Source organism: Eubalaena glacialis, chromosome 18 (assembly GCF_028564815.1).
Source record: "Eubalaena glacialis isolate mEubGla1 chromosome 18, mEubGla1.1.hap2.+ XY, whole genome shotgun sequence".
In the NCBI taxonomy this organism is placed as follows: Eukaryota; Metazoa; Chordata; class Mammalia; order Artiodactyla; family Balaenidae; genus Eubalaena; species Eubalaena glacialis.
The window spans coordinates 53,083,265-53,223,311 of NC_083733.1; the positions used below are offsets into that span (position 1 = coordinate 53,083,265).

Consider the following 140,047-nt stretch of genomic DNA (forward strand, 5'->3'; position numbering starts at 1 on the left):
TCACATTATCCTGAGTTACTGACTTTACTGCATTTATCACTGTCTGATATCATCTACTTTTTGGTCTTACTTGTTATTTTTATATAAGGAATACATGCACACTGTTTAATGAGTCAAATAGTTTGCATGAAAAACAGCATCCCTCACCCTCTTGCCCCACCACAAACATTTACCCCTTCCTAGAGGCAACTGCTTTCACCTTTTTTCAACTGAATATTTATCCCTCATGTCTGTAAGGAACTTACTTATTTTACTATACTTTCTCATTTTTCAATATAAGGTTTTATCTGTGAACTTACCCCAATGTCAGATGTGGATTTGGCTCTCCCAATACATAAATACACATGCACCCTTCCCACTCTGTATATTCATAATATACTTACATCATAATTGTGTTAGAATAATACTCAATGTTTACATTATTGTGACTATGTAAATAATGGAGCTCTAGAGTAAACTATGATTACTTTTATACCCTGCACAACTTTCCCCCCACCCCAGAATTAATAGTTGCCTTATTTTTCATTTCCTTAGTTTTTTACATACTTATCATTGATTTCACCAAACTCTTTGCCAATTGTCTTATCTCTTCTCAAGACCTTCAGAGTTACTAGTAGGCGACAGATTCATCTTCTTGAAGAGATCTCTCCGAGAACTTTCTGACCTGTTCCAGTCTTGACTGGTGGTGGTTTATGCCAGGTGTACAGCTGACCCCTGGACGTTTTTAAATTGAGAGGTCTTTTGCTTCACTGCTCTTGTTTCTCTTCCTTCGTTTATGTCCTCTAACAGCTTCTCTAGAAAGTAATAAATGTTTTGAGACTCTGCATGTCAGAAAATGTCTTCATTCTACCTTCATGCTTAATTGATATGGGTTACATGTGGAATTCTAGATGGGAAATCATTTTCCTTCAGAATTTTCAAGAGTTTATCATATTGCCATCTTGCTCCCAGTCTTGTTGAAAATTCCCAAGACATTCTGATTCCTGATTCCTTGTTTATGGCCTATCTTCTTCTTAGTGGAAACTTGTAGGGTCCTTTATCTTTCTCACAAGTATTCTAAAATTTCATCCATTGCACTAGGCACTGGGACTCTTTCAATCTGCAAAATAGTATCCATCAGTTTGGGGATATTCTCTTAAAACATTTTGTGATTATTTCCTTGCCTTCATTTTCTCTCTTTTCTCTTTCTAGAACTCCTATTATTTGGGGGATATTGGACCTCCTAGCCTGACCCACTAATTTTTCCTTCTCTCCCATATTCCTTCACTTCATCTTTTTGCTCTACTTTCTGTGAGATTTCCTCAAGTTTATCTTCCAGCCCTTCTGTTTAATTTTTCCTTTTTGCTATCACTTTTCATATCCACGTACTCTCTTTTATTCTTGACTTTGTTTCATGGTTATAATATCCACTCTGATCTCTTTAAGGAATTTTCATCTCCCTGTTCCAAGTTACCTTTTTAGGTACTGGCCTCTATCCTTTTTTTTTTCCTTTGGCTGCAGTGGGTCTCCGCCATGGCGCGCAGGTTCCTCGCCGCGGCGCGTGGGCTTTTCTCTAGTTGCGGTGCGTGGGCTTAGTTGCCGCGCAGCATGTGGGATCTTACTTCCCCCACCAGGGATCAAACCTTCGTCCCCTGCATTGGAAGGTGGATTTCTAACCACTGGACCACCAGGGAAGTCCCCTGGCCTCCGTCCTTTAGGTCAGAAGTTGTCATCAGACATCTGGGAATCCTTGATTGTCTGCTCATCTTGAAGAGAAGGAAGGAGACTAATACTTTTTTGAGATATATGCAAAGTATATAAAAATAATATGACATGGTGTCTAGGGTTTGCTTTAAAGTCAGAAAAGGGAAAAAGAGGAATGAAAATATGGCAAAATCCCATAAATGTTGAATCTGGGTGATGGATAAGATTCTATTGTACTATTCCATCTACTTTTTATCATATTTGAAAACGTTCACATAAAAATGTGGTTGTTGGCAGAATTAAGTTCCTTGAGGGCTTCTGAACTGAGGGCCTCAGTTCCTTGCTGGCTATGGGCTGGAGGCCTCTCTCAGTTCCTTACCATGTGGGCCTCTCCGCAGGGCAGCTGGCTTCCACCAGAGCAAGCAAGCAAGAAAGCAAGAGACGACAAGAAGGAAGGCAGTCTTTTTAAAAACCTAATCTTCAAAGTGATCTTCCATCATTTTTTCGCAGCCCATTTTTTTTTTAATTTTTTTTTTTTTTTTTTTGGCCACACCTTGCCACTTGCAGGATCTTAGTTCCCTGACCAGGGGTCAAACTCAGATCCATGGCAGTGAAAGCGCCAAGTCTTAACCACTGGACCACCAGGGAATTCCCACTCAGCCCATTTTGAAAGGGGGAGTGAATTATACAAGAGGGTGAATACAAGGAGGTGGGATCACTGGGGCTGTCTTGGAGGCTGCCTTCCGTAGGTATTAAATAATGAATGGAAGCTGTGAGCACATGAGTTAGGCTTCACTGGAGGGTGATTCAGCTGGGTCATTTAGTTGGGGAACCTCCCATGTCAATGCTTAGGGGTTTTCCTCTTGGGCTGATCAAATTTCCCAGAAAAGATTCTTCTAATCTCCTGCCTGGAGGGTGAAAGTTGGACTGCCAGAAATTTAGGAGTCACATGGAAAAGACAGCTGGAAGGTCTCAACATGTAGCATTCCTTTAATCTCTGATGTACACTACATTGCTCCCTCTTCCTACTGTGTCTGGTGTCCCACATTCCAAAAACCCTCTGTGTTCTCCTCTCCAGAGAACAAAACTCCAGTCTTCTCTTGGGTGAGGGGCAGTTGCCTTACATCAGGAAACTGGGGAAGAGATCTGGGGGTTCTTTTCAAATAAACTTTCAGCCACTATTCCTTATGTTAGCTTGCACTTCACCCCCATTTCCAGAGGTACCTCTTGCCACCAGTTAATGAGCTTTCTGTGGGCTCTGTAGTAGAAGCTTGGTTGAGTCTTGGCTTTTCCTACTACTGGCTTGGGATTCAACTTTCATAGGTCTGCCAAGTCAGTTACCAGTTACCACTCATTCATGTGCTTCCAAAATTTTGGTGGCATTGTATCCTCTATTCTTCTCCCCGTCCTTATGGGCCTAGTGCCTTTCAGAAAGATCTCTTTACTGTCATTATTGTGTGATTTCAGAAGGGACCCAAAGGAGACACGGGTATTCAATCTACCATCATTAGCCTCAAGTATTTCTTCTTTACTATTGTTATTTGTTTGTTTACTTGTTTGTTGCCTATCTTCCCCTCTTGAATGTGGGTTCCAGGGTAACCTGTCTGTTTTGTTCACCTGTGCATTCCCAGCACCCAGAACCATTCTTGACACAGGTAGGTGTTCAACAAATGACTGAATCAATTGGCTGGAGAAGGAAGCTTGCTCCTCACTCTCAACAAGCTGATAGCAGACCCAGGTCTCTTGACTTTCCATCTTGCGCTCTTCCTGCCACAGCATGGGTGGGATATGGGTGATTTTGTGGACTAATGATACCTAACAGGTTATAAGGTGCTTTACATGTTACAAAGTGGTTTTGGACTCTTATCTCATTTGATCCTGACAACAGCCCATGGGCCAGATAGGAAACAAATTATTATCGGCCCTAATACAGTTATGACCCTTGCCAGGAACTGTCCTGCGCCAAAGAAATCACCAACCTTGTTCCTGACCTTTCATCCCATGCCACTGTCATTTGTCTGACCCCTCCCATGACTTCCTCTGCAAATAAGACTTTAAAGGTTTATCACCTCTCAAGGAAATGGTCCTCAAGAATCCAAGACAAGCTCTCTCACAAAGAGGAAAACTGGTACAGACATGGGTAAGTAATCCAAGGACCTTTGAGCAAAGAGGATGAAAGAGGATGTCTGAGTTTTGTGACATGGATGGAGCAGAAAAAGAAGAAAAGTAGGACTGTTTGAACTAATAGAGCATAGAGAAGAGGTTGGTACTAGGAGGGGGCTTAGATCCTTGAAGGAGAGGGAATAAGTCCCAGAACGAAAGAGCAGTACGTGTATGGTGGGAGAGAGGTGGGACGAAAATAACCATCTACCAAAACCAGTAGACTCTCTCCAAAAAAGGACGGCAGTGGCGGGGGGTGGGGGGAGATGAAAAGAAAGAAACATATTACAATCATAAAGCCAGTTACAAAATACTCAAGACAGCAGGTTCTATAAAACGATGACATCAGTATATTGGAATCTAAGACTAGCTTGGTCTCTGGACAGTCTGAAGTCTGCCTGAGGCGCCCCAAGGAAAAGTGAAAGTAGGGGCCGTGACCCCCTTGCAGAAGACAAGGTGCAACTTCAGAAGTCACAGCAAGTTGCAAGGGCACAGGCCACAGGGGTGAAAGGCTGTGAGGGCCCCACACTTTCCTTGTGCTACTTGCTGTCCTCTCTTGGACTCTGCCTGCCACCTCCTGGGTAGACAAGGTTATTACCTGCCTCCAAATCCTGGGAGGCCCGGACACTGCAGAGGCTGTGGCCTCTGTTACTCACTTGCAGCCAGGAATCTCTCAGAAGCAGAAACTTAGGGATGAAGAGTTGACAAGGGGTCCAACTCCTTAACTCTGCATCGAATCTTGATGAGTCGTGGTGTGGAAAGAGGCTCAAGACATCTTAGCTACAAAAACAGATGCAAGATCAATCGCATGGTGATAGATGGTAACTAGACCTTTGGTGGTGATCACTTTGTAGTGCATACAGATGTCAAATTATAATAGTATACACCTGAAATTTGTATACCAATTTTGCCTCAATTAAAAAAAGGGAAATTAAAACTTTCTAAAGTGAGGAAAGGAAGGAAGGAAGGAAGGAAGGAAGGAAGGAAGGAAGAAAGAAAGAAAGAAGAAGAAAGAAAGAAAGAAAGAAAGGAAGGAAGGAAGGAAGGAAGGAAGGACTGCAAAAGAGCATTAAAAAGATAGGAATTAAAACTTTCTAAAGTGTAAAAAAAAAGGAAAGAAAAAAGAGTTGCATAAAAGCATAAAGAAAACAGTATGATCCGTTATGTATATAATAGTAGCAGCTAAGTGTCCGAGACCTTCATACACGCAGTCACAGTGCTAATCCCTCTGCACACACTATTCCTTACCAAACCACAACGTCGGTACTGCCACGGCTTTTCTTTTTACAAAAAGGGAAACTGAATCTTAGATTGACTGTTAATCACTTGCCCAATATCTCATGGCAAATAAAGTGGCAGGGGTAAGACTAGAACCTGGGTCTGTGTGACTCTGGAGCCTGAGCTCTCAGCCATCGTTTTATTCTGCCTCCAGAAGAAGAGGGTAACGTGCATGCACACAGGTGTGTGTGTGTGTGTGTGTGAGAGAGAGAGAGAGAGAGAAATCGGGAAAGGCTATGCAGCAGCCAACAGTGGTTACTTACGGAGTTAGGGGAAGGAGAGGTAGGTCAGCTCTCACCTGCTACTTTACGTAATTCTGTACTGTTTGCATTTTCCCAGTGAGCACGTATTTTTCATAATAAAAATATAAAGGCTTAGGGCTTCCCTGGTGGCGCAGTGGTTAAGGATCCGCCTGTCAGTGAAGGGGACACGGGTTCGAGCCCTGGTCTGGGAAGACCCCACATGCCGCGGAGCAACTAAGCCCACGCGCCACAACTACTGAGCCTGTGCTCTAGAGCCCGTGAGCCACAACTACTGAGCCCGCATGCCACAACTACCGAAGCCTGCAGAGCTAGAGCCCATGCTCCGCAACAAGAGAAGCCACCGCAGTGAGAAGCCCGCGCACCACAACGAAGAGTAGCCCCCGCTCGCCGCAACTAGAGAAAGCCTGCATGCAACAACGAAGACCCAATGCAGCCAAAAATAAATAAATAAATAAATAAATAAATAAATAAAAATAAAGTTCCCTTAAAATATATATATATACTTATTTTACCAATAAAGATGTTTTTTTAAAAAGGCTTATTTTAAGTAATAATTCTGCCCCCAAACACACACAGAAGAAAAGTCAAATTACTCTAGCACTTAGGCCCTGTTTACTGAGCAATTACTATGTACTATGCCCAGTGCTAAGCATTTCATATTCAAGACTCACTGAATCCTCACAACTGGATCTGAAGGGAGGATATTGTCGTTAATCCCCTTTACAGAAGAAGAACCTGAGGCTCAGAGATATGAATTGACCTTGCCAAGGTCACATAACAATGCAGGGACTCAACTGAGGTCCGACTGGTTTCAGAGCCCTTGCTTTTACCTGCTTCTGTGTGCTAATTGTGCAGGAATGATCACGATGATAATAACAGCAGTTTAAGTGCTTACCGTGTGCCAGACCTGTGCTTTCCGTGCATGATCTCATCAAACCTCCATGGCAACCCCCATTTAACAGATGAGAAAACTGAGGCTCAGCAGAGAGTAAGTCACTTATCTGCCCAGGGTCCCCCAGCAGAACTGAGACTAGAATCCAAATCACTATTCATGGCACTGGCATCCACCCAGTTGCTTAAACCAAAAACTCAGTAGTTATCCTTGACTCCTTCCTCTCTCTCTCTCCTTTTCCTCTCCATGTCTAATCCATTGGGTCCAGTTGGTTCCAGCTTCCAAAATACATACTCATTTCTCACTAACCAGCTGCAGCATCAGTGGAAGGCACTGCCATCTCTCATCTGAGCCACTGTGGAGGACTACTCACCGATCGCCACGCTTCCATTCCTGCCTCTTGGCCCCCTCCACTCACTACGCTGTAGTCAAAGTGATCTTTTTTCAAATCTCTTGCTAAATATCCTCTCATGCAGCCTTTCTCAGGGTCTTGGGAGAGAACTAAGCCCTGCAGAGAATGGTATGAGTGAGTGTTTACTCAATTTTCCAAAGGATGATACTGGCTAATACCATTCTTTTGCTAATACAATAGGAGATGACCTAATTCATGACATGCAATGGATGCCTTAGAGTGTTAGGGCTTCATTCTCTGCAAGAACTGGGTGGAGATGGCTACAAAAGTTTCCTGTCACACTTCAAATATCAGTGACCACAGCCTACTGGCCCTTGTAAGCAGCCTGCCACCACACCTCCACCTCTGCAGGCTCATTTCCTACTAACTTTTTCCTGAGAACAAGAGCTCTTTTCCGTTCCTCAATTATAGAAGCTTCATTCTTACTTCAAGGCTTTTACAGAGTCTCCTCCCTCTGCCTGGGACTCCTGCCCCCAGGCCTTTTAGGGCCAGCTACTTTGTTAGTCATTCATGTCTCAGCTCAAATGCTACCAGCTCATAGAGACGCTCCCTGATACCTTAATTAAAGAGACCCTGCCAATTCCTGCTGTTCCCTGCCCGTTTTGTTTCGTTTCCAGAGTGTATTTATCAGGATCTGAAAGTGCCTTGTTCTGTGTTCACTTACCTATTGTGTGTCTCCCCAGTTAGAGCTAGCGCCACAGGGCAGTTCAGTTTTTTTCATGGCTGCATCCTCAATAACCAGCAAAAAAACTTTTCACATGGAAGCAATCTGTAAAAAATGCGTTTAGAGAATTTATCAGACATTTATTGTGTGTCAGTCACTGGGCTAAGAGCTTTGCACTGTATCCTTCTATCAACCCCGGCACTATCCAATGGAAATACAATGTAAGCCATTTTTAATTTTTTAATAGCTACATCATAAGAAGTAAAAAGAAACAGATATAATTAACGTTAATAATATATTTTATTTAACCCAACATGTTCAAAGTATATTATCTCAACATGTAATCAATTTTAAAAGATAGAAATTTTACTTTTTTTTGATACTCCTCTTCCATCTCTCCACTCTGCCTTCTGGGTTCTGAAGAGCTCGGCGCTGCCTCAAACTTTGGGGATTCGAAGGCTCCCACTTCAGGACTGGGCCTCAATGTCCCTCAAACTAGGTCTCCGCTTTCCCGCCTTTTCTGTGCCTCTCTCAGTGTGCCTGTGCCCTTCAAGCCCTGCACGGTGAGAAGTGGGGTGACAGTCCTCGAGCGAGACCTGAAAATGCCTTTCTGTGCGGATGCTCAACCAAAACAGGTGTGATGAGTGGCCAGCGGTGCGCTCTGGGGCCAGCGGTGGTCCTAACCGGAAGTGGGCAGAAAAGAGCCGAGGAAGGGACCCCAGAGCCGGGGAGCGTGTGCAGGTTAGCGCCCACCGGAAGTGCCTGAGGAGGGAAGGAAGCACCCGAGTGCAGCCCGTGGAAGCTGGGGTGTCCCTCCTTCAAAGCTTGGCATCCTGCACAGGCCATGGGGCTGGGGCAGCCAGAAGGGGAGTTAGCGCTGGCGTTTGGAGCCAAGTCGGAGCTGGAAACTGACTTCTCCGCTGAGAATAATCAGAACTGTAAATTTGGGCCTCAAGGGGAGGAGGATTTATTCCTGGGCGGGGTCTTTGTGGGGAGGGAGCTGGACGGGGCTTCTCTCAGGTCAGGAGAGACCTTGGGAGGTCTCTCTGCGGTATATTGAGAAATGAATCAAAGCCAAAGTAAAATGTGTTACAGAAATCGTGCCATGTCGTAAAGGTTTACACTGAATGAATTATACAAAAATATATCCAGGGCAATATCATGGTGCAGACGATTTGATTGATAAGAAATAACAAGGTGGCCTGGTAATGGGATACAATTTTTTTTAATTTTTGGCCACGCCACGTGGCTTGTGGGATTATATCAGTTCCCCGACCGGGCCCTCGCAATGAGAACGCGGAGTCCAAACCACTGGACTGCCAGGGAATTGTCAGGACACGATTTTTAAGTTGTATGGTGAATGAGACCTTGGTTTCTCAATCCAGTCAGCCTGCCTCTGTAACTCTGAATAATGTGATTTGGAGATAATTTAAGGAGTCAAAAGTTAGTTTTCCTGGCTCCTGCTTCCTTAGGGGAGGAGCCCCAGAGGATCTGTTGGCAATCAGTGAGGAGGGCTATCGTGACCATAAGCCGTAAGGGGGATCTGTGATCATCAGACGTCTTGAGGGATCTTTTCATCAGGTCACCAATGCTAGATGGACGTTGATTTCTGATGCTACACTGAGAATGAGTGATGAGGGTGCTGTATGTAGGGAGCGAGGTTTGTCGTGGTGGGGGAGGGTTTCTGGTTGAGATGATCACAGCGACCCTGTGAGGACACATTGTATCAGGAATGCAGGGAATCACATGAGAGGCGCTGGGAGATTTTAAGGTAGGGTTCCTCGCCTGTAGGAGAGGGAGTGAAAGAACGGTATTTGATTGTGCATGTAAGCTTAGGCATGGATGAGGGGATTGGTCCTTCATTCAATTCACAAGTGTTTATTGAGTGCCTACTGTGTGCCAGGCACTGTGTGCTAGAGATACAGTGGGCAGCAAAAGAGTTCCTATCTTCATAGCACTGATCTTCTTCTAGATTAGCTCTATCTAAAATATAGAACGTGAGCCGTATATGTAATTTAAAAGTTTCCAGTAGCCAGATTTTGAAAAAGTAAGAAAAGACCAGTGAAGTAAATTTTAATATATTTTGTGTAACCCAGTATATCCAAAATGTTATTCCAACATATAATATAAAAATACTAGTGAGATATTTATACTCTTTTTTCTTTTTCTGTAATGTCTTTAAAATCCGGTGTCCATGTTTTACAGTTGCCCCACATCTCAGTTAGGACTAGTCACATTTCAAGTGCTCCCCGGCCACATGCGGACAGTAGATAGCTGCACTGAAGAGTGCAGCTCTTGAGAACTCTGAAGATAACAAGTTAGTAGAGATGTTTCTGGTAGTGATAAATGCTAGAACAAGAAATCAAGCAGAATTAGAAGATCACAAGGGCAGGTGATTCCTTAGGTAGTGTGGTCAGACTGCAAAGGTCTCACAGGGGAGCTGTCATCTCAAGAGAACTGAATGAAGTGGGGCGGCAAGGGCAGCGGGGAATGAGTCATGCAGGGAGGGGGCAAGCTGGGCCTGTGGGAGGAGCCCCAGAGAGGCTGGGGGGGCTGGACCAGAGTGAGCAGGGAAGTCGGGGAGGTAGGAGAAGAGGCCCATGGTAAAGCTGGTAGGGTTTATTCTGAAAGTAACGGGAAATCATCAGAGAGACAAGAGTGGAAAGATGGCATGATCTGATTTAACATAAAAGAAGGAGCTTTCAGGGCTCCTGGGAGGTGACTGTGTATCCACGGGTGATGGAGGGTCTGGTGGGAGGGCAGATGTGAAAGAGGTCAGCTGTAGTAGGAGGCACTGAGGACCAGTACTCCAGTCCCCGGTCTGGGAGACTCAGGTTCCTATGAGGAATGGGAGAGGTCTGTTAGTGGGAGAGGACTGGGGGCTTTTTGTTTGTTTGGGTTATCATTGGCTTTGGGGAGGAGCGCCCAGGAATTCTGCTGTAGGTTTATCTGTTGGGTGTCGGGAAATGCAGTGGGAGGTCTTAATAGGATGATAGTTGTCAAGGGTGGCACGTTGTGTTCGCTTCTCAGAAGCATCTGAGGACATTTCATCTGTCGAAGTTCTTGGGCTGCCTCCACAGTGCCAGTGTCATGGGCGTTTGTAACGAAGCAAACCAGGCTCTCAGGACCCACTGTACTTAGGAGGTGGCGTGAGGAGCGCGGTGTCAGCCACAGAATCCCTTCATGGCTGAAGGGCTTTTGGCAGGTTGAAATTAAGGTGTCTTTATTTTTGTTGCTTTAAAATATTTTAACATGAAATATTTCAAACATACATAAAAATAGGAGGAACCATACTCACAAAGCCTGGCATACATATCCCTCAGCTTTATCCATCTTAACATTTTTACCTATTTGCTACAGACTTGTTTTAAGAACTAAAACGTTATAGATAGAGCTGAAGCCTGATTGTACCTTTCTTGAACCTATTTTCTTCCATTCCCAGAGGGAACACAATCCTCAAGTTAGTGAAAATCCTTCCCACTGGTATTTACACTTTTACGGCAGGTAAAGGTACCCATAAACACATAGTATTGCTTTGCATGTTTTTAGGCTTTGTATTAATGGTTTCACACTGCAGGTATTATTTTGCAACTTGCATTTTTCAATTAACATTTTTTAACCTCAGCCTGGTTGATACATGTAACTCTATCTCATTTTCACTGCTGGATACCTACCATTCCACCAGATGGACATACCACATTTTATTTATCCATTCTCTTGATGGACATATAGGTGGTTTCCACCATTGAGCTATTGCAAGCATTGCTGCTGTGAGAATCCGGATACCTGCCTCTTTGCATATATGTGCAAGTTTCTAGTGTATCCCTTGGATGGCAGTTGCTGGGGTGCACGTATGCACAACTCTGTACTTCAGTCCTGGTTTTATCATTCAGAAGTTTGACGAGAAACTTCATTGACAGAAAGTTAAACCGAGCCATGATTTGCCCCTTTGAGTTTTATTTTCCTTTGTATAAAATAGACTTGATTATAGTACTGACTTCATAAAGTTGTAAGAATTAAATAAGTTCACAAATGTAAAGTACTAACACAATATCTTACACATGGTAGGTGCTCTTTTTGTGTCTTATGGACAGGAAATTAGAATAATTACAAGCTCTAAGGCTTTGGAGTCTAACAGAACCTGGGTTCAAAACCTGGCTCTACTGCTTCCTCTCTGGGTGCCCTTGGGAAAGTCACTTCACCTGTCTGAGCTTCAGTTTCCTCGTCTGTTGGGAGAGAGCAAATGCATGCAGTTGTGAATATTAGCTCTCTCAGTGTGAATCTATCTGGGTCATGATCTGACTGGAGTTACAGAGAGTACCAATAACAGCTACCCTTTGTTAATATGAATGTTAGGTTAACATTTATTGAGTGTTTCTTAACTCCTATGAAGTATTGATATTATTCCCACTTTACAGATGATAAAACTAAGGCCCCAACAGAGTGGCCACCCAGAGGTCACATAGCTAGTAAAGTGGTAGGAACAGAATTTGAAACCGGATCTGACTGATTTTAAAACTTGTGTTCTAACCATCAGGCTATAGTGCCTTAAGTGCCTTCAACAGCTGCCCATCATTCTCAGCAATGATTTCCAAACTTTTTTATGAAATGGAAGCATTTTGTCCAGCCAAATCTTATATAGAACGCCAGTTTATAAAGCAAATGAATGTTGTACAACTCCAGTTAAAGTGGGGGTAATGTCCTAGGTCCATGCGGGCTTAGTTCTGGCTCTGTTTAGGCTGTGTGAGCCTAAACAAAGTACTTCATCTCTCTGAGATTCAGCTTCTTCACTTGTGAGATGGGGATATTGATGCCAACCTAATAGCGTTGTTATGTGGATCAACTGAGATAATACATGCAAAGCACTTGGCATGAAGCCTGGTTTGTGATAAGAACCAAATAAGAGTGGCTATTGTTGCTGTGATTGTTACCACCCGCAGGAATCTCTTCACTGACCGCGGGATGAGGGGGAAATTTCTCAGCCTTGTATCCATATCCCTCCATCATCAGACCCAACCTGCATTTCCAGCCTTCAGCCCCTACCCCGTAGCCAGGCTGAATTACAATGTCTCCAATCCAGTATGCTGCACTACCAGTTCTGCATTTATGCTCTGCCTACTGGGGGGACCGTCCACCGTCCTCCCCCTTGCTCCAAAAGAACAAAAGTACACTTTTTAAAAAAATATTTTAAAAACTTTTATTATGGAAAATTTCAAAATACACAAAAGTAAAAAACTAGTATATAATGAACCCCCATGTATTTATCGCTAAGCTTTAGTAATTACCAACCTTACTTCCTATACATACTCCAATTTATTCACCCCACTAGATTATTTTGAAGCAAATCCCAAACAGTTTAATTACTTCATCTCTAAATTTGTCATTATGTATCTCTAAGGTAAAGACTCTTTTGTAAAAAACAGAACTATAATATCATTTTCAAATCATCTTAAACAATAAAAAAATTTCTTTGTTCGTTCCCTTTATTTAGCAGTTTTCAAAATAATGAATTGGTTCCCAGCAGCCTCTAAAGGTAACCAATGGGTTTGTTGTTCTTTTTTAGTCCTATTATGAATTCTTCAATGCCCAGCTCAAAAGTTACTTCCCCTAGTTTTTGGAGGGGTTTTGTTTGTCCGTTTGTTTTTGGCCGCACAGCGCAGCATGTGGGATCTTAGTTCGCTGACCAGGGATGAACCCACGCCCCCTGCAGTGGAAGCGCGGAGTCTTAACCACTGGACCGCCAGAGAAGTCCCTCCCCTAGTTTTTTTACCCTGACTCCAAAAGAATTTCTCCCTTCTGCTGAATCTAAATGCATCTTTTCTAGTTGTATCCAGCGCTTTCTACCTATGCACTTCCTTTAACTGCAGCTGGATCAGAAGCTCCTTGAAGGCATTCTGCACAGCACTCAACATAATGCCTCAGGCAGTCAGTGTTTCTCAAACTTCAGTGTGCATTTGAATCCTATGGGGGTGGGCAGGGGGAGGGGTCTTGTTAAAATGCATATTCTGATTCATTGGCTCTGGGGTGGGCTGAGATTCTGCTTTCTCACAAGCCCAAGTGGTGCTGATGCTTCTGGTCTAAGGACCACAGTTTGAGTAGCAGAAGGGTGTGGGAAATGTATGGGAAATCCATATCATTCACTCAGTAAGAAGTGCCTACTCAGGACCAGTTCACGGGCTAGGCCCTGACACCTTAAAATGTAGAAGGTTTTTTAGTGTGTTTGTTTTATTAGGGTTTTGTTTTTTTACTTTATCCTTTTGAATATGTACACATGGTAAAAAGAATTTTTCTCGTAAAATCCAAAAGGGCACAGAGTGCGAGTACATCAGTCCCCAGAGGTGATCACTGTTACTTCTTGAGTTTTATTCTAGAGATACTTTATGCATATAAGAGCATATATTTGTACCATCTTTTTTTCTAACATACTATTCACACTGCTCTGCCCCTTTTTTTTTTTTCATTCTACTATATCTTCGAGATTGTTCCATATTTCAACATATATCTCTGCATCCTATTTAATGAGTGGCATAATGTCCACACAGAATGCATTCGTTGTTTTTATAAAGTGTAGAGTGAAGTATGGCTACTTCTTGGCTTCTTCCTCATCTTACACATTCCCCAGAGAGAACAGTTATCTTGTCTTCTGTTCTTTGAATCCTCTGAATTATCTCACCCATGTTGGTACATTTTTGTCAGTTTCATTTGATCTAGAGTACATCCATCACCCACTTACACAAGCATGTCTGCATGTTCTTTTCCTCCAGATTCCAGTCTTCCTAGACTCAAATTGTTTCTTTATTCTGCATCCCCTCAGCACTCACAAATTACTCAAAGACACTTTCTTGTTTTGATAATATATTGTTGTGGAATGCTGCATACATAAGTGTGTATAAAATGTGTATTGGCGGGGTTCAGGACACACTACCCCAAAATATGGTGCCTTAGCATATTGAATATTTCAAGCTGAAGGAATTCGAGAAAATAGGTGCAGGAAGGACTCACTGACGTTCCCTAGAAGCAAGTCATAAGACCCTCATGTGAGAAGTGCCCTCCCTCTACCCAGGGGAAAGGATCATCCTTGTCTCGAAGATAAAGGGACCCCCCGCAAGAGGAATCTTAGTGAACACACCTTGCTAAGTTTCCCCAGTTTACTACACTGAGCTCGTATTCCTTTTGTCCTATCACGTTTTCCCATGACTTCCCACTCTCCATCAAACCTAGCACAAAAACGTACAGGTTTGACTGCTTCTTCGGGTCTTCATTTACTTATGATTGCTCCCATGTCACGTAAAACTTATACTAGATAAATTTGTATGCTTTTCTTCTGTTAACCTGTCTTTCGTCACAGAGACCCAGCCAAGAACCTCGAAGGGTAGAAGGAAAAGATATTTTTTCCTCCCCTCTGATATGTTTAAGGAAAAAATTAAAACATTAATAATAGAAGCCTTCTGTCACTTCCGTCCGCCTCCCTGTGCCCCTTCCCTGTCACATGATGGTCTCTCCACCTACGAGGTAACCACTATCCTGAATTTTGCATTAATCATTCTCTTGCTTTCCTTTCCCGGTGGTTCTCAAGCCGTTAGCATCACCTAGAGAGCTTGTTAAGACATGGATTGCTGGGCCCCGCGCCCAGTTTCTGATTTAGTAGATCTGGGGTGGAGCCCAAGAATTTGTGCTTCTCGGAAATTCTCCTGTGGTTCTGTTGCTGCAGATCCCAGGACTACACTCTGAGAACTGCTTTATCTCAAAGGTACTCTTGCCTTCTCTGTGATGACTTGTATCCTCCCCTAAAACCTAGCCACTCGATAAATGTAGCTTAAGGACTTCCCCTCCTTCTTTCTCTACTCCATTTCCTATCACCCAGTTTATGAGCACTCAATCTTTGCTAAATATTTTAATTGATTGTGACATTTGACCACTTTCCATTTTTTTCTTTTCCGTTAATGAGCCCATTTATGAGTTGCTTCTCATTAGTGTGTGTGTGTCTCTTATTGTAAGTTCACTAGAAGGATGGGTATAAGCAACATTTACATGTCTTATTCATCTAGACTTTAAGCTCCTTGAAAGCTGGAACCAAGTGAAGGGATTCAGAACATGCCACCCCAAAATATTCTGCTTTAGTTATTGACTGCTGATCATTTTGAGCTGAAGACACTTGTGAAACAGCAGATACAGGAAGGGCTCTACCCCTTTCTATCTAAGAGCAGGATGTAAATTTTTCCTTGAGAAAGGTGCCCTCCCTGTACCAGGAAGAGAAGAACATTCTTATCATCAGAGACTGGGAGTTGACTCCGGTCTGTATAAACAAACTTACTAAAATAACCCTTATCTTCCATTAGTTTCCCTCACATACTGCCTAGTCACTGAGCCACGATTTATTGCCCCTAGTCCAAGGGCCTTTGCTTTGTCACATCCCCACAATTTATCATTCTTTTTGTAAAAAGGTATGTACCTTACAGGCTTTTGGACCTAACAACTTCTTTGGGTCTTCATTTTCCTTCTGTGAAGACACCTGTGTATGTGTAAAAAAAAAAAAAAAAAATTAAATTTGTATGCTTTTCTCCTGTTAATCTGTCTCATGTCAGTTTAATTATTAGGCCAGCCACAGAATTTAAGAGGGTAGAAGGAAGTTTTTCCTCCCCCTACACAAGTTTAATTTCCCTATGTAGTCTACCTCTTCAAGTAAGCTACAGGCCAGAATTTGCAAATTCAGTTGCTCGTAAGAGCCAAAAGACAATTAAATAAATGAAACTTGCCAAGTGGAACTTTGCTGATCTGGAGACCACGTCCTGTGTAAAGAGGGCAGCTGTTACTTGGATTTAAGCCAATCGTGGGTTCCTTGTTTTCTCATTTTCCCAGTTTTCAAGAGAAACCAGAAATAATCCCAACTAATTCAACATTTTAAGTACACAGAGCAGGCACACAGAGTACGCAAATTCCATACAGAGTACATCTGCAGGAACTGAAACTGAATCCATTCCACGTTTCTAGACCTTTGCAGTAAATGGATGGATGGATGGATGGATGGATGGATGGATGGATGGATGGATGGATGGATGGATGGATGGATTGGTGAGTGAGTGAGTGAATAATGAGTGGTAGCTCTGGGTGGGGGGGCGGTTAGTGGAGAAAACAAGCAATTGTTGAGTACCTACTCTATGCCTGGCCCTGTGCAAAGGGCTTTATACACCTTATCTCATTTGACTTTCATAACAAAACCTCAAGGTAGTTATTATCATTCTTGTTTATTTCCGCACTCATTTCACAGATAAAGAAAGGAAGCTTAGAAAGGCCCAGGGTCACACCACCAGTGTTCTTTACTTATAACCTACCTAATTTTAAAAAAAGGATTTCAGATGAGCTCTTATGATTTAAGCTGGGTCCTGAGCCTTGGATTCCAGATAGCTCTGTTATACCAAATTGCCACCATCAAAGGAATCAGGTTCCCAGAAGGCAGGTCAGGGAGGGTGCCAGGAGTTCAGGGGGCAGGATTGCTTCCTTGGGGATATTACCAAACCACTCACAGCTTCATGCTTCTCAAGGATGTCAACTAGTACTAAGGTGCTAAGACACAAAGGATCTCTTGCCAGCTTGATATACCTGCCCTTCCCACTTTCTCCTGTCTCACTACTTACTTACCCTCTCAGAAGTCAAGATTTCTGCCTATCAGCCTTGGAGCCCCCTCCATCTTAATTCCTTTCTAGAGTCCAGTAGGATAAGGACAGAGATGCAGATACAGGAGCCGTTTGTTTGGAAAACATTTTATTGGCGTTACTGAGGCAGCAAAGAGTGATCATAGATAGGATGGTGATCAGATCCCACACTGGCCCCCTCTTTCAGTGGTATCAGCAGTGCTGGGTCTCGAAGGGGCTGGTCATTGGGCATCGGCAGCTGCATGGCTCATTCCTCTCAGCTGTGGGGAAAGAGGGTACGGTCAGTTTGGAGACCCTTGGGTGCGGGGAGCCGGAGTCCTAAGAAAGCCCAGGATAGGGTGGGACCCTGGTAGAAAGGAATCTCTGCCCCAGTCTAAGTTCCTGTTCCCCTCTGAGTTATAGTAGTTGCGATTTCCCTTAGCTTTGTTTTTTTTAATTTTTATTGGAGTATAGTTGATTTACAATGTTATGTTAGTTTCAGGTGTACAGCAAAGTGAATCTGTTATACATATACATATACCCACTCTTTTTTAGATTCTTTTCCCATATAGGCCATTACAGAGTATTGAGTAGAGTTCCCTGTGCTATACAGTAGGTCCTTATTAGTTATCTATTTTGTATATAGTAGTGTGTATGTATATGTCAATCCCAATCTTCCAATTTATCCCTCCCCGCCTTTACCCCCGCCCCGGGTAACCATAAGTTTATTTTCTACATCTGTAACTCTATTTCTGTTTCATAGGTAAGTTCACTTGTAGCCTTTTTTTAGATCCCACATATAAGTGATATCATATGATATTTGTCTTTCTCTGTGTGACTTACTTAGCTTTGATCAGAAGAAGGTGTATCCTCCTTTCACTTTCCCCACTCTCCCACTCAGATCCTCTGCTTTTTCCCTCACCCCCAGCCTCCTTTCTCTCCTAATGCCCACTGCCTCTTACCTTAGGAAAAGCATCCCAGTTGAGGAAAGGAAGTTTCCTTTTGACAGACTAAAACAGAAAAAGAGAATGAGAGTGATGTGTTGCAGTCAGGTGAGCACGGATCAGTAAGTGCTTGCTGAAGAGCTCTCTGTAGTGGTGACGGTATCATTGTTTTATAATTACAGTAAGCATTAATATTTCCTGAGTACTTTCTCTGTGCCTGCCTTATACTGACTGCTTTACGGGCATGATTTCATTTGGTCTTCACAGCAGTCTTTTGATGTCGGTACTGTCTTCGTCCCCACATCACAGATGAGGCAATAGAGGCTCAGAGAAGTGAAGACATTTGCAAGAGGGGATGTAGCGAGTATGTGCGGGGTCATGCACTACAGGCTCTAATTCCAGTGCTACCACTGACTTAGCCTTCTAAGCTTGGGTAAGTCACCCAACTTAGAACCTCAGTTTCTTCCTGGAGGATGAGGGAATTCGAACAAACTCTTGACTGATTAAGTTCTTCCTTTTCAGAGATTGTCTTTGTGGGCCACGTTAGGAAAATAAGGTCTGGCCACGACAGCCTCCCCGGGAAGTTTTCTTCAGTTGGGCAGCACCCAAGTGGGACAGTTACTCCCTCCTAGAACCCAGGAAAGAACCAAAAGGGCTAGACTAGAATGCGTTGCCACTACCCGGACAAACAGTCAGGAGAAAAAGGGCGCCCAAGCACTTACCTCGAAGAGGGCGTGCCAGTTCAGGAATTCATTCTCCTCAAAAACCTTTGCAGAGAGAGAAAGAGACCAGAAGAGGATCAGTTCCAGGGAAGGACAGAGCTTAGCCCCTAGCCCTCTGGGAAAGGTGAAGGACCATGACAGCTCTGCAAGCTCTCTACCCAGGTCTTGATCTCCTTTAGGATGTGGATATTTATGGGGGCTGAATTAGAGAATTAAACTTACAGCTCGCAACTTGTCAATGTTCAGGAACTGGGCATAAGCGGCCTAGGCAAAGAAGCAGGGTGTTCAGAAAGTTATTTAGGAACATGAACAGATAGGGGACGAACTCGTAGTCAGATGGTGGGAAAACAGGGGATTTACCTCCTCGGGTCCTGCCGCATCTTTACCAACGGTGATTCCTTCCTGGAAAGCGAAGGGGAGAAAGGGGACAAATGATCACACGATGGCAAATCCCCTTCCCCAAACCCTCTCTGCCAGCTCTGCTTCCCTGCACAGGCCAGTCCCATTCTCCACCACGGGGCCTCCGTTAACCCACTCTGTCCCAGCGTGACGGATGATTGACAGATGTGCAGATGTGGAGAAGGGATGGGAGAGTGGCACGTGGGAGACAGAGAAGTCGGAGTCCAGGCCCGCATCCACTGCCGGCAGCAGGAAGAGAGGGTGGAGAAAGAGGATTCCTCCCAAGAAAAACGAGCTAGTGTCGTTCTGCCGTGGACTCGGGGTGCTCCTGAGACACCCACGCTCAGCCCATGGAGCTGGCGCGGGAGATTGGAAGGCAGGTGGGAGCCAAGTTTCTGAGGTGCCCTGTCTGCCTTTACTTGCTGGAGGTTGGTTTGCTTTGTGACTTGAATTGCCACCAAAGTCTGAGTCTCCGTCTCCCTGCTCCAGCTGGTAAGCCCACCTCCCACCCCCGGACTTCAGTGCCTCCGATCTGTCGCCCTCCCAACCTCAGCTGCCCAGCTTCATTGCCCCTCATTTCTTCCTTCCTGCCACAGAGGTCACAAACAGGTAGCCTGCAGGCTAGACCCAAATGTTTAGATCTCATCGCAATTTGGTTTGTTTGTTTTTTAATTTGAATTAAAGGTTTTTAATTAGTAAGGATTCATAAATCCAATTTCCAGGTTCTCTTGAAAATTTTTAAACTCCGGCCACACTGGGTACATTTTCCCACTTAGCAGCAGTCAGATGGCATAGAGACTGTCCCCTTCCAGATTGGGCAAATTCACTCCACCTCCCTTGAGGCCCCACCAGCCCTCTTGCTCACCGACATCACTTGCTGGGATCCTAAGCAGTGGAGTCTGTGACCCCTATCGTAGACTTGCGAATCCAGCATGGACATTCCCCCTTCCCCCGCACAGTGCGATAAGGTGGGGAGAGAGGGACCTCAGGATTTTTCCTGGCTGGAGACTGGCTCCTAAGGATTCTTGATATGGCCTAAGCTCCAGAGGTAGCAGGGCGCTTCTAGCCACCTGAGAGCCATTCCCAGGGATACAAACAAAACAGATGTGGGGCTGAACCCAGACGACCAACTTCAGCCCCTGTCTCCTCTCAGGATGTCCAGCCTCTACCCCACACTTTACCATCCTTTCCAGAAATATAAGCCTCTCTGCCCCTTCCCAGGAATGCTTTGTCTCCTTCCTCCTTTCTTCCCTTCCTTAGAGCCCCAGCTTCTCATTCAGCCCCTGGTAATAGCCAAAGATAAGAGCTGCTTATCCAGTGACTGATTGAGTCAGCTAATAGTATAAGAGAAAGAGAACACAGGTGAGGTGCTCACCTCAGAACTGCCCAGGGCAGCCCCCTGAGCAGAATGGAACGCCAGGAGAGACAGAAGAACCACAGCAGCAAGAACTGGGATCTTCATGGTGTCAAGTTTGGGGTGCTTTGAGGCAAGGCAAGGCTTGCCCTTTATATTCCCAGGGAGGCAGATCTGAACAGAACTGGGGTCCCCACCCTACTGACTCACCGCCAGATTCTGTCGCCCACCCCTGGGGCTCTGGGAAGGGGAGGCGTGGACTGTTTCCCACTTACCTTGGATTTCTCAATTCACATTCTGCCCTGGGCACTTGGAAGGTAGGCTGGCAATGGGGCTCTTCATGCAAATGGAGCTGAGATGGAGACAGGTTGGACCCGTCCCTCCAAGGGACTGGCCATGACACCCAAGCAACCTCTCCTTTTGTCTTTGTCACTTTTCCTTATATCTCTTCGTTCCTCTCTTATAATTCAGGCTTTTTCCCACCCTATCCAATTCTGTCTAAACTCCCTATACTGGCATTGAAGGCCTTCCATGCTCTGACCTCAACCCACCCTTCTAACTTTTCCTTCTTTCATTCCCATTGCACATACTTCATTTTCTGGCCAAACTGGACTCCTTACCAAAGATACCCTTCTTTTTCCTCCTCCAAGCAGCTGCCCATGCTACCCCTTATGCCTAAAATGCCCTTCTCTCATCTCTTGTTTTCAGAACCCATCATCCATCCTGGATTAAGCTTCCCGGATGTCTCCCATCATCTGCCATCCCCCTCCCCAAACTTTTCCCTTCTCGTAATTGCCATAGCAATTCATTTGTATCTCTCTGGCATTGTACCTAGAGTAACTTGTGTTCTTCCCTCTTAGAATATCAAGTTCTTGAGGTCAGGAACTATGTCTTAATCACCTTTATATCACCATGCCCTAGCACCATGCCCTTACACAGTGGAGGTGGATTCAACATATGCTAGATTGGATATCTTAGAATTCAAGCATCCTTCCACCAAGTTGTGCGCTTTCTTCCTTTGGGGCTGGACCCATTATCCAGCTGCCCATCTTATACTCTTGGGTCGTCAGAGAGGTAACTGTCTCGAGCTAAGAAGACAAAGAATAGAGAAACACGGGGACTTCCCTGGTGGTGCAGTGGTTAAGAATCCGCCTGCCAACGCAAGGGACACGAGTTTGATCCCTGGTCAGGGAAGATCCCACATGCCACAGAGCAACTAAGCCCGTGCACCACAACTACTGAGCCTGCACTCTAGAGACCCCGAACCACAACTGCTGAGCCCGTGTGCCGCAACTAGAGAAAGCCTGTGCAGCAATGAAGACCCAACGCAGCCAAAAATTAAAAAAAAAAAAAAAAAAGAATAGAGAAACACGAAAAAGCAAAAATAGGTCTTAGAGCTACCCAGTCGGGCTCTAGGTCCTGAACTTTGAGCGCCTACACCATTTCGTTGGGCTTATTCTGCTCCCCACCCCACTCCCCCAGCTTGACAGTTGTATCACCTCAAAGTGACAAAACATCCTAATCAAGTAGCGTTCTCCACAACTGAGGCTCAGGTGGCCCAACCGGTTCCTGGTGTAATAGGGAGGTGCTGGAACATAGACAGGTGCTGCCAGGACAAAGCAAGACCTCATTTCAGCGTGGGCTCTTTACTCCATCCTGATGCAATACACAGAGATAGCAGGCCTGGAGGCGAAGCGGGCTGGATCTTATTCACCAACGGTCTTCATGAACCCCAGAAGCTGGCACTTCAGTTCAATTCTCCTCCTGCCCCCACTCCCCAGTCCCCGACATCCTGCCCCTCTTTAGCCTCAGGAAGCCTCCTCCGTTTTTCTAATGGCACCTCCCCTTTCGCAGAGCTACCTGAAGAGGTGGTGCTTGAGGAAAACTTGCTAAGCACAGATGACCATGTCACGTAGATGTCACGTAGGTGTCACGCGAGGCTGGTTCCCAGAGAGGATGAGTGAGAAAATGACAGATGGGTGGAGCACCTCCCCAAAAGGTTTTTCTGGAGGACACAAGTTTTTATGTGTAATGAATTCTCACCAATTAATTAACAGGGACTGAAAGAGCTCATTAACCACCGTTCTGTCACCATAGCGTCAACTGTGAATGAAGTTGAATGAAGAATGAGCAGAATGAAGGATCAGCAAAGCAGAGCTGCTATTCAGTAATGAAGTCCAATGAGACCTGCTAGTGGAGCAGCGCTTCAGCCTGGGTCATTCCAGAGCAACAGATCAGCCCAGCACCGTCATCTGCTGGGCTCCAGCTTTCTTTTCCAACAAATTGATTTCCCTGTTTCCCTTTCCGCCTCATGCTAATGCTGCTAATAATAATGTTAGCCTATTTATTGATGTCGTACTCTGTGGCAGGCCTTGTGCTAGGTATTCTAAATGCACGATCTCACTGAAATATCACGGTGCTTCTGTGAGACAGGTATTAACAATTATCCACGTTCTGTAGGCAGGGGAACCACAGCACATAGAGGTTAAATAACTCACCCTAGGTCACACAGCCAGGGTGTGGCAAGGCCAGTGTTGGAACCCCAGAGTTCCAGAGGCTGCACCTGTATTGCCCCTTTGCTGTACTGTGTCCTACCAAGGGCCTCGGCCAGCCCACCTAGCGCCCTGTGTGAATTAGACCCATGCCCTGAGAGTCGGGGGACAAGGCTGCAGTTAACCCCCATTTGTCCTCTCGACCAGGTGTCCTTTTGTGGTGTGCAGCCTGCACAGCCATAGGTGGCAGCTCTGAGCAGACATGCATTAATTTCAGTGGGTTAAACTATGCTCTTGCCAAATGAAAACAGAGAACTAAGAGATTAATGGTACTCAATGAGCATATGCCTCAGGGTGAACCTGTGATTGCCTCAGATTCCAGATGCCTCTTATAGTATGAGCATCTTGTCACAGCAAGTGTGTGTTTAAAAGACAATCTTCAGGCTCTAGTGTTTGAAGTTCTAGTGTTTAAAGATGGGTTCTTTTATATAATGCCTCTAAATACAAGCCTACTACTTCATGTGCACAACCAAAGGAATTCTGTTCTTTTTCTGGAGGAAAAAAACTGGCTGTGCTAGACTTATGATCGATCTCCATTTGGCACCATCCTGATGGATTTTCAAGGGTAATTTTGGCTTTACATGATTTATGCTGTAAATGCTAATCTAGAGTCTAGTGTCTCTCTCCCAGTTCCCTCCCCTTCCCCCACCTAAACTGCCTCAGTGAGTTTGTGTTCCCTGAGTGTCCAGTGTCCAATGGTTGGGCAGGCTGGGGAAGAGAGGGTAGGGGGATCCTCACCGGCAGAGGGTCCCAGCGGTTGGGGTAACGGGTGGCAGGAGAATCTACCTGGGATTCAGCGTCGGCTGCATCACAGAGGGTTAGTGGAGTCGGACAGAGGCACAGAGCCTGGCTCTGCGTCACCCCAGCTCCAAGTCTGCTTGATCTAGTTCCCACTCCAAGAATACCAGTAAACCCCTGTTTTCCCACAGGCCTTCACCCACCCCACCTCAAATCTGCCAGAACTTGAGTGTGGGTAGGAGGCCAGGCCCAGCCTTGATTGCTACATTACAGACACACCTAGGGGCTGGGAGCCAGCCTCCTGGGTTCAGGGAAGGAATGGGGGATTTGAAGCGATGCATACTGGGGCCTCAGGGTCTTGGTGAACATCTAGGTGAAAAGCCTAGAATCATTGGAGAGAAAGGGGGCTGGGGTGTGGGCTACTGGGGGGCAGAGCCCAGGGCACCCCTGTCCTGTCCTGTCCTCCCTCTGCCAGTGTTAGGGTCACACTCAAGAAAGCAATCACGTTGCCCAGCAGGTCTGGTTTCTTCCTTTACCTCCCACCCTCTGCCCTGTGCACGCTTTGCTTAAACTTCTCCCAGGAAGACCTCTTGGATTGAGCCCACTTAATTCTGATCTCTCCTTCCATCCTCTAACCCAAATATTTATTAAACAGCCATTTTGGCTCCTGGTGCTGAGGATTCGAGATGGACAGGGTACCTGTCCTGTGAAACTTATGTGCCAGTTAAAGAGAGACAGATTATAACCTAACAAAAAATTAGGAAACAAGATCATTTCAAGAACATGACAAGTTCTGTGAAGAAAATACAACAAGGTGATGTGATAGCGATTGGGTAGGTGTCCTTGGTTAAGCTGGCTTGGGGTTTTGAATTTAGACCAAAAGCCGTTAAAGTTCCAACCTTCTGAAGATCTCGGGTTCCAGGGAAAGGTAGCGCAGTATTCCTTGGGAGCCTTTCCCAGAAGGTCCAGGTTGACATTGGACAGGGAAGCCAGAGCCAAATGGTGCTGAGCCATGCCGAGGGGATGTTATTCTACAACTAATGGAGCTTGTGGGGGATTCTGAGCAGGGGATCGTCCCTGGCTGCCGTGGGACAATGGACTTTAGGGAAAAATCGAAAGTCAGAGGCTCTGCCATGAAGCTGCTTCAGAGGCTCTGGCAGGACAAGGCCTGCCGTTTTATGAGAGTCCTTTACACCTGAGGGCCTTAGCCTGCTTCAGCTAGTGCTTTAAACTTCAGAGGGTGGCTTTCAGCCCTTTGGACCAGGAACGCCCCAAGTCCAGAAACATGTTGACCACTTCAGCTTCTCCCTCAGTCCCTCAGGGACTGGCGCGAGGCCACCCGAGGTCCAGCAGTCTGTAGCCCTCACCCCACACCCCAGGAAGCCCGCTGTCAGTCAGCTGGAAGGACTGAGCCTCAGCCCCGGGACGGGCCGCGCTCTCTTCCCTGTGGCTGCGAGGAGGTACCGCAAGGCCCTCCCTTCCCAGGTGAAACCCAAGATGAATAGAAGGCAGCAGCCGCAGTTTAAGGACAGAAGCGAGAAGAGGATGCACATCAAGTTCGTTCCCCCAAGTCCTTTTTGGGTCCGACTTCTTTCATGTATTCATCAACTGTTTGAGGCCCACCCTGTGCCAGACCCTGTGCTAAGCCCTGGGAATGGAAGAATGATCAAGGCAGACAGCGGTCGTGCCCTCGGGGAACTTGCAATCTCTGAGGGAGTCACTTAGCTGGCAGGGTGCTTCCTGGCCTCCTTTCATTTCCCGGTCCCCGAGGGGAGGTCAAGGACCTCAGAGGTGTCAGAGAGTGGTGGGGCCCCTTAGTTTAGGCTCACTGTGTGGGCTTGGCGGGACTTTGCCCAGAGACGCTAAGCACAGACCCCTCTCCCCCCGTGCCCAGGGCTCCTCGGCTGGTGATCAGCCCGGGCTCAGCCTGCACCCCAGCTTCTGGCTGTTTCCTTGGTGCAGGAATGGAGTAGAAGTTTTTCACCACCCCTCTGTCTCCTGGAGAGCCTCTACGGCACGTGACAAGGGACTGGGTACTCGCCACTCCCCCCAGCTTCCTAAACACGTCAGTCAACCCAGACTCACCCTCGTCCACACCGTGGTGTGTGCACGAGGCTGAGGCGTATTCTCTGCCGGCCCCGCGCTCTTCCTCCTGCCCCTCCCTGACCCTCCAGGACGGGTATCCTCTCTTGGAACAGCCCCTTAACTCCCACCTCCTGATTTCAGTAGCTCCCCTGTGGCTTTCTCAGGCCAGCAAACGTCCGTGACTGCTCCAAGTGCAGTAAGCCTGCTAGTCACGTGTAAATTGGGCAAAGATGATTTTTCACAGACGGAGAAACCCAGGCCCAGTGAGATCCGCTAGCTACTTCTTGTCAGGACCTCCCAGTCTTCTCTCTCTCGGCCCATCCTGTATACCCCTCTCAGGAAGAAGGCGAGATACCTGCCCATGGACCTCCCTCATCCCTCCTCCCTGATCCAGGCCACCAGTGTAGTATCAAAGAATAAAATTTGCCAAAGTCTTAGGGAAACAAGACTCACGTTTTATTTCCACAGAGAAACTCTAAAGTAGGACGTGCCTCCTGAATTTCTGTCACGGTGACTTCAGGTCACAAAATGGAGCAGGTGAAGCAATGGCTGGCGTATCCACTGAGGCCGATGGTCAAGGAGACACCACCGTGGGTGGGAGGAAACAAGGGACAGACAGACAGGTCCCTAACCTAGAAAAAGCAGGTGTTAGCACCCAGACCAAGAGCTGGGGGAGGGGCACAGTCAGGTCCCTTGATGACTGATGGTTTTCAGGGCTTCAGTAGCGGTTCGAAGTGATTTTCTAGAAGACAGGAAAGGAGAAAATGGTAGAACGCGGCCACTCCTAGAGCTGCTGAAACCAAGCATCCTCTCACCCAGCTTCTGCGCCCACAGTTCCCTCATGTCCCGCCTATGTCACCTGCGGTCCCCTCACTTTCACTCCTCCCTAAAACAAATATTACCTCTTCCCCACCGGCAACTCACGTCTTCCTGCCTCTGAACCTTTAAACCCGAAAGGCTCACCTCACTCTAGTCCCCCCGACCCCGTCCCCCGGACAACGCCTATCCTGTTCCCACTCCTGAACCCAGCCTGCCTTGCTGTTCTCTGGCCCCGCCTGGCCCTGCCTCTGTCAGGCCACCACCCAGCACTCAGAGGGTGTTCCAAGTGCTCTAGGTCATTTTCTCCTGAGTCTTTCCCCACACCCCACACTGGGGTCTCCTCCTCCTTAATACCTTTAGTGCGTCCACCCAGAGCAAAGGGAGTGCCAAGCCCCCAGCCCTCCCTCCCCGCGCCCACCCCCGGGCGACCGTGCCTCAGCTCCCGGCTGGTGCAGCCCGGCACTGCTCACTCCTGACACTCACCTACCAAAACTTCACCCACTGCAGCAGGTCAGGTCGCGCCCGGGCAGCCTGCAGGACGAGGAGAGTGTCTGAGCGGACAGAGCACCGTCCCCGGCACACCCTCTGGCCTCAGACCCCTTCTCTCGCCAGCCGGATTTTCTGTGCCCCAGTACTTACCGAGGAAGAAATCGTGACTCCCCACTGTAAAGAGAAGACCAGAGGAGGTGAGGTGAGGACCTCAGTGTCCTGTCTGTACTCGACCATGTCCTTAGGGCTTAGGAAGGGCCCCTGGCGGGGACAGGCTCAGACCAGGATCACCCCAAAGGTCCTTTGGTCTGACTGTGGCCCTTCATATTGATCATAAGGTCATATTGAATAGGGTCCCTGAGCACACACTGACCAAGGGGAGTGAAAAGAGGAAAGGTAGGTCTCCCTCTGCCTGCTAGGGGGATAGAAATTGGCCATGAGCGATGAGCGATGGGCAGAAGTGGATACCCACAGGTAGTGTTAACTACATCTTCACCTCTTTTCAGTCAGCAGCTAGTTTCTGATCTCTCAGTAGAAGTCCTCTCCCCAAGGGCAGGGGCTTTATTATTCTGAGAGATGGAGGGAAATACTGCCTGTTTGTTTGTTTGTTTTTGACGAGCCTAATTAGTATTTAGCACATTCATTTACTGAATTTATCAGATTGTTTTCTTTGCACCCGAATAAAACAAAATCCTCATATTTTTTTTCCTGTTACTTCCTTTGTGAAAGGAAGCATTTATTTTCCCACCAACCAAGAGTTTCTGGGCTAGCCTCCTCTCCCCAAGAAAGGTCAGCAGTTAAAGAGGTGGAGAGCAGACAAAGGAAACCTGTCTGTCTGTTTTGCCGTGTGTCATGTGATTTTTTTTTTTTTTTTTTTTTTTGGAGCCTTATATTCCTCATTGAGAGGATCTTGGGTCCCAGTTTTCTCCATGGCAGGTAATGCACCCACGGCTCCCCTAGAACCTTTTCTGAGTGAGTGGGTGTGAACCTTCTACCCTTCTCTTCCAAACTGCTCTCAGGGAGCTGGAGTCCCCCTGCACAGGGGTGAGGAGACATGACTATCAAAGTGAACAGGATTCGGCCTCAGCTAGCCTACCCAGAGGACCTTGGCAGTGAAAGCCTCACCCCCCTCGCCCCCAGGCAGACCCCATGCAGTGGGAGTCAGGGCGGTTGCAAGCCTTCCCTTAGTGGGGCTCTTGGCTGAGTGCTGCCCCCCAGTGGCAGTAGGGTGTGTCTGCTGGTTATAATCGTCGTTCTGCGGAAGGAAGCAGGGGGCGGGAGAGAAGGGATGAAGGCATTTTGCTCCCACATCCCGGCCCTGGCTGGACCTTTCTCAAAGCCCCTGCCTCCTCCCCTCCTTGTGTCATGTGTTTTCTTCTACAGAATCTCCTTCAGCGAGAGCGCACGCCCTCACCTCGCTTTATGGTCCCAGCCCAGATGGCCCTGCCTCCCTCGTCCCTCCCCACCTCTCCCAGCTCCTCAAGTGTCCCTGGGGAGGTGAGGCGAGGAGACCAAGGAAAGAAGTGAAGTCTGAATCAGGTGGTCGGGTGGCAGTTACCTTACCTTAGAAGTTACAGCTTCCACGTCTTGGCATCCTGTGCCAGGCTGAGAAAATTACAGAACGGGGCATGAGGAGAGAGAATTGCAGATTGGCCAGACCCGGGAGCAAGGCTGAGAGGAACCAGGGACCTTCCAGGGCATCCTGAGGGAGAGGCTCACCTGACCAGCACCGCCTACCCTCCTCTGGTCCGATGACGCACGGATGCGAAGGGAGAGGACGCCGGGGTGAGGGTGGCTCCGTGGTGCTTCAGGCCTTGCCGGACTCTCGGGGCTCCAGCATCCCACCGCCCAGGCTCTGCCCTCCCTTTAGAGCCCCAGCATCCCACCCGGCCCACCCCACCCCTCTCAGTGGTCTGTGATAAGTGCTGCCTAAAGAGAAGGCCTGGAGGAAACTGATGGCCCAGATAGACACAGGACAGATTTCTACACTCAGCATTGGGCAGCCAGGGTAGAGAACGGGTTGGCAACACCTCCGCCACCCAGGCACCTGGAGCCGGAGCTAGAATAACAAATGAGCGGTACCCGCACAAGCTCCCGGGGCAGAGCTGGGCACCTCAGCCCCAGCCCGCCTTCTGCCTGCAGCAGACCCTGCTCCCCTCATAGACCTTTTAATCCCTGTTCCCAAATGCTGTTTTCTACAGTGTCCTTGGAAGGATGGTCTGTTATCCACAGAGGCGAAGTGAAGTACGTTAGGTTAGCTCTGGGTCAAAGGAGAGAAAGGAAGAGGAGAAATACAAGAAAGCAGATGGAGCCCCCTTAAGAAGCACTGCAGACGCGCTGGCCACCTCCCCTGCCCCGATCGAGGCAAAGGGGAAAATCTCCTCAGGAGGAGGGAAGTTTAGCTCCTGCCATTGTCACTTCTCTACTAGAAACACACACACACACACACACTCTCTCTCTCTCTCTCTCTCTGTCTCTCAGGGTCAGAATGTTCTTCCCAAGTCTGGCTTAACTCTCTGCCTTATCCATACCTGAATTCTAACCCCACTATTAGACCTTACACCGTGGGCACAAACTGATAGACCGCAGGCCTCCAGACATTTTTTGCTTGGTCCACATGTTTAAATTAAATTAGTTGCAAACAGTTGAAAACCAGATTTCTAGCTTTTCTTGAAAAATCAGACCATGTGGCCCTATCTGTCCAGCCTCACGTGCCCACATGGACAAGTGAGTGGGCAGCCCTTGCCTCAGTGCCCAAGGGTCCCGATTCCTGAAGGCCACTGGCCATGCGGAATAGACGTGTGACCTTTGACAGGACCCAGAGGCCCTGCCCATCCTTCCCAGAACCCAGATAATCAGACCCCCTGCACCTGCCTGCACTCGACCATGACCCTCCATCCTCCCCCCATGCATACTGCCCTCCCGCCGCCCTTCCACTTTCCTCCCTAGTGACCCCTTTCCAGCCCTGAGAGTTGACCCCAGTCCCAGGTCCCTCCCTCTTCCCCACCCCATGGTCCCCTCCACCTGCTCGCCCTGCAGTACCCACGCAGCTGTGGCTTCCCCCAAGCCAGGCCATGCCCAGCAGGAACAGCAGCAGGCGGAGACAGTGGCTGGCTTCGTGATCTTGTGCCTGTGGAGGCCCTAACCCTCGACCTCGGCTTTTATCCCAGGGAGGACCGCCCACCCTGCTCCTTCTTCAGTGACTCACAGATTCCCTCTCCCATCCCACCTCCACTCGTGAGGCGTTGCACAAAGGGAGGAAAGTGGGAAGGGAGGGAGGCACCCCCCCTCAGCAGGGAGGGGGAGGAACCGGAACAGAATCTGCAAGCCACTGCCCAGGGCCCAGAACCCCGTGTCCTCAGAGCCGAGCTTCCCGACCCTGAAATGAGGGGGTCCACTGCCCTTACCTCAATAATTGCTTTCCAGTTCAAGAAAGGAGTGTTGCGTTTGAAGTTCTGGAGGGAGAAGGAGAGATGAGCGGGGCCACGAGGAAAGAGAATTCCAAGGGTGGAGGGGGGCGGCTGGCTGGGAAAGTTTCAAGATCATGTTCAAGAACAGGCTTTGGCGGCTGGGTGTAGTTTGGGGTTAGATAAAGATAAGCCTACAGGAGACTGAGGGTGTTAGCATTTCTGATGGCATTGGTGATAAGACTTGGGTGAGGTTACCTATCTCAAAGGTGAGAAGAGGGGGAATTCTGTGACAGGTAGGCTGGAGGGAGGGGTAGCTGCCTGGAGGGAGGGAGGGGAAAGCGAAGGATGACCAGGAGCCTCAGTTCTTCCAAGAGGGAGAGTTCTCCTACCTCCCAGAGTCTCCTGAAGTAGAGGAGGATGCGAGTGCTGGGCTTTGAGACTTGGCCCTGTGGATGAAAGTGGGGAACAGCTGAGCAGGGGGTCTGACCCCTGCTCACCTCAGCCCCTGCTCCCGCGACCACCATCCCTCAGCCTACAGGATTCACGGTGACTAAGGTCCAGGGGGAGCTGGGTGTCTTTAGGGACACCAGAAAACTGTTTCTGGAAACAAGGAGAGAGAAGCTAGGTCTCTGGAGCCACTAACCACCCCTCCGTCACATACACAGCACACGACACCATTCTTCTCTAGCCCCGTTTCCCCCCAGCCTCAGGCAGAACACAGCTGTAGCAAAACCTCAGGACCAGAACCTGCCCCTGACATTCCCACCTTTTCACCTGCCACGCCACCTCCAGCTCATCTCCCAAAGCTGTAGGGCTGAAGTCTCCCCTTCCTAACCCCTCCTGGAACAGCAGTGGCGATGTAAGAAAGGAGCAGAGGCCAGGAGTGTGGGACAGCTAATATTTATTTCAAGGACAAGGGTTGAGATTAGTGGGGAGATAGTGGTGTTTTAAGAATGGGAGGTGGGCTTCCCTGGTCAGGGGGACTTCCCTGGTGGTGCAGTGGTTAAGAATCCGCCTGCCAATGCAGGGGACACGGGTTCGAGCCCTGGTCCGGGAAGATCTCACACGCCGTGGAGCAACTAAGCCCGTGCGCCACAACTACTGAGCCCGCATGCCACAACTACTGAAGCCCGCGCACCTAAAGCCCGTGCTCCGCGACAAGAGAAGCTACCGCAATAAGAAGCCTGTGCACTGCAACGAAGAGTAGCCCCCGCTCTCCGCAACTAGAGAAAGCCTGCGTGCAGCAACGAAGACTCAACGCAGCCAAAAATAAAAATAAAAAGTAAATAAAAATTTTTAAAAAAAGAGAATGAGTGGGGGCCCCCATCCATCTGGAGGTCACGGAGTGCAAAAACTCCTCTGGTCCTGGGCAAAGAAATAAGTTCTAAGGGGGAGCTCAAGGACTAGGAATTCAGGGACTAGTGGCCCATGGCAAGGGTAGATTGGACCCCTGCTCCGGAGATCTGCAGGGACCTTTTGGCCCACGGCTGTCATCGGGGCAAATCCAGAGAGTCTAGCTTGGGCTTGAAACCCACCCCACCCCCATACTTGCCGGGAACGTGCGGTCCCCCGGCCTTACTCCTCAACCTGGCTGAAGTCCTCGGCTGCCTCGTCACCCCTCCCTCCGCCGTGAAGGAGCTGGGGGCTCTCCATCCTCTTCTCTGCCCGCCTCTGTCCTGTCCCTTTCCTAGGAGATCCGATCCTCGAGGGAGCCACCCCAAATGAATCCTGCCTGATTGCAAGCACGCCCCTTACTGCCCCCCTGGATGTGCAGAAACGTTTGGCTGTCAGTCCTCTGGCCCTCTGGGAAGTATCTGTGTGTGCCCTGGGGCTCCCAGCAGACCCTAAGTGCCCCAGGCTCAGGGGCCTGCTCGCCCCGTGGTCCGTGGTAAGGAGTCTCACCCCTACCAGAGACAGTTCTCTACGAAACAGAACAAAACAGTCTATTTGGTTCATGTCGTTCATCCAAAACAGGACTCCGCTGTAGCTGGGAGCTTCTGCATCTCCTGTCTTTCACTCCCTACCTTATTGCCAGAAAGTGACGTTCCTGAGGGCTGTCCCTTCGCCTCCCCGCCTGCCACCAACCCCCCCCCCACAAGTTCTGGAGGGCAGGGGTCCTAGTCTGCCTTCTTTTACGTGAAGGGTCAGAAACTACACTGCTCACAGGAGCCAGGCGGGGGGCTAGAAGAACTGTGAAGGGCAGTGGGAGTCTGACCACTGGAGAGCAAGTCTCCGCGGCAGGAAGAAGCTGCCTCTCGGCTCTAGGCTCTCGTAGGCCGCAGAAAGAGGGGCCCGGTGTTGCCATATTGTTTTTTTAAAATGAATCAAACAATCAGTGGACTGCAGATTGCAGCTTTTGCCTTTGGTATTTGGATTGTTTGTTTGTCCTTCACCCCTCCTCCCAGTCTACGCCCTCTGCTCTGGAGGTACATCTGCTATTCTGCTGTCCAATCAGCCTGGCCAGGGCTTCCCCTGCAAGAGGAAGGGGTGGGCGGGGAGGAAGGAGAAGCAGGTTCTGGGCCCCAAGCATCTCCTAAGACTACATATGCGCAGGGCCCAGACTGATGGCACCATCAGGCTCTCAGTGTATTCGCTTCCTTTTCCCATCTCTCTTGGCATCAGTCCTCAGGTGGTCTTTTAGCTTCATCTGATGATTCGGTCCATCCCCTACCTCTGCCTCTGCTTCCTCTCTGGTTCCTGAGGATTAAGCCTACTGACTCTCCCCTTAACCTTCTGGTGTCGAAGGGGAAACTGAGGTTCAGACCAGTTCAGGTCTGCATGTTGAGACAGGAAAGAGGCCCATTCCCTCCTGGTCCCCCACTCCCAGCTGTTTCCAAATTCTCCCTCTCTTTTCAGGTCTCTGCTGTCCTTCCTCCTTGTTTTCATCCTTTCTTTTTAAAGCACTGGCTGGAATGCTCTCTTCGTGACCATCATCATTGCTCCCTGGCTCACCAAGCAAGGGTTTAGCTTTCTTCTCTATATCCTTCTCCCACAAAGATCAGAATGAACGGCCTTCCAGCCCTTACCTTGTTGACGGCGTCCCAGTTAATGAAACCCAGCATGGATTTTAAATTCTGCAGAGAAAAAAAAGGAGAACGACCAAATTGGGTCATAATGTAATTGGTTCAGGGCCCCAGGACACGAGAGGTCAGGGGCCACTGCTGACAGTCATTATAGAAAGAAGAGTTCAGCCTGTGGGACCAAGGGACAAAGGTTTGATTTTCCAAAGGAGAGTGAACAGAGCACTCTTGTCGAACTCACCTTCCAGAAAGCGTCAAAGTTGAAGAGCCCAGGAGACGTCTGAGAGTTCTAAGGGACCGATGAGAAATGGGATGACAGTAAGAACCCACGCTGTGAGCACGAGGCAGTGGCAGGACATATGGGTGTCGGGGGGAGGCAGGCGTTGCTTGACACCATGGTCCCGGCCCAAGGAGGAGTGATGTCCTCACTCACCAAGGTGTTGGTTCTATTGACAGCTTCCCCTCCACCGCTAGACCCTTGCCCCTGGGTGGGGAAAAGGGAACTGACGGTCAAGGCTTTACATCCTGTCGTGCATGCCACCTATCATCCCGCTCCTGGCCCACTCTTCTCCGCCTCTGGTCAAGCCACCTTCTCCTCTTCTCAACACGGTACCTAAGAGCCCCACCTCCAGAAAGCCTTCCTGGACTGACTCGTTACTTGCTCAGCAGAATAACCCCACCCAGTCCCTTGAATCATATCCATATTCTTGCTCCCCCCCATGCCCTGCCCCCCCAAACACTGCTAGTAGCCAATATGTAGTCCCACTGTGCGCGGGGCACTGCGCCTCCACCCGCCACTTTCCCACGTGGAGATGCCTCCACTTTACAGACGGAGAAACTGAAAGGTAGAGCTGTCCAACAGCTTTTCTCAGCATCTGTCTCCGTGTCAGACTCCAGTGTTGGGACTCTGAACCACCTTGATGTGATTACGATGCAGAAAGCTCTGCAGTAACTGAGAGGGGTGAACAAGTTAGGCTTTGCTGTCCCCATTTTACCCAAGAGGGCGCCTGGGCTCAGAGAGGTCAATCGACTTGCCTGGAGACACACAGATGACAGGTAACACAGCTGGCGTTTGAACCCCCACCTTCTGAATCAAAGTTCACTGCCTTTCCACTTGTCAACCCTGCCTTCTTAAATATGGTTTAAAAAAATATCCCCTTGACTATTCTGTCATTTTTGTCTGTTTTTCCACCTCACTATATATTGAAGACTTTGGTATGTATAAAACTAGAAATAGAATTACAAACTGGGAGAGGGTTTCTTAAAACCTGTCTACCCATGAAAGGTTAGTATCCCTGATATGCAAGGAGCTCTTCCAGGGTAGCACCACCCCCCACGCCTGCCTCCTCCTCCCCGTTGGGCGTGCTCCTCGCCCTGTGGGCCCCACTCACCCCCGGGGCACGGGCTGGCAGCCTCACCAGGAGGCCTGTTAGAAACCAGAATCTCAGCCCCACCCCAGCCCTGCTGAATCAGAATCTGCATTTTCACAAGCCCTGTAGGTGATTCCTGTGAGCCTTAGCCAACACTTCAAGCTCTGTCAGCACAGCAGTTGCTGACCGAGAGGCAGATTTCCAGAATAACTAGGAGGGAAATGTACGCTCTCAAAACACTGTTTCCAAACTCCTTCAAAGAAGTCACCGAATACTGCTTACCGGCCGGGTATAGGACATTTGAAACAATCATGTTTCTAAAAGGATTGGTTTTCATACGATTTTTCACAGCCCCATCTGTGAGGTATATCATGTAAGGATCTGCAATTAATTATTACTTCGGAGCTGGTTAGCATTTTTAGGAGCATGTGTTTGGTTTCTTCCCTCTAGATTGTAAATTCCCCAGAGAGGGGGTTGGGACCATTGCTAGCGTTAGGAGCGGGGCGGAGCGGAGTTGCACTGAGGAGGGCGCACAGCTGCCGTAATGAACTGCAGTCACTGCAAGTTCGGCTCTCACCTGACCCCCAGATTCCCCGGACACGTGGACTTCACTGCGTGGATTGTCGCACGGTGGGAGAGAGAAAGAGAAGACTCTCAGTTCCCACGAAGACACCTAGTCCAGCCCCCAGATTGCAGCATTTTAACCCCGAGGCTGGCCCCGGGTCCGCTGACCCGGCGGCAGTCAGCCCATTCCCCGCCCATCCCTCAGCGCCTCTTCTTTTCCTTCCCACGGTTCGGGGCAGATCTGCACAGGCACGCGCTGGCCAGACGCTCACCTCGGGTTTGTTCTCACCACTTCCAGCCCTGCTACCCGAGGAGTAGCTGGTATTGTACCCCAGCAAGGGAAAGCGAAAGTCCACGTGGGGTCTCCAAAGGGCTTGCAAGGGCCCAAATCGTTCCCCAAACAGGAAGTCATCCCATAATAAGCATTATGATATTTTAACGCCCTCCCCAAGCTCCACACTGTGCCATCTTCAGCCGGTCAGTCACGGAGGGAAGTTATTCGGGGCACGGAGAAGGGTAGGTGTGGCCACGTGTATTTGGAAATGTGGGGTAACTGGGGGATTCTGAGCTGTTGCCTTCCATCCTCCACTTCATGCCAGGGGTGGAAAAGCCACTGGAGCCCAACTTCATAAGAGCCGTGACCCTGGCACCCTGGGGCTCCTTCGGCCCTCCTCCTGCCTCTCCTCACCCCTCACCCTCTCCTGGAACCTAGAAAGGGGAAGGGACCCCTAGAATCCTTACCTGGGAGTAGCCGCCTTGATCAAAATTTCTAGAGTTTTCTAAGGGTCGGTTGTAGGTGCGGGGGGAAAAGCAGGTAGTACAGGGAGCAGTAAATTAACACTTGGCTTGTTCTTGCCTGAGACCCTCCTCTTGCCTGAGACTTCTCCCAGACCCCCAGGGAAGCCAGCTGTGCCCCCTCTCTGCAGGCCCCCTGATGGGAGTTCCATCCCAATCTGGCTGCCAGGTAGTGGTCCCCTCCTGGCCCTCTCACCCCTCACGTAGGGACACTGCATTTGTTAGCGTCTCCACCTCAGCTCTGTAAATGTCCTTAAGTTTCCACATGCGGTCCTGCCCCCATCCTCCTGGGAGCTTCCCAAACAAGTGTCATGTTTCCCTGTGCCCACCTCTCTTGCTCCATCCACTACCCCAGCTCTAGTCCGATTCGCCAAGTGGACATGCCTGCAGAACTAGAGGTTAGACAGGAGACAGAGCATCCCCGGCATCACGGAGTGGATGACGAGGGGCTAGAGTGAGCACAGAAGGCAGGGCACCTCTTCTGGAAATTAGAGGGCACATGTAAGCAACACTTCCTGGTGAGGCTGGGAAGGTGGGGAAGAGAAGCCGAGGGAGCCCAGGATGACAACTCCAGTGACGCCACCTACCCTGGGGCTGGCAGCTTTCAGGAAGACCTCAGAGTGGGTTTCCTCAGCAGGGACCACCACGGGCCCCACCTCTGCCTTCAACAAAGGAGAACTTACCCAGTGGAGCCCAGAACTGCCTCCGCTGCTGCCACCACTGCTGCTGTTGCTGCTGCCACCACTGATGCTGCCACCACTGCTGCTTCCCTGAGGGTCAGGAAGAGACCAGAGTGAGGTCTAAAGATGAGGACACCAAGACTGCTTTCCTCCCTCCCCGGCCTCCCTTGCTCAGGAATATTTCCCGCCCAGTCTGAGGGGAGCAGAATTTCTGCAGAATGCCTCAGGTTGTCCTGTCTTCTTACCCCGGAGTTGCTCGAGCTTCCACCTGAGCCAGATGGCGGGCGGTTGGTGCATTGCAGAGGGAAGGGGACGGGTGAGGTTTGAGACTTCAGTCAAAGCCATCCCCACAGGCCAGGCTCTCCTGCTTCCTTGGCTTGGCTTTCTTTCCCAACGCGTCTCTCCTCCATGCCCTTCTCACTCTTCCAAGCCTCCTCCCCACGCCCATCTCTCCCCTGTCCAATCTGCCTCTTCCCTCAACCCCTCCCCTGCCCATCTTTCTTTCCTCTTCGTCTCTCCCACTTTCTATCACACGCATCCAGACACCTCTTCTTCTCCAGACTCTTCCTCTTACCTCTGCATTTGGGTTGTCGCTGCCTCTCCCTGAGCCATAAGGAGTTTGGGCCACAGCTGCCTGCAGGGAGGGTGAGACTGAGCATGGGATCGGGAAGGACATGGGGGAGGCGCCAAAAGTGTGGGCTTGAAGGGAGGGAGGTGGCAGGCATCAGGGCCAGGGTGATTACTTTACCTGAGTGTTGGTCCCCAGGTTGAATGCCCCTCCATGGCCTCCATGGCCCCAGGAGCCTCCCTGAGAGTTGGTCCCAAAGCTGCCACCTGAGCCTCCAGAATACACATGGTCCCAGGGAATCCCTGGACCTCCAGGATTGCCTGGAGAGCCAGAGGTGCCATGGCCTCCAGATGGAGGCTGGCCATTGGTTCCCTGCAAGAACAACATGGCTGCACTGAGTGTGTGTTGCCACCTCACTCTGGGATGGGGTAGGACAGGCAGAGCAACTCAGATAGAGGAGCCACAGGGAGAAGCAGGTGGAGAGAGACCCCAGGGTGGTGGGGGAGGGATGCCTAACATGGAAGGAAACTGGCCCAGACAGCCACCAATAAGGGAGCCATTCCTCCTATTAACTGCTTCCCAGGACTCTCAACCCAGCTGCCCACAGCCTCCCATTTCCACACCCGGCTTCCAGCCACTCACCAAAGCACTGTTGCCACCAGGCATCCCCTGCCAGGAGCTGTGGGCAGCATCCACTCCACGCTGAATGACATTCTCAGCCTGTCTGCCAGCCTCACTCCCAGTGTTTCCAAGAGCATGGGCTGCATCTTCAACCCCATGGGCGAGATCGTCCCCCACCCCGGGGCCCATGGCCTCCTTGACTCCAGAACCTGCTGCCTCTCCATCCCCTCCGCCAGTGGCCTCCCCGATTCCGTGCTTGACGGCCTCTCCCACTTCTTGTCCAATGGCCTCTCCCACCCCGTGTCCAGTGGCCTCTCCCACCCCGTGTCCAGTGGCCTCCATGGCCCCTGCTCCAGTGCTCTCCCCTCCACTCAGCAGTGGGCCAGCCTCCCCACTGCCCCGGCACAGGACCAGCAGGAGGCAGGCCAGAGACCCCTGTAGCTTCATCTCTGCCTCGTTCCTTCTCTCCTGAGTGTCTTCTTCCCACCCAAGTTTACTCGCTTGCCCTTTCCCTTTCCCTGCGTCTGTGTGCCCTCCTCCCTTCTCTCCTTCTTTCTGACTTCTCCTTCTCCCTTCCTCTAGGTCTGCAGCCTTCTCTCTCCTTTCCCAGATGTCCCTGTCTTCCCAGAGCCCTCCTCCCCGCCGCTACTCCTTATAATGTAGCTTGGAAGAAGGTGGCAGGGCTGGGCAGCACAGAGTCCCTCCTCCCAGTGACTCAGGCCCAGCCACCCATAGGGTAATGAGCTGTAATTGTGAGTCTGAGAGCCTGTGTCGAAACAGAGAGGTTGCCCGTGCATCAGGGAGGGAGGGGGAAACGGGATGAGACCGGTGCCAAAGTGTTCCCATTTCCCAACCCCAAGAGTTTAGGGCGCAGGGTAGGGGGGAGGGCATCTGAGGAGATAGGCTGGTAGTGTCTCCTAGAGGTGGCGGGGTGGGAGGAGACTTCGGAGAGAGGAATCAGGCAGGACCTCATCAGGGAGGCGAGGGTAGGGAACCCAGCGGGATAGGACCCACCCTAGGTGTAAGCCAGCCTGGGTCGGGGACGCCAGAATGAGCGGCAGGTGCCCTTCCTCAGCCTTCCTCTCCGTTTCCACCGGCCTTTGTCTCTCCCATCTCTGTCCCCTCCCATACTGCCACCTAAAGGTGACTGCCTCACACTTCTACACCTTCCAGCCACAGAGAGCCTGGGACCTGGGAGACCGCCCTCAGTGGGGACGCCAGGCGTCTGTCGGGGAAGGAAGTGGCCGCGACCCTGAGAGGGGTCATCGGGGCGTCTCAGTTAGCATCCCGGCTGCTCTGGGCTGAGAAAGCTGGGTGTGGAGCAGGGGAGCTGGGCAGGCGGGCCACCCCCAGGGAATGAGGGGGCGAGGGAAGACCTAGGGAGGGAGCTGCTGACCCAGGCACCCATCCTGTTTACCGGGCCTGGTGGGGGCATGTGTGTGAGCTCACGGCCTGCCGTGAGCCCTGGGCCTACACCAGCGCACCACACTGCTGCCCCCAGCCCCTCCCAGAGGGGCCAGAGTGGCACTGGCAAGGGAGGAGGGGTCAGCACAGGGGCAGGAGCCCCGGGTCAGCCAGTGGCCCTCTCCCCTGGGCCCAGCTCAGGACCCGGAACTCGGGCAGCCTCCCGAGGTCTCATCGCTGCTCAGCGAGCGAGGCTGCTTCTTCACTCCCAGGAACCCCAGGTCCTCCCACTTGGCACTGCCTTGTGTCGCTGGGACTCATTGCCGAGTTAGGAGGGGCCGGTTTCTATCTGCCTTTCCCAGCGTCTCTCCGTCAGTCTCTCTCCACGCCAACACCTTCCCCCCAGCTTGTAACATCCATCACTTCTCACGATGTAAACACGGTACCGGTCTGTCCTCCGCTGCTCCTTCCCAGCTCCTTGTTATTCCTTCGCTGACTCTTTAATGATGCTAATAGTGGTGGCGGTAATAACAATAAAACTCATCATCATCGTTGTAGCTACAGTTTATCCAGGGCTTTCTATGCACCCAGCACCGGACTAAGCACTTTTAGGCTCAGACAGCCCTGGGAGAATCGGTCTTACTCTCGGCCTGTCTGCCAGCCTCACTCCCAGTGTTTCCAAGAGCATGGGCCGCTTCCTCAAGCCCATGGGCGAGAGCGTCCCCCGCCCCGGGGCCCGTGGCCTCCCTGAATCCAGAGCCTCTTGCCTCCCCATGGGATGACTCGGCGATGAGTCCCAGTGACCCAAGGCAGTGCCGAGTGGGAGGACCTGGGGTTCCTGGGAGTGGAGAAGCAGGCACCACATTTAGGGACAGAGAACTTGGGGCTCAGAGAGGACATGGTGAGTATGCGGTAGAGGCAAAGCTAAGCCCAGCCTGTCTCATTCCTGAGCCTGGCTTCCAGCGTATTCTGTCATCTCCGTGTCTCAGACCTTCCCCTGCTTTTCGAAGCCCTCATTCTTCTCTGGATAGAATTAGTTTGGATTTTGCTCCGGGGCCATGTAAGGGGCAGAGAGCAGGAGGAAATCTGAGGCCTCCGGGGTTGGTGATGGACATCCCAGCCCCCTGAGCCTGCTGCTTCCCATTCCCACGGGGCAGGACCACAGGGCAGAAGGTGCACGCTCACTGACTCCAAGACTCCTTCCCACACTTCCTTCGTGGGACACCCTTACCATGGTGTAGAGCTGCCCTCTCCCTTCTCTGTTACTAATATTTTTCTTTAAGCCAGCTTACTTTCTTAAGTATATTTTAAGAGAATACTTTATATCACCACTCTAAGTGGAAAGCCAGGCTCACTGGCCCATAAATAGAAAGAACCAGAAAAACAAAGTGAGAAGCAAACAATCGTATTACATTGTAGCTGGCGGCAGCTCCTGTACCCTCTTTGTTAAAAAGGGAGATTAGCAAGTATGAGAGAGGTGTTCCAGGCACGCCAGCACAGAGATGGAGTCTTCCTCTTTACCTAATCAGAAAGCTTCAAAGAGAATTAAGAAAAGAGTAAGTTTCTCACTGTGTGATTCAGACTTATTCAAAGCCATGTTCACGAACCACCTAAATTCTCCCATGCCACCAGCAGTCCCATGTTCTACCTTCTGGGAAAAACTACCCTCAGACATCCCTGGACCTGAGGGGTCACCTCAAATCAGTCTTAAGGCATATTTATTAAATACGTGTTGTGAACCAAACAGAAGACTAGGTGCTTTCACATGCATGATCTCATTTAGTCCTCACTATAACCTCGAGAGATAAATATTATTCCCATGTTACAGATAAGGTAACTGATAAGGTAACTGAGGCCTAGAGCTGTTAAACAAACATACAAAATCATATACAAGATCATGGTAAAATGGAGCTGTCAGGACTTCCCTGGTGGCTCATCACGGGGGCGAGGGCAGTGGTTAAGAATCCACCTGCCAGTGCAGGGGACATGGGTTTGAGCCCTGGTCTGGGAAGATCCCACATGCCACGGAGCAACTAAGCCCGTGCACCACAACAACTGAGCCTGCGCTCTAGAGCCCGCGTGCCACAACTACTGAGCCCACATGCCACAACTACTGAAGCCCATGCGCCTGGAGCCCGTGCTCCGCAACAAGAGAAGCCACCGCAATGAGAAGCCCGCACACCTCAGCGAAGAGTAGCCCGCGCTCGCCGCAACTAGAGAAAGCCCGCGCGCAGCAACGAAGACCCAACGCAGCCAAAAATAAATAAATAAATAAATAAAAATGGGGGAAAAAAAAAATGGAGCTGTCAGAATCTGACCCAGGTAAGGGGGTCAGATTGAACTTGGTAAAGGGGACTTATTTTGAAGTAGCCCCTCCCCCACCCCAGGGTCACGGGGAAGCCTGCCGCCCCTCCAGCAGAGGTCCCCAGCAGGGAGGTGCTCTGGACAAGGAGCTGGCCATCACTGCTTACTAGCTGGGTGGCCTCCCTCAACTCTCTCCCTTCTCTGAGCCTCAGCTTCATCATGTCTAAGGGGGTAATCGTGGGACCTCCTCGGGGGCGGCTGTGAGGGTGAATGAATCATGTCTGTAAGTGCTTAGCCCAGAGTGAACACCCAATAAAAGATGGCTGTGAGGGTCCCGCCCAGACTCCTCTCCCTGTTCTTGCACAACTGCAGAAACTGCCCTCCTCTCTCTCTCACTCCCTCGCCTGGCTCTCCCTGTCTGGCCCAGGTGCCAGGTCCTTGCTCACACTTATTCCAAGGCCTTTCCCAAGTCTGCTCGAGCCAGTAGGCTCCCCTCTACTAGTTGCCAGACATTTGTACCCGGCCTCGACCCCTCCTCTGGAACCTCTTAGTCTAGGGGGAGAATGGACATGAAACAGGTGAGTATATAATTACAGCTGTCGCAGCACTGTGAAGACCGGTATCAGCGTGCCATGAGAGAGTAACAGAGGCGTCCCTAGGTTCAGGTTGGGTGAGGTTCGGGGAGGGGGGGCACATAGAGGCATAGAGGCAGGGAGGACACTCTTAGCAGACGAAGCATCCCCCCAGGCCTCAAGGCAGGACTGAGCCGTGCCGCTTTCACCTTTAAGTTCTGGCTCGGCTCTTCTCTTCCAGAAGCCTCCCAGGATTGACCCCCCAGCACATATTCATTATCCTATATCTCTTTGGCACTTTCAGGACCCCCAACCAAGCAAGAAAATGGGCATACAAATAAAATCAATGAAAGCTTTTACTTTCTTTTTTTGTTTGTTTTGTTTTTTTAAATTTTTATTTATTTATGGCTGTGTAGGGTCTTCGTTTCTGTGCAAGGGCTTTCTCCAGTTGTGGCAAGCGGGGGCCACTCTTCATCGCGGTGCACGGGCCTCTCACTATCGCGGCCTCTCTTGTTGCGGAGCACAGGCTCCAGACGCGCAGGCGGCATGTGGGATCTTCCCAGACCAGGGCTCGAACCCGTGTCCCCTGCATTGGCAGGCAGATTCTCAACCACTGCGCCACCAGGGAAGCCCATCTTTTACTTTCTGAAAGAACAATTCCCTTCTCGGAAGGGACTCCTCCAGTCCAGGCGAAACGATGTCCAGCACAGAGTAGACCCTCAGGAAATGTGTGGTACGAATGAACGCTTCTGTTTCTTGAAATGCATGAAACAAAGGTCTGCGATTTACTAGGAAATACATCAAAAATGTATTGGTACGTGGCTAGATGGCTAGGTGTGTGATGAGTGGAAGGGCGATAAAGCAAGCATAGTCATGTGCTAGTGGTGGAATCTAAGTGGCGGGTATGCAGGTATCCACTGTAAAATTCTTTCATCTTTGCAGTAAAATATTGCCAGGGGAGAGAAGCAACATATGTGATTAAAATGGTGGTATTCTGGGGACTTCCCTGGCAGTCCCCAGAATACCAGCGCTTCCACTGCAGGGGGCACGGGTTCAATCCCTGGTCAGGGAACTAAGACCCCGCAAGCCACACAGCACAGCCAAAAAGGGGGGGAAAAAAAAAGTAAAAAATAAATTAAAAAACAAAAATAAAACTTTAAAAAAATGGTGGTATTCTACAGATAAGTTAAAACAAGGAGAACATAAAGTGCCAGGAGCATCACCTTTACTGTGCGCATTAGGCCCCTCCCCTCCCTGGTGTGTCATTTAGTCCTTATTGATGCATCGCTTTGTATTTGTTTTCATATCCTGTCTATATACCTCATCTCCCCACAAAGCCTGTAAACTCCCCAAGGGCAAGAACACTGTCTCTTATTTCTGGTCCCATGGTTGATGGAATTTTGGAGCTGGAAGCCATGTTTGCAGTCCTCTCCTGCAGACACCCACCCCCCTTTATATGGGAGGAAATGTTGGCCCCTGGAGGGGAAGGATGCGGCCTACAGGTGCACGGTTCTGACTGGAATGTAGGTCTCCCAGCGCTCAGGCCCGTGCTTGGCAAGTGTTCTAGAGACGTTATAGGCGACTGTGCAAGGTCAGGTTCTGGCAAGAGACAGGCCTGCTGCTTTCTCCTGGGTTGCCCCCCGGGCAAGTGCCCTGGCCCCTCTGAGCCTTAGTTTCCTCATCCATACAATGGGGATGATAAGGGAACTTCTGCCTTTGGGTTGTGGGAGGCTTAAATGGTTACAGAGTGTGAACAGCCCTTCACACAGTACCTGGAAACTACGAAGTGCTCAGTATGTAGTAGTTGCTATCATCAATGGTCCGGGCTTTGAGCCGGGCCTTCTGTGTCACTATTCCTGTCCTTGTAAAGAGGCCTCCTGTCATCAGAGTGGCTTCCCCCCTGAGCCTTTGGCCCTCGTCCCCAAGAGAGGATCTCCCACATGTACCTCTTTCCTCTCTACTATTCACTGAGTCTCCTGATACTAAACAGGAGAGAGACCTCTTCGTTTTCAGAATATCCTTGGTAGCCCTTAGGCTGTTTCTCCCTCCACTTATTGTGTGTTCTTAGTCATGTTTCTTAACTTGCGTAAGCAAGTTAACTTGTGATTTTCTATAACATGGGGCAATAGCAGTACCTCTTACCTAACTGGATGGTTGGGAGGATTCAGTGAGGTCATGCAGGTAAAGCGCAGGGAGCCTCGCACGCCTTGATTGTGCAATACACACAAGTTACTATTGATATTCCTTTGGTGCCACACTCCTGAATGAGGATGCTACCCCCTTGGGCTTCACCAAGGTTCCTGCCACTTTTTCCCTGGTGCTTCTGCCCCCACTACTGGCCTGGAGGGGCTTTCCCTGCACGAATTTCCTCCCAGTGCTGAGCATGAATTTTGCACTAGTGAAGCATGGCTTGTCCCTGTAATGGCCCTCTTCCATCAGATCAGCCTGAAATCTCCAGCTCAACCCATCCTGTGCATCGGACCCCCCAGCTTCTCCGGTGAAGAAGCAAGAGGAGAAAAGACAAGCCTCCCCTCCACGGATCCCTCCTGAGGGAGCACAGTGGACCATGATGAGAGTACAGTGTGTTGTATTTATCCACAAATCTCAGTACAGCCCCCTTAAGGGACTCCAGAAATCTATCCTCCTACTTCTCCCCGGCTCCTTCAGGTCATTTCAGCTGATATGACAACAGGAATGTCAGTCTGTTCAACAAGGCCAGTTCATCAGTTTAGGGAATGATGCTGATGACGGTCTGGAAGAGAGAAGGAGAGAGGGAGTGGATGCAGGGCACACAGTCGCAAGACCTCTACCCTCTTGCACCCTAGAGAGACGGGAGGGAGACTGACTACTCTAGCTCCGGAATTGCTTGCGTTCTGGGGAATAATATAAGGAAGGCGGCACCTAGATTCAGGAAGAATAGGGAGACAGTCCTCCCAGGCAGAGGTGCCAGGGGCCTCTGTAGGGACAGAGAAGCCTCGTGTGTTTTGCCTGAGAGGATCCCCTGCCACCTCCACAGCCCGGGAATAAACAAGGGTGTGCCTTTGGGTTCCAGGCACAGTCTTAGGGCTGTTACACACCCTCACCCTTTTGCCCCAGGCTCAGGCGTCTGAATGTACTAAATGCAAAGAGAAGAGCTAGGACTTTCCTTTGGGCCCAGAGGGAGGACCAGCATCCCACAGGAACCTTTATCCTGGGCTGGCCGGGCAGGTAGGTTGCTGTCAAGCAGGGAGAAGACAGAGCTACAGGCTCCCGCCACCCAGCATGTTGCCACAAGGCAGCAGGGACAGGGCAGCGGAGGGATGCACAGAATAGGGAGGGAGTCTGACGGGAGATGCCGAGGAGGGGGGACAGGCACACAGAGGGGAGGGTTTCAGCAGCCCCTCCCTTCCTGGCTCCTAGATGTACACAGGTCCCTGGAGGACTTTTCTGCCTCAGTGGGAACGGAAAGCGCCCAAAAGATGAAAGCAGGATGTGAAGGGCAAAGAGCAGTGAGGAAAGGAAAACCAGAGCTGGAAAATGGGTTGGATGGTGTCTGCAGAGGCTGAGTGTCTGTCCACAGTGCAGTCGTCAGTGAACAGGCAACAGGAAGAGGATGTAAGAGCATCTCCCAAGTAGGAAGTAGAAACCACGTGGGCACTCACCTTCCACAGAACTGAAAGGCCAATGAAGGGCTTGTTGACCAAAGCCTGAAATTCAAGGACAAGAGGGTTAGTCCCCAGCATCTGTCCCACCAACCCTCCTAGGAGAGCCTCCACGCCACCGCCCCCACCCCACCCACCCTGTGCTCGCGAGACTTACTCCAGATGTTAAGGCTGTGGTTGCAGCCCCTCCTTGCTGGTCAGTGGGTCTGTTTGGATGACTGTCCTGTGGATGAAGCCCAGGCTGTCATTACAACCCCCCAGACCCTAAGGGTCTCCCAAGTTCCTTTTCCCCAGTGGCCAGCTTCCCCTAGGGTGACCGGGGCTGGGGCAGAAGGCATAGGCTAACCCCCTGCCCCTCACTATCCAGAAAGGAAACCTATGTTGCTGTGGGAATTCTGTGAGAGATGGGAGGAGAAGCCAGGAAGAATGTCTGCCCCTACTGGTTAGTCTTCCCTCAATTCCCTTTTCTTTCAGTTAATGAGATGTTCTCAGTCACTGAGAAGGGGCCCGACTGGAAAGGGAACCCAGAGAAGCCACGCAAATACCAGGACCATAGTTTAACCTCAGCCCTGACTTCAAAGCTGCCCCTTCTACACACACGCTAACCTGATCCCTAACCCGGGTGGATCCCTGTCCTTAATCCTCTCCCCACTCAGCAGTGTCTCCCCCGCTGCACTGCTGCTGCCCGCCTCAAATCCCCAAGCAAACAGCCCTCTCTTGGTCTCTGCTTGGTGAATCCTGGCATCTGACTCAGAGCCCTCTCCTTTACCCTGCACACTTTCTACATCGTTCCTTCCTCCCCACCCACGCATCTCTGGTTCCGTGGCTGGTAGCCCATGTAGCTATGGACTTTGAGGCCTGGGCCAGTCCTCGAGATGGTGTCCCAAAGAGTCCTCGTGGAGAGTGGGGAGTGGGGACCTGGGTCAGGCAGGAGTCAGCCTTCTCCTGTTCCTCCTTGGAGCCTGTTACGCTGTGCGTGGTGCTGCTTGCCTCTCCTGGGCTCCGGTATCTATTCCCCCTATGTAAGTGGGGATCAGATATCCTCCAGAAGGCCTCCTCTGATGGGGCGGTGTGGAGGAAGAGAAGGAACCCTGACTTGTGATTCGCCAGAGCTGTGTGCTAGCCACATGACCTTGGCAAATCCCTTAAACCTCGCTGAGCTTCCGTTTCCTTACCTGAGAATCAGGGAGTCAGCATCTTCACCCTGACTACGTCAGAGGCTTGTTATGAAAATTAAACAGAATAGGGCTTTTCTCCCAAAGCTATTCCTCAAGCTCAAGCTGATGCTCTGGGTTTTCTCAACACTCATTCTCTTCGCACTGTAATAGATCTTGGCCTCAGTAACTGCTTCCTGTTCCCCAGGAGAGGCTTCGTGTTCCTCCCTTTAGATCTCCTTAACTAGGGGGCAGCTCCCTGAAGGTGGGGCTGGGTCCCATTCACATTCTCTGATACAGGGCTTTGCAGATAAGATGGCTTAATCTTTCTGACCAGCTGACCACCAGCTCCTTTGTAAGGGAGATGGCAAGGGAGAAGGAGGACACAGTTACATAGCTGCCCAAGCTTCTTTCACCAAATGATAGAGACCTGGGCGCCCCAAATGTCCCAAGGGTTTAACCTCTCCCTCCCCCAACACCCTTCTCCCCATTTCCCCACCCCTGTTCACCTACATTCAGCAGCTTGTTGGCTTCCTTGCCGGCTTGGTTGGTCCCCGTATGAACAGTCTGCTGCAACCCGTCCTCCTCCTTCCCGGCCTGGCCAGCAGCGTGGTGGACACCTTGGCCAAGTTTCTCCACTTCCTTTCCAGCCTGACCAGCAGCGTGGCTGACCCCGTGGCCAAATTTCTCTGCCTCCTTTCCGGCCTGGTTGACCCCATCGTGGACCCCTTGGACCACTTTGCCAGCCTCCTTTCCAGCCTGTTCAGCAGTGTGGTGGGTGCCCTGGCCAAACTTTTCTACCTCCTTTCCAGCCTGATTAACTCCATGATGGACCCCCTGGACTATTTTTTCTCCATCTTTCCCAGCCTGCCCTGCAGCATGGTGGACCCCCTGGCCAAACTTTTCCACCTCCTTTCCAGACTGATTAACTCCATGATGGACCCCTTGGACTATTTTTACTCCCTCTTTCCCAGCCTGCCCTGCAGCATGGTGGACCCCCTGGCCAAACTTTTCCACCTCCTTTCCAGACTGATTAACTCCATGATGGACCCCTTGGACTATTTTTACTCCCTCTTTCCCGGCATGGTGGACTCCCTGAATCACTTTGTTTGCCTCCTTCCCAACCTGTCTAGTAGCATTGTTGACCCCATGGACAAACTTCTCTGCTCCCTTTCCTGCTTGTCCGGTGACATTGTTGATTCCATGGGCTACCTTGTCCAGGCTGTGGTTGAGCCCCTGGATGCCCTTGTCCAGCTCCTTACCGGCCTGGCTCCCCACACTGTTGAGTCCATTAAAAACTTTCTCCCTTCCAGCTTGAGGGATTCCATTATTGATGCCTTCCAAGGCCTTGCCCACCTCTCTCTCTGCATTGCTCAGCCCTTGGCTGATCCCTTCAGTGACCTTCTTAACGGGCTCAGCATTGGCCTCCCATCCAGGCAAGGGCCCCAACAGCAGCAAGAGGGAGCAGGAGCTGAGCAAACTGGCAAGATGCATGTTGTTGGGAAAGTGGGGACGATGCAGCGAGGAGCCAGGGAGGCAAAGCTACTATTTATCCTCTGCTTCCTTTCCTCTTCTCCACCCCTCATGACTCAATTACCCTGTGAGGCACTGACTTGATCCCCAGTCAGGGAGGTATTTCCCAGGGAGATTTGGGGTTGGGCAATGAAGAGGAGGAGGAAGAGTGGGTGAGTCATGAATGGAGAAAACTCACATGGCATCTTTGCTCCTTGCCCAGCTCAGGCCCTCCACCCTAGAGCCCAGATGTCTGCCCTTCCAATCACTTCCTCTTTTTATTCCTCACCCACCATCCAGGCCTCCTTTCTCCCAACCACACCTTCAGGCACCCACCATCCCTCGGACCCAGGCCTGGTTCTTCAGCATCTTCACTCCTCTCGGGGGACCTAAGGATCCAGTTTCCCCAGCAGCAAGAGTCTGGAAAGATGGGAGGCACAGTCAGGGGGTGGGGAGCAACCCCGGGGAGTTGAGGGAATCATCAGACCTTGTTCCTGTTGTTCTTGTTGACCCCCAAGCCCACACTTCTTATGCTCCGGCCACACGGGTCTTCTCCCTGGTCCTCAAACACACCAAGCTCATTCCTGCCTCATGGCCTTTGCACCTGCTGTTCTCTCTGCCTGGAATGCAGAAGCCAGATCTTCACAACGTGGTTTCCTCCTCACTCTCTTCTTGGCTCAAATGTCACCTTCCCAAAAAAACCCTTCCCTGGCCGTCCCACAGCTATACTCTGTAATATCATCCTTTAGTTTTTATGGCTCTTACCACAATCTGAAATTATCTTATTTTATTGTCTGTCTCACCTATCAGATAGTAAACTTCCAGAGGGCCTTTGTCTGTATTGATCATTGTCACATCCCCAGCTTCAAGAACATTGCCTGGGGTTCAGTAAATATTTGAACAAATGGATGGATTAGAAGACGCCAGGGGAAGAGAGTCCAGGCCTGAACCTGAGTCTCAGAGGGTGCTGGAGGGAAGGTTGCCTGTATCCCCAGAGCAGCATAAGGTCCCTTGTTGAGGGTTGCAGATTTTGGAGCCAGGATCACATTCTTGTCCTACCTCCCAGCCCTTGGGCAAGGGCAGGGGGCTGACTGCCATGAGCAGGGGCAGGACGCAGTGTCTCCTGAAAAGCCAGTTGAGGCAGTCATGGGGAGGGGCTGAAGACCCAGGGCAGCAGAAGACTGTCAGCCAGAACCTAGGCTGCGGGCCAGGAGCTCATCCCTCCTGCCCTCCTCCCCCTGAGGCCTCCTAAGTCCCAACCTGAAGCCTCAAGTGTTGACATATTGGCAAGGGTTGGAGAGGGAAAGAGCTGAGAGTTTGGCCTAGGTGTGGAGAGGGACATCAGAGGGAAGGGCAGGGGGTGGTTGGTAGGTCTGTCGTTGGTAGGTCTGTAGAGCTAGTCCAGAGGGAGCCTGAGACCAGAAGGATAGGGGCCAGCAGGTGGGTACAGTTGGGTGCAGAGGTAAAAGATATTTGGGTTTGGGTGCCAAGAGGAGAGCCTGGGAGAAGGGGTGGAGGTGGGATTGCTGGTGGGAAGGCCAGGCACAAAGGAATGTGTAGGGTGTGAGCAAGTGGGGATGGCAGAGTTATACGTGTGGGTGCCCAGGTGTGACGAGAAGCTGCACATGTTTTCAGGCTTTGCTCAAACAAGGGTGACAAGGCCCACTCCCCTTGGAGGACCCAGGGTTCCATCCCAGATCCTGGACACTTGGCTCCACCCAGAATCAGGCCTCCCAGACCCAGAGACCCAGAAGCTTCTGCCATCTCTAGGTTCTGCCTACAGAGGGTGACTAATTGTGCCACCTCTCCAAGCTTGAGCTCACCAAATCTGTTTCCCAGTTTCACGGTCCAGGGACAAAGTCAAATCTCTGGGCAACCTCAGGTGTGGCTTTCCTGCCCTTGTCCAGCACCTGAATGAGGGAGTTTCCCACACCGGGAGATTGCTGGGTAGGGAAGGGTGAGCTTCAGAATTCTAATCCGCCCCGAGATTGAGAGGTGGGATTTCTCCTTCGAAATGTACTCCATTTCTCTTTTCCACCTCTCTCTCTGCCCCACCCTACCATCTTCCATCAGCCTCGGTCCCTCTCCTCAGTGCTTCATTCCCATTTGCCACTATTTGATTCAGGACTTTGGCATCTATCTCCGTACGTGAGATTAGCCTGGAGTTGTCCTTTCTCTGCTGGTTTTAGTAACGTGGCTGTGCTGTGTCCTAGAGTGAATAGAGGAGGTTTCAGTAGCTGAGCTACCACAGCGCCCCCAAAGCACTCCCACCAAGCGTGCAATACGCGATGTGCGCATACACAGCGTGCTTCCACAGGGCCTCAGAGCACGTGCCCTACCCACAGCCTCTCAGCACAGGAGCTGCTACTTGGCTTCCCAGCTCTGCTTAGGCTCTGCAGCAGGTCCTGTAGAATGGCAAATATTTGCTCCCCATGCTTCAGCAAATCTTGCCCATAAAATCATCGGGATCTGAATCAGCCTTTGGGAAGATACATCTTAACTCCTTGGTTCTCCTCTTGTTATTGGCCTACTCAGATTTGCCATTTCTTTTTGTACCAGTTTTGATCCCTCATATTTTCTAAGAAAATTTTAATTGCATCTAGCTTTTCATATCTATTCTTGTAAAGCCGTACCAAATTGGTCTCTTTTCAGTCCTGGTTTTATTTGTGTACGCTTTTCCCCCATCTTGATTATACATGTTAAATTTGTCCCCCTTTGTTCTGTTTTTGGGTCTTGGTTCATTGAAATCTCCCCAGCTGTACACTCAATTCATTTTCAGTTCCACCTTTCCCGGGCCATCCAAGCAGGAGGGCTTCACCCTTACTCTGTGCCATGGCAGGTGCTTAGCAAACTCAGTTCTCATGGAGGTCTGGGGAAAGAAGAGGTTATGTCATTCTGCCCCTTCTTGCTTCCACACCTCTCTCTGGGATGATGACTCCTTCCTTGCCTAAACCTCACAGCCCCTAAATCTTGGTCACAGCTGTGTGTCAACCGGCCCTGCAGGTGAAGGTACCTGCCTGTGAGTCACAGATGTGCAAGCAAGCCCCCACCTCCCATGCTTTGGGGGACGGGAGCCATCTGTCTATTTGTTCTTCCCCTAATGTTTACTGAAAGCCTGCTTTGTGTCAGGCACAGTTCTAGGAGCTGGAGGACCAGTGGTGAACAAAACAGAAAAGAATGGGCCCAACGGGGAGACAATGAACAAGTAAGTCAGTAACTAGATCATGGAAAACTACATGAAAAACCATAAGGAAAAGAACAGAGTGCTGTGAGAGGATAGGACTTGGGGGGTTGCTCTAAGACTGGGGATCTGAAGAAACCTCAGGAGGTGACATTGATTCATTCATTCTGGTATTATTTATTGAGGGAGTACCTTTCAAGTGCCAAACATTCTTCTAGTCAACAGGTATAAAAGTGAGGAAGGCATGGGCTTCCCTGGTGGCGCAGTGGTTAAGAATCCACCTGCCAATGCAGGGTACACGGGTTCGAGTCCTGGTCCAGGAAGATCCCACGTGCCGCGGAGCAACTAAGCCCGTGCGCCACAACTACTGAAGCCCGCACGCCTAGAGCCTGTGCTCTGCAACAAGAGAAGCCACCAGAATGAGTAGCCCCCGCTCGATGCAACTAGAGAAAGCCCATGCGCAGCAACGAAGACCCAATGCAGCCAAAAATAAATAAAATAAATAAATTAAAATAATTAATTAATTAAAAAACAAAAACTGATTTTTTTTTTAAAAAAAGTGAGGAAGGCAGACAAGCACTCTCTAGTGGGCAGAGACAATTGGCAAGCTAACAAATGAATAAACAGGATGATTTTTAGAGAGACATATGCTGCGTGGAAAATATAGAGTGTAACCCTAGAGCAGTTTTGCACATTGGAATATTTAACCCAGGATGGGAAGTCACACAAGGCTTCCCGGACGATGGGTAGATGGAGGGAGTGGGGGTGATGGCAGATAGTGACTGAGAAAGGAGAGAACTTTAGATGTGGAGTTAGGAGGGCCTCTCTTAAAGGGTGGCACCTGAGGGAAACCAAGAGGCAGCCAAGGGAAGACCTGGGTAGGACTTCCAGGCACAAAGAAATAGCTAGGGTAACTATCCAGAAGAGGGTCCAGAACGGCATGGAGCCAGTGTGCCCAAAGAGAAGAAAGAAGAAAGAAGACAGCAGAGAAAGGGCTTTGAAGACCAGTGTAAAATGTTGGATTCCATTCTAGACGCCAGGGGTGGGCTTGGAACGGTGGTACACGGCCACACGCCTCGACTGGGAGGGGGCCTTCGCGCTGCCTCCTCTTGTGACGTCACTGGGCTGTGACGTCACGGCAAGAAGCTCCAGCTCCTCCAGCCCCCGAGCCCCCGTCTCGCAGTAACATCGCGGCGGGTGCCGAGGCAGCTGGCTGGGCCATGAAACCTTAGGAGGCCATGTCGAAACGCGACGTCATCCTCACCAATGTCACCGTTGTCCAGCTCCTGCGACAGCCGTGCCCAGGTGAGGGAGGCGGCGGAGTGCCCCCGGGGAGGGGAGGGAAGGGCGGTCGGGGAGCTCCTGTAGCCGGGTCTGAGTACCTGCCGGCGAGCGGCGCACCAGTAGTGTCCACCGGGAGCCGGGCAGGAGGTGCGGGGTGGCCTTGCCTGCCGGGGCTCTTCCATCCGGAGCAGCTGCCCTTGCTCCCTCCAGCCCCACCCTCCTCACCACCGGCTTTGCCGGCAAAGTGGTTTCTATGGCAATGGTGGAGGGGACGAAGACCCCTGCCCCCAGGTTGGGTTTTGCACCAATAGCGCGGTGGAAGGGTAGAAACAGGGGCCGGGAGGGAGGCCGGAGCCGGGTTTACGAGGGGACACCTCTGAGGACGGCCGCTGGTTGTTGAAGTGCCTGGGCGAGCGAGGTTTCACATAAAATTAACGCTGCTGCGAAAGAGCCGCTTGGGGATTGGTGGACTTTGTCCTCCCTGGATCGCACAAAGCGAGGACACTTGAGCGCGCCGGGTGCCGAGCACTTTACAGGTGTGCGCTCAGTGAAGCCTCACAGCCACCTCTGAGGCCAGTGTTTAGTGTCCCCATTTTACAGAGCGGCCACCAGATGTAAGAGGACACAAAGCACGTTTCTGGGTCTCAGCACGGGAATAGTGGAGTTGGGACTCGGGGTCCCTGCTCGCCCTACCTCCCCCGGCCAGAGGTGCGCGCACACGCTCCAGCCAGACGAATCCAGGCCTTCCGGAGGGCCACCCCATTCGCTCCCGGCCTCCTCCCTGGCCTCGGGCCAGGCAGTCGGCGGCCTCAGCACCGCAGGGGTGGGCGTGGCCGACGTGGGGCGGGGCTTGGGCGGGGCTCCAGGGTCCTGGAGACCCTGCTAGACGCAGCAGCAGGCAGGTTAACAGCTGTGGGCCTTGAAAACCCTCCCTGCTTATCACTCGCTCAGTGATCTCGGGCCTCGGTTTCCCCTCTGTGAAGTGGGTATATAGCACGTACCTCACAGGATTCAATGAGCTGATGCACGTGAAGAGCTCGGCACCGCACCTAGCCCTTGGTGGCACCCAGGAAATGGGAGCGTCGTTGTAACTGGTAGAGAGCGCGCCCGATCCAGTGTTTCACCTACCGGGTGAGGCTTCATCACTGAAGCTCCTCCGGGCTCTTCCTTCCCAGCGCAGCAGCTCTCCTCCAGCCCATGTACCCCACCCTGGAGCGAAGGGAGAAGGGAAGGCTGGGGGAAGTTGTGAGAGAAGGACCACCTGGGTTTTCTTTTGAAAGGTCACTGAGTGGGCTCAGATCCCCACTCTTCACCCATATGGACAGAGCTCTCCTTTTCATGAGAGCAGAAACAGAACCCCCAGGGATACAAACGTTCTTAAGGTCACCAATAAACACTGACTAATACCTTTATGAACTTGTAGTGCTACTGGAAACACACACAGCCCAGCCTCACGCCACAAGGTCTGTGGCAGCCTGGAGAGACCAGGGAGAGAGACAGGTCGGCTGACCCCCAGCTCCTAACCCCACCCGCGCCAAGGTGCCTTTGATTCTGGTGCCAAGCGCAACTCCTACCTTCATCCTCCAGGTTCTCTCCAATCCCTTCCCTCTCCCTTTCCTCACGAATACACTTCATGTCAGACTTTCTCCCCTCTATTAAAATCAGCACCTACTGGGCCTTGAGATCTCACTGAGACCTTACAGTAGCCCCCAGGTGGAGGGTCAGATGTGACATCAAGAAACAGGCCAGAGTTTCATTAACTTGCTCAAGACAACTCAGCTGGCAGGTGGCTGAGCCAGAGCTGACATCCAGGCCTGACCCCCAGCTTGAAACCCTCTACCAGCTAGGCCCCTGACTGCTGTCTCCACCACGTTTCTCCTCCCTACCTGAAGCCCTCACCTGTAGCTCAGGTAGCACAGCTTCAAGCACAGGTGTTCTCAGTGCAGCATGGGTGCGGATCTGTGTGTCTGGAGAGGCAGAAGCTGATATGGGTTTCCATTTGTTTCATATATTACGATAGACCTGTGTTTCCTAAACTTCTCTGAGGGTAAGAATCACCTTGTTGGAAACAGGATTCCTGGGCCTCAGTGCAAACCCAGAGTCAGATTTCCCTAGGAATCAGCCTCCCGGTGATTCTTACCAGAACAGTTTGGGGACCACTGGACTAGATGGATTATCAGGCAAGTTTGGGAAATGATCTTTGAAATATTAATGTACGTGGAACGTTTCCTAGACTCTATCATAAGCACTACATGTATCACTCGTTTAATCCTCACGGTGACCCTCTGAGAGAAGTACTATTATCATCTCCATTTTACAGAAGAGGAAACTGAGGCACAGAGACTATCACCCCTAAGCAATTGTTAAAAATATGTACCCACTGAGTTAGAATCTCCGGGGAAGAGGCCCTGGCATATTTTAAAGCAAGCCCACCCCCTGCTCATTCTGTTGATCAGGTCGGTTTAGGAAACACTGGGCTACATGGTTGGCCACTCAGGGCCAGGAGCCAGCAGCAGGTTCTGGGTGGCAAAGATGGCTCATTCTGTCGCAGTCATGGTGCGGCCCACTGCCCCTCCCCCACTCCCAACAGTGACCAGAGCACCACCCCCACCGGAGCCCCAGCCAATCAAAGAGCAAGTCCCACCACCTCCGCCTCCTGCACCTAAGGTTTCCGTGGTTCGGGAGCTGACTGTTGGCATCAATGGGTGAGTCGCCCCGGCCTCTGACCCATTCCTGAAGCTTTAGGGCCCGGCCTCTCCTCAGTCACTAACTGGAGCATTTCTTCATGTCTCAGCAATGCTTTCATTCTGCCAATCCTGGAAAAACAACAGGGATAAGGTAAACAGGGCTCCACCTTCAGAGAGCTCACATTCCGGCGGGAAGTACATAAGACTGAAGAGGGCAGTGTTAAGCCGGGGAACTCAGGGAAGGCCTCTGGGAGGTGACACTGGAGTAAGGCCTGAGTGACAACTGTGCAGCAAGCAATGGCTGTGGGGCGTAGGTGGCAGCTCAGTGTAATAAGGACGGGCAGGAATTCAGCATGGCTGGTGTGGCACAAGCAAGGGAGAAGAGGGAGGGCAGCGGAAAGCTGGCAGGGGCCTGGCGGACCGTGGTAAGGAGTTTGGACCTGGCTTTACTGTTAGAGAGTGGTGGAGGTTTTCAGGTCAAGAGATATAATCTGACCTGAAGTTCTACAAGATCCGCCCAGCTACAAGGTTGGGAATAGGGGTATAGGACAGATGGTCAGAGGAAGCGCAGAAAGCAGTGAACAGGCTGGTGAGGTCATCTGGGCAAGACAACGCTGGCCCGCACAGGGACGGCTGCCGTCTTCCCCACCCAGACCCCTTGAGTGGGACTCTTCTCTGTTACCCCCTTCCCCCTCATCCCCTCCTCTGCGTGCTGGCTGAGGATTCTGAGGACAACCCCCTCAGCTTTCGTTCCTGGACAGATTTGGACGCATTGGTCGCCTGGTGCTGCGTGCCTGCTTGGAGAAGGGTGTTAACGTGGTAGCAGTGAACGATCCGTTCATCGACCCAGAATACATGGTGAGCAGCAGACAAAGGGCAGGATCGGGGAGAGTGGGACCAGGGTGGGGAAGGGGTTCAGGGGAGCTCTGTGGAAGGCTCCCAGCTGCCATGTGGAACCTTCACTGAAGTGGGGACTCCCTGGCAATGCTCGCTCCCCATCCACCCCAAGACTAGGAGCCATTCTGTCTCCTGCAGGTGTACATGTTTAAGTATGACTCCACCCACGGCCGATACAAGGGGAGCGTGGAATACAGGAATGGACAGCTGGTCGTCGATAACAATGAGATCAGCATCTTCCAGTGGTAAGGGCGGCTGTCTTATGCAAGCCTGCAACATACTAATGCAGGGGATGTAGAGGTAGAAGGGGATCCCAGCCTCTCACACGGGGTTCATAACCCCCCAAATTGTGTGTGCACATGCCTCTGGGTACTGGTTTGGAGAGGGGGCCCACTGTACTCAAAGTACTTTTTTATTTAACACACATGTGCATGTTTTCTCTCAGGCATATCAGCTCAACCTGTCTAAAACTCAACTCTTGATTATCCTTCAACCCTCAAATCTATTCATCTCCCTGCCTGGGAAATGGCATCACCATCTAGCCAACTGCTTCCACTCACTTCCTACATAGGAGCCACAGAGACCTTTTCAAAACATCAACTGGACCTGGTTACTCCCCCACTTAAACCCTCCAGTGGCTTCCCATCACCCAACAAATACAATCCCAGCTGCTGACGGGGCCTCCCACCAACTATATGCCCTGTTCCCCAGCCTTCCCTTGTCACCTCAGCGACACTGGCCACCAACCTCCCGGGACCCTGCGCCAGCATCTTTTCTTAAAACCCACTTCACCTAGCTCTCACTGATACAAATACTCCTCCTTCATTGGAAGATACGTTTAGAATCTGCAAGTCAAAAGCAATAACACTGGATGTTTAATAAGATTCAAATACATTTTCAAAATACCAAAAAAATTAAAAATTTATAAAATGGGAAACAGTAAACCTACTTTATCTTTCTAATGTAAATTATCAGCCACTGCCGGCCCTGTGGCTGCCTCCAATTTCCAATTTTACACACACGCACACTCGTGAGCTCTCTCCAGCCCCAGGCAAGCTCTGCAGCCTTCCCAGCACTCCTCCCAGCAGGTCCACTCTCAGCCCCGCTGTTTATTTGTGGTCAGGTGGTCAGGGATGGGTGGAGGCGGGGACTGGAGAGTCAGTGAGAATTGGAGAAGCTGCTTGACCCAAATTTGAAATCATGACAGCAAAAACAATTCCAAATTCCAGCAGAGCAGTCATTACTCAGACATACTGTGTCCTTTCCTTCCTCAGCCTGGGCGCCATCGTTGCCGCCACCTGGGGTATTTTCCCAGCGCTGCCCCGTCCCCACACAGCCGCCCCCTCAGTGTGTGCCCCCCTCAGGTGCCACCTTCCCTGGTGACTGCAGCGCCTCTTCCCCCTTCCCCACTGCTCTCCATCATCAGCACGAGTTGCATTGCTTGTGTGTGTACTTTGCCCCGCTCCACCCTTTCCAGTTGGGTGACCCTGGGCAAGGCAATGAACTTCCCCAAGCCTGTTTCCTCATGTATCTGACAGGGATGCTGAGCATACCCACCACAGCCATAGCAGGGAGCACGGCCAGAGGCGTGTGGGGAGCACCGGGAAGGGCTCACGCAGCCTCCTTGCAAGGAGGGCCCTGTCAGCCTGTGGCACCACTGTTGCTCTGGCACCCGCGGGCACAGGCCCTGGTCCGGGGTAGACTCAGTACTTCCTTGAAGAATGAACAGAATCCTCAAAACAAGCCCCTGGGCAGGAGGGCAGGGCCCATGACAGCCTAGGGGAAGGGGCTGGGGTCTCCAGGGGCACCGACTCTCTGCCCCATGCCAGCTCAACAACTGCTACAAAGGAATTTGTTGAAGTGCCCTTCCCCCAACTTGGAAGGCAGGAAATGAGGGGGGCATCAGAGAAGAGCTACTTGGGTCAGATGATGAAGTGTGACCTGACAGATGACCAGGGAGCAAGAAGAACCATGTGTGGTGGCCCAGGGAGAAGAGAGGAAGCCGCTCATTCATTCATCCCTAGGGCCGGCCTGCCTGTTCTCCCAGGCAGCTCTGCCTCTACTCTTTTCACCTCTGTCCTGGCTCTTCTGAAAAATGCCAGTAATAACAGTACTTACCTCAGGTCATCAGGATTAAAGGAGTTCAATACAGGTAAAGCACTCAGCACGCAGGCACATGGCAGGTGTTCAGTAAACATGTGTAGAATGGCTAATAAAAAAAAACCACACACATTGACTGAACCCCTCTGGAGGGAGCAGACCCAGCCTTGCTGCCATGGAGTGCTCTAGATGAGACAGACACCAACTATCACAAAAGCAAATACTGCAGTTGTGATAAAAGCTGAGGGAAAAGATTAGCATAGAGTTTACCCATGTATTGTTTGTTTGCTAAAGCCAAGTAGAAAACAGCAATAGTAGATGTTTAATATGTTTCAGACACAAATGTTTGATATCGAGTGAAAAATGTATATTGATAAAACAAAAAACAGAAAATCTCCTTTACCTTTCCAATATAAACCACTAGCCACTGCTAGCCCCAGGGCCGCCTCAAGGCTTCAGCCCCCTGGGAGCTGCTCTCTGGATGTGCTGTGTGTTTTCAGGGACTTGCCTGGCCTCTGGCAGCAGGATCCCTGTTGCAGGAGCTGAGTAGTCAAGAGAAGAAGGGCTAGGAGGGCCGTGAAGAGGTTGCCAGGGCTGAAGCCAGAAGCAGTAGGGCAGACCTCACCCTCCTGGGGTCTATATCCTGGGCCGCATACGTAGAAAGGGCCTGACCTGGCTGGGAGTAGTCTAGATGGTCCCCCAGGCGGGGCTTGAGGCCTGAGTTGAGGAGGTGGCGGCTTGTACCCAGGCATTAGCAGGTACAGTCAAGAAAAGTGGCCCACTAGGGGGGTTAGCGATGAGAGGCAAGACCAGCAGGGTCGGACCCATCTGGGGCAGCTAGGGATGTGTGGGGTGAGGGGAACAGACGGCCAGGCAGGAAGGTGTCTGGTCAGCCTTTCAAATGGTGAAGGCCATGGACTATGAAGGCGAGAGACTGACTCACGGTGCTACCGCCCCTCCACAGCAAGCAGCCCAAAGAAATCCCCTGGAAGTCTGTCGGGAGCCCCTTTGTGGTGGAGGCCACAGGCGTGTACCTGTCCTTAGAGGAAACTACAGTAAGTCGGGGACAGGTGCCCAGGGCTGCCCGGGGGGTGTGGCACTTGAAGCACCTCATGACACCTGTGCGCCTTCCCTAGGCCCACCTTGAGGCAGGTGCCCTGCGTGTGGTCATCTGTGCGCCCTCTCCAGATGCACCCATGTTTGTCATGGGGGTGAACGAAAAGGACTACAACCCCGGCTCCATGAAAATTGTCAGGTAATGGGCAGCAACGTTCTGAAGCGTGTGCCTGGAGGACAAGCCAGCCTGCGGTGGGGAGGAATCCGACTCACCCTCCCCACTCCCACTCCCACTCCCACTCGGCCCCTGGTGCTCTTTTCACATCAGTCCACTTCTCCTCCCCAAAGTCTTAACAGCCATCTTGTTCATGTTACCCTAAAACCATCTGTTAGAACTGCACGACTTCCAGAGAACATGCTTGGGGAGCTTCCCCCAGCTGCACCTCTGGTGCCTCCTTCGGTCTGACGGCATCCCCGATGCTCCCTCATCCCCAGCCTGACTTTTCACAAAACCAAGCCTGTGTGCAAACCCTGAAAGGAGGTAAGGGTGGAGGGGTGGCTCTGCGACTCACCTCACGGTGCCTTGCACACCCGGGCCGTTTCAGCAACGCATCCTGCACCACCAACTGCCTGGCCCCCCTCGCCAAGGTCATCCACGAGCGATTTGGGATTGTGGAAGGGCTGATGGTGAGCTGGGGAGAGGGGCTGGGGCAGGAGGCATGTCTGGGAAACTGTACCTCTTCCTCCCATACTCGCTTAGTGTGTGGAGTTAACAGGGAGAGACTGGTTTGGGGAGGAGAAGCCCACCAGTGGTGAAGTCTTTTAAACTCTGGACCCTGCCTGCATGTGCCCCTCCTGTGACGGTGGTGGAGGCCCCGCCAGCCTCCACACCTGGGTCACCACCCTGCGCCTGGGAAAAAGAGGCATGGGAGCTTGGGAGCAAGAAGGCCTCACCTCGGCCCTCTTCTTCCCCAAGACCACAGTCCATTCCTACACTGCCACCCAGAAGACAGTGGATGGGCCATCAAAGAAGGCCTGGCGAGACGGACGGGGTGCCCACCAGAACATCATCCCGGCCTCCACGGGGGCTGCCAAGGCCGTGGGCAAAGTCATCCCAGACCTCCAAGGGTATGAGGGCATGAAGCTGCAACAAGGGTGGGGGGTGCAACCCAGGAGGACTGGACTAGCCCCCAATCCTTGAGGTGTCTACTGAGCGGAAAGCAGAGACAAGGGGGAAATGATGGAGAAGTCCCTGGGTTCTGACTCCCGCCCCTGATGTGGGATTCTCCAGGAAGCTGACGGGAATGGCGTTCCGAGTGCCAACCCCGGTCGTGTCTATTGTGGACCTGACCTGCCGCCTGGCCCAGCCTACCCCGTACTCAGACATCAAGGAGGCCATAAAAGCAGCAGCCAAGGGGCCCATGGCTGGCATCCTTGCCTACACTGAGGATGAGGTAGGGGCTGAGCAGAAGGGACCCTGGGAAGAGCCCTCTGGGAAGGGAGTGTGATTTTCCATTTGCCAAGGAGCTGTTTGCAGCGTATCAAGATAGGAACTGCAGGGCTGGGAAGATCACCTCTCCCCTACCTCAGAGTCTGCACTTGCTGCCCCTTTGGTCTGGAAAGCTTTTCCCTCAGGTGGCCACATAGTCTGTCCTCACCTTCTCCAAGTCGCTACTTCAACCTCTCATCTCAGAGAGATGTTCTTTTTGTGACCCTTTTCCTTACCTGAAATATCATTTCATAGTCACTGTTGGCCCTGCTAGCATGTACACTCCAAGACAACAGAGACTTTGGGCCTCGTTTTTCACTTCCATAGCTCCAGCCATCTTCCCAGGGCCTGGCACATAGCAGGTGCTCAATACATGCTTAGTGAACAAGACAAGGGCTCCCATTTCTCAACACTCGCTCGGGGCAGGCCACAGCCAGATGCCTTCCCTGTGAGGAATGGATATCGCGTCTCTTTGCTCCCAGAAGTGCCAGCTCTGTCCGTCCACCTTGGTGCTGTCTCCCTGCTTTAGCTCCTGAAGGTCCACCCTCACACAGCTGCCAGGATCTCTTAAAGAAATCAGATCACATCACCCCCGGAGCTGAAAACCTTCCTGTGGCCTTCCACCATGCTAGGGCCAAACCCCCAGGGCCTTTGTGCTGCACTTCCTTCCACCTGAGACCCTGCTGAGGGCTGGAGTTGACCAGATCCTCCTAATCATCCAGAGCCAGACTCACTGCCTCCCCTCAGGGAGGGCCTCTCGCTGACACATTCCACGTGCATTTTTCCCAGGAAGAGATGCCTGTTGGTGCAGCATCAGAGGCTGTTTGCAGTCTGTATCCTTTGGCCAGTCCCCTACCTGAAAAGCCCCCATCTGTCTTCCTCATACCCTGTCCCCAGAAGCTGGACAGAGTGGGGCTCCATCAAATACTGTAGATGAATGGATGGACAGTGTGCCCACGAGCCTGAGCTCCTGGAGGTCCCTGCTCTGCGACCCACGCTTATCTTTGACATTCTGATGGCCAGGTCGTGTCCACGGACTTTGTTGGCGATACCCATTCGTCTATCTTTGATGCTAAGGCCGGCATCGCGCTCAACGACAACTTCGTGAAGCTCATTTCCTGGTAAGGGGGAAGAAAGGGGTCAGAGAACGTGAGGGGAGGCTGGGGGTGGTCGGGAGGGATCCCCTGAATCCCCTCCATCCCTCCCTCCCTCCCCAGGTACGACAACGAATATGGCTACAGCCACCGAGTGGTGGACCTCCTCCGCTACATGTTCAGCCGAGACAAGTGAAGCAGGCTGGCCCGCCTCTGTTTCTCAGTGCTCCCGGGCCGGTACCCGTCTCTCCCGTCCCCGCCCTCGGCCCCCCGGGGGAAAGAGGGCGTCCCGCGCGAGGGGCCCGCGCCGCTGGGCCAACGGTGAAATAAAAACCTAGAGTGCTCACAGCTGCGCCCCGTGTCTCTGCGCCGGTCACAGCGAGGTCGGGTCCGGGATCCAGGCCCACCCCGCACGCGCTCGCTAGGCCCGCGCCCTGACCCCGAGAGCGGCTCCCGCGGGGCTGGGACCGCGCAGGCCCCGGCTCGGCCTCCCGCGGGTCGCCCGGGCACCGCGGCGGAGCCTGGTGACGTTAGCGCACCGCGCCGCGGACTCCGGCTCCCAGAAGGCCGCGCGCGCCGCGGCAGAGGCAGGTGGGCGCGCCAGGCCCGGGCTCGGGCGCCAGGCCGCCGAGGCAGAGAGGCGCGCTCCGGCGAGCCGGGCGGCCGGCGCCATGACGCTGTTCCACTTCGGGAACTGCTTCGCCCTGGCCTACTTCCCCTACTTCATCACCTACAAGTGCAGCGGCCTGTGAGTGCGGGGCGGCTGCGGGGCGGCCGCGGGGCAGGGGGGCGCGGGCCGGGCCGACTCCTCACCGCCCGCTCCCGCAGGTCCGAGTACAACGCCTTCTGGAAGTGCGTCCAGGCCGGGGTCACCTACCTCTTCGTGCAGCTGTGCAAGGTGAGGGCGCCAGCTGTGCCGCGCGAGGGCTTCGCCCCCCGCCCCCGCCCAGACCCCCGGCGCAGGGTGCTCCGGAATACCTGCAGGAGCCGGGCTTGGATGGGCTGGAAACCGAGGAGAGGTCCGCAAGCAACTTTTGTATAGCACTTTTAGTAACATTGAGAACATTCAATTGTATGACTAAGAGGGGTTTGGATACTGCTAAGAGCCTCTAACTAACCCCCAAGGTCCCACCGGCACTGCTACCGCTGCCCTGGTGGGTAACCAACCCCGGCACCGTCAGGCCTGACCCCGATCCCTTGTGATCACCACAGAACCCAGACTTCCAAGCCCCTGCCCTCAATCTCCCCTGCTCCTGCCTTCTTGCCGACATCTGGTGGTCCCTCTCCTCATGGGCCCCCAGAACCCCAGTGTACTGCCCTCCACACAACACACTAACTTCCCACCAAACCCACGTGGTTGCTCTCCCTCACCTTGAGGTGACCTCTCTGTTTTCTGGTCTCAGATGCTGTTCCTGGCCACTTTCTTTCCCACCTGGGAAGGCGGCATCTATGACTTCATTGGGGTGAGTGGGGCAAGGGAGGGGGAGGGAGTGCAGGAGTGGGGCCCCCTGGCACCTGTGCTTACTCAAGCCTCAACCTGACCCACAGGAGTTCATGAAGGCCAGCGTGGATGTGGCAGACCTGATAGGCCTAAACCTTGTCATGTCCCGGAATGCCGGCAAGGGGGAATACAAGATCATGGTTGCTGCCCTGGGCTGGGCCACCGCCGAGCTCATTATGTCCCGGTGTGTGCAGCAGCCTGGAGCCCAGATTCCTGAGAAAGGACACCTGGGTTCCAGGGGGGTGCCGGAGGGTGGGGGCTCAGATTCTGGGTGCTGAGGGTGTCTGGGTACTGGAGAATCCCTCCCTTTGCCTTCTTCAGCTGCATCCCTCTCTGGGTTGGAGCTCGGGGCATTGAGTTTGACTGGAAATACATCCAGATGAGCATTGACTCCAACATCAGTCTGGTACGCAGTCCTGCTTTCCCACACACGCGCCTTTTTGCTGGTGACTCTACTCCTTCTGAGGCCTGGCCCTGACTTCCGGCTTCCCTCCAGGTCCATTACATCGTCGCATCTGCCCAGGTGTGGATGATAACACGCTACGACCTGTACCACACTTTCCGGCCAGCAGTCCTCCTACTGATGTTCCTTAGCGTCTACAAGGCCTTCGTCATGGAGTGAGCTGGGTGGGGCTCGAGGATGGGCCCAAATGGGTTGGATTATCTCTTCTCCCTTCTTCATTGCGATGTTTCCCCACAGGACCTTCGTCCACCTGTGTTCCCTGGGCAGCTGGACGGCACTTCTGGCCCGAGCGGTGGTGACGGGGCTGCTGGCCCTCAGCACCCTGGCCCTGTATGTCGCTGTTGTCAACGTGCACTCCTAGGCTTGGTGGCCCAGACTTTCACGTACCTTTTCCCTGTCTCCAGGTTTCAGTGAAGTAAACAGTATTTGGAAAGTTGTCTCTGCCTCTCTCTCTCTGTCTGGAACTATCTACCAACAGTGTGCTCTCCTGGGTCCCAGAGGCCCTTGTTTTGGAGCCAGGTAGACAAGCTGGGAGACTAGCCAGCACTCATCTGTCCTGTGTTCCTGGACCAGTCCCTTTGCTTTCTGTTTTCCACAAGTTGACTGAGGGCTTGAAACAGACAGTCTTTAAGCAGTGGCAGAGACCAGGGCCCTCAGGGAACAGGTGATAGAGGGGAGCTAGAATCCAAGAGATGGTTCTTGCGGGCTTCTCCTCGCAGCCTTAACCTGGCCCTCTCCCACATGGCCCTTCCCTGGCTGGTCACCTCCTAGGTTCCCAGCCCCCAAACCACACCCCCATCCACTTTTTTTTTTTTTTTTTTTTTTTTTTTTTTGCCACACCACGCAGCTTGTGGGATTTTAGTTCCCTGACCAGGGATCGAACCCGGGCCCTCGGCAATGGGAGTGTGGAGCCCTAACCACTGGACCGCTGCCAGGAAATTCCCCCCATCCACCTTTTATATGGCAGCCAAGGGGATCTCTCTGAAACAGTCTTACTAGCTCACCCTTCCCTGCTTACAACCATCTGGGGCTCCTCCTTGCACAGGAACAGTCCAGTGACTTGACTCTTGGTTTTGCCCTTGAGGGCCTATTTTGTGATTCTGAAGTCCTCAGATTAAACCCTGGCCTGAGTCTTCTTAGGGTGGAGTACAGAGACAGCTGCAGCCCAGTAGTAGAGCTGTTGAGCCCACCAATTTGGATGTTGTTTTCCTGAATGCCACCCTTCTCATCCCAGCCCTTCCCTGGTCTAGTAGGGCCAGCTTCCTGCCCCTTTCTCTCCCCCTCCCTGAGGGGGATGGATTAGAAGCAGGGCTTTGAATGTCATGCTTAAGCTCCACCTGGATGCAAGTCCTGCCCACCTGGGAAGGTGCTCCCCAGTCCTGGTGTTCCCAGTGGGATCCCCAAGGGCATGGGATAGGGCAAGTGCCCCCTCCCTCCCTCCACTAGGCTGTCCAGCTCCTGCGATAATGTTATTGACCCTGGGCCTAGGAAAGCACCAAGCACAGCTCTGTTCAGCTCTGCTATGAGTCTCGGTGTTTTCAGAGGGAGCATTTACCCTAAGGTGGGGCAACCACCATCTAGCCCCACCTCCTCCTCATCGCTCCTAGTCAAGACAGGGTCCACAGGAGTCTTGGCTGGGGAGGTGAGTGATAGGTCACCCTGAGTTTGGTATGAAAAGGGAGTAGATGGGGCGCTCCCCCAGCCCACATGGGTGGATATGTAATGGCATTGCTTTCTCCCATACCGCCATCCTATGCCCCACCTAGCCTTTTGCACATATTGGGACAGTGAAGGTTGCAGAAATGACTGTTAAACAACTATTTGCTGAGCAGGGACTCTGATCCAGGCCCCCTACTGGTGGCCACCTGTCTGTGAAATAGTCCCAGCTTTCATGGGGCTCAGGGACAATCAGGGAGCACAGGCCAGAGGGATCAGTGCTGTGATGGGTGAAGCCTGGTGGGAGTGGTGGGCCTGATTAGCTAGACTACAGTGATCAGGGCTGTGATGGGAAAAGAGGGCTATGTCTGTCCTGGAGGAGAGGATGTGTGAGCTGAGACCAAGAGGATGTTAGTGGAGGAAAAAGAAGAAAGCAGGTACCAGGCCCGTGTAAAGGCCTTGAAGTCAGAGAGAGGGCCTGGCCTTTCCAGTGAAACAAGAGCTGGTTGGAATGAGTTTGGGGGGCGGGGGCTTGTGAGACTGCAGAAGTCAGCAGGGGCCAGATCACAGAAGGCTCTGAGCCTGGGCAGTGGGGAGCCACGGAGAGTTCTAGGCAGGGGAAGGACAGTCAGTTTTGGCTTTAGGAAGAGCTCATGGCTGCTGGGTGGAGGGGGAGACTCAAGCCAGAAGGCCGGCCTGGACCAGGGCAGGGCCGGCAGGGGTAGGAGGAGAGTGGCCAGAAGCAGAGAAGTGGTGACCAGTTTATTTGGCCAGGGGGAGGTGGGTGGGGGGGAGTAGGGAGATGACCAGTGAGAAAGGAAAGAGTGAAGGAGTCCAGGGTAACACAAGTTTGGGGTTTGTAAGCTCCCCGAGGGCTCATTACATTTCCCAGGGAGAAGGAGCTGCAATGATGGGACAGTGGGTGGAATCAGGTCTGGAGGATGATGCAAAGGCCAGTGTGGGTCCCCTTGAACATGCCGGGGGAGGCTGGAGACAGATGTGGGCACCACTGCAGACAGAACTGAGGCCAGTGGGGGAGGGGGCACTGTGCCGATGAGGAAGGAGAAGCCTGGGGTCCAGCCAGAGAGACTCTCGTCAAAGGGGAAGAGAGGCAAGAAAGGGGACTGGGAAAAGCACTGGCAAAGGTGCGGGGGGGGGCGCTGTGGACAGGGGAGTCTCCAGCAGGGGAGTTGGAGGGCTAACTTCAGGTGAGGGGTGTGAGGAGGGGACCTGTGATGTGGCCTCCAGGAGTTGGTTGGGACTAACCAGTGATAGGGCGCCCATTGCAGCTGCAAAGGCAAAAGTGGAATCAGAGAGGAAACTCCTGTGAAGGGGGAAGGGGATGCTTGAGGTGGAAAGGATTCTGACCAGAGAGGGAGAGTGGGTGCTGAGAAAGGACAGCCCAGAGGTGGTGTTCAGCTAGTGGAGCAGTTAAAGGCACCGCTCTGGAGACTGCCCGTGGTCACATCCAGCTCGCCTAGAAATGCTGTAACCCTAGGCAAAGAGATGGGAATTCATTCCCCCAAGCAGCGTTTACTGAGTACCTACTATGTGCCAGGCTGTGTTCTAGAAACTGGAGATACAGCCGGGAACAAATAGCTCCTAAGTTGTAGGACTGTGGGAGATCAAAGGGGCTCATGAAAAAACACTTATTAAGACGATGCCCAGCACTGAGTAAAAACACAGTGGACGTGAGCTGGTTTATTACTATCATGCAGACATGAGTGTGTTTTTAAAGAAGACCCCCCAAGCAGCCCTCTTGCTGGCCTGGAGTCCTAAGGACAGAGCCACCTCACAGGAGCTGCTAGTTCCCACTCCCCTTCAAAGTCCCCCCACCATTCAGGAGGGGGCTTCCCTGAGGCCAGCTCAGAGGACTGGGCCTAGGGACTGCTCCTCCGGGAGGGTGGATGGGGAAGGGGAGTGGGGAGGGTCTCCCCAAGGTTGAGTTGCCGTGGGCTACAAGAGCAGACGCAGGTGGGGCTGGGACTCTTGACTGCTCAGATGTTTTGGTGGCTGTCCGGAGGGTCCCATGTGTCCCTCACCCCCACCCCTACTGTGGTGGATTCGAGGATGGCTTGAATGCAGCGGTCCTTCTAATAGTAGAGTTCCTGGTCCCACCAGCCTGGGAGAGAGAGAGAAAGGAGACTCAGTGCTGGGGGGATTCGGGGCGGGGCTGGGGTGGGGGGGAGCCAGGGGCTCAGAGGTTATAGCTCAGTGGTGGTTTGATATGGAGGGTCAAGGGCTTGGAGGTCAAGTATTGGAAATCAAAGGTCAGGGCCGCTGCTCTGAGAAAGTTTCAGCCCTCCATCCCCAGGTCCCCAGTCTCCACACTCACTCCCTGGGCAACAGCGAACTCCAAGTTTCCGGATCTCATCATAGACGAAGATGAGGAGGCCAAAGGGCATGGGGACCAGCCACCACTGGTACCTGAAGGCACAGGCGAGATGGCAAGGTAAAGGCTATCCCCAGGTCTGTGTCCTGCAGGCCCACCCCGATGCAGCTCACAACCCCTCACCGAATGGGCATGAAGTTGAAGATGTTGGGCATTCCGGGGCAGTAGCACAGGAAGCAGCCGATGCAGACCTGGAACACGATGGCGATCACCAGGATCCTGTTCCTGCAGGTGGGGCAGGATGGGAGAGGCTCAGACTGGCGGACACAGGACAAAGAGAGGCCGTGAGGAGTTGGGGACCGGATGGAAATCAGGGTACTGGGTCAGAGGAGGTCAGATAGCAGCAGCAGGGAGATCATCGAACACTGGCATGGCCTGCACCTCTCCAGCTGTGGACACCAGCCCTGTCAGCATCACCCCGTTAGCTGATGAAACATAGACGGGCCAGTTGAGAGGCATGAGGTGGGAGCTATTGGCCAGCTATTGATAAGGAACGTTAGCACCTGCACCAGCACATCAGCACATCCAGTGCTGGGGTTTGCAGCTGCAGTAAGCCCTGGTCAGGACCTGCTGGGAGTGCAACCAGGGCTCGGAGGGCAGGGTGGGGGCGGGGCTGGGGACACCTGAAGAAGCCCTGCTGGAAGGCAGAGAGGCGGCGTGTCTTGCGGATGAGGACGTCAGCAATCTGGCACATCTCGATGCTGATGAAGAACACGGTGTAACAGGTGTACTGCTGGTACAGGCGCTGCCCGAACGTCTGTGGGCCAGGAGAGAACACAAGCAGCCTGAACCCAGGCGGAGAGCCTCTGCAGGCAGCCGGGCATGCGGGGCCTAGGGCCACGAACCCCCAAATGCGCCTTCCCTTGAGTCAGAGGCTGGGGTGGGGGTAGAGGAGAGATGCAGGATCTGCCATGTTTGCAGGGCCCCAGAGTGCGGGGCCTAGAAACCTGGTCTACTGCAGCTTGGTCGTCAGTGCCTGGGCAAGCGGTAGGCCAGGCCAGTTGCTTTCATAATGAAAAGAGTGATGTAGAATGTCCTGGGCACCCGAAAGGAGGCACCTGGGAAAAGGGAATTCGAATCCTGAGGCAGGATTTTCAAAGTCCAGTGACTCCAGGACCCGGGCAGATGGCAAAAATGACCAAAGTGGGCCAGGTGGGCCTTTGAGGAACACGACACATGCCCTTTCAAAGAGGGTAGCCACTATTCAGTCCACTTCTTCAATATAACTATGTTTATACATATCAGTTAATTGTGTAAGGAACACTTACTATGCTCCAGGTCCCAAATGTTTCACATGTATTATCTCATTTAATCCTCCTAATAATCCTAACAGGTGGATTGGTGGTATTCAAACTTCAACATACATCGGAATCCCCAGAAGAACTGGTTAAAACACAAGCCCCACCCCCAGAGTTTCTGATCCCAGAGGTCTGAGGGGGAAACAGAGAATCTACATTTCAGACAAGTTTCCAGGTGATGCTGTTGCTGCTGGTCTGGGGACCACACTGTGAAAATCACTGCGGTGAAAATCACTGAGATAATATCAGTATATTAGTATGCTCTCCACTTTAGAGGTGGGCAAACTGAGGCACAGAGAGGCAAAATACCTTGCCCAGGGTCACACAGCTGTGAGGAGCAGTGGCGGACAATGAATCCAAGCAGTTTGGCTCTAAGATCTATATACTTAACCATGACAGTAAATGTTTAAGGGGAATATCCTGATCTGTCGCTCTATAGGGCAAACTAAACACACCTGCTAGCCAGATCTAGCCTCTCTGTGCTCCAGACTTTCACTCAAGTCAGCCGCACATGCAAATACTCTGTGTAAGTGATGCTGCAGGGAAAATAACAGAATGGGGGGTGGTGGGGTGTGGTACTGGCTCCACACCTGAGACGATGTGTTGCTGTCAGGGCAGAGAGAGGACCCATCTGCAGCTGGGGTCATCAGAAGCAGGAGTTCGGAGCTCAGGACAGTGGTGGGAAAGGCCCCTCACCCCAGAACTGGCAGAGAGCCTGGGTGTCTGGGAGTCTCTGGCTGAGCTCAGTCACACGTGGAGGAATGAGTGTGGGCCACACTCAAGGTAGGTGGCATCCCATGAGTCACGGGACTCATGGGATGGGGCAGGGGCTCACCCACTCCTGGCCATAGCTGTCCTGCAGATCTTGTAGGTGGTGGTCCTCCCAGTATGGCCGGAGCCCCACACACAGCAAAGGGAACCAGCCCTCCTGGGCCATGGCCGTGAAGTAGTCAGTGAAGCCAGCAAATGACTGTATGGCACCTGGGAGAGAGGCAAGGAGGCACAGGGAGACAGAGATGGAGACACAGAGAGACAGGGTCAGGGACACACACACAGAGACAGGAACACAGAAACAGTGGCATGGAGACAGACAAGAACACAGTGACAGACATAGAGAGATGGACACGAAGACAAGGACTCCAAGAGAGATCGACAGGGACACAAGAGACAGGACACAGAGAGAGGCAGGAACAGAGACACACCCAGAGACAAGGACTCCAAGAGAGATCGACAGGGACACAAGAGACAGGACACAGAGAGAGGCAGGAACAGAGACACACCCAGAGAACCCAAAAAAGACAGGAGGCAGTGACCCAGAGACAGGGTCATGGAGAATGAGGCCTGGGACAGAGAAGGGACACTGGGGACCATAGAGACCATTGTGTGCAGACAAGGACTCAGAGAATGACAGAGACCCAGGATCAAATGCAGACACCAAGATCCAGAACAAGGCAGAGCCCCCGTTAGAGACCCCACAGCAGGCAAGCAGCCCTGCAGGGGAGCCCGTGCCCCGCCCCCCGCCCCGGGGCGCGCACCGATCTGGAAGTAGGAGTAGGCAGCCAGGGGCTCGTTGACCAATCGGTCACGCTTCGGGTTCCGTGGACGCAGGTGCATGATGTCACTCTCGGCCTTCTCGTACGCCAGGGACACAGAGGGGAACTGGCCAGGAGTGGAAGGAACTGGGGTTGATGGCTCGCCTGGGCCCCTGTCCCTGACTCTATGGAGTCCCCCTCCCCGCTGCAGTGGGCAGGGACAGAAGTGAGGTTAGGAGGCAGGACCCACGGTGACCACACAGCCACACCTGCCTGGACAGCCTGGGTCCAGCTGGCCTTTGTCAGGAATGTTGGCATATCCAGTCCACATGTGTGTGCCCATCTGTCTTGGTGTCTGTCTCCATCAGAGCATCTGCATTATCTCTGCTATTGGGTGTTCTCTGTCTCTGCCTTTCTCTGTCCCGCTCCTCCCCGTCCTCCTCCTCTCTGTCTGTTTCTTCTCTGGGGTCCTCTGGTCTTGGCCTGTTTCCCTGTTGCGCGCTCTTTCTCTCTTTCTGTCCCTTACTTTCTTCATTTCTTTGTCCCCATCTCCAGTCTCTTTCTCTGTGACTGTATCTCTGCTTTTTTGTCTGTGTTCCTGTCTCTATATCTCTCTTTGTCACTCTCTATCTCTGCATCTCTTCTGTCTGTCTGCGTACATGTGTCCTCCTCCCTGTTCCCACCCCATCTGTTTGTGGACACAGAGTGGCAGCAGATTGTACTGACTGAGGGCAGAGGTGCTGGGGTACCTGAATACCTGGGCTTGAATCCCTGCTGTGCCACTTATTAGCTGTGTGACCTGGGGCAAGCTGCTCAAGCTGTCTAAGCCTCAATTAGCTCATCAGTAAAATGGGTATGATAAAGAAATAAAGCTCATCTCATAGAGTAGTTATGAGAACAAAATTAAGTAATTAATGTGTGCTGGCCCAGAGCAGACATTATGTAAGTGCTGTTGAATACAGATGTGACATGGCCATGCATCTGGCTGCATTTGTGGCTGGATCTGAGGATCTTTTCTGTCTCTCTGCCTTGGAGTCTATCTGATGCTGCTTATCTGTCCATGTCTGTTGAGGCATGTCTGTCTGTGATCCAAGTTTGGCCAGATATCCGTGTCTGTAAAATCTCTGTTTGAGTGTCCATATCTGAGTCCATGTGTATCCATGAATCTGTCCATGCCTATCTGAGTGTCCACCTATGTGTCCCCGTCTGTAATTCTGTCCGTGGCTACCTTCCTGCCTGCCTGTGTGTCCACATCTGGCTGTCTGGTATACACACATCTGTATCACTGAGTCCAAGACTTTCCGTGGTGGTCTCTGTCCATCACACCTGTCTATGGGCATATGTCTCTGGGCACTGTGTGGGTGGGGGGCACTGGGGCCGTAGACTCACGATGTCGGTACAGAGTTCTATGAAGAGGATGGTGATGCACCCAAGGGGCAGGGGCACGCTGACGGTGATGTAAATAAGGTACGGCGTCAGTTCAGGGATGTTCTTGGTCAGTGTGTAGGCGATGGACTTTTTCAGGTTGTCAAAGATCAGTCGGCCTGTGGGAGTACAGCAGGCACCTCAGTCTCCTCAGAGCCCATTTCCTCCTGTGCCCACACTGCCTGCCCCCATCTCTGAGCCAGCCCGGACCCTGCTCCACGCCTGTCACAATGGAGGCAAAGTTGTCATCCAGCAGGATCATGTCGGCTGCATTTTTAGCAGCATCCGAGCCGGCAATGCCCATGGCCACGCCAATGTCTGCCTTCTTCAGGGCTGGGGAGTCATTCACACCATCCCCCGTCACAGCCACGATTGCACCCTGCAGGCAGTGGGTACAGGTGGGAGGTTGGTCAGTGAGAGGGCAGCCCAGGGCCAGCCAAGCCCACCTGCCTGCCTTCATCAGCAGGGTCGCACCAGTCGCTGGCAGCTCTCCACAATCACCAGCTTCTGCTGGGGGCTGGTACGAGCAAACACCATCTCAGGGTGGGTACGCAGTGCCTCGACCAGCTCTGATGGGTCCATGTCCTTCAGCTGCATGCCGTTGATCACACAGGCACGGGCATCCCTAGAGAGGGAGGTGGGAGGGCATCGCTGGGGCCTCAGTCTGTGTGGGGTGTGGGAAGAACCACAAGGAAGGCTGAAGGGGGCTTACTTCCGGTTAACCTGGTCCACGGGCACACGGAGGCGGGAAGCGATGTCCTCCACTGTCTCACTGCCTTCCGAAATGATGCCCACACTGGCTGCAATGGCCTTGGCTGTGATGGGGTGGTCACCTGTCACCATGATCACCTGTAAGGGGAACCAGCAGACCCTTGACCCCTTCAGATTAACCCACTCTCCCTGTCCTCCCCAGTGGACATCCCCCAGCCTCAGCCACAGTGATTGGTTCAGGGATGAACATGTGACCCAATCTGGTACAACTGTCAGAGAGGCATTCTTTTTTTGGTGGGGTGGCTAAACAGGTGGGACGTTAGTTGGAGCTGCTGGAGGGTGGTCATCTTTGTCCACCACAATGGAGAACTGCTTGAGAATAAAGCCAGCAGAGAGAAAAGCAGAGCTGAGACGTGGAGAAAGGCAAGTTCCTAAAGACATTGAACTCCTGGATCCAGCTATATCTGAAGCTTCATTCCCCAGAACTTTTCAGTTCTTGAACCAATATATTCCTTTGTGGTTCAAGCCATTTTCGGGTGGGTTTCTGTCACAGGGTCCCTCATCCCCAAATACTGCCATCCTCTGTTCTCACCCCTGCCTGGTCCTCTCCCCAGGGGCATACCCGGATGCCTGCTGTGCGGCACTTGAGCACAGCATCAGGAACGGTGGCCCGGGGTGGGTCTATCATGGATACGAGTCCCGCAAAGCACAGGCCACTGGTTGGAAAGTTCATGTCCTCCACGTCGAAGGCATAGCCATGCGGGTAGTCCTTCTCACTCAGGTAGAGCTGGCAGAAGCCTGACCAGAAAACAGGGAAGCCAGAGAGGAGTCCTGGGTGAACCCTTTCATAGCAAGGCCAGGTGATGAGTAAAATAACCAGGTGCCTTGCACCAAGCACCTATGGATGCCTGACCCTGTGCTGAATCCTTCATTCACATTACAGTTAACCCTCTGTATTCACAGGTTCCACATCCGCAGACTTAACCAACTGTGGATCAAAAATATTCCGGAAAAAATTCCAGAATATTCCAAAAAGTAAAACTTGAATTTGCCACACACTGACAGCTACTTACATAGCATTTACATTGTATTAGCCATTATAAGTAATCTAGAGACGATTTTAAGTATATGGAAGGAAGTGCATAGGTTATATGCAAATACTCCACCATTTTACATAAGGGATTTGAACATCTGCAGATTTTGGTATCTGTCGGGTAAGGGTGTGGGGGAGTGTGGTGGGTGTCCTGGAACCAATTCCCATAGATACTGAGGGACAACTGTATCTGAATCCATCCCCACAACCGCTCTGTGAGGCTACTAGCATCCTCATCTTGCAAATGATGAAACAGGTTTAGAGAAGGGACGTTTCTTGCCAGAGGTCACACACCAAGTAACGTGGAAGATCCAGAAATTGGACCACAGGTTTGTGCCTTCCGGAGTTGAGGCAGGGGTTAGGGAAGTTTAAGGAGTCGAGACAAAAATTGGTGGGGGCAGGGGGGAGGTCAAAGGGTCAAGAGGAGGACGCTGAAAGGCAGAGGTGAAAGAAAGCAAGGGCAGGTCATCAGCTGGGGCAAGAGCTGGGGAAAATCAAGGGATCACAGGTTGGGTCAGGATAGGTAAGACCCAGGTGAGAACAGGTTGGGAGAGGTTGGGTCAAGGTAGGCATTGAGGACAGGGTTCAGGACTGAGATAGGGAAAGTCAAAGTTGAGCGTGTAGACTGGGGCAGGTCAACTGTCAAGCAAGGATGGGAAAGGTCAGGGTCAGGGCTGGGCCGGGAAGGTCAGGCAGGCTCCGTGCTAGCGCCTCCTCGCACGCGGGTTTAACCTCTACCCCGGCTTGGGGGTCTCACCCAGGACGCGTTCGCCCAGGCCTCCCAGGCTGAGGTAGGCAGTCTGGAAGGCCTCGCGCCATTGCTCATCCAGCGGCAGCTCCTGGCCCTTGATGAGGATGGAGCTACAGCGCTCCAGCACGCGCTCGGGCGCCCCCTTCATTACAAGCACGTGCCTCGGGTCGCGCGGGTCCTCCAGGGTGTGGATGGACAACTGTGGGCGGAGGAGGAGGCGGTGTTGTGGGCGAGGTCAAGAGGGAGGGGCGGGGCTTGGGGAACGGCGGGGTTGACAGCGCCCAAGCGCTGCCGCAATAGCCCTGGGAAGGTCAGGCTGGGACCGAGGGTGAGGGGCTTGCTTGGTGGGCAGGTCCTTGGTAGAGGCTGAGGGTTGGGGCGGACCTAGGGGCCTAGTTAGGGGACTGGGCTTGGGGAACGGGGAGAATTTGGGTCGGAGTTGGACTGGGGCGGGATTTGGATTAGGAGCTTCTCCCCACCGAGGGCCTGACGGCTGAGAGCAGGCGGAGTGCCCGGGCCCTCGGTGGGTTTGGCTGTGGGCGGGACGGGAGATGTGGGTGGGGTTTGGCTGTGGAGAGGGAGGTGACCGAGAGTGAAGCCCAGCCGCAGGCCAGTCCTGAATGTGGGTGGGGCCTGCAGTGGGCAGGGCTTGTTGTGGGCGGGACTGGACCGTGGGCGGGGCCGGCCGCGGCTGGTGCACACCTGGAACTTGTTGGTGGAGTTGAAGGGGATCTCGCAGACTTTGGGGAAGCGCTCGCGGTAGCCCATGGCATTGCCCAGCGTCAGCTCCGAGAACTTGAGCAGCGCAGTCTCCGACGCGTCCCCGATCACGATGCGCTGAGAACGCAGGCCGGTGTCAGGAGCGCTCCCGGCTGCACCAGTAGGCTCCCGGGATCCCCTCCCCCGAGCGCCCCGGCTCTCACCTTGGGCACGGGCACTGCGTCCTGGCCCGACTTGAAGGCAGCACGGTTACACAGGGTGAGCACGCGGCACAACGCCCGCCACGTCTCCGAGGACTGGTCAAACGTCTGCCCTGGAGGTCAGGCATCCAGGCTGGGGCCGCGAAGGAGCACTCCCATACCAGAACCGAGCCCCGCCCCCCGGAATCAGGACTGGATCCCCGCCCCAGACCTGGGTGGGACCCAAACACCTCTTCATACCCCGGGACGGAGCTTTCTCTCCAGACCCAGTATCAAGTCTCCCATGAGACCCAGTAAGTACCAAGCCCCTTCACAGACTTGCAGCTTAGCCCCCTCCCTAGACCCAGGACGCAGCCCTTCGCCTGATCCGATGGAGCCCCCTCTCCATTAATGCAAAGCCCTCCCCAGGCTCCCTTCAGTAACCTCAGAGCTCCCGCCTAGGTCTCCACCATCTACCAGATCCTGCCCAGCTGCTGTCTCCTCCCACCCCCACACCTGACTGGTCTTCTGTAGTGTCAGCCGAGTGGATGTGGTTGTCGAACCACAGATGGGACACAGTCATGCGGTTCTGAGTGAGGGTCCCCGTCTTGTCAGAGCAGATCACTGACGTGGAGCCCAGTGTCTCCACTGCTTCCAAGTTCTTGACTACACAGTTCTTGCTGGCCAGCCGCTTGGCTGTCAGGGACAGGCAGACCTGGGGGGAGGGTGAGAAATGCAGGCGTGGGGACCAAGCCTGGTTCCCAGTCCCACTTCCCTCCTCTCTCGGCACTGGGGATCCTTTACCCTAGCCACAGTACTGCGTGTGCAGCATCCCCCTGCAAAGAGTAGGCTTTTTCTTGCCTCCAAGCTTTTGTCCAGCCTGTGCTTTCCACTTGGGATGCCTCCCCAATCTGTCCACCAGATATACATAGCCAGGCCCTGCTCTAAGCTGCCCGAGCTGAGATTCTATAATTTCTCTTATCAGCACAATCAGAATGAGAAAACTAACATTCCCTGAGCCTCCTCTTGGGCTGGCCCTGGACTGAGTGCTGACTCTTGAAGGCTACCCATAGCCTTCAACACTGGACCTCAGCCTCCTCCTGTCAAAGCCCCTGCCTGTTCATCTCTGAGTCCTCAGTGTGTGGCACAGGACATGGCCCAGAGTAGCCCCGGTGGGTGTTTCCTGAATGGGTGGGATAAGTGGAGAGATGGGGATGGGGGGGAGGGTGGATGGGGGGAGGATGGATGGGGGGAGGATGGATGACGGGAAGGTGGGTGGGTGGATGGGAGCAAAATGGATAGATGAACAGATAGGGAGAGGATGGAGGGAAGCCCAGATGAAGGAACAGACAGATGGACAGGCCTCTCAGCTCACTGCACCGCTCTTCTGCTTCCCCAACTCACCGTGACAGTGGCCAGCAGCCCCTCAGGCACATAGGCTACCACAATGGCCATGAAGAAGACCATGGCCCGCAGGAAGGTGTAGCCAATGCACATGGCCACTATGAAAAATGTGGCACCAAAGAGGATGGCCAGGCCTGCGATGATGTCCACAAAATGTTCAATTTCGATAGCGATGGGTGTCTTCTCATTTTCTACTCCCGAAGCCAGTGATGCGATGCGCCCGATGATGGTGCGGTCGCCGGTGCTCACCACCAGGCCCTGCGCGGTGCCTGCAGTGGGCCAAGAGGGTGACTCAGCACCAGGTGGGCAGCACTGGGGGCGCACACAGTGGCGTGAACCAAAGGAGGGGCAGTCATGGAAGGCAGCGGGGGCAGCGTGACCTGGGAAGGGGGTGGCAATAGTGGGAGCTAGAGAGGCAGTGTGACCCGAAGAGTTGGCAGTCATGCGACGTAGAGAGGCAGTGTGTCTCAGAAGGACGCAGAAGGGGGGAGTGGAGGCAGCGTGGTCAGCTGGGCGGGTGGGTGGGGACCTCACGGACCCTCAAGGCACATGGTGGAGAAGAAGGCGATGTTGCGGGTCTCCAGGGGGCTCTCGTGCGTGCACTCGGGCGAGCGGGTCTGCGGCTCAGACTCTCCAGTCAGCGAGGAGTTGTCCACCTTGCAGCCCTGGGCCTGCAGGATGCGGATGTCGGCTGGCACTCGATCCCCGCCTTTCATCTCCACCAGGTCGCCCACCACCAGCTGATCTGCGTTGATCTGGAACTTGTCCCCATCTCGGATCACCGTTGCTTGCTGTGGGTCAAGAGCACCAGAGTTGAGCGGGATAGGGAATGGGGGTAGAAGTTGCTGCATGCAGTGGGGAGGCGGGGAGGTGAAAAGTGGGCAGAGGTGAGGACCTGTGGGGAGAGAGGGAGGCCAGGGATGAAGGGCGGGCTGGGCCTGATGGGAGGGGCCACAGAGAGATGCCAGGAGACTGCCAGCACCCATGTGGAGACTTGGAACCGCAAGTGGCCAGGGGCTGGGACCCACCTGGGGCACAAGGTTCTTGAAGCTGGCAATGATGTTGGTGCTCTTAAACTCCTGATAGTAGCCGAAGCAGCCAGTGACCACAACCACGGCAATGAGAGCCAGTGCCAGGTACAGCTGGCGGAGGTGGAGAGGGGCTGGGTTATGACTCGGGGCTGGAAGCTCCCTGCCTGAGGCCACCTGCCTGCTCTCTGGTGCCCCGGTAGTTTTCCTCCAAGGTCACCTCTGTGGTTTTCCCCCACTCTACTAGGAAGCCTCAGGCCCTATTTCCTGTGACCTGTGTCCCTGTTCCCATGCTCTTCATATCCCACATGCAACTGCCCTGTATTCTCTGTGTCTTATGTCCCTGTGTCCATACATCCCATTTCCTCTGGCTCTGTGGCCCCGTGCCCTATGACTCGTGCCCCGTGTCACCGTGCACCTTGGTGGTATGTGTTCCATTTTCCTGTGCCCCCCAAGTCTTGCGTTCCCCACAGTCCTCTGTCCCATGTTCCCGTGTCCTAAATTCCCTGTGTTCCAAGGTTCATATTCTGTGTTTTCATCATCTGTGTGCCATCCTCTGTGTCCCCTATGTCCAACAGTTCCTGTGCCGTCACGTCCCCATTTCCACGTGTGCTGCAGATCTCATGCTTCGTTTTCTGTGTCCTCCATGACCAGTGTCCCATGTCTCAAATTCCAGGTGCCTATGTCCGATGTCTCCCCATGTCTATGTACTCTTGAGTCCCCATCCTGTGTCACATGTCCTAAGACTTCTCAAGCCTCTGTCCAATGTCACATGTCCCTACATCCCCATGTCCCTTGTCCTGACCCCGGTCATATATCCAATGTCCTCTTTTCCTACATCTCAGTATTCTCTATGTCTCTGTGCTCCCATGTCTAATATCTTATGTCTCTCCATGCACTGCGTCCTGAGTCTTGTGTCTCTTGTGTCCCCATGCCCTTGTGTCCCCATGTGTGAGTCCCAGTGTCCCCTGTGCCCTCTGTCCTTGGTCTGTCCCATGCCCTCTGTTTCCCAAGTCCCATATCTTAAGTGTTGCATGTCTATGTCTTTGTATCCCTGCCTATGTCCTCCATCTCTGTGACACTGTCTCCCCTGCGTCCCCTGTGACCTATGTCCTTGGGTCTGTCTCATATCCCAATGTCCTTCGGCCCCCATGACCCATGTCTTAGAGATGTTTTCCATCTCTCTCTATCCCCATCATATGTCATTCATGTCCTGAGTCCCATGCTCAATGTCCTCTGTCCCCCAGGTCCCTGTGTCCCATGTCTGGCCCTAGCACCCGCCACTCACATTGTCGTCCGTGGTGAGGTCGCCCTCGCTGGCCTGGATGGCAAAGGCAATGAGGCAGATGGCAGCGGCCACCCACATGAGGCACTGCAGACCGCCTGCCAGCTGCCGCGCGAACTTGACGTATTCGGGGGTGCCCCGCGGAGGCCTCAAGGCGTTGGGCCCGTCCCGCAGCAGCAGCTCGGCGGCCAGGCTGGCAGACAGGCCCTGGGGGCGGGAGGAGTGGGGTCTTGGTGGTCACTAAGGACTCTCCTCTCATCAGTGAGAGCTCTCCTTCCCTGCCTCCCTCTCCCTGCCCACCCCCTGCCTTGCCTTGCGCCTCTTCCTTTCTTTCTCCGTCTTTGTTCCCGCCCCTCTCCCCATCCCTTCTTTGTGTCTCTCTCTTCTCTCTCACCTTTCTCTCGGTGTCTTTCTTCCTTCTGTCTCTGTCTGTTTTCTGTCTCTTTTTATCTGCTTCTCTTACCTTCTCTCTCTGTTTGGTCTATTTGGCCCTTTCTAATGCGTTTCTCTCTCTCTCTCTCTCTCTCTCTCTCTCTCTCCCCCTCCCCCTCTCTCTCTCCCTCTCTCTCTCTCCCCCTCCCTCTCTCTCTCTCTCCCCCTCTCTCCCTCCCTCTCTCTCTCTCCCTCCCTCTCTCTCTCTCTCTCCCTCCCTCCCTCCCTCCTTCCCTCCCTCTCTCTCTCTCTCCCTCCCTCCCTCCCTCCTTCCCTCCCTCTCTCTCTCTCTCTCTCTCTCTCTCTCTCTCTCTCTCGCCCCCCCCCGCGCCCCCCACCCCCGGCTCCTCTTCCCTATACCCACCCCTCCCTCTGCCCCAGCTCACCTTGGTCGCACTGGTCCGGTATTTCTGTTCCAGCTCGGGCACTGACAGCTGGTGGTCGTTCTGCATGGAGGAGGCACAACACTCACTGTCCGTCTCGAGGGCCCCCACCCCTGCCCTTGCTCAGCCCCACCCAGCCCCCCACCCCACCAGGCCCCCTGGGGCCCCTGCTCACAATCTCCATCTCTTTCTTCATGTTCTCCAGCTTCTCCTTCCTCTTGCCCCCTCCACTGCCCGCCTTCTTCTTGCTCATCTTGGCTGCCATGTCCCCGCTGGGACCAGGACCCAGCTCTACCTGGTACAGCTCGTAATTCTCCTGGGGGTTGGGAGACGGGGAAGGCATCAGGTCCCTCTGGAACCCCTGCCTCCAACCTCCACCCCCCAACCCCTGACCCTACTCACTGCCTTCCCCATGGTGCCCGGTGCAGCCACCCTCCTTTGCCGGAGACGGAACCTGGGATCTGGACCAGCCCTGATATACCCAGGGAGGGAGGAGGTGGAGCAGGGCGGACCTGATTACAGCTGATCACGGGGCTCCTTGGGGTGACCTCCAGGCCTGGGCAGCTTGGGCATTCCCTACTGGGCTGCTCTACCTGCCCGGACCCCATCGCAACCTGTCACTGAGATCAGGGAACCACGGGGAATAGCCATACTAACAAGAGGAATAGCAAACATATGGTGCTCATTATGTGCCTGGCACTGTGCTAAGGGCTTTCACATATTAATTTATTTAACCTGACAACTACCCTTTGAGGTGAGTGCCATTCTTACCCATGCCCCTTACAGATGGGGAGACTGAGGCACAGAGGGGTGAAGTCACTTGCCCATGTCCCCAAGCTAGGACGTGAGAGGCAGGACTCAGAACCAGGCAGATTGGCTGCAGAGTGTCCCCTTTTAAGCCGAACAGCAGGCGCCAGACCCCTGGGGGAGGGGTGGGGGGAGGGTGCTCACAGCAGCGCTGTAATAGCTGTCGTTCAGGGGACACTTGCTCAGTGCTGGGTCTGCCCTGTGCACTTTGCTTGAATGCTTCCTTAGCTCCTCACAACAGCCCTGCAAAGTTATGTTCTCTTGTTAGTCCCCATTGTACAGATGGGGAAACTGAGGCACAGAGAGGTCAAGGACTTTGCCTAAGGTTGCGATGACTAAGTATCAGGGACAGGATTCCAGCCCAGGTTTGACCCCGGAGCCTGGCTCTCATATGGTACCACCAATGAAAACACTCACACTTCACAGCAGCAGTGCCAAACATGTGCCAGGTACTACACATATGTGACCTCATGGGTCCTTGCAAGAAACCCCTGTGAAGGCAGCACTATTATTCCCATTGTGCAGAGGGGGAAACTGAGGCTCAGAGGACCCCAGAGGCATGCCACACTCTGGCTACAGCCATCACAGCCCTCAATCATTCCCCTGTCCCCACCCCAACCTGCCCAGGTGGGGAAACCACGGTGCAAAGTGGGGAAAGGACTTTTGAACTTGGTGCTTAGTGCCAGGTTTGAGGTCTGGGAACCCCCTCGAAACCCCTCCAGGCAGGGATCTCCATGGGCAGCCGTGAGGGGCTGGCCTGGTGGAATGGCAGGTCCTTGATATTCTCTTGCTTGGGCCTCACAGGGTGGACGTGTCTCCAGGGGCAAGTGTGGGTAGATCTGATAAGATAATTGCTTTGGCGATGTCCTTCTCTTCTGGGGCAGGTCACCTGGGAGCAGCTGGAGCCTCTCCCCACCACCACCCAGCTACAGGAAACCCCAAGAGAGGAGGCAGGGCTGAAGTCACACTCACTGCCCTTACAATGAGTCCACTCCTTCACTGGGGGCTTCTCTCTCTGAGACACGTGTTTTACGCGTGTAAAACAGCTTGTGTTACTCCTCTGCTTACAACCCTCCAAGGGCTTCCCTTCTCACTCAGAATAAACTCCAAAGTCATTCCTGCAAGCTCTGGCCCCAGCTCACCTGCCCCAGCTGTCTCTACTGCCAAGCCATTGGCACTGGCCTTGCTGTGCTTTGTACAGGCCAAGGTCATTCCTGCCCCAGGGCCTTTGCACCTGCAGTTCCTTCTGCCTGGTGCCCTCTTCCTTAGATGTCAGCATGGCTTTTTCTCACCTCCAAGTCTCAGCTCATATGTCACCTCTTCAGAGAGTCCTCAGTTATAATACTGCATCCCCATCAGGCTCCATCCCCTCACTCTGTTTACACACACCCTTTATCCCAACCTGACATTGTATCTCACTTGTTTGGTGTCAATCTTGTCCCATGAGAAGGAAGACCGGGACTTGGTTGTGTTTGCTGCTGTATACACAGCACTCAGAACAGTGCTCTCAGACACACAATAGACGCTCAACAGTCGCTGTTGGATTGAAAGAGGATTTATCTCTTCGAGTGGTTGGGAACATTCACTGGCAAACTTGGAGCACCGGCCAGGCCCTCAGGAAGCCTCAGTCATTGGGAACTCGTCTGGTGCCCCTCGCTGTGTCCAGGGCCTGGGGCAGATATGCAGTCATGCCTGCACAGACTAGGGAAGCCCACAACCTAAGTCACAGATGGAGAGACCGAGGCACCATCACTGGAGGCAGAGGGCTGACCTGTGATACTGTGCAGACCTCTGTCAAAACTCAGGGACTCTCCTTCTCTGGTCCCTGTCTCATTTGTTTTTCTCATTTCTTAGTTTTGTTATGTTAATTTTCAATGCTTTATATTAAATATTTTAGACCTACAAGTTACAGGGATGGTAAAATGAACTCCTGCCTACCCTTCACCTAAATTTAACAACTTGACCACATCTGTGCTAGATAGATAGATACATAGATAGATACATAGATAGATAGATTTTGGCTGAATCATTTGAGAGTAAGTTAGAGACAGGATGCTTGTTTATCCATACTTAGGCATGTGTCTTCTATGAATAAGGACACTCTTCTACATAACCACAGTCCAATGATCAAATTCAAGAAATTAACATGGATATGACATTATTAACTAACTTAGAGAATTTATTTGAATTTCCCCATTTTTTCCTCTCCTGTCATTTTCTTGGTCCAGGATCCAATCCAGGACCACACTTTGCATTTAGTCGTCCTGGCTCCTTAGTCTCCTTCAATCTGTGACATTTCCCCAGTCTTTCCTTGCCTTTCATGACCTTGACATTTTGGAAGCTATCTCCGTTATTTTGTATAATATCCCTCGGTTTGGGTTTGCCGATGGTTCCTCGTGATTGGCAGAAGCACAGCCGAGATGTGTGTCCTGCGTCACGTCAGGGCGGGCTTTATTTTTGAGTCTTCAAGCAGTTTGGAATGGGGTGGACATTTGGGGGATATCAAGAGGCTTAGGTAATAACAGGGGGCTGTTCTACGATCTCTTTATTTTCTATTCAAAACACTGACACAGTCACAGTTGGCACTCAGCTGGACTGGTGATTCAAATAGTGGAAACAGCGTCTGCCTGAGCCCGCAGACCTTCCACACCCGGCCCAGCCTGACCCTGCTCTAGCCTCAGGGCCTCATCCATTCTGACTGGTCAGTGCCCAGTTAAATATTTTTTTTTCAGCCCCCCTGATTACACAGCCTTCAGATGGTACACAGCTTTCAAGTTCTGTGTCTTTGGAGGATCTTTGCTTGTGCATTTATTCCTTCATTGCGTGTCCAAGCAACCCTAACCCTGTCTCAGGAGTGGACACAGGCGGTTGCCCACAGGCAGGATCTGGATAAAGCGGGAGGTGCGCCAACGTTGGCACTTGAAGCGGCGCCGGGGCGGACTGTGCCATGTGGGGAGGGGACGGGCAACTCCCGGCACCATTCGGGGGCAAAGACTTCTCACAAGAATCTCGCAAGCGTGACACGATCCATTCAGCACGGTGGGCAAGATTTCTCTGAGCCTGGGGCACACGGATCATGGAGAATTTTTTAGAACAATTAATGGTCAGAATTGAAAAAATTTTTCCTGACTGTTACAGGACAGACTATTAAATGGATGGCGAACATTTGAGTGGGTTTTCAGGGGAATTTGAACAAGAGTCTCCTAGAATCGTGACCACAAACACTCTTAGGGGCTCAGCGTCCTACAAGGCCTGCTGGAATCAGACCCCTGGCTGTCCCTCCTTCTTCCCCTGTGCCACTTCCCCTTCGTGTTTTAGGATGTCCGCTTGTCAAAACGATCATTTCAAGGGAATTCCCTTGTGGTCCAGTGGTTAGGACTCCTCGCTCTCATTGCCGAGGGCGCGGGTTCGATCCCTTCTCAGGGAACTAAGATCCCACAAGCCGCGCAGCGAGGCCAAAAAAAAAAAAAAAAACAATCGTTTCAAGACTTTGGCACGTGCAGTTTCCTCTGCCTGAAACACTCGCCCTGCGTCCTCCCCACGTTCAACTACCTCTTGTCTTTCCTGCTCCAGCACAGATGTCCCTTCCTCCAGAAAATCTTCTGGGACAACCCGCCAGGCTGGGTCAGGTACCCACCCTGGGCTCCCACAGACCCCTAGGCTTCCCTTTCCCAGCCCTGACCACTCAGACCCTTAATTCCTCCTTCACAAGCCTGACCAGTCTGGGCTGTCGCTATTTGGTGACATTTCATCTCCCCGCTGGACTCAGAGGATGGGATCCAGGATGCCTCAGTCACCACTCTGTGCCTGCACCACGCAGGCTGGCCTCAGGAAGTGTTTGCTGAGTGAAAGGACTCATTGTGACCTTGACTTTCTGTCTGTGTTTGGTCTCTGATAAGATAGTGGACTCAGCAATGCCCTTCGCCTCCTGGGCAGGTCACCCTTCCCCCACCTGCATCCCCCACTCCAGACCCTGGAAAGATTGATGCTAGGGGCCCAGCAGGCAGGGACCTTGCTTCCCCTTCTTCTTCCAGCTGGCAGAGGAGCAGGCAGTGGGTCAAGGAGTGAGGGGCAAGGTCGCCCCAGCCTGGCTAAGCTGGCAGCCAGGTCTCCTGTGTTCTGCTCCTTTCCCACCTTTGTCCAGAAGTGCAAAGGTCAACTGTCCTCAGGAAATTGCCAGGCTTCCTTATCTGGGATCTTAAAATCATATCCCGAATCCAACCATCTCTCCCTTCTCCGCTCCCACTCTGGTTCAACTTCCATCCCTTCCTGTCTGGGCTCTCAGCAGCCTCCTCCCCCATCTCCCTACTCCCATCTCCGCCCTCACAATCTGCTCCCCACATGAGGCCAGAGGGAGCCTGTGAACCCCTGAGTCAGACCAGGGCCCTCCTGGCTCAGAGCCCTCCTGGGGCTCCACCTCACTCCAGCTAAAAGACAAGTCCTCACATTGGGACCTGAGGTCCTGGTGAGCTGCCCTGTTGCCTCCCTGACCTCACCTCCTCCCCCCCCCCCCCAGGTCCACACCAGCCACACTGGCATCCCTGCTGTGCCTCAGACACAGTGAACAGCATCCTGCCTCCTGGCCTTTGTATTTGCTGTTTCCTCTTCCTGGAATGCTCTTCCCCCAGATTCTGCAAGGTCCCCTCTCTCCCACCATCGGGTCTTTACACAACTGCTGTCTTCCCAGTGAGACCCCTTGACTAACCTAATTAAAATTGTAACCCGCGGTCTCCCTCCTGCCCTCTCCATCTCCATCACCTTCTCCACTGCCCCCCACCAATAGCATTGATCACCTTCTAACCTATGTAATTTTTCTTATTTATTGGGTTCTTCTGTATTTTCTTAATCCTCCTGATAGAATGTGAACTCCATGAGGGCAGGCACACCTCATGCCTATTTTTGTTTGTTTGGTTGGTTGGTTGGTTTTTTTTTGACTAACGTATCCCTAGTGCCTAGAATAGCAAATAGTGGGCACACAACAAACTTTCGTTGAATGAATAAATCTCGGGTCCCTGGGACACTCAACAGTATGCAGCAGCCATCATAGTCACAAATACTGACATGGACACGTGGTCCTGCCTTGGGATGATGTTCTTTGTCACCAAAGACTCATGTCCCCAACATAAAACAGAGGGCCAGACACACACAGACACAATGTCTGGAAACCCAGGATAACAGCTGACACTCATTGAGAACTTATCGCACTCAGCCCTGTCTTCAGTGACTATACGTGTGAGCTCGTTTCATCCTCACAATAACCTCATCAGGAAAGTACTGTTTTTATTCCTATTTCACTATGAAGAAACTGAGGGGCAGAGAAGTTAAATGACTTGGCCAGGGTCACACAGCTAGTAAGTGGCAGAGACAGGATTTGAACACAGGTAGCCTGGCTGGAGAGTCCTCACAGACTTGCGGATACACAGAATCACACCAGACACCATTTGACAAAAAGGCCTCACGTGAAAACCAACCTCCATTCAATGATTTATGGAATGTTTACTGAGCACCTACTACATGCCAAACTTTTTGTTGAGCACTGAGATTTGCAGTGAACAAAACAGTCATGGTCCTGCCCGCCCGTGGTCCTTGTATTCTGGGGTGGGGGGATGTTGGGGGGCAAGGAGGGGAGGGCAGGGCCAGGACACAGCTCTGGGAAGCACACTATTAAAGAAGATGAAAGCACAGTCTGAGAGCTGTGAGAACCAAGAAAGGGGTGGGGGTAGGTGCTCAGGAGACAAAGGATAAGGGAGCCTCATGAAGGAGGGTGGGTTCAACAGTGTCTTGCGTTTTTGAGAGCCCCCAGGACCCAACACAGAACCTGGCACACAGCAGGTGGTTCACTATTTGCTGAATGAAGGCATGGCTGGAGGAGTCAAAGGCAAAACTCACAGATGTTTGATAGAAACCGTGAGAACTCAAGGCTGCATTTTATGATTAGGGCAGGCCGACTCCCCACCCCCCATGCCTGACAGGGAAGTTGAGAAAATAGAGTTAGAAAAGGTATTCTTGGATAGAGAAGTATGCAAAGTTCAGAATGGGGTTCAGAAGCCAAAATGAGGGATACAGGTCTCTTGATCTAACTGTCTAATCTGGGAGCCAAAATTCCGGAAGGGGGTGGTGAGGAGATGCAACATCTTTGATAAGACTTCCTCCAACTTCTAGTCAATCAGAAGAGGAGAATCAACAAGTGGGACTGGGGACTTCCCTGGCGGTCCAGTGGTAAAGAATCCGATGCAGGGGATGCGGGTTCGATCCCTGGTCAGGGAACTAAGATCCCAGATGCCTCGGGGCAACTAAGCCCGCGCGCCACAACTACTGAGCTCCAGCGCCTCAACTGGAGAGCCTGCTTGCCGCAAACTACAGAGCCCACGCGCCCTGGAACCTCACCACAACTACAGAGAGAAAACTCAGATGCCACAACTAGCGCACGAAGATCCCACGTGCCGCAACTAAGACCCTACGCAGCCATAAATAAATAAATAAATCTTTCAAAAAAAAAAAAAAAAGGAGGGACTGGATCAGCCTAATCAGGAAAGTAAGCCAGTCCATACCAACTGTCAGCCAATCGGTAAAAAAGAACAGAGGGGTGGGCAGGGCCAGCATAATCAGGTCAGCGGATCTGTCCAGGACACATCCCCTGTGCATGTCAGCCAATCATGAAAGGAGGACAAAATGATGATAGGGCTGGACGAGCAGCTGGCTGATACGAATTCCTAGGCTATGCATGATTTCTTGTCTTTCCAGCCAATCAGGAATGGGAGCGGAGGAACAGCTTTGTTTTTTTTTTTTTCTTTCAGTACTTTGAAAATGTCATTCTAATGTCTCCTGGTTTCAATTATTTCTGATTAGAAGATAATCCTTTGTTGATAACGCTATATTGTATAACTGAAATTTGGTAAGAGGGTCAAATATAAATGTCCTCTCACACACACACAAAGGTAAATAAATATGTGAGGTGATGGATGGGGGAATCCTTTCACAATGTATATGTATATCAAATCATCATGTTGTACACTTTAAATACCTTACACTTTTATTTGTCAATTATACCTCAATAAAACCAGAAAAATAAAGGAGATAGTTTTAGGGGGTTTTTTTGTTCCCTTGAACTTCAGGGTGCCTTTTCTCTGTGGCCGCTGTGATGGTTAGTTAATTTTATGTATCAACTTGGCTAGGCTATGGTGCCCAGTTGTTTGATGTTACTGTGACAGTAGTTCATATCTGTGGTTAACATTTACAATCAGTTGACGTTAAGTAAAACAGATTACCATTCATAATGTGGGTGGGGCTCTTCCAATCTGTTAAAGCCTTAAGAGGGACAACTGAGGTTTCCTGGAATTCTGCCTCAAGACTGTAACGTAGAAGTCCTGCCTGAGTTTCCACACTGCTGACCTGCCCTACGCATTTCGGAGTAAAGATGACAACGTCAACTCTTATTTGAATTTCCAGGCTGCCAGTCTGCTCTACAAATTTCAGATTTGCCATCCCGCACAATCACATAAGCCAATTTCTTAAAATAAATCTCATTCTCTCCCTCACCCTCCCTCTCTCTCTCTCTATCTCCCTATCTTTCTATCTCATCTCTATTCTGTTCTCTGGAGAATCCTGATGGATACAGCTGCTTTAAAGATTTTCTCTCCCGACCTTTCTGAGCTTCTGGAATCTCTGGATTAACGTTTTTCCATGATTTAGAGAAAATTTTCAGCCATTATCTTTTCACATATTGAATCTGTTCTGTACCAGAGCTCCGCTACATATAGGACTCCAATTACAACTATGTTAGACAACTAGATAGTGTCTGATAGCACTCAGACAGTGTGATCCTTTTCCTTCCTTTTCCTCTCTGTGCTTCAGTTTGGATAATTTCTATTAAATTGGTTTGAATATATTGATCTTTTCTACTGCATCCAGGATGTTGTTAAGCCCAGCAAAATAATTCTTAATTTCCGATACTGTATTTTTCAGCTGTGCATTTGGCTATGCACTCCAGCCTTCAACCTGCCACACCAGCCCATTTGACTTTAAAAAGCTTTTCTCATTTCTCTTTCCCCAGAACAGTCCCTCTGTCACAGGCCCAACTCTTTATCCACCTGTGCCAACATTTGGTTAAAATCCCCAGAAAGGAGAAAAACTGTCTGATTTCTGTTTACTTAAGATGGATCCTTTGTTCACTGGAAGTTAGCTTCTTGAGATTTTACCCTTTACATTCCATAGTTCTTTGATGACTTTAAAATATGAATTTTTAGTTTATTCCTTTATTCATAATTGTTATGGAGGAAAACGTTCTGCCATGACCTTCTACATCCTCCAGGCATGGAATTTGGACCTTTTAAGAGAGTAGTCAGATCTTGTGCTTTCCTGCTTAATATCTCCAATGGCTTCCCTTCACACTTCAGATCCAAACTCCACACCATGAACATGGCTACCATGACCTCATGGCTCTGGGTGATATGTTCCCTGCTCACCATTCCACACTGACTTCTTAACATATTCCCATGGCTATCCTCCAGGCTTGCTGGCTTTTCCCCTTTTCCTACTCTTTCTTACCTCGGGAAGATTACACTTGGTATTCTGTCTGCTTGATTCTCTCTTCTCCTGATAATTCTATAGCCCTCTCCTTCTCATGCTTCAGGCAGGCCGCAGCTCAAATGTCACCTCTTAAGAGAGGCTTTTCCTAGATACATGCACCCCTATGTTCATAGCAGCACTATTTACAATAGCCAAGACATGGAAACAACCTAAATGTCCATCGACAGATGAATGGATAAAAAAGATGCGGTATATATATATATACAATGGAATACTACTCAGCCATAAAAAATAATGAAATAATGCCATTGCAGCTACATGGATGGACCTAGAGATGATCATAGTAAGTGAAGTAAATCAGAAAGAGAAAGACAAATATCATATGATATCACTTGTATGTGGAATCGAAAATACGGCACAAATGAACTTATCTATGAAACAGAAACAGACTCACAGACATAGAGAACAGACTTGTGATTGGCAAGGGGTTGGGGAGTTATGGAGTGGGAGTTTAGGAATAGCAGATGCGAACTATTATATGGATAAACGACAAGGTCCTACTGTATAGCACAGGGAAATATATTCAATATCCTGTGATAAACCATAATGGAAAAGAATATGAAAAAGTATATATATATGTATATATCTGTATAACTGAATCACTTTGCTGTACACCAGAAACGAACACAACATTGTGAATCAACTATACTTCAATAAACTTTCACAACCCCCCCGCCAAAAGAGAGGTTTTCCTGAACGCATTATCATATGTGTCTCCCTCCCATCCTCCAGCCTCCTTTATATTATTTATGATGGTCCGAAGTAACCTTGTCAAGTTGCGTTTTCTTATTTATGTTCTAACTTCCCTCAAAATAACATATATTTTCTGAAGTCATGGCCTAATCTGTCCCATTCAGCACTGAGTCCTGTGACCCTAGCCCAATGCCTAGCACACAGGAAGTGTGCAATAACCTGTTGAATGAATGAATGGATGAAGCCTCCAGGATACTAACAGGAGCTGTTAGTACGTGGGGTCGTGTAAAGGCATATACCAACCACACAAATACATATACACAGTCACGCAGAAGGCATCACATGGACCGCTCCCAGAAGAGATGGCAGAGGGGAGGCTTCCTCCATGGGGCAGGGACAGGGTACTACTGTCCAAATCCAAGTCCAAAAGTTCCCAGGGGAGCAAGAAGGCCTGGTACTATGAGGGGCGCAGGACACGCCAAAAAGGTCTCCCGGCTCATGGTTCTGCTAGGTGTTCTGAGTTGTCTTGTGGCACAAAGATGAACAGCAGCACTAAGTGGCCTAGAATGATGGCCACGTTGCTGAAGCCCGAGGCCAACTTAGAATTTTTCTTTGCTCTGACTTTGTTTTCCAAACTGTTTGCTTTCCATGTCTGTGGAGGTGAAGACAGGCTGATGTCTTTCTAAAAAGGGGCAAAATAAAGGAAGGGTCCCCTGGAGAGAACCTGGAGCCCACGATCAGGGTCAGGGGAGGAAGGATGAGGTGGAGGAGAGGAGGAAGCAATGGAGTGAGATGGTGCAGGGGGCCTGGGCAGGACCAGGTAGGAAGGGGCACACGGGGATCTGAGGGAAGAAGCAGGGTCAGCAGGATGGTGAACAGGGTCGGGACAAATCCCAGGGTAGCAGGGAGGGTGGGATGGAGAAAGGGTTGGGGCTAGTACTAGAGAGGAGGGGGAGCTGGGCAGGGGCCAGCTCCTGTGGCACCCATGGAAGGGGAAAGGGGGCAGGCTTGGGGGTGCTCTGCAGAGGCAGAACTATGGCTCATCCCCACTCACCAAGCAGGAGAACTCTGGCAGTTTTCCCCAGTGGGAAGAAGTAGAAAACTGAAAAAATGGACAGCAGCGTGTAGTCCTTCACAGGAATATTGAAGGCTGTCTTGTAGACGGGCTGCATCACAGTGACCTTGAACTCTGTGGCCCAGACATCAGCCACAGCAGCCATGGACTCCAGCAGAGGGGGTGGGGTGTACAGAGGGACCAAGAAAGGTCAGCAGATGCTGAGTAACGGGGACTCGCAGAACCAACCCCACCAATAGGAGGGTGCTGGAAATACTTGCCCCACAATGACCCTGGCCACCACTATGGGAAAATGGACACTGTGACACCACAATGGCTCCATATAATACTCCCACTGGCCCTATAACACCCTCCAAGTAACTTAGAAACCCTGCATGTTTCTTCTGTCTCCCTAAACCCATTCCTGCTCTCCAATAACGTGCTCCATCCCGGTTTGCCGGTGCTGTCCAGTTAGTTAAGCCTGGTCTTACCCAATTATTGAGCACTCCCCTTTTAGTCTAAAAAGTGCTCAGTTTGGAGGTTAAATTAAATGGTCACTTTAGCCCAGTGATGCTAAAACTTGAGCATACAACTGAGTCACCTGGAGGACTTATTGAAACAGAAAGCTGAGCCCCATCCCCAGAGTTGCTGATTCCTTAGCTCTGGGGCAGGGTTCAAGAATGTGCATTTCTAACAAGTTCCCAGGTGAGGCTGCTACTGCAGGCTAGGGACCAGGCTTTGAGAACCACTGCTTTAGATGATTACTTACTCTCTGCACCCCTCTAACCCTCTCGTCACTTCTGTAATCCTTTGTCTGTACCTGTTGCAGCAAAAATAGAAATGTGACTTTTCTGATAAACAAGGAAAATAAGCAACAATGAACAGGCAGGGGAAACAGCATAAACAGGCCTGAAAGAGTTAAGCAATCTTGGTTATTCTTTAGCTGTTACTACTAACACACACTTGTAGCTAGACTTGTCCTTCACAAAGCTAAACAAAGCTCTCTGATTCCATAGGAATTGTACCCTGCACCCAGCATTTACTCTCGCTGCATTCTCTTGTAGCAAATCACCCCTTGTAGCTGTTTACATTTCAGAAAGGAGGTCACAGGCCGGTAACCCAGGGTTGAACGGACCCAATTACCAGGCTGCCTGATGCCAGCAGTGACTGTTTTAAAATGTTGCAAGAAGAAGAAGAATGCAAGACCTTCACCACTTTGATCCTTATCACTTACCCTGGACTGCGAGTTCCACCTATAAGACCCTCGGTAATTCCCCAGGATGGGGTGGGGCAGTTCTTGAGGTGCTAGCCTACTGTGTCTTCCCTTTGCCTGGCAAAGAAAATAAAAAGCCTCTCTACTTCTTATCTTCCAAATCTCTGTCTCCATATTTTTATTAGGCATCAGTGCATAGGGAGCCAAGATTTGGCAACATACCTCATATTCCCCATCCTGTAACTCTGTCCTGGTCCTGCTTCACTCCTCTCCCTGATCCTGTAACACTCTTCCTGTCCGTTATAACACTTCCCATAACCCATCCATCCTCCCATAACCTCCCTGTTCCCCATAACCCCCTTCCTGCTCCCCATAGCCCCCTCCTATAACTTCTCTGTCCTACACTCCCCTGCCTCTATACACCCTTCAATTTTTTCATATAAATTCCTTCCTGTCTCCCCCAGAACCCCTTCTTGAGACTCCATAACCTCCCCCTGGTCCTTTCCTAACCCTCTCCCTATCCCACAAGAACCTCCTTATCCCATGTAACCCTCTCCTGGACCCCTATAATCTTCTCTTTGTCTCCCATAACCTTTTCCCATTCTTTTCTAACCTCCAGCCTCCTTCCCACATCTTTCCCCTCCTTCTTCCAACTTTCCCCAAAGTTTTTTGGGGAAAATCCCTTCCTTTTCCCCAAAAACTTTCCTGCGACCCTACAATTCCCTCCTGGACACTCAGACACCCATCATCCCCCTGTCTATCCCATATTAGCTCTGGCTGTCCTCTCCTGACTCCCTCCCTGTTCCCTTAAACTCCCCACTATTTCCCGATCATCACCCACAGTTAATGCCACAGCTGTCCGCTCATCCTAGTCCTGGGGCTGCCCTGGCGAGTCGAGTCACAGCGGTGGCGTGGCCTCTGTTGGTTACCACTTTATTGTGATTGGCTTCCCTGATACGGAGGATGCTGGGAGGGCGGTGCCTCAAGCATTTAGACCCAGATTCTGGTTGGGTCAATGTACTAAGGAAGCATTACTTAGGCACGCTCCCCCACCCCTGTTCTCTGCCTGTCCTCTTGATTGATTCAATGAACAAAGATGTGGGGTTTCAACTATTTGCCTTTTTAAAAAAATTAATTTAGTTACTTATTTTTAGCTGTGTTGGGTCTTTGTGGCTACGCGCGGGCTTTCTCTAGTTGCAGCGAACGGGGGCTACTCTTCGTTGCAGTGGCAGGCTTCTCATCGCGGTGGCTTCTCTTGTTGCGGAGCACGGGCTCTAGGCGCGCGGGCTTCAGTAGTTGCGGCTCGCGGGCTCTAGAGCGCAGGCTCAGTAGTTGAAGCGCATTAGTTACTCCGTGGCATGTGGGATCTTCCCGGACCAGGGCTCGAACCCATGTCCCCTGCATTGGCAGATAGATTCTTAACCACTGCGCCACCAGGAAAGTCCTCAACTATTTGCTTTTGTTGTTGTTCCCAGTTTGAACTCCTGATTGACTCAGTGAATGAAGTGGGTGGGCCTCAAGTACTGGCTAGTACATTCTGGGCTGATTCTTTGATAGGCAAAGGGCAGGATGTAATTTTTTTTAACATGGAAGTATTGGAAGCCTACAGTGCACCAGGCAGTGCTCTGCTCTTGAAGGCCAAGTGGCAACCAAGAGAGACAAAGCCACGGCCCTCCCGGAGTTTGCAGTTCATGGGGAAGATGGGGAGATGTACAGGGAAAACCTGAATAAATAAACTAAATGATTTCAGAGAGGACCAAGGGCTATGGGAAATAACTAGGACATAAGGGATAGGGACCCAGGAGGGTGACACAAGGTGATATGGGGAGTGAGGAGGTCAAGGAAGACCTGTCTGGGGAGAGGACATCCAAGCCTGGATAAGGGGCTAGCCATGAGAAGATCAGGGTGAAAGAGTTCCAGGCAGGGGGGATGGCAAGTGCAAAGGTCCTGAGGTGGGAAAGAGAGTTGTGTGATCCAGAAACAGAAACAAAGGCAGTGCGGCTAGAGTGTGGAGGCAAGAGGAGAGGAGCAGACCAAGGCAGACCCTGAACACCTGGGTGAGGGATTTGGGTTTGATCCCAAGAGCCATGGGAACATGGAGGGTTTAAGCCAAGGAAGGAGAGAATCTGATTTAGGTTGTGGGGTTGCTCCGGCTGCCCTGAGCAGAATGGAGAGTGGAAGCCAGAAGGTTTCTGTTTTGCCTGAGGACAGAGCCTGGCAGTTTCATTCTTAGAAAGAATGGGGCAGTGCCCTGACCCCTGGGTCCCTTGGACATGGTGGGATTTGGATATGGAAAGGGAGAGCATCTGGCAGAGAGAAGGCGCCAGGAAACCTCAGCCAGGAACAAGCCACGTGGGACCTGAGTGTGTCTGTATCTGTCTGTGCATGTGTGTGTCGATCTCCTAAGATGATGGACTCAGCGATGCCCTTCACATCTTAGGCAGTCACCCTCGTCAGTCCCTGCAAGCATGGAAGCTGGAAGGTGTAGGGGTCGTGTAGGCAGAAATCATACTGCCCTACGGTGCCCCTCATCTCATACCAGAGAAATCGCCAACACAGGCCAATAAGAATGAGAACCCCCTTCCATGGCTGAGAGTTCCTTGGCTGGTGTATTTCTTGCCTGGTGGATCCCACGGCTGGTGGTCATGTGTCTCTTGGCCAGTGGGCTACATCCCAGGGAGACCATCACTCCCTCTAACCACTAAGGGTTTACTGTGCAACACTGCCCAGAGCCATTGCTTGGTGGAGTGTCAGCAAGCAAGAGTGAACTTCAAGGGCTGTGCCGCCTCATGCTCTCCCCAGGGGCTCACCCAACTTCTGAAGTTCCCTTAGATTACACAATCTAGAGTCTGCTTTATCCACAAAACCAGGTATAAGGGCAGGACTAGGAGAAAAGCTGAAAACAGAGCTAGGTACTTGTGCCTGGAGCCTGCCTACTGTAAAAGATTAGTAAAAAGAAATCTTAATCAAGTAGAGCTAGAAGACCAGAAGGGGGCGCTCTTGTGCCCTGCATCAATAGCAGAGCCCAACAGGAAGAAGAAAGATGCCTCTTCTTTCCTGACAAGGATTCAGTCAATGAAAAGCCCTCAGCTCTTTGTTTACTATAGCTTTCCCAACTTCCTTTTCCCCACTTAAAAGTGTCCCCCTTCCCTTGGATTTCGGGGACTTGCACATGGCTCGCCATGGTCGCAGACCCCAATTGCAATTCTCTGCTGATCCCAAATAAACCCATCTTTGCTGGAGAATTATCTGGCAGTCTATTTGTTTCAGGTCAGTGCTACTCTGTGCTTCTTGTTCTGTAAAAGAATTGGTTTTCTTCTTGCAACCAATGAATACAGATGGATTCCTACATTCTTGCTAAAATTTGTTGACAACAGTCTTTTTAATTTTGGTTTTAATTTGAATTTCCCTAATGACGAAGGATGTCAATCACCCTGCACATGCTATGGCCGCGTCGAAATTATATTTTGTGAAATGCATGTTCATGTTTTTGTTCATTAAAAAAGCTGAACTGCTTGCTTTTTTCTTTTTGCAAATATTTTCTTTCAATTTGTGATGACTTTTCACATTCTTAGTGGTGTCTTCACAAGAAGTGTTAAATTTTAATAAAATCCAATTATTTTAAATATTATGCTTAGGTTTTTTTGAGTCTTGTTTAGTAAATCTTTGTCTACCTATCCAAAGGTTATAAAAAATACTCTCCTGTGTTTTCTCATAGAAGTTTTATAGTTTTAGCTTTCATATCTAGGTCTGTGATCCATCCTGAATTAATTTCATAGCTAGCATCCTGGACAGCACAGTTGTAGGCTGACATTATGCAAAAAATGATGTGGTATGAAGTAAGGAAGGATTCAAGATTCATTTTTTCACTATATTGATACACAGTTTCATTAGCATTAATTGACAAGACTTTCCTGACCCCATTGTATTAAACTGGCAACTTTGTCTTAAACCAAGTGACTGTGTACATGTTAGTCTATGTCTGCACTCTTTGTTTTGCTTCACTGGTCTCTTTGTCTTTATTTATACCAATATCACACCGTCATACTGTAGGTCTTACAGTAAGCATTGAAAGTTATATAGTGTGAACCCCCAACCATGTTCTTCTTCAAGATTGTTGTAGCTCTTCTAGAGGCTTTGATTTTCCCCATATGTTTTATTTTATTTATTTATTTTTTTAAATAAATTTATTTTATTTATTTATTTTTGGCTGCTTTGGTTCTTTGTTGCTGTGCGTGGCTTTCTCTATTTGCAGCGAGCAGGGGTTACTCTTCAGTGCGGTGTGTGGGCTTCTCATCACGGTGGCTTCTCTTATTGTGGAGCACAGGCTCTAGGCACGTGGGCTTCAGTAGTTGTGGCACGCGGGCTCAGTAGTTGTGGCTCACGGGCTGTAGAGCTCAGGCTCAGTAGTGGTGGCGCATGGGCTTAGTTGCTCCACGGCATGTGGGATCTTCCCGGGCCAGGGCTCGAACCCGTGTCCCCTGCATTGGCAGGCGGATTCTTAACCACTGCGCCACCAGGGAAGCGCTATTTTATTTTATTTTTAATTTTTATTGGAGTATAGTTGATTTACAATGTTGTGTTAGTTTCAGGTGTACAGTAAAGTGAGTTAGTTATACATATACATAGATCCACTCTTTTTTAGACTCTTTTCCCATATAGGCCATTACAGAATATTGAGTAGAGTTCCCTGTGCTATACAGTAGGTCCTTATTAGTTATCTGTTTTATATATAGTAGTGTGTGTATGTCAATCCCAATCTCCCAACTTATCCCTACCCCCCCCAAACACTTTAGAATCAAATTGTCATGTTCTATAAACATGCTTATCATGTTTATTGCTTCTCCTTCCAGTGAGGCAAACTTTCTAATCCAACCCCAGCTACTCATTTTGGCAAGAATTCAGAAAAATCTTATGGGGAAAACTGGCAGGCAGGAAAACCCAATTGCACACATTCAGCTCCTTTAGTTTCTAATCTCTCATGTCTCCCTAATAGCCATTAACGCTCCACTGGTTTTTCTTTACCAAACAGAGTCCCTCAGCTCGTGTTAAGCCCAGTCTTCCACGTCCCCTTGCCGAGACTCAACAAGTGCCCCAGGGAGTGACCACCAATGTCCACTTAAGGAGGAAGGGCTCCTTATTCTCTGGAATTTAATTCTTTTAGACTTACTTGCATCCAAAGCCCTTCACCATCTTTAAAAAATATAAATTTCTTAGTTTCTCCCTTTTTTCCCCTAGCTGTTATGGAGGGGGACTGTGATATTGCAATTTATAAAAATAAATACAGCAGCGCCCGGCGGCGGCCGGAATCGCGGCGGGCCGGGGCCGGGGCCGGGGCCGGGGCCGGAGGGCGGAGGGTAGAAATAGGGGCGGGCGGGCCGTGCCAGGGCCGGAGCTGCGCGCGCGGAGCCGACCGAGCCACGCCGAGGACACCGAGCGAGGCGCCCGACCCCGAGCACCCATGCTGCTGCCGCTGGCCTGGGGCTCGCTCTTCTTCCCGGGGCTCTTCGGGCTCTGCACCTGGGGGCTGCGGCGCGCGCGGCCCGCCTGGACCCACAACGACTGCGTGATAATCTGCACCAGGCTGGTTTCTTCAGTGCAGGCTGGGTTGGCCACCGGGTCTGCGATCATCATCATCCGTTCCTGGAGCCACGTGATCACCGACAGACACTGGCTTGCCTGAGAATATGTCTGGTTTTTGATTCCATACATGATCTAGGACTCCTACGCCATGTACCTCTGTGATTGGTACCGAACTGGGGACCAGAGCAGCAGACATTCCCTCGCCATTTTTCGAAACTTCCTCAGTAAAAACCGCCTCATGATCACGCAGCATGCAGTTATTCTGTTTGTCCTTGTGCCGGTTGCACAGAGGCTTAGGGGAGAGCTTGGGGACTTCTTTGCTGGCTGCATCTTCACGGCAGAATTGAGTACTCCATTTGTGTCGCTGGGCAGAGTTCTGATTCAGCCAAAGCAGCAGCACACCCTGCTGTACAAGGTGAATGGAATCCTCACGCTGACCACCTTCTTCTTATGTCGGATCCTCCTTTTCCCCTTCATGTACTGGTCCTACGGCCATCAGCAGGGACTGAGCCTGCTCCAAGTGCCCTTCCACATTCCTTTCTACTGCAGTGTGGCCAACGCCTTCCTCATCGCTCCCCAGATCTACGGGTTCTCTCTGCTGTGCAAGAAGGCATCCCGGCTCTTTGATGCTCCCCCAGCCAAAAAGGATGGTTAATTGCTCCCATGAGTCAGGCAGTGAGGGCGCCTCCTCATACTCGCTGCCTTGCCCACTCAGTGCTCCCGTGGACCAAACTGCAGATTGTGCCCTGCGTGGCCTCAGCCTTTTGGGCATTGACAAGCAGAGGGATTTGAGTTTTTTCTAAAGAGTATTCCTATCACCTCCCGCATCTAACCTGCCCCTTTTGCAAGAGCACTTTTTTCTTCTTCTTTTTTTTTGATTTTGAATTGCTTTTTTTTTTTTTAACATCTGTATTGGAGTATAATTGCTTTACAATGGTGTGTTAATTTCTGCTTTATAACAAAGTGAATCAGTTATACATATACATACATTCCCATATCTCTTCCCTCTTGCATCTCCCTCCCTCCCACCCTCCCTATCCCACCCCTCTAGGTGGTCACAAAGCACTGAGCTGATCTCCCTGTGCTATGCGGTTGCTTCCCACCAGCTATCTATTTTACGTTTGGTAGTGTATATATGTCCATGCCACTCTCTCACTTTGTCACAGCTTACCCTTCCCCCTCCCCATATCCTCAAGTCCATTCTCTAGTAGGTCTGTGTCTTTATTCCCGTCTTGCCACTAGGTTCTTCATGCCTTTTTTTTTTCCCTTAGATTCCATATATGTGTGTTAGCATACTGTATTTGTTTTTCTCTTTCTGACTTACTTCACTCTGTATGACAGACTCTAACTCCATCCACCTCACTACAAATAGCTCAATTTCGTTTCTTTTTATGACTGAGTAATATTCCATTGTATATATGTGCCACATCTTCTTTATCCATTCATCCAATGATGGACACTTAGGTTGCTTCCATATCCTGGCTATTGTAAATAGAGCTGCAATGAACATTTTGGTACATGACTCTTTTTGAATTATGGTTTCTCTTAGTAACAACTATTGGATCCCGTCAGACCTCCACTGGCAGCAAGGTGGTTTTAATGCGAAGCCCAAGGATCCTTCCCTGGGTCTTATTTCAAGGACTCCGGGAGGTAGAAGCATGGGGTGTGCAGATAGGTGGACCAAGGTGATAAGGAGCTGGGCACCTGCCTGCTCCTCGTATTGGCGGCTCCCCACCTTTCCAGCCACTCAGGGAGTGGCCACACATACTGGGCCAGCAGAAGCAAGTGATGACTTGCTTCTTTTCTTGTGATGTTGGCCTGGGAAAATCGTTGTGGGTAGGTAGTTTTTTTATTGTTTACTAGATAACCCGTTGGTCCTTTGCCTCATCCTTTCATCCATGTGCCAACATTGAATTCCCCTGTCTACCGACTTCCAATCAGAAGTCTCACTGGCGGGGTGGGGTAGGTGGCAGGGATGGGAACCTGAAGCACCTGAGTAGGTAGGAAGGCCAATAGGTCAGCACCTCTGCAGGCTGACTTGGTTAGACCAGCATCAAGCTTGTGAGCTTGTTGTTGTCAACAGTCACAGATACTATTCCCTTTTTAGCATGTCCCTCAAGCCCAGCTTTCCCCATATCCCCACACAGGATGCTCTTGTTAAAAACTATAGGGGTAAAGTGAAATGACGGCTACCAAGCTATTCACTGGGTAACCCCACTCTTTGACACTGTCCTTTTCATATGAAGCTGAACGGGCTGCTGTATTCCAAACCATGAGATGTCTCATCTAGACTGCCTCCTGATAAGCCAGAGCTTGTGGTCCAAAGCCTGTTCCTATCTGACTTACTGCCATTTAGCCATGGAAGGCTGGAAAGCAAGAGTGCAAGTCAGCCCTGGCCAAATTATGTTCTGTGGACTGACTCTTTCACCCACTATTTGCAAATAGGATCCTCTGGTGCCAACACTAATTGTTCCTGAACAACAAGGATGGGTTTTAGAAACTGCTACCATGAAGTTTTTTCCCAAGCAGAAGTGAAAACCTAGATTTTTTTTTTTTTTAATTTATTTATTTATTTTTGGCTGTGTTGGGTTTCTGTGCGAGGGCTTTCTCTAGTTGTGGAGAGCGAGGGCCACTCTTCATCGCGGTGCACTGGCCTTTCACTGTTGCGGCCTCTCTTGTCGCGGAGCACAGGCTCCAGACGCGCAGGCTCAGTAGTTGTGGCTCACAGGCCTAGTCGCTCCACGGCATGTGGGATCTTCCCATACCAGGGCTCGAACCCGTGTCCCCTGCATTGGCAGGCAGATTCTCAACCACTGCGCCACCAGGGAAGCCCTAGATTTTTTAAAGTGACTTTTAATTCATTTTTGTCTGTGAACTTTTAAAGTACTGAGTGTGTAAAAGTGTCTCAAATTTTGACTATTTCAGTCTTTAATGGGTGCCATTTAAAAAACATAAAATGCTGTAATTTTTTTTTACCTTTTTGTTTACTATCAGTATCTTTATAAATCACCCCTGTGGTGACTAAATTGCACTAATATATATATATTTGGTCTTCATCCCCGGTCCTAGCCCAGAACTCCCCAAACCCTTGAAATTTCCTGTGATAAGAGCAATAAGATGTCTTTTGTTATATCAGTGGTGACTTTTGGAAAGCCCTTGGGTAACCTAAGGATGAAGGATGGTTGCCAGGGGAACCAACCAAGTGATTAGAGGGTTGGAACTTTCTATACCCATCTTCCCCCTCTCCCCAAACTCTGGGGAGGGGAGAGGGGCTGGAGGTTGAATCAATTGCCAGTGGCCAGTAATTTAATCAATTGTGATTATGTAATGACGTGTAAAACAAAGAAACAGAAAGAGCATCACTCACCACCCAGTTCTCACTGAGAGTGCACCCTGAGAGGAATGCAGGGTGAAAAACAGCATGAGGCATCCTGTGCCTTGGAAAAATAGGGCCCTTAGATAGTTAGATGTATATCTTAGGAAGAATTTTAATGACCCCAGATTCTTGCATCTTCCCACACATAGAAAAGCACTAAAATCATTAACTTGAGTTATCTATTCTTTGTGACTAGCAGTAATCTTTTACCAAGATGTATGCTTGACTGCACATATTCCCTAGCCAAATATATATACACACACACACCCCAGCTTCTTCCCCTTCTTCTTCACAACAGTCCCCTCAGAGCTACTGAGAGACTGTTTCCTGGGCTATAGTCCTCAGTAAGTTCTCTGAATAAAACCTAAACTCACAACTCTTACATTGTGCATTTTTCTTTAAGTTGACAGAAGTCTCTATAAAAACCCAAAAGGATGGGTTCAGAAAGCTTCCGGGCTGGTGAACACGTGGAGGTGATAAGAGAGTGTTGCACCTGAAGAGAACACGGAAGCTCTGTGCCCTTTCCCCAGACCTTGCTCTATTCTCTTTCATCTGGCTGTTCCTGACTTATATCCTTTTATAATAAACTGGTAACCTAGTAAGTAAATTGTTTCTCTGAATTCTGTGAGCCACTCTAACAAATTAATCAATCCCGAGGGGAGGGTCGTGAGAACCTCTGATTTACAGCCAGTCAGTCGGAAGTACAAGTAACAACCCAGACTTGTGACTGGTGTCTGAAGTCTAAGAAGAGGTTGTAGGAAACTCCAATCTGTAGCTGGGTGGTCAGAAGCACAGGTAACAACTAAGTCTTGCAACTGGCGTCTGGAGTGGCTGGGGAGGGTGGGAGCTGTCTTGTAGGACTGAGCCCTTGCCCCGTGGAATCTGATGCTAGCACCAGGCAGTGTCATAATTGAGTTGAACTGTAGGACATCCATCTGGTGTCCAAGAGTTGCTTGTTGGTGTGGGGGCCACCCCTCCAAAATTGGAGTTGGTACCAGAACCTATTCAGAGACCTTTTGCATTCGATTTAGACGTGGAACTCAATCTTTTTAAAACAGAAACCAGAGCCTGTGTTCTCCCTGCTTAATACCTCCAATGGCTTCATTCCACATCTAAAATCCAACCTTCTTCCTGTCACCTTCCAGCCTCTCTGTGATCTGCCTCCCGCCCACCCTCTGAACTTACTTTGCAGCACTCCCATTGCTACACACCAACCCCACTAGTCTTCTTTTTCGTCCTGGGACAAGCCAGGCTTCTTCCTGCCTCAGGGACTTTGCACTTGCTGTTCTGCTTAGACACTACCTAGAACTGCGCTGCCCAGGACCACATGTGGCAAATTTAATTTAAATTAATTATAATTAAGTTACGTTAAACATTGAGCTCTTTAGTTGCACCAGCCGCATTTCAAGTGCTCAACAGCCACATGTGACTAGTGGGTACCATATTAGACAGAGTGGATTACGGAGCATATCTATCATTGTCGAATGTTCTATTAGACAGCGCTGACCCAGAACTATCTGGTTGCTTTACATTTTACTCTTTTTTCTGTGTCCTCTCAATATAGAGCAAGTTTTATGGAGGCAAATACCTCATCTCTCTGAATCAGCACTGAGTTACTAAGGCCTAAAACAGTGCCTGGCACAGTAGAGTGGATGCCCAATAAATGTTCATTTAATATGTGAATAAGCCCCATGGAACTTTGAAGTGGACACACAGGGGCATGTGAACATGTGTGCACATACACATACATACAGAAGATGAATGGAAAGCAGAAACTTCCTCATAAGCTTCATTGCTCTCAAAAATTTGATGGAGGGGAACTTCCCCCAGTACAGGTAGGTTACAGGTAGTTCAAAGGCTCCAAGAGGACCCAGGAGGTACAGTTCACAACTCTCTGAGGGAGGTGAGCTTTCAAGATGATCTCATACTCGCTGCTTCAAGGCTCTGACTACAATGGAGCAAATAATCAGAGTGGAACCTACCAGGACGCTTGAGACACTGAAGCCCAAGGCCAGTCTGGAATTGATCTGTGCTTTCCTCTGATCCCCAAGGAAGTTGGCTTCACGGGTCTGAGGGGATGAAGGCGAGCTGGGGGGAGTGTTTCCAAGGAGGAGGGAGATGAGGGAGGGGCATCCCTGGGGAGAGGTGGGGCGTGAAAGACCAGGAATGGTGGTGTGGGGAAAGAAAGGGCAGGGTTCGGTCCCTCAGTGGAAAAGGAAGAAAGAAGGGAGCCAGGATGAGGGTGCGGGTCTGGGCAGAACACCGGAGGAGGTGGAGCAGAGAGGGGGCTCCTGGAAAGGAACGAGGACAGCTAGATGGTGAAGAGGGAGGGAGTAAATCTCCCAAGAGGAAAAAGAAGGGACCACTAAGGAGGAGCAGGGTGGTGGGATGGGACAGAGGAGGCAGATCTGGGGAAAATGGGAGTTGGTGATAGCTGGGTGGTGCCCACCTTGAGGGAGAACACGAGGGCCGGTATTGCCAGCAGAATGAAGAAGAAGGAAATGATGGAGAGAAACAAATAATCATTTTCCGGGGAATTCAAGGACATCAGGATGACTGGCTGCATCGGGTAGACCTTCTGCAGCGGGATAACCTGCTGCATTGGAGTAACCTTGGACTCTAGGTCCCTGGGGTCAGTCCCAGTAGCCATGGACCTTGGCCTGAGGAGGAGATGCTGGGCAGGTGGAATCGGCAGACATGGGAAAATGGGGCCCAGAGAGGGGACATCTGAGCTCCCAAGAAATTAGGACCCCCCCCACAAACCAACCCCTCTACCTAGAAAGGCACTGAAAACAGACACTGCCCCAAACCAGGGGACAGTACCCCAAGCCAGAACCCACCACAGCACATATGTTCCTATATAACAGCCATGATGGCCCTATAACACAATTCAACCCTCCTCTATCCTCTGGTAACTCCTTATCTACCCTTCCCCATCCCCCCCCTTATCCCCTCCATGTATCCCTCTAACTGCTTTCCTCCGCTAAACTCTCCCCACACACTCCATACATACACATTTAAACAACCCCACGCTTTTCTGATAACCCATCACAAACCTAGTTATCATCCCTAGGACTTCCCTTCGCCTCTTAGTCTGGAGGCTGTCTTGGGGATTTGAGTCACTGGGCGTGGTTTCCCTACTGACCACCACTTCATTATGATTGGCTGCTCCCGTATAGGTGTGCCTCGAGTGCCCAGACCTGGCTTCTGATTGGCTCATTGTATGTAAGGGGTGTTACCTAGCCAATCCCCTTTCTTCCTGCCCTCTTAATTGATTCGGTGAATAAGGGCACTGGGTTACAGTTATTTGCCCTTTACGTTGTTGTTCCCAGTTTGAACCCTGATTGGCTCAACATATAGTGTGTGGGGCTCACTTCCAGATCGAATCTGAGTGCAATAGGCAGACTGATATTCCTATGAGGAGCCTGCTGAACACTAGACTTAGGCTGGGCCCTGAGGACCGTGTAGTAACTAAGGCAAACAAGACCAGGGCTTTCCTGGAATTCACAGCCACTGGGAGAGAAGGGGGGAAAACACACAAATAAATAAATGAAACGATTTGATGGAGGACCAAGGCCTATGAGGAATAACTAAAACGAGGAAGGAGAGGGGCCCCCGGGGGCCACACAGGACTGAGGGGTGGGGCTGAATGGGCAGGAAAGGCTCCTCTGAGAAGGAACATCTAGGCTGAGATCTGAAGTACAAGAGGAGCCAGTCACTAGAAAATCTGGAGAAAAGAGTTCCAGGCAGGGGGAACAGCAAGTACAAAGGCCCTGGGGTGGGAAGGAGGTTGGTAAGAATAGGAACAGAAACAAGGGTCGTGTAGCTGGACTCAGTGATAGATCAAGATGCATACACAGTATATACAATTGCGCATATTCAAACTCATACACAGTCTGCAAGCCAGCAATTCCTCCTTAGAATTTTTCACTTTGACGGCTTTCAACTTTTCCTTTGAATTAATAGCCCTGTGTGTGGCGCTGGAGAGGACCCAAAGCAAGTGAGTGAGGTGTCTGCGCTCATTCCCTTGGAGAGTTAGACTGAATGGCCGAAGGATGTCTGGGCTGCTGGTTCCTTGGCTTGAAGATTCTGTGGTTGAGAGTTTCCCTTGGCTTTTCCAGGCCATCAGAAAAAGGCGGAAAACATGTAAGATGATGAGGAGAACACTCATGATTCCGGACATATTCAGCAGAGTGACCCATATGGAAAAGTTCTCATCAGTGACCCACTTGTTCTTGTTAGCTCTCCTGGTCTGTGGAGATGGAAGGGAGATGTGCCTTCATGATGTTTGCTCTGGGAGACCACTGGGGATGGGACCAAAGCCATGGCTGAGAGATACAACCTTCCAGCGACAGCCCATAACGTCATAGGATGGAAGAGATGCAGAGGGTGGGGCTTTTGGTACAGCATGACACAGGAGATTGGCACGGGCTCAGAGAATGACCAGCCTTGATGGAGAAAACCAGGAGATGGGACCTCCAGGGGAAGAATCAGACCTGAACAGTGGTTTTTAAAGTGTGGTCCGCTGACCAGCAGTGTCAACATCACCTGGAAATCTCTTTAAAAAGCAAATTCTTACCCACCCCCAGACTTCCTGAGTACGAAACCCTGATGGTGCCTGAAATCTGTGTTTTAATAAGCCCTCCAGGTAATTCTGATGCAAACTAAAGTTTGAGAAGCACCAAACTAGAGGAATGAATGAGAAAGTGTGCAAGTGCCAAGGACCCTATAAGAGCTTCACTTTGACCTCTGGGCTTTGTCTTTAAGAGGTTCCTTGGGTTCTGGAAGTACAGAGCCTCCTCAGCTGGGTTCTGCATGGGGTTTTATGTCCATGAATAGTGGGAAAGGATAATATAATAGTTTCACCTAACCCAAAGAAAGGCATTGAGTTTTCAAATCAAACTGAAAGTACTTATGAGGAATCACTTATAGACATGCACACATAAATCTAGACATATTGTCATCCAAATCCTCAATTCCAAGGACAAGAATAGAATTTTACAAGCTTGTGGACTGAACAAACAAGATTTTATTCCAAGTACTATGGGAACCTGTCAGAGGTTATAAGCTGGGGAAGGATATGATCTGATATACATTTCTGAGGTTCTTTGGCTGCCTTGAGCAGAATGGAGAGTGAGATGCAGCAGGTTCCTGCTCTTCTTATAGGCACAGAGTCTGGAGACCTTGTGCCTGGAAAGAGAAAGAAGCAAAGCCCAGACTGTGTGGGCTCTGGGCATGTCAGAGACAGTTCTGAAACAGAGGAAGAAGGCTCCAGGAATGTCAGGTGAGAACAAGCCATGTTTGACTATGAAATTGTGTGTGTGTGTGTGTGTGTGTGTGTGTGTGTGTGTGATAGGTTGATGGGCTCCCTGTGCCTCCTGGGAAGTCATTGACCCTTGTTGCCTGGTAGGGTGGGCACTGGAGGTGGGGGCTGAGTAGGGCAGTGTCAGGAATCAGAGTGACCTCATGCCTCCTTGCCTTCACATTTCCAAACAATGTCACGTGCCATCAAAACTGAGCCCACATGCAGTCTTGCAAACATACAATCAAAGCCAAATATAGTCATGAACTCACCTACGTGAAAAGCACATGTATTTCTCTCTCTATTACACACACATACTCCACAAACCAACAGGTCCCTCTTAGAATTTCTTGGTTCTAAAGTTTTAAGATTTCCTCCACAATAAAATCCCCATTGAAAGGAGCTTAGAGGGAATAAAAGCAGTTAAATCCACTATTTTGTGGTGATCCCCTTTGGGTGAGCAGTGAATACGATTGGCTCAACAACCTATTGGCTGTTGGGAATCTTGCCTGAATGGTCTCTTCATTGAAGAGTCCTTTGCCTGGTGGGTCCATTGCCTGAGGTGTTCCTTGTCTATAAAGTTTCTTGTTTGGAGGGTCTCTGTCTGATGTTCCCCTCGGCTTTGCCAGATCAGCAGAAAAAGATGAAACAAATATATATGATGATGAGGCACACTCTCCAGATTCCATATATTCTCAGCCAACTGGCTCAGATAGAAAAACGTTCAGTTCTAGCCCAGTTATTCTTCCTGTTATTTTTTGGTCAGTGGTGATGAGAGGGTGATGTGATTTTATGAGGTCAAATGAGGGGTGGTAGGAAGTGGTTGGGATCCTTGAAGACCACAGTAGGGACAACAACCCCACCCACAAATCCCTAAGATTAGGACAGAAGACAATGCAGGGAGTGGGGACTTCAGGAAAGGGATTTGGGGTGTGGATTTGGGGTGTACTGGTGGGGGAAAGGTCTCAGGCAGCGACCAATCTTGAGAAAGATGCAGAGTGTGGACTCTCCACAACTCTCTCAAAAAGTCTTGATTGACTAAACTTCACAAGAACTCTCAAATTCTCTTCTTTTAAATATGGAACAACATCCAGCGCTTTTCTTGAACTTTAATTCCTAATCAGCTCGTTGATACTTCTTGGCAGGGCTCTCTCTCAGCATATTTCCTATTGGTGATTGGCTGTAGACTCTAGGGGGTGGGTCTTGAATACACCCCCTCCACCCTGCCTAGATCACACAGCAGGGGGTGAGGGGTGGTCAAGTGAAAGCAATGGAGGGAGCAGGAATCATAGAGGGAGTGGCAGGAGAAGAGGTATAAGGGGTACTTAGAGACGAGTAGCCAATGTCCTTGAGGAAGGGGGTGGTGCTTCAGGAAAGAGGGCGCAGCCATTAGCCATTAGAAGAACCTCCCAGGCTTTGCTCTAAGAGGCAGGGGAGGTGAGGGAGGCCAGGAAAAGGTCAGACAGCCAGCTGATCGGGCAGTAGAACTGAAGAAGCTTCATCAGAATCTCCTGGAGGGCTTCTTAAAACAATTTTCTGAGCTACATCCCCAGAGATTGATTTAGTGGGTCTGAGGTGGGGCCAATGAATTTGCATCTCTAACGAACTCCTAGGTGTCATGCTGCTGGTCCTGGGACCACAGTTTGAGATACCCTAGGGTAGCCACCCCTTTCAACGGGTTGCCTGGGGAAGAAGAAAAAGAAGCAGGGCTCCCAATCCCTGAGATTGAGCCTAGGGAGAACCATGGACAGGGAAGCTTTTCTACACCCCTCACCAGCAGAGCAACGGATTAAATCCACCAAGATCCCATCTTCAAGCTGCTTTTTGAATGGAAAAAAAGAATTAAAACTGTTTGACTATGAATAACTTTTAATTTACTATTGATTAAGATTTGTTGGCAACAATTTTGCATGATAGAGAATTCATGGAATGGGGGAAGTCTGACCTCCAAGTCATTTTTCAATGGAGACTGCATTTTCACAGATACTAAACTTAACAATTGACCTAGTGATGGAATTGGTTAGGTTATTATTAGATTTATTTGAATTTTATTAATTCCAAATATTCAGTCAATAATTGTGAAGCCAATTTGTGTGTGTGTGTGTTTGTGGCTCAAACCTTTTTCTATGCCCTTAGAAAATCCATAGACTCCTGGCACTGTGTCCAAAACAGAAGGAAACATTTGCCTTTCTCTTCATCATAGGTCCTCTGGAGCAAAAATTTGTGGGCTTTTCACTGCCTGCTGTTCCCAAGACCCTCCTGTCTAGCCTGTGCAGGGAACCTGCCACCAGCAGCCTGCAAAAGAGCATTGTGACTCTGGACTTCCCTGGTGGTGCAGTGGTTAAGAATCCGCCTGCCAATGCAGGGGACAAGGGTTCGAGCCCTGGTCTGGGAAGATCCCACATGCCACGGAGCAACTAAGCCTGTGTGCCACAACTACTGAGCCTGCGCTCTAGAGCCCACGAGCCACAACTACTGAGCCCACGTGCTACAACTACTGAAGCCCATGCGCCTAGAGCCCGTGCTCCGCAACAAGAGAAGCCACCGCAATGAGAAGCCCATGCACTGCAACAAAGAGTAGCCCCCACTCGCCACAACTAGAGAAAGCCCTCACGCAGCAACGAAGACCCAATGCAGCCAAAAAGAAAGAAAGAGAGAAAGAGAGAAAGAAAAAAGAAAGAACATTGTGACTCTCCCAAGAGAACTCAGAAGTTCTCTAATTGCCCATCTAATTAGATTAGGGGCTTCCACTGAGTTTGTGGAAGAGAAAAGAGTTCTTTATTGAAGAGAGAGATCTCTGATACCACTATGCTACAAATTTTATTAGTTAAATTAAATGATTTTTTAAAATTATTTAATTTATGTATATCAGTAATTTTAAAATATTCAACAAATGTAGACTTGAAATAGAGTAATTGAAATAAACAACCAATTTGTTGGTCTGGATAATTAAATGGAAGGAATATCTCAAACTTCAGAGAAAAACAATAAGAAAACAACCACACAAGAAAAAAATTATTTAAAGGGTCCAGGAGATCTAATATATAATATGTAGGAATTTTCAGAAAAAGAGAGGAAGTAATAAGGTAATAATAAGAGATAATTTTCCCAAGCTGGACAAAATACTGCCCATGGAAAGAATTTGCAAAGTTTCTGGCAGCACTGTGCGCACGCACAGACACACACTCCTAGGCTTGTTCTGGTGAAGTTCCTGAATTCTAAGAGTAAGACAAAAATCCCAGAAAGTTCTAGACAGAACAAGTTACTTAAAAAGAGAGACAAGAAGTTCCCTGGCGGTCCAGTGGTTAGGACTCCATGCTTCTACTGCAGGGGGCATGGGTTCGATCCCTGGTCAGGGAACTAAGATCCTGCATGCCATGTGGTGTGGCCAAAAATTTTTTTTAAATAATACAATAAAATTTTTAAAAAGGAGAGACAATTAGGCTGGCACCAGACTTCTCATTGCCATCACTGAACCTGGACATGGGAAAATGGCTACATACCATTGAGAGAAAGAGTGACACAAAAATATTATCCCTGGTAAGATCGTTCATGTGTTCTGATTACAAAAATCTTTTCATTTCATCCGTGACTTAAGAAGTTTACCACTCATGTATTGTATCCATAGAAAGTACTGGAATTATTCTAACCCAACAAAAATTGAGACATCTGAAAATAGAAGGCAGAAGGGAGAGAGAACAGTGGCAAGCAAGGTGTGTTTGTGTGTACAGATATTCAAAGCCAAATGGGTTCATGTTGATAGTGGGACTAGAGATTTGTGAGATGTACTAATATTTTTTTTAATCAGAGAGGTGTATTCTCTGTTGCTTCTCCCCCAAGACAAAAAGGGAGAGAAAAAACATGGATTCTAGGAATTAACAATGACAAGAAAGAGTGTGATGCCCTGGGGAGACTGAAGGCTGCCTTGAGCTGGCGTGGGGTCTGTATAAGGTGCACAGGTGGCTACAGGTGGTGCGGGGCAGAAGGTGACTGGAGTGGCCAAGACTTGATAAATTGAAGGAAAGGTGAGCACATGTGCCTGTGTGGCGGGGGTGTGTGTGTGTGTGATTCTTGTTTCCTAAAGGTAATATTTGACTTTTAAAAAGAATTTATTGAAGTATAATATGCATACTGATAAGTGCACATGTCAGAAAGGTACAGCTCAAATCTTCTCAAACTGAACACATATGTGTAACCAGCATTCAACCTCCTACCCCCGGGGCCTACTTCCATTCACTGCTCCCCAGGGGTAACCATTAGACACAAATTTAGCCTGCTTTTGTACTTTCTACAGCATGAGTCTGTAGGAAGCTTCTTTTGCTCAACTTTAAGTCTGTGAAATTCATCCACATTGTTGTGTGTAGTTGTGGAGCAATCATCCTCATTGCTGGAGAGTACACCCAATTTATTTTGGCATTCTACCATTGATGGGCATGTGGGTAGTTGCCAGTTTGGGGCTCTTATGAATAAAGCTGCTGTGAATATTCTAGCACGTCTTTTGGTGAATGTATGTATGCATTTCTGTGGGTAGAGATCTATGGATGGAACGGCTGGGTTATTGGAGGAATGCTTTTCACATCCTGCTCTTGACTTTTCTATAGTTGCCTTGAGAAAATCATTGGCTGTCCCTTCACCACAGAAATCAGCAGGAACAATCCCAGGATGCTGGTGTCCAAGAAAGAGTTAGGGAGTAAGCAGTTGCCTTTGGACGTTCACCCAATCCTCCATTCTACTGCCTTCAAACTTCCAGAACTGAGTACAGTAAGTTCCCCACATACGAACGAGTTCCGTTCTGAGAGCGCATTCATAAGTCCAATTTGTTCGTAAGTCCAACAAAGTTAGCCTAGGTACCCAACTAACACAATCAGCTATATAGTACTGTACTGTAATAGGTTTATAATACTTTTCACACAAATAATACGTAAAAAATAAGGAAAACATTTTTAATCTTACAGTACAGTACCTTGAAAAGTACAGTAGTACAGTACAATAGCTGGCATACAGGGGCTGGCATTGAGTGAACAGGCAAGAAGAGTTACTGACTGGAGGAGGGAGAGGACGTGGGAGATGGTAGAGCTGAAGGATCATCAGCAGTCGGAGACTGAGGGCAAGCTGCAATCTCACTCATGCCTGACTTTGATGGCAAAGGTTCTGGTTCTTTGCTGGATTCAATTCTACCTACCCTCTTGAAAAGATGGTCCAGTGATGTCTGGATAGTAGCTCTTTTTTTCTCATCATAAACGACACACGGTAGCACTGGATTGCATTCTGAACGGCTGCTGCAACCTTCGTGTACTGTTCTACGTTTGGGTCCTGTGCCTCAAAAACTAACAGTGCCTCCTCAAATAAAGAAAATCCCCTTGCCATTTCCTGCGTCGCGAATCTCTTCGGTTCTTCAGTTACTTCTTCTTCCTCTTGTCTCTCTTCGTCCTTTCTCTGGGCACGTTCACATCTTTCAAAGTTCGCAACTTGAAGGTTCGTACGTAGGGGACTGTAATTACAATTACTGTAATTACTGTAATTACAATTGCTGTAATTACAATTTAGAGAGACTGCCTGCTGTGTGGAGGGACAGCAACTAAGAGTCAACATGCCTAGGGCTCTCACTTGGGGCTCAGCCATCTCCTGGCTCCTAAAATTCACCTCTACTGGCACAACTAGAAAACCCAGCTAATACTCCCAAAGTTTAGAACTTAACACATATATCCCTGAAGACAAATTATTGGAACAAGGTGGACTAGGAATTTGAAATAATCTTGGTCAGTTCACTTAAGAGGATAAAAGAATATCTTAGCAACATGAATCAAAAATAAGAAATCCTTAGAAAACCAAGTGTTAATACACAACTATGAAAATAGAATTGGAATATAGAACAAAATAGATGGGATAAAAAGCAGGATGGATACAGCTGAGTTGGAAAGTCAGATAGAGGAACCCTCCCAGCAGATTAAAAGAGAAAAAAGGAGGAGATTAAGAGGCAGTAAAAAAAAAAGACCCAATAACCAAGTAATATGGAGGATCGACCTAAATTTGCTTCCATTTCCGGGGGATATAGTGAAGGCAGGAAAAGTTAGCACGCTTTTAATCTGCAATGTTGAACTAGAGGTCGTTACTAAACTTCCAACCTTAAGACCTATTCCAAACCTTTCCATGCTGCTAACAGCCACTCCAGGCTTGAGCCAGCCCTGAACAATTGTGACAGCTGCCCAGCTGTCTCTTTGCTTCAACTCTGCTCTCTCCCCACCCCTGCCCCAATCCACCCTCCACTCAGCAGCTAGAGTGGACTTTTAAAAAACACAGACCACATGATGTCACTCCCTTGTTTAAATCCTCCAATGCCTTTCCTTCACACTTAAAATTCAAACACCTTCCTATGGTCTACAAGATGCTGCAACATCTGGCTACTGCCCTCTCTGCAAACTCACCTCCTGACACTCTCTTGCTGCTAAACTCCTCAGAGCCTTTGTACTTGCTGTTCCATTGGCTGGGACTCCTTTCTCTAGATCTTCAATGTGGAGGCTTCTTTCCATCCTACAAATCTTAGCATATCCCTATCTTAGGTAGTACCACTGATTACTGTTACATCACTCTGTTTCCTTTGTAGTGCTTACCAATACCGGAAATGATCTCATTTACTTATGTCTTGTTTATTTCCTTGTATTCTGCAGGATAATGTCAATTCTGTGAGGCAGGAATCTTTCCTGTCTTGTTCAATGCAGTATTCCTGGGCCCAAAAGAGTACCTGTCACACAGTAGGTACTTGGTAGATGTTTACTGAATGATTGAATGAACCCTGAGGGAACTCACACACACAGAAAAAGAAGGACCACTCAGAAGGCAGAAATCTCCTCATATGATTTATTATCCTCGAAAGTGCCAGTGAGGGGGGGGGAGACTTTGTCCAAGGGACAAAGTTAGGACATGGACATCTGAGTCCAAAGGGTCTGCAAGGAGCAAGGAGGGCCCTCTGTCCCTGGCACACTGAGGGAGAGGGGACCAGGGCATCCTCAGGGTCTCCTGGATTGTGGAGACATCTGTCACCAGACAAAGTGAGTAGAGAAAGTGAAGAACATGAACAGCCGTCCCAGGATGACAATCATGATGCCCGTGGCCAAGGCCATGTTAGAATTCCTCTCTGCCCTAACTCTGTCTCCCTAGCTGTTGGCATCCTGGCTCTGTGGGGAAGGGGGAGGCTGATTGATGAGTGGCCTCAGAAGTTGGGTGCAGTAGGAGGAGTTGATCCAGGGAAGAGAGGGGTTCTTGGTTGGGGTGGGGCTGAAGGGAGGCCAGAGGGGGCTTCCTTAGGAAGAAACCGGAGCCAGGGTAGGGAGGACAGGACCCAAGGAGAAGGGGGAACAGGAAGAGGGAAAGGAGACAAAGGACACAGTGAAATAAAAACAGCGTTCTGGGAAGAAGCAGAGTGGTGGAATGTGAGAGGGGCAGGGTAGGCTCCTGGAGAAAAGGGGGAACAAATGGGGAGCTGTCCCTCTGAGAGGCTGGAGAGGGATCGGGAGAAGGTAGGGCTCTGGGGAGAACAGGGGGAAGGGGGAGAAATGGGTTAGGAGAGAGAGGGGTACCCCTGGGATGGGAGATAAGGGGTTTTGTCTCAATCTGACAGAGAAAATGAGGGCTGGAATCCCGAAAGGAAAACAGCAGAGGAGGGACACGATGGACGCAGGCAGAAGGTCTCCACAGGATGGTCCACAGACATCACCAGACGGCCTAATGAGGCCTACAGAGCTCAAGGAGCTGCAGCTTACACTTCAGGCCAGCAGGGGAGAGACCAGCACACATAAGGTCTGCAGACAGCAAGGGGGGACAGCCGAGACCCTGAGGAATGGGGAGGGCTGACCTGACCCCACCAGTCAGGAGGGACCTGGAAGCTGACCCTGGCTTACCAGCAAGGGCCACATGGGCTCCAGCAATGATGCACCACAGGATCCATAAAACACTTGCTGTCCCATCACCTCCCTCCCGTACCGTTTAACTCTCTCCCTAATCATCTGCAATGTCCTCCTGCCTTCCTCTAGGCCCCTTGCAGCTGCCAATAATCTTTGTGTACTACATACCCCCTTCCATATCCCATAATCCTCTCCGTGTGGCCCCCAAATCCCCACCTCATAACCCTGTCCCTGTCCACACATCACCCTCTCTCTGACCCACAAATCCCCTCCCTGTCCACCATAACCTCCTCCCCATCTCATCTTAACATTCCCTGTGGCCCTTAACTCTTCCCATACCCCCTCTCTTTCCTGGTAACTTTCTCCCATCCCCTTAACCCCATCTAGGCTACATAACAAGACCCCAGTCACCCCACAACCCCCTGGCCATCCCCCCACCTGTCTCCTCATGCCCTGTAATTCTCCCTGGTCCTAAGCGCCTGTCTGTGCCCTCATAAGCCTCATCCTATCCTGCTGGAATCCTCTTTCACCCCCTTTAACATCCCCACAGTCCCTGGTCAGCCAACCAACTCATTTCAGGTCCAACCACCCAGGGGGGAATGATGTCATCAATGGGACAGGGAGAGGGAGGTCAACTCAGGATGTCTCTGAGTTGGAGACATCTGAGTGGAGACCTGAAGGCTAGGAAGGAGCCAGCCCTGAAAAGATTTGGTGGAAAGAGTTCTAGATGGGGGCACAGCAAGTGCAAAGGCCCTGACATGGGAAGGAGGTTGATATGACTGAGAGACAGAAACAGTGGCAGTATGGCTGGAGTGTGGTAAGGGAGGGGCAAGGGGCAGGAGGGGAGGAAGAAGAGGAGGGCAAAAACCTGCACACCTAGGCAAGGACTTTGGGTTTGATTCTAAGAGTTGTGGGAGTGTTTTGAAAGGTCAAGCCTGGTATGTGCTGTGATTTTTGATTTAGGCTTTAGAGATGCTCTGAGCTGAGGCATGGTGAATGGACAGTGGGCAGGCAATGGAGAGGCAGTAGGTTCCTCCTTTTCCTGTGGGTTCAAAGAAGAATTGACAGAGTCCAGGCATGGGGCAGGAGCAGGGGCAGGGGTGTCTGGCATAGAGACGGTCTCAGGGAAGGTCAACCCAGAAAGGAGTGAGGCAGCATGATCTTGGAATATCAGAGCCCTACCCTCATGGATTCCTGCTTGGCCCTGGATTCCTGGTCAACAGCCCTCCAGTTTTGAGGGCTCCTGCCCCTTCCCTTGAATTTTAACTTCTTATTGGCACATTATAGTCTCCTTGGGCTGTCTGTCCACATTATCCATGGGTGATTGGCTGTGTTTCCCTAGGAGGTGGGCCTTTCACAGTGCCCTTCCTGAAGCACCCCAGCTGTGCAGGGTGGACTCCAGGTCAGGTGATGCCACAGGGGTGTGAAAAGGGGGCAGTTCAGAATGAAGTAAACAGCACTGAAAAAGTGAGTGGCCAGCAGTGGGACCCAGAAACCTGGAGAGTCAGAGGATATTTGCAGGGAAAAGGGACTGATCAACAGTACCTGCTGGAATGGAAAGTGCCCTTGTCATGGAGCTGTTAGGAGCCTCTCTGTGGCCCTGTTCTGAACAGACACAGGAGAGCGCTTCGACAACACCAGACTCTGGGGGCCTAGGGGACAGTGAAGATGAGTGAAGGGAGATAGAGAATAGATGCCTCCTTCAACAGGTTGGCTAAGGAAGGGATAAAAGAGCAGGGCCTTAACCCATCCCCTAGAGAAGATGGACCATGGACCCAAAGAGAACCAGGAACTGGGAGGGTGTCTATACCCCTACCAGCACAGCAACTGTATGAAATACACCCACATTCCCCCTTCAATACATTTGTTTGTTCGTTCTGTTTTGGTTTTGCTGCCAAGAATTTCAAGTAATTTTTTATAACTCTGAACAGTTCTCTATGATTAACACTTAAATCTACTGAGCAGCACTTGAAAGAATTCATGTAACACGAAGAACTCCCTCCCAAGTGTTTTAAAACGTTTACCAGGACCAAATTTAATCATTTTAAAAGTTGACATTATTTTTGGAGGAACTAAATTTTTATTGGTTCTGATTTTGTAGTGCTTTGTAGATGATAAATTGTTTGCAGAGCTAAAATATTTCCTAGGCCTTGGAAAGTTCCCAGACTGAGCACTGCATCCAGAAGAGGAGGAAATGTTTGAACCACTGTGCATACCACAAACCCAGAGGAGAAAAATTATTGTGCCTTCCAATGCCTGATGACTTGCCAGTGCTCCATAGTTTTAGAATAAATAGCTGCCATTATGGTAGGACTAATGGAAAAGGAAGACGAGTCCTTTAACAAAACATAAGGAGAATTCTCCAAAATGTGCCAATAGAGTAGAAAAATTAAAACCTGGAGCTAGGATGTATTGTCAAGTTTTGTTGATTTTATTTAATTTTGTTGGTTTGACTTTGGAACTATATAAATATTTTGTATAGGTTTTTTTTAACTAACAATTAAAAAGTAATCCCTAAAATGAAAAGAAAATTCAACAAATGAGTGTAAATGAGTATCTAGCTAACAGCATAACCAGACAGAAAGGAATTATTCCAAGTAACTTTAAACACAGTGATTTGACTTTACATCCCTAGTGGATATGCTCTAAGAAAAAAATGAACCAAGAAAAGAATCCTTAACTGTTTTCAGTGATCATAATTTTGGTGGTATTATTAGTATTGTTAATCTGAGATTGCTGAGATAAATTGGACAATATAAACAAACTATTAGATGATATTCTTACTTTTATCATTCCTGGTGTCACCGTGAACTTGGATTTTTGGCATGAGAAAAGAGATACACGTAAGATGAGAAAGGTTAGGTAAACACTCTGTCGTCTTGATTTTGAATTGGAAATATTGGTATGGATTCCTGTTACAGTTTATCTTTAAAATGTTTTCTGTTTAAACAGAAACAGACTCACAGCTATAGAGAAGAAACTAGTAGTTACCAGTGAGGAGAGGGAAGAGGGGAGAGGCAAGATAAGGGTAGGGGATTAAGAGATACAAACTACTATGTGTAAAAGAGTTAAGCTATAAGGATATATTGGACAGCAGAGGGAAATATAGCCATTATTTTATAACAACTTTAAATAGAGTATAATCTATAAAAATACTGAATCACGATGTTGTACACCTGTAACTAATAAAATATTGTATATCAACTATCCTTCAAATTAAAAAAGTTTTTTTTTTAATGTTTTCTGGTTCTGACTACTGTAAAGACTTAGGAACAATGACCAACAGTAGCTCTCAGATTTTAATTTTGGCATTCTCACAGGCAAGGGAATAAAACACAAAGTTCAGGAAGTGCCAAAGCTGGGGACTCTGACAAAACATCCCCCATTGTTCGCTGATACTCCAAAGAGCCACAACCTCAGCTTAAAGGTCAACATAAAGAAACCAACTAAAACATGGACTTGTAGCTTGGCTTCATCCATCATCTGATGGATGGCTTCACCCACCAGCCTCAGGTGTTCCACTTAGATATAGACCCCAGACTGATAGACCTCCTATGCTTGGAGGAAACAAATGGAAATCCACTCTGGAGGAACATAAGATCATTCTAGGCCTCAAATTATTCTTAGAAATATCTTCAAACACAGTGCCAAACTCATAAAGATAACCAGGCCCATATGAAAATAAGGACCCATGAGAAAGAAAAAACAGAAACAAAAGAAAATAGACACAGAAGCATGAAGACTTCAAATAGTGGCATTATTAGCTACAAGCATGCAAACCATGTGCAGAGAAATAAACATAAGTTTGAAAATTTTAGGGAAGAAATTGGAAACTGTTTGAAGTGACAGAGATTTGAGAGAAAACCAAACAAATTCTCGAACTGAGAAATATCAGGAATTGATAGGAAAAATCCCATGGATGAGATTAACAGGAGATTAGACACAGATGAAGAGAGAAATTGTAACCAGAAGACAGTTCAGAAGAAAACTAAAGAGACTGCAGTATGGAGGGAAAAAAGGAAGAAGTTCTGTCATACATGTGACTAGAATCCCAGAAAGAAGAGAAGAGAATGGCGCAGAGGAAACATTTGAAGAAATAATGACAAGGAATTTTCCAGAACTGATGAATGACATCAGACCGTGGACTAGTTCAAGAAGTCCAGTGAACCCCAAACAGGATAATTACAATTCACATCTAATTATATTAATACTTTAGCAACACTGCAGAAAACCATAGGCAGAGAGGAAATATTAAAATCAGTTCCTTCAGTGGAATGACAGACCGATGGCTGACTTCTAAACAGCAAGAAAATGAAGCTCAGAAGATGGTAGAATGATTATCTTCAACATCTGAAATAAACTAACTGCCAACCAAAAATTACATGCACAGCAAAAATATTCTTCAAGAATGAAGAAACTGTGTGCCTGTGGCGAGAGCCTACAGCCACAGGAATGCACATGGATAGCCAGGGCTCCCACAGCTGCTTGTCAGCCCAGTTCCCTGGGCCCTGTCTCCTCTCACTGGCCTGCACTGCTGGGACCACCTGCAGCTAGCCCCTCCAGCCGTGCCCCTGCATGCTGCTGGCCGAACTCCCGGCACCGGCCTCCGCTGCCATGCACCTGGGGCAAGACCTTGCAGCCACAGGCGTGCCTCCCAAGAGCCAGGAGCCCGGCAGCTGAGAGCGTGCCCCTAATTGGGCCTGGCCCTTCCTGATGGCTGGCCCCTGCCACCAAGTGTGTGTCTGAAACTGATGCCTGCCCCTACACAGGCACCCGCAGCCAGCCTGCCACAGCCAAGTGTGTGCACACCGCTGGCTCTGGCCACCACAGATGCCTGCCCTGGTTCCTAACCACTGGACATACAGGTGTTGCTGAGAACCCCAGCAGGACTTGCAGACACGGAAGACCCCTCTCCCACCACGGCACTCACCAAGGACCATGCAGTCATTGACGTTGTGGGCGCAGCGGCCCAGCCCCCATACCACCCCATTGCCCCAGTATGTCGCCTCACTGTCTTCTGTAATTCAATTAGAGGTGCCCGATTTCTCTCCCTTCTTGACTGCCCCTTCTTATCCCCCACAGCCCTCCCTGACACCCAGTGACCCTTTCCCTGTCCTCCGTAACACCGTTTCTGCCCCCTCATGCATTTTCTCTGTCCTACTTTAATCTATCCCTGTCCTCCCAGAATTGCTTCTTGTTCCTCGATCACCTCTAGACTTTTGCAGCTATAATGGCACCTGTCTCCTTGTAACACCCCATCCCTCACTACTCTCTCTCTATCCCCGTACATTACCTCCCCCTTTAAGCTGCAGTGTGTTCCCCTATCAACTCCCCTAGTCCTCCTCTAATCCTCTCCCATTCCCCCGTCCCGGTCCTCCCTTACCTTGAGCCTGGTCCCCTGCCAGCCTCTTTTCTATATCCCCTAACCAGCTCTCTTTCCTCCTAACCCCTTCTGTGTCCAAACATGATCCTACTACCTCGATCCTTTAACTTACCCCACTCTTTCTAGATGGCACTCCTCATTAAGGCCCCAGGGCCATGCCTCCAATTCCTCAGGCCTGGAGAGGGCAGTGGGGTGTGACGTCATCGGGGCGCGATCTGTTCACCAACGTTGACTTCGCCTTTAATTTCCTCAATGGGATTGGCTATTGAAATATAAGGGCAGAGTTCCAAATGTTTAGCTCAGATTTCTGCTCCATTTGAGGACTCTAGGGCTCTGTCACCTAGGAAACGTCTTCTGAATGAGTGAATTGGGTGGGGTTTCAGTTATTTGTATCTATCCTCCAGTTTGAACTCCTGATTGGTTCAACATGTAGAATATGTGGGTCTAAGGCACAAGTATACTATATTCCTGACTGAACCTCTGATTGGTTCCAGGCATGCAGAAGGCAGGATTTATTAATTCCCTGAACATATTTGAATTAGCAACTTACTGTGTGCCAGGCCCTGTGTTCAGCCCCCAGGGAACAAGTGGTGACCAAGGCAGACAAGGCTGTGGCTCTCCTGGAGCTCACAATTCACAGGGGACGTGGAGGATCAACAGCCAAATAAACTAGGTGACTTCAGAGTGGACCAATGACTATGAAGGGAATAACTAGAAGGAAGGAGGGGCACCTAGGAGAAGTGGAAAAAGAGAAAGCTCTGCAGAGGGGCCACTGGAGCTGAGATGTGCAGGATGAGTTAGGCATGAGGAGATCTGCGGGAAACGAAAGAGCTCCAGGCAGGGGAGCAGCAAGTGCAGAGGTCCTGAGTTGGGAGAGAGGTGTGTGTGTTCCAGGAGCGGGAGCGAGAGCACTGTGGCTGGAGTCGGGGAGGCATGAGGGAGGGTGTGAGGGGGGCAGAAGCGGACCAGGCAGGGCTTGGACATCTGAGTGAGAGATCTGGATTTCATCCTAAGAGCCACGGGAACCTGTCGGAGGATGTCGATCTGAAAGAGATGTGATGTGATTTAGATTGTGGAGCAGCTCTGGCTGCCCGGAGCAGGATGGAGAGTGGGAGGCAGCAGTCCCTTGATTTGTGAGGAACCTCAAACCCCCCAAAGCAGAAGCTGGGCGCGGGGGTGAGCAGAGCAGGTGTCAGCAAGGGGCCCCACTTCCGACCTTCGCAGGAGTATTCCCTGAGATGAGGCCTGACTGGCTCTGGTCTGTCCGCTTTCTGGCTGTGTCAGGGCTAAGCTGGGGACCTCTCCTGCTCCCTGCCAGCCAACTGGGGTATAGGTTCCGAGCCCTCCCCAGGAAAAGCCAACAGTCCCTTGGCCAGGTGATCAAGGTTAACATTACTAGTGACAAATCATTTTGACCTGATGTACTCCCTGATGAGATGTGATGAAACGTGCACTTCACCTCTGGACGTTCTTCCCCAAAACCTGTAATCTCCATCTAAGTTTGAGAAAAACATTACACAAACCTAAATTGAAGGACGTTATCCAAATACCTGACTCCAAACAGGTTTTTTAATTTTAGCCATGCTAGTGAGTGTGTGATGACATCGTCATTTTTATTGCATTTTCAATCTAACATGCAGTAAAATTGACCTTTATTAGTGTACAGTTCAATGACGTTGATACACATAGAGATAGACTGGTGTAACTACCATCACAATCAGGATATGGAAGAGCTTCATCACCCCAGAATATCTCCCTTGGGCTATCCCTTCACAGTCACACCCCCCCTTCTCTACCCCTGGCCACCACTGATCTGTCAACATAGTTTTGTCTTTGTGAGAGTTCCACCAGCAAAGGAATCACACAGTGTTTAACTTTTCAGACTGGCTTTTTTTCACTTGGCATAATGCCTTGGAGATTCATCCAAGTTGATGCATGTATGAAGTTCATTCCTTTTATTGCTAAGTAGTATTTCACTGCATGAATGTACAACAATTTGTTTAACCATTCACTGTATAGAGCTGCCATAACTATTCATGTACAGGTTTTTGTGTGAACTTAAATTTTTGTTTCTCTAGGGTAAATACCCAGGAGTGGAACTGGAGGGTCTTAGGGCAATTGTACATTTAGCTTCATAAAGTGTCAAACTATTTTCCAGAGTGGCTGTGCCTTTTTGTATTCCATTCAGCAATGTGTGAGAGTTCAGGTTACCCTGCATCCCAACTAACACTTGAGATTGTCAGGGTTTTTTGATTTTTGTTTTTTTCAGCCATTTTATTTAGCCACACTTACTAATGTAAGTAATGTAGTGGGACCTCACAGTGGTTTTAACTTGCATTTCCCTAATGTCCAGTGAGGTTGAATATCGTTTCCTGTGTTCACATGCCTTCCTCATATCCTCTTTGGTGAAGTGTGTGTTCAAGTTTTTTGCCCATTTTCCCCCAGCTTTATTGAGATATGATTGACATATAACACTGTGTAAGTGTAAAGTGTACAACCTGTTGATTTGATCGCTTATATATTGCAAAATGATTACCACTGGAGCATCAGCAAACACCTCCATCATGCTGCATAATTACCATTTCTTTTTTGTGCTGAGAACACTTAGATCTAATTTCAGAGCAATTTTCAGGTATATATATATATATATATAATATATTATAATAAAATAATAACATGTAATATAAATACAATATATAATCTCCAGAGCTCATTCACCTTATACCTGGAAGTCTGTACCCTTTGAAGGCTCAGCTCGTCAGTAAATCTGCTGATGGAGGAGGGAGGAGGTGTGAAGCCTGGTGGTGCTAGCTGCCTCATTAAGTTTCACTGCTGTGGTTGGGGGTGGCAGCACAACTTGCTGCTGGACCCAGTTGACCCTCCTCTGGTTGGAGCACCTCCTGCTTCCACCGGACAGGGATGAAAGCTCAGCTCCCTGCTCAGCCCTGCCAACACGGCCCTGGTGGGAGGAGAATCAGAGCATTGCCTGGTTCTCCTGGCTTGGGGGTACAATAGCATCTCCCTGCTTGGTCCCACTGATGCGACCCTCCTGGGGAAAAAGATGTGTGTCCTAGTCAGCTCTGGCCACCATAAATAAATACCATAGACTGGGTGGCTTAAATGACAGAAATTTATTTTCTCACAGATCTGGAGACGGGAAGTCTGCCATCATACTGCCAGCATAGTTGGGTTCTGGTGAGAGCTCTCTTCTTGGCTTGCAGATGGCCGCCTTCTCACTCTGTCCTCATGTGGCAGAGAGAAAGGGAGCAAGCTCTCACTGTCTCTTCTTATAAGAGCATTAATCCCACCAGGATTACCCCACCCTCATGACCTCATCTAATCCTAATTACCTCCTAAAAGTCCTATCTCCATATATAATCATACTAGGGGTTAGGGTTTCAACATATCAATTTTGTGGGGACACAATTCAGTCCATAGCAATGCTCAAACTCCCTACTCATCAGACAAATGCAAATTAAAGCAATAAGGAGCTACTGTATAATTTCTCACCCATCAAACTGGCAAAAATTCATAGGATTGATGATATTGCGGGCTGACAAGCAGACAAAGAATGATCCTTTCAAACCCTGGGATTGGAAGTGTGACTTGGTGAGGCCTTTGCGGAAGTCATCATGGTATGACGACCACAAAGTCCTAATACTTCAACCCTGCAATCTTACTTCTTGGACTCTATTCTAGAGTAGTACTTGCTTACTTGCACAGAGAAGCACGTTCGTGGATGTTCTTGGCAGGATTGCTTGCGGCAGCCAAAAGATAGAAATCATCTTAATATCCAACTGGAGGGTCCTAGTAGTAAGTTTTGTAATCCCTGACATGACCCACGAGGCAGTTATTTAAAAAAGGGAGTGAAAATCAGGGTATAGGTTATCTTTTGTGGAGAAGTAACTGGAAGAGGGCACGGGGGTCTTCTGGTCTGGGCCTTGTTTCAGGTGCAGGTTACAGGAGTATGCTGTTTGTGAAAGTTCATTGGTCTACACATATGACTGGGGCACCCTTATGCACTTCCATAAAAATATTTTTAAAATAGGAGACTCAGTGTTCTCTTGGTTTAAATGAGACTCAGATTCTCAAACTCTTCATTTCAATAAGAAATCTAGGTCTATCATGGGTCCTTAGTGGGTATTTCTTGGGTGGGAGGAGTATTGGTTTTCTCTTTTTAATTCACACATCTGTGAGAAAAGAGGAGCCATGCCTACGGTTTCCTTCTGACTCAAAAAAAATTCAAAAGCAGATCTCTTGTCCAGGAAATAAGGATGTCAGTACAAGGATTATCAAGTCACTTGAAATAAGTATTATTAAGATACTTGAAATAAGCTCGATGTCTCATCAAAACTGTAGACTGTATGAAGTTAAAAATCACAATCACAGGACATGGTGATAATTTTGCAGTCTGAGTGTCTTAAAGTTTGTTACGTTTTCTAGGGTTAGATGTAAAACTTGCAAGACCAATTCATGGTGTGGAACAGAATCTGCTTTTCTGCAGCTGCTTATTCTTTTGAGATTGTCCCTCTTTTCCTGCTAAGACTTCTTTCACCAGAAGGAAGAAGGGCCCACAGGTTCATGCCAGTGCTGGAATCCCATGAGCTATCCTTGAGGGAGAAAAGGCAGGTCTGAGAACCTGGCCTTTTATCCTATGGACCAGAAGAGGACAGAAGAGGATTACTGACAAGTAGAATACAGGGCATTTGGTGTTGAAAATCTTCAGTTTTAACACGAAAGTATTTTCAAGACCTAGAGGTAAGCAGAAAAGACGTGTGGTACCAATGCGTTTGAATATGTATGCACATGGAAATGCATATAAAGGTAACTGGAAAGAGTTACAATAAAATATTGTCAGCAAATACCTTTGAGAGGGGGAAATTGATACCAGGACCAGCCATAAAAGTGAACTTCTCTTCTCCTTCAGACTCTCTTTATTACTTGATTTTTTGTGAGAATATATTTGTGTGAAAGTTGTGCAAATAAAAAAAAATCCCATGGTACTTCCCTGGCAGGCCAGAGGTTAAGACTCCGCACTCCCAATGCAGGGGAGGAGGGTGCGGGTTCCATCCCTGGTCAGGGAACTAAGATCCCGCATGTCAAGGCACTGCCGCGTGACACAGCCAAAAAACAAAAACAAAAACCAAAACCAAAACACCACAAGGAAATAAACAGGTTTAATAATCCAAGGTAAAAAGAGAATAAAAGATTACCTGGCCTATTTGATCATGGTGAATTCTGTTGAGAGCAGTTACAGAGTTCTTCTGGAGAGAGTTTGGGAACAATTCGTGAAGGGGCACATAGATAACTGAGCAAATAGAACAGAGGACGGAGGAGGAGGAAGATGAGGAGAAGCAGGAGGAGGAGGGAGAGGAGGGGCAAAAACTGGAGGAGAAGGAGGAGGAAGAAAAAAAGGAAGAAAAAAATCTGAAGGAGTACAGGGAGATGTGTTGCTTGGCTGTTGAGCTCAAAAATTAGTTCAGAGTATGTAATCACCATAAACCACCAGGCCCAGTAATGGAGCATACTCACACGGGCATAATGAAATGTAAGCCCTATAAACTGAATTAAAAATTGTAGTCTCATTCTGTGGGAAGTAGGGGAGAGAGAGAGAAGAATGGGTAGGTGTTAAATCTGCATGTTTCATCATAGTAATTCAACTGATGATGTCTCAAGATATAAGAATATAAGTTTTTGGTTTGTTTTATAGTTACATGGTGGTAAATACCAGATGAATGCCTGAGAGTGGAATACAGGTTGGGGGAAGTCAGGGAGCTGAAGCAGAGAAGACTGGTTGGCTTTCTAAATCTTATAGCACAATGTGACTTTTTTGGATTTGGCTGTTCATGCTGATGTGGGACAACCTGACTTGACGTGGCTTTGCAGCTGAATGTGACAGGCCCAGCTTGGGCTGGTCTGGGGAGGAACAGGGATGGCTGACCCTCCAGACCCACTAACACAGCAGACACGCAGATATAATCCCCTTTCCAGGCACACCCATAACATGGAGCATTATCCCACGAACAAGTGTAATCTCTGCAGATACCCAGGGCCATGGAGGTAATAGAAACAGCATTGTAACAGCTAAGGTTAAGGTTAACCATAGACTACCACTTTCGTTCTTTCCTTTCACTCATTATTTTCTGTAAACCTTCCAAGATGGGTCTCTTGTTGGGTATGAATTTAAAGCTGTAACCCCAGATGTCTAAGAAATGTAACTCTATTTTCCTGCATCTGCACTGGCTAGGGTGGATTAAGTTGTAGAAATAGGCAGGCCATACATGACATGGCACAACATAATAGTTTATTTTCCACTCAATCATGGGAGGCAGTGGGGGAAAGGGTGACTATTCTTAAGAATGATTCAGGGACCGAGGCTGATGGGAGCTCTTCCATTCTACAACATGTGACTTTCAAATCACCACGGGTATCACTTGCCCAATCAGCTAGGGTAGGAGGAAAATGGGGGAGCGCCTGTGGGAGGTGGGTTAAGGCCAGGGTTGTTTGTGGCACACATCGCTTGCGATCACATTCCATGAAGCCAAAGACAGTCTCATGGCCACACAGGGGAACCTAGGAAATGTGGCTGAGTAGTGCTCCCAGGAAGAAAAGGAGACGAACATTGGGAAAGAGTCAGCAGTCTTTCCCACAGCTATTCAACTTAATTTCTACTGATAATTTCCATTCCTCTTGATTGTGGAAACTTAATCCTGCTACGTCTAAGGTTTCTGGGGCTGAATTTGGGGTTGTCCGTGAAGCTAGGGCCCCAGAAGGAACCCCTGAGTGTTGTCTACGGGATCAGCCTATGTCTCTGTTTTCATTCATTCTGGATGGCTCCTGTGTTATCTCTGGTTCCCCTCTGATAGTCATTGCCACTCTGGCACTTGGCATTCCTATAGCCTTCACCTCCTTCTCACCAAGCTGGGACATGAGATATCCTACTTGGCTGTCAGGCCATTTCTCCCTAAACCTCCACACCATACAGCATATTTTCTTTGAGATCTTAAAGCCTCTCTAGGGTTTATATGTGAAGTAGGAATACAGGTGTTATCTGGGGTCTTTGACACCCTGCCCCTTCCTGAGATGCAGGCTATTAGGGGCCTTCTGATGGATATACTGGCATCTAGTCTTCCTCTACTTCCCCTATTCCGTGAATAGGGGGCCATTTCCCTTTCAGGACTGGGGGAGAGGTGGTCTTGATCAGCTCTTCTGCCAAATCTACTATTCATTTTTTGAGGTCTTTCCTTCTTTCTTTAAGAGTTTGACTTTTAATCTCAAAAGCTGGAGGAGGTTTCTGTTTTCCTATCCCTGCTCTGAGACACTAGAAGCCTGGAATTCCAGCTTGAATGAACCTAGAGAACATTAATTCAAATTTCTAAATATCATTCCACATTGGCAATTATTATGTCCATTTTACAAAGGAAGCAGGTTCAAGAAAATTATCTTGTTCAAGGATATACAATTTTTAAGTGTCAGAGGTGGGATGTAAACCCACAACTGTCTGATTTCTATGTCTCTGTGCATTACCATTAGGTCATTCGGATTTTCACATGATCTGGGAAACACATAGCCCTAGAGAAACACAGACACTGACTCAGAAACACACACACGCACACACAGGAGAAGCTGGAACATTCCCTTCAATTTTATTGGTTTAAATAAATACTTTTCTGAAAGAGCAGCCCAGTATCAAGGAGCTTAGGGCATCTAGAGGATGAAAGTGAGGATCCTCAAGGTGGATGATGACAGATTTGGAGGCCAAGAGGATGAAGTAATATGGTGTTCCTGGGCTAGTGGGTTGCTTGGATGTTGAGTTCCTTGGCTGGTAGGTTTCCTGGCTAGGGGATGTCTCAGCTGTTGGTTTCTCGCATGGTGGCTGATTTGGCTGGTTAGTGTCTTGGTGGGTGGGTTCTGTTGGGATGGGTGAACCCATTGGCTACTGGGCCTGGTCTTCACACAAATAGGGCATAGTAATAAATGATGCCTAAACCGAGGAGTATAGCGAATGCATCCAGCCAACCAGTTCGGCCTGAGTTGATATAAGCCTCTTCCCAATCGCTGTTCTTGTTGGCCTCCTTGGTCTGTAGGAATGGGAGCTTTAGATTTGGGTTTCTGAGTCCAGCCTTGTGACACCCTTGGGTAACGGCTGGAGACCTTCGGTTACTGAGGGAAAATCTCTACCCACATCCCAGGACACGAGCAGATGCAAGGGGGCAGGTAGAGGACAGGATGGGCCAAGGTTTAGGCACTGGTTTACCTTGTGACAGAAGAAGGCTGCTGGTAGTCCCAGGGGAGGGAAAAGAAGTATGCCTATGACGGTCATACACAAGTAATCCGGGGCATAAAATGCCAGTTCTTCTGGTGTCTGTACAGGCCCTTGTGGCTTAGCTTCGTCAGGTGGGGCGCCTGGAGCGGGTGGGGCCACTGGAGCGGGTGGGGACTCTGGAGCGGGTGGGGCCCCTGGAGCGGGTGGGGACTCTGGAGCGGGTGGGGACTCTGGAGCGGGTGGGGCCCCTGGAGCGGGTGGGGCGCCTGCTGCGGGTTTGGGGGGCATAACTTTTCCACTCCAAAAGACTTCAAGTATCTTGAAAACAGAGAGCCAAACCCACTACACCTCCCCTTGTTCTATCCGGAATCCCAAGACCCAAACCGTCGAAGTCCAGTACTTCACAGTGGAGAAACCAGCGCAAGTCCTGATTGGTTGCTGGTGTGAGGGGGCGTGGTCCCACTGTACTCTGCTCCTCCAGCACTCAGAGGGTGCTCCACCCTCTATCTGGACATTGACTCTGCCCACCCTGATAGGAATTGGTTGCAAGCCATGAGGTTGGATTCTGGCTCCTCCTCCTTCCTGCAGACCCCTATCTGCAGACAGGGCAGGAGCGAGTACCGGGGACCCCTCCCAAGAGCTATGGGAACAAGGAGGTAGACAAGCCTAGTAAGAAAACTAGGGGGCTTACAAACAAAAGGGAAAGGAAATGAAAAATAGTAACAGATTATAAAATATTAAATTAAAAAAGAATTCTAGTCCATACTGACAGAAAAAAAGAAAAATAAGAGAGAAACAAGGTGAAAAGGGGGAAGGTCTTTCTTAGAGTAGAATGCCATCTAATAAATGTCGATGGAATGATGGAAATGAGAAATCCCCATTGTGGAGGCAGAATCTAAGATGGCCCCAAGATTCCTGCTCACTGGTATACATACACCTGCTCCCAGTTACTCATTCAAGTACTAATCTGTGGGCTGCCGTGAAGGGATTTTGCAGATGTAGTTAAGGTCCCCAGTCAGTTAATGTTAAAACAGGGAGAATATCTTCAGAGGGTCTAACCTGATCAGGTGAGTTCCTAAAAGGAACTGGATTTTACTGGCAAAAAAGGATTCCAGGCATGAGGCAGATTAGAGGCAAGGGAGATTCTCCATGGCTGGCTCCAAGTAGGAGAGGGCCACATAGCAAGGAATGCAAGCAGCCTGTAGCTGAGAGTGGCTCCCAACTGAAAGCCAGCAGGGAAATGGGGACTTTAGTTCTACAACAGTAAGGATCTGAATCCTGCCATAACCATATTCATTTGGAAGAGGGTCCTAGCTCCAAATGAGAATGCAGGCCAACACCTTGACTTTAACCTTGTGAGATCGTGAGCAGAGAGCCCGCCATTCTGACATACAGAACTCTGAGTTAATAACTAAGTTTGTGGGAATTTGTTATGCATCATTAGAAAACTAACAACCATTCAAAACCATAGTAATTACTGGCTCAGGTAATTAGCATCAATGAATGCTAATACCACTGGGTTTTAGCTGATACTACCCTTGGCTTGTGGTTTTAGAGGAAAAGAGGGTGTGATTCCAGACTGGCATGAACTTGTGGGCCCTTCTTCCCTCTGGTGAAAGAACTCTTAGAAGGATAAGAGGGACAATCTCAAAAGAATAAGCAGCTGCAGAAAAGCAGATTCTGTTCCACACCATGAATTGGTCTTGCAAGTTTTACATCTAACCCCAGAAAACTTAACAAGCTTTAAGACACTCAGACTGCAAAATTATCACCATGTCCTGTGATTGTGATTTTTAACTTCATACAGTCTACAGTTTTGATGAGACATCGAACTTATTTCAAGTATCTTAATAATACTTATTTCAAGTGACTTAGCAATACTTGAACTGACATCCTTATTTCCTGGACAAGAGATCTGCTTTTGAATTTTCTTTGAGTCAGAAAGAAACTGTAGGCATGGCTCCTCTTTTCTCACAGATGTGTGAATTAAAAAGAGAAAACCAATACTCCTCCCACCCAAGAAATACCCACTAAGGACCCATGATAGACCTAGATTTCTTATTGAAATGAAGAGTTTGAGAATCTGAGTCTCATTTAAACCAAGAGAACACTGAGTCTCCTATTTTAAAAATATTTTTATGGAAGTGCATAAGGGTGCCCCAGTCATATGTGTAGACCAATGAACTTTCACAAACAGCATATTCCTGTAACCTGCACCTGAAACAAGGCCCAGACCAGAAGACCCCCGTGCCCTCTTCCAGTTACTTCTCCACAAAAGATAACCTATACCCTGATTTTCACTCCCTCTTTTTAATAACTGCCTCATGGGTCATGTCAGGGATTACAAAATTTACTACTAGGACCCTCCAGTTGGATATTAAGATGATTTCTATCTTTTGGCTGCCGCAAGCAATCCTGCCAAGAACATCCACGAACGTGCTTCTCTGTGCAAGTAAGCAAGTACTACTCTAGAATAGAGTCCAAGAAGTAAGATTGCAGGGTTGAAGTATTAGGACTTTGTGGTCGTCATACCATGATGACTTCCGCAAAGGCCTCACCAAGTCACACTTCCAATCCCAGGGTTTGAAAGGATCATTCTTTGTCTGCTTGTCAGCCCGCAATATCATCAATCCTATGAATTTTTGCCAGTTTGATGGGTGAGAAATTATACAGTAGCTCCTTATTGCTTTAATTTGCATTTGTCTGATGAGTAGGGAGTTTGAGCATTGCTATGGACTGAATTGTGTCCCCACAAAATTGATATGTTGAAACCCTAACCCCTAGTATGATTATATATGGAGATAGGACTTTTAGGAGGTAATTAGGATTAGATGAGGTCATGAGGGTGGGGTAATCCTGGTGGGATTAATGCTCTTATAAGAAGAGACAGTGAGAGCTTGCTCCCTTTCTCTCTGCCACATGAGGACAGAGTGAAAAGGCGGCCATCTGCAAGCCAAGAAGAGAGCTCCCACCAGAACCCAACTATGCTGGCAGTATGATGGCAGACTTCCCGTCTCCAGATCTGTGAGAAAATAAATTTCTGTCATTTAAGCCACCCAGTCTATGGTATTTATTTATGGTGGCCAGAGCTGACTAGGACACACATCTTTTTCTCCAGGAGGGTCGCATCAGTGGGACCAAGCAGGGAGATGCTATTGTACCCCCAAGCCAGGAGAACCAGGCAATGCTCTGATTCTCCTCCCACCAGGGCCGTGTTGGCAGGGCTGAGCAGGGAGCTGAGCTTTCATCCCTGTCCGGTGGAAGCAGGAGGTGCTCCAACCAGAGGAGGGTCAACTGGGTCCAGCAGCAAGTTGTGCTGCCACCCCCAACCACAGCAGTGAAACTTAATGAGGCAGCTAGCACCACCAGGCTTCACACCTCCTCCCTCCTCCATCAGCAGATTTACTGACGAGCTGAGCCTTCAAAGGGTACAGACTTCCAGGTATAAGGTGAATGAGCTCTGGAGATTATATATTGTATTTATATTACATGTTATTATTTTATTATAATATATTATATATATATATATATACCTGAAAATTGCTCTGAAATTAGATCTAAATGTTCTCAGCACAAAAAAGAAATGGTAATTATGCAGCATGATGGAGGTGTTTGCTGATGCTCCAGTGGTAATCATTTTGCAATATATAAGCGATCAAATCAACAGGTTGTACACTTTACACTTACACAGTGTTATATGTCAATTATATCTCAATAAAGCTGGGGGAAAATGGGCAAAAAAACTTGAACACACACTTCACCAAAGAGGATATGAGGAAGGCATATGAACGTGGGAAACGATATTCAACCTCATTGGACATTAGGGAAATGCAAGTTAAAACCACTGTGAGGTCCCACTACATTACTTACATTAGTAAGTGTGGCTAAATAAAATGGCTGAAAAAAAACAAAAATCAAAAAACCCTGACTATCTCAAGTGTTAGTTGGGATGCAGGGTAACCTGAACTCTCACACATTGCTGAATGGAATACAAAAAGGCACAGCCACTTTGGAAAATAGTTTGACACTTTATGAAGTTAAATGTACAATTGCCCTAAGACCCTCCAGTTCCACTCCTGGATATTTACCCTAGAGAAATAAAAATTTAAGTTCACACAAAAACCTGTACATGAATAGTTATGGCAGCTCTATACAGTGAATGGATAAACAAATTGTTGTACATTCAGGCAGTGAAACACTACTTAGCAATAAAAGGAATGAACTTCATACATGCATCAACTTGGATGAATCTCCAAGATATTATGTCAAGTGAAAAAAAGCCAGTCTCAAAAGCTAAACACTGTGTGATTCCTTTGCTGGTGGCACTCTCACAAAGACAAAACTATGTTGACAGATCAGTGGTGGCCAGGGGTAGAGGATGAGGGGTGTGACTGTGAAGGGATAGACCAAGGGAGATTCTGGGGTGATGAAGCTCTTCCATATCCCGATTGTGATGGTGGTTACACAAATCTATCTCTATGTGTATCAACGTCATTGAACTGTACACTAATAAAGGTCAATTTTACTGCATGTTAGATTGAAAATGCAATAAAAATGACGATGTCATCACACACTCACTAGAATGGCTAAAATTTAAAAACCTGTTTGGAGTCAGGTATTTGGATAACATCCTTCAATTTAGGGTGGGTGTAATGTTTTTCTCAAACTTAGATGGAGATTACAGGTTTTGGGGAAGAACGTCCAGAGGTGAAGTGCACGTTTCATCACATCTCATCAGGGAGTACATCAGGTCAAAATGATTTGTCACTAGTAATGTTAACCTTGATCACCTGGCCAAGGGACTGTTGGCTTTTCCTGGGGAGGGCTCGGAACCTATACCCCAGTTGGCTGGCAGGGAGCAGGAGAGGTCCCCAGCTTAGCCCTGACACAGCCAGAAAGCGGACAGACCAGAGCCAGTCAGGCCTCATCTCAGGGAATACTCCTGCGAAGGTCGGAAGTGGGGCCCCTTGCTGACACCTGCTCTGCTCACCCCCGCGCCCAGCTTCTGCTTTGGGGGGTTTGAGGTTCCTCACAAATCAAGGGACTGCTGCCTCCCACTCTCCATCCTGCTCCGGGCAGCCAGAGCTGCTCCACAATCTAAATCACATCACATCTCTTTCAGATCGACATCCTCCGACAGGTTCTCGTGGCTCTTAGGATGAAATCCAGATCTCTCACTCAGATGTCCAAGCCCTGCCTGGTCCGCTTCTGCCCCCCTCACACCCTCCCTCATGCCTCCCCGACTCCAGCCACAGTGCTCTCGCTCCCGCTCCTGGAACACACACACCTCTCTCCCAACTCAGGACCTCTGCACTTGCTGCTCCCCTGCCTGGAACTCTTTCGTTTCCCGCAGATCTCCTCATGCCTAACTCATCCTGCACATCTCAGCTCCAGTGGCCCCTCTGCAGAGCTTTCTCTTTTTCCACTTCTCCTAGGTGCCCCTCCTTCCTTCTAGTTATTCCCTTCATAGTCATTGGTCCACTCTGAAGTCACCTAGTTTATTTGGCTGTTGATCCTCCATGTCCCCTGTGAATTGTGAGCTCCAGGAGAGCCACAGCCTTGTCTGCCTTGGTCACCACTTGTTCCCTGGGGGCTGAACACAGGGCCTGGCACACAGTAAGTTGCTAATTCAAATATGTTCAGGGAATTAATAAATCCTGCCTTCTGCATGCCTGGAACCAATCAGAGGTTCAGTCAGGAATATAGTATACTTGTGCCTTAGACCCACATATTCTACATGTTGAACCAATCAGGAGTTCAAACTGGAGGATAGATGCAAATAACTGAAACCCCACCCAATTCACTCATTCAGAAGACGTTTCCTAAGTGACCAGAGCCCTAGAGACCTCAAATGGAGCAGAAATCTGAACGAAACATTTGGGACTCTGCCCTTTATATTTCAATAGCCAATCCCATTGAGGAAATTAAAGGCGAAGTCAACGTTGGTGAACAGATCGCGCCCCGATGACGTCACACCCCACCGCCCTCTCCAGGCCTGAGGAATTGGAGGCATGGCCCTGGGGCCTTAATGAGGAGTGCCATCTAGAAAGAGTGGGGTAAGTTAAGGGATCGAGGTAGTAGGATCATGTTTGGACACAGAAGGGGTTAGGAGGAAAGAGAGCTGGTTAGGGGATATAGAAAAGAGGCTGGCAGGGGACCAGGCTCAAGGTAAGGGAGGACCAGGATGGGGGAATGGGAGAGGATTAGAGGAGGACTAGGGGAGTTGATAGGGGAACACACTGCAGCTTAAAGGGGGAGGTAATGTACGGGGATAGAGAGAGAGTAGTGAGGGATGGGGTGTTACAAGGAGACAGGTGTCATTATAGCTGCAAAAGTCTAGAGGTGATCGAGGAACAAGAAACAATTCTGGGAGGACAGGGATAGATTAAAGTAAGACAGAGAAAATGCATGAGGGGGCAGAAACGGTGTTACGGAGGACAGGGAAAGGGTCACTGGGTGTCAGGGAGGGCTGTGGGGGATAAGAAGGGGCAGTCAAGAAGGGAGAGAAATCGGGCACCTCTAATTGAATTACAGAAGACAGTGAGGCGACATACTGGGGCAATGGGGTGGTATGGGGGCCGGGCCGCTGCGCCCACAACGTCAACGACTGCATGGTCCTTGGTGAGTGCCGTGGTGGGAGAGGGGTCTTCCGTGTCTGCAAGTCCTGCTGGGGTTCTCAGCAACACCTGTATGTCCAGTGGTTAGGAACCAGGGCAGGCATCTGTGGTGGCCAGAGCCAGCGGTGTGCACACACTTGGCTGTGGCAGGCTGGCTGCGGGTGCCTGTGTAGGGGCAGGCATCAGTTTCAGACACACACTTGGTGGCAGGGGCCAGCCATCAGGAAGGGCCAGGCCCAATTAGGGGCACGCTCTCAGCTGCCGGGCTCCTGGCTCTTGGCAGGCACGCCTGTGGCTGCAAGGTCTTGCCCCAGGTGCATGGCAGTGGAGGCTGGTGCCGGGAGCTCGGCCAGCAGCATGCAGGGGCACGGCTGGAGCGGCTAGCTGCAGGTGGTCCCAGCAGTGCAGGCCAGTGAGAGGAGACAGGGCCCAGGGAACTGAGCTGACAAGCAGCTGTGGGAGCCCTGGCTATCCATGTGCATTCCTGTGGCTGTAGGCTCTCACCACAGGCACACAGTTTCTTCATTCTTGAAGAATATTTTTGCTGTGCATGTAATTTTTGGTTGGCAGTTAGTTTATTTCAGATGTTGAAGATAATCATTCTACCATCTTCTGAGCTTCATTTTCTTGCTGTTTAGAAGTCAGCCATCGGTCTGTCATTCCACTGAAGGAACTGATTTTAATATTTCCTCTCTGCCTATGGTTTTCTGCAGTGTTGCTAAAGTATTAATATAATTAGATGTGAATTGTAATTATACTGTTTGGGGTTCACTGGACTTCTTGAACTAGTCCACGGTCTGATGTCATTCATCAGTTCTGGAAAATTCCTTGTCATTATTTCTTCAAATGTTTCCTCTGCGCCATTCTCTTCTCTTCTTTCTGGGATTCTAGTCACATGTACGACAGAACTTCTTCCTTTTTTCCCTCCATACTGCGGTCTCTTAGGTTTTTTCTGACCTGTCTTCTGGTTACAATTTCTCTCTTCATCTGTGTCTAATCTCCTGTTAATCTCATCCATGGGATTCTTCCTATCAATTCCTGATATTTCTCAGCTCGAGAATTTGTTTGGTTTTCTCTCAAATCTCTGTCACTTCAAACAGTTTCCAATTTCTTCCCTAAAATTTTCAAACTTATGTTTATTTCTCTGCACATGGTTTGCATGCTTGTAGCTAATAATGCCACTATTTGAAGTCTTTATGCTTCTGTGTCTATTTTCTTTTGTTTCTGTTCTTTCTTTCTCATGGGTCCTTATTTTCATATGGGCCTGGTTATCTTTATGAGTTTGGCACTGTGTTTGAAGATATTTCTAAGAATAATTTGAGGCCTAGAATGATCTTATTTTCCTCCATAGTGGATTTCCATTTGTTTCTTCCAAGCATGGGACGTCTGTCAGGCTGGTGAACACCTGAGGCTGGTGGGTGAAGCCATCCATCAGATGATGGATGAAGCCAAGCTACAAGTCCATGTTTTAGTTGGTTTCTTTATGTTGACCTTTAAGCTGAGGCTGTGGCTCTTTGGAGTATCAGCAAACAATGGGGGATGTTCTGTCAGAGTCCCCAGCTTTGGCACTTCCTGAATTTTGTGTTTTATTCCCTTGCCTGTGAGAATGCCAGAATAAAAATCTGAAAGCTACAGTTGGTCATTGTTTCTAGTCTTTTCAATAGTCAGGTGTGGAGAAAAGGGAACCCTCTTGCACTGTCAGTGGGAATGTAAATTGATACAGCCACTATGGAGAACAGTATGGAGGTTCCTTAAAAACCTAAAAATAGAACTACCATACGACCCAGCAATCCCCGTACTGGGCATATACCCTGAGAAAACCATAATTCAAAAAGAGTCATGTACCACAATGGTCATTGCAGCTCTATTTACAATAGCCAGGACATGGAAGCAACCTAAGTGTCCATCGACAGATGAATGGATAAAGAAGATGTGGCACATATATACAATGGAATATTACTCAGCCAAAAAAAGAAATGAAATTGTGTTATTTGTAGTGAGGTGGATGGACCTAGAGTCTGTCATACAGAGTGAAGTAAGTCAGAAAGAGAAAAACAAATACCATATGCTAACACATATATATGGGACAGGAATAAAGATGCAGACGTGGAGAATGGACTTGAGGACACAGGGAGGGGGAAGGGTAAGCTGGGACGAAGTGAGAGAGTGGCATGGACTTATAAATACTACCAAATGTAAAATAGATAGCTAGTGGGAAGCAGCTGCATAGCACAGGGAGATCAGCTCGGTGCTTTGTGACCACCTAGAGTGGTGGGATAGGGAGGTTGGGAGGGAGACGCAAGAGGGAGGAAATATGGGAATATATGTATATGTACAGCTGATTCACTTTGTTATATTAAAAAAAATTTTTTTTATTAAAAAAAAAGAAATGAAGGAGAAAATATCACTACAGACCCCTGAGACATTAAAGGGAAAATAAGGGACTACTGCTGATAGAAACAGCTCTTCACACATAAATTCTACACCTTTGGAGTAAATTGACCCATTCTTCAAAAACAAAAACTCAGAACAGATCAAGGACAAAGAGATTATTTGAGTAACTTTGTATCTATTAAAGAAATTGATTTTGTAAATAAAAAACTTCTGAAATAAAAATCTCCAGACCCAGATGGTTTCACTGGTAAATTATTACCAAACAAATAACATCATTTCCACACAATCTTTTCCAGAAAATAGAAGAGGAGAGAGTATTTCCCAACTCATTTTTTGAGGCCAGCATTGTCTTGATACTAAAACCAGATATAGACTGTGTATAAAACACTTCAGACCAATATCTCTTATGAATATAGATAGAAAATTTCTCAAAGAAATAATAGAAAACCAAAAACAGAAGTATATAAATAGAATATACCATATCACCAATTGGGGTTTCTCCCAACAATGCAAACGTGGTTCAATATTAGAAAATCAATGTAATCCACTATATTAACTGTCTAAAAAAGGAAAACCACGTGATCAATTGATACAGAAAAGGCATCTGAGATAAGTTAATATCCATTTACAATAAAAACAGCAAACCAGAACTAACAGGGAACTTCCTCATCCTGATAAAGGACATCTACAGAAAACCTATAGCTAACATCATATGTGGTGGTGAAAGAGGGAAGTATTTCTCCCCTAATATATGCAACCAGGCAAGGATGTCTACTCTCACCACCACTATTCCACATCAGACTAGAAGTCCTAATCAGCACAATACGTCAGAAAAAGAAAAAAGAAAGGGCATACAAATAATAAAGGAAGAAATAACAACTACCTTTATTTGCAGATGACATAATTTCTAAGCAGAAAGTCCCAAGGAATACACACACAGACACACACAAACAAAAAACATAAAAAAAACAAAAACAAACCAAAAAAAACCCTAGAATTGGTAAAATGAGTTTAGCAAGGTTCGGTTTGCAATACATTTTCAATAGCCCCCAAATAAGCAATTAGTTGGGTGTAAATCTAAAATGTTATTTATACAAGCTGTGTGTGTTACTACAAGTGCTGCTGAAAGAAACCAAAGAGGTCTTGGGAATTCCCTGGCAGTCCAGTGGTTAGGACTCTGCGCTTTCATTGCTGAGGATGCTGGTTCGACCCCTGGTCAGAGAACTAAGATCCCACAAGCCGTGTGACACGGCCAAAAAAAGAAAAAAAAAGAAATCAAAGAAGAAGTCCTAAATAAATGGAGAGCCTTTCCACAGTCGTGAATTGGAAGGCTCAACATCTCTCCCAAATTGTTAGGAAACTCTGATGCAATTCCTGCTAAAAAAAAAAAACTAGCAAGATTTGTAGATGTAGCCAAGCATTGTCAAAACAATTCTGAAAAAGAAGAATAAAGTTAGAGTATTCACATTACCCAATTTTTTTTTTTTTAATTTTTACTTTATTTATTTATGGCTGTGTTGGGTCTTCGTTTCTGTGGGAGGGCTTTCTCTAGTTGTGGCAAGCAGGGGCCACTCTTCATCGCGGTGCGCGGGCCTCTCACTATCGCGGCCTCTCTTGTTGCGGAGCACAGGCTCCAGACGCGCAGGCTCAGCAATTGTGGCTCACGGGGCCCAGTTGCTCCGCGGCATGTGGGATCGTCCCAGACCAGGGCTCGAACCCGTGTCCCCTGCATTGGCAGGCAGATTCTCAACCACTGCGCCACCAGGGAAGCCCCACATTACCCAATTTTAAGAATCGCTATAAATCTACATTAATAAAGCAGTGTTGTATTGGCAAATGGGTGAACACAGGTCAACAGAACAGAAAAAGGAGTGTAGAAAGAGACCCACAATATATTTATTGGCCATATTTGTCCAATTTATTTGTTTAGAAAGGAGTCCAAAGGCAATTTATCAAAGAAAGAATAGGTTTTTTTTATGGTGTTTAATTGGACCACCATATGCAAAACATAATCTCAGCTAAAACCTCACATCTTATACAAGTATAAACTCAATATGTATCATAGATCTAAATGTAAATCTATCAAACTTTTAGAAGAAAACATAGGAGAAAATCCTTCTGACCCTG

General features: G+C 49.7%; 6 protein-coding genes, 1 long non-coding RNA gene and 1 pseudogene across 11 annotated transcripts; 3 read left to right on the top strand and 5 right to left on the bottom strand.

Annotated features, from left to right (window-relative positions):
• Positions 1-27,080: 27,080 nt before the first annotated feature.
• DMKN (dermokine) lies at positions 27,081-38,561 on the bottom strand. The gene is given in 16 exon segments (XM_061172443.1): positions 27,081-27,128; positions 27,237-27,347; positions 28,183-28,341; positions 28,650-28,691; positions 28,729-28,796; positions 28,799-28,852; positions 30,493-30,541; positions 30,886-30,942; positions 33,523-33,570; positions 33,758-33,805; positions 33,950-34,000; positions 35,464-35,559; positions 36,833-37,015; positions 37,500-37,559; positions 37,674-37,865; positions 38,136-38,561. Coding segments are annotated over 16 exon segments (1,692 nt in total).
• A 6,406-nt stretch (positions 38,562-44,967) lies between these two features.
• SBSN (suprabasin) lies at positions 44,968-48,683 on the bottom strand. Its single transcript, XM_061174155.1, has 4 exons — positions 47,703-48,683; positions 46,193-46,258; positions 46,036-46,080; positions 44,968-45,146 (listed from the first exon to the last, which is right to left on the bottom strand). The coding sequence occupies exons 1-4, from the start codon at positions 48,681-48,683 to the stop codon at positions 45,123-45,125; spliced, it is 1,116 nt and encodes a 371-aa protein (XP_061030138.1). The 3' UTR covers positions 44,968-45,122.
• Positions 48,684-52,455: 3,772 nt separating this feature from the next.
• Positions 52,456-63,213, bottom strand: LOC133078989 (uncharacterized). 3 transcript variants are annotated; one of them, XR_009697995.1, is made up of 5 exons: positions 62,837-63,213; positions 61,632-62,513; positions 55,829-55,982; positions 55,066-55,133; positions 52,456-54,375 (listed from the first exon to the last, which is right to left on the bottom strand). It is a non-coding gene; the product is annotated as an uncharacterized LOC133078989 (long non-coding RNA). The 3 variants fall into 3 exon arrangements; XR_009697994.1 differs by having other exon boundaries at positions 55,066-55,982; XR_009697993.1 differs by lacking the exons at positions 52,456-54,375; positions 55,066-55,133; positions 55,829-55,982 and having other exon boundaries at positions 59,196-62,513.
• Positions 53,086-62,837, top strand: GAPDHS (glyceraldehyde-3-phosphate dehydrogenase, spermatogenic). 3 transcript variants are annotated; one of them, XM_061174152.1, is made up of 11 exons: positions 53,086-53,187; positions 55,757-55,871; positions 56,615-56,711; positions 56,889-56,995; positions 59,815-59,905; positions 59,987-60,105; positions 60,512-60,593; positions 60,883-61,034; positions 61,198-61,360; positions 62,419-62,516; positions 62,613-62,837. In XM_061174152.1, the coding sequence occupies exons 1-11, from the start codon at positions 53,121-53,123 to the stop codon at positions 62,683-62,685; spliced, it is 1,164 nt and encodes a 387-aa protein (XP_061030135.1). In that variant the 5' UTR covers positions 53,086-53,120; the 3' UTR covers positions 62,686-62,837. The 3 variants fall into 3 exon arrangements, with proteins under 3 accessions (XP_061030135.1, XP_061030136.1, XP_061030137.1); XM_061174153.1 differs by lacking the exon at positions 53,086-53,187 and having other exon boundaries at positions 55,852-56,004; positions 56,598-56,711; XM_061174154.1 differs by lacking the exon at positions 53,086-53,187 and having other exon boundaries at positions 55,852-56,004.
• TMEM147 (transmembrane protein 147) lies at positions 63,054-64,890 on the top strand. The gene is made up of 7 exons (XM_061174188.1): positions 63,054-63,237; positions 63,318-63,387; positions 63,893-63,952; positions 64,038-64,174; positions 64,312-64,396; positions 64,487-64,608; positions 64,691-64,890. The coding sequence occupies exons 1-7, from the start codon at positions 63,161-63,163 to the stop codon at positions 64,812-64,814; spliced, it is 675 nt and encodes a 224-aa protein (XP_061030171.1). The 5' UTR covers positions 63,054-63,160; the 3' UTR covers positions 64,815-64,890.
• Positions 64,891-67,998: 3,108 nt separating this feature from the next.
• On the bottom strand, positions 67,999-81,085 carry ATP4A (ATPase H+/K+ transporting subunit alpha). Its single transcript, XM_061174218.1, has 21 exons — positions 80,918-81,085; positions 80,746-80,805; positions 79,931-80,134; positions 78,643-78,756; positions 78,153-78,405; positions 77,615-77,883; positions 76,727-76,925; positions 76,235-76,344; positions 76,014-76,148; positions 75,318-75,510; positions 74,090-74,265; positions 73,469-73,605; positions 73,231-73,381; positions 72,967-73,135; positions 72,721-72,875; positions 71,335-71,458; positions 70,635-70,780; positions 69,125-69,258; positions 68,625-68,726; positions 68,445-68,536; positions 67,999-68,231 (listed from the first exon to the last, which is right to left on the bottom strand). Exons 1-21 carry the CDS (start codon positions 81,083-81,085, stop codon positions 68,203-68,205), a joined length of 3,120 nt encoding a protein of 1,039 aa, XP_061030201.1. The 3' UTR covers positions 67,999-68,202.
• A 17,474-nt stretch (positions 81,086-98,559) lies between these two features.
• Positions 98,560-99,336, top strand: LOC133078949 (TLC domain-containing protein 3A-like; annotated as a pseudogene).
• Positions 99,337-128,595: 29,259 nt separating this feature from the next.
• Positions 128,596-129,197, bottom strand: PMIS2 (PMIS2 transmembrane protein). Its single transcript, XM_061172444.1, has 2 exons — positions 128,901-129,197; positions 128,596-128,724 (listed from the first exon to the last, which is right to left on the bottom strand). Exons 1-2 carry the CDS (start codon positions 129,195-129,197, stop codon positions 128,596-128,598), a joined length of 426 nt encoding a protein of 141 aa, XP_061028427.1.
• Positions 129,198-140,047: the final 10,850 nt, after the last annotated feature.

What these genes read in the sequence shown, in the direction of transcription:
- TMEM147 (XM_061174188.1), top strand. Translation starts at nt 63,161, where the DNA reads ATGACGCTGTTCCACTTCGGGAACTGCTTCGCCCTGGCCTACTTCCCC. An exon ending in ACCTACAAGTGCAGCGGCCT is followed by an intron (nt 63,238 to 63,317) that starts GTGAGTGCGGGG and finishes CCGCTCCCGCAG; the next exon opens with GTCCGAGTACAACGCCTTCT. An exon ending in TCTTCGTGCAGCTGTGCAAG is followed by an intron (nt 63,388 to 63,892) that starts GTGAGGGCGCCA and finishes TTCTGGTCTCAG; the next exon opens with ATGCTGTTCCTGGCCACTTT.
- PMIS2 (XM_061172444.1), bottom strand. Translation starts at nt 129,197, where the DNA reads ATGCCCCCCAAACCCGCAGCAGGCGCCCCACCCGCTCCAGGGGCCCCA. An exon ending in CAGCCTTCTTCTGTCACAAG is followed by an intron (nt 128,725 to 128,900) that starts GTAAACCAGTGC and finishes CCATTCCTACAG; the next exon opens with ACCAAGGAGGCCAACAAGAA.
- GAPDHS (XM_061174152.1), top strand. Translation starts at nt 53,121, where the DNA reads ATGTCGAAACGCGACGTCATCCTCACCAATGTCACCGTTGTCCAGCTC. An exon ending in GAGATCAGCATCTTCCAGTG is followed by an intron (nt 56,996 to 59,814) that starts GTAAGGGCGGCT and finishes GCCCCTCCACAG; the next exon opens with CAAGCAGCCCAAAGAAATCC. An exon ending in TTCGTGAAGCTCATTTCCTG is followed by an intron (nt 62,517 to 62,612) that starts GTAAGGGGGAAG and finishes CTCCCTCCCCAG; the next exon opens with GTACGACAACGAATATGGCT.
- SBSN (XM_061174155.1), bottom strand. Translation starts at nt 48,683, where the DNA reads ATGCATCTTGCCAGTTTGCTCAGCTCCTGCTCCCTCTTGCTGCTGTTG. An exon ending in AAGCCAACAAGCTGCTGAAT is followed by an intron (nt 46,259 to 47,702) that starts GTAGGTGAACAG and finishes CTTCATCCACAG; the next exon opens with GACAGTCATCCAAACAGACC. An exon ending in CCACAGCCTTAACATCTGGA is followed by an intron (nt 46,081 to 46,192) that starts GTAAGTCTCGCG and finishes CTTGAATTTCAG; the next exon opens with GCTTTGGTCAACAAGCCCTT.
- ATP4A (XM_061174218.1), bottom strand. Translation starts at nt 81,085, where the DNA reads ATGCCTTCCCCGTCTCCCAACCCCCAGGAGAATTACGAGCTGTACCAG. An exon ending in ACCGGACCAGTGCGACCAAG is followed by an intron (nt 80,135 to 80,745) that starts GTGAGCTGGGGC and finishes TCCCGCCCCCAG; the next exon opens with GGCCTGTCTGCCAGCCTGGC. An exon ending in CCTGGGCGAACGCGTCCTGG is followed by an intron (nt 74,266 to 75,317) that starts GTGAGACCCCCA and finishes TTTTCTGGTCAG; the next exon opens with GCTTCTGCCAGCTCTACCTG.